Genomic DNA, 144,179 nt, shown 5'->3' on the forward strand with positions numbered 1-144,179 from the left:
GGGATTGGTTGCTTAGGAGAGGACTCTGGTCCTCAGGATGTGGCCTTGGGGATTATATTCTCTCTCTCCCTCCCTCCCTCCCTCCTTCTTGTTTTCATGATGTGAGAGAAGAGCCCTTGCTCTCTTTCCCTCTCTGCTTCCTGCTACTATGTCCTAAGACATGTAACCCAATGTAACCCAGCCTGACATGGACTGAAACTCTGAGATCTCCAAAAATTGCCAGCAAATAAATCTTCCTTCCTCTAAGTTAAAGTCAATGAAATCAGTGTCAGTTTCTCTCTATAAACAGTCATTAATAGGGAAAAAAAAGCAAATCAGTAATGATATATTCAAGGCGATATCAAAGGTAACAATAGGGTTCAAGTCCAGGACAGTGCAGAAGCTGGCACTATTAGTTTCATTGACTCTACTCACCAAGGAAGGTCTTTCATTCCCAGGCAGTAAATGGTTATTGGTCAATCAGAGAGGCATGTGCCATAGAAGTAGAATATACTAAATTATGTTGCCTTAGGATGACCCTGGAATTATGTATTTTCTTGTAAAAGGGGGGGGTGCTTAAGCCAGGCATGGTGGCACATGCTTGTAATCCCCACATTCAGGAGGCTGAGACAGGAGGATCATGGTTCACGGACAGCCTCAGATACTTAGTGAGGCACTATGTAACTTAGTGATACCCTGTTTCAAGATAAAGAATAAAAAAATAGGGCAGGGGGTGTAGCTCAGAGGTCGAATGCCCGTGGGTTCCATCCCCAAGGTTTTCATTCTTAAAATATAACTAAACAAAATTTTAGAGTTTAAAAATAAAGTCAAAGCCAGGTGTGGTGGCGCACACTTGTAATCCCCGTGCTTGGGAGGCTGAGACAGGAGGATCGCATGGGTTCAAGGTCAGCCTCAGCTGCTTGGTGAGGCTTTCAGCAACTTAGTGAGACCCTATTTCCAAATAAAATATAAAAAAGGTTTGGGAGTATAGCCCGGAGGTAGAAAGCCTCTGGGTTCCACCCCCAGTACCACTAAATAAACAAATAAATAGATAAATAAATAAATAAATAAATAGATAGATAAATAAATAGTCAAAGAAATTATGTTATCTATTGGAGAAGAAAAATTATATCAGATCAGATAAACAGTCAAGGAAGAATTTTCCAAGATGATTATATTAGAAGAGAGAACTCTATTGTTTTTAACTAAACTCTGCTAAAACAAAAGGCAGGATTTTGAAATGCTGAAGTGAGCAAATAGGTAAGTCCTAGAGGACATTGGTGAGGATGCTGATCAACATGATCAGACCATATATGTGTGCTAATTGTTGCTGATAGAGGTTAGGCTCCTAAGCCGGGCGTGATGGCACACACTTGTAATCCCCCTGCTTGGGAGGCAGAGACAGGAGGATTGCTCAGGTTCAAAGCCAGTCTTGCTGACTTAAGAGACCCTGTTTCCAAATAAAAATATAAAATGGGTCTGGGAGTGTAGCCTGGAGTAGAAGGGCTTCCAGGAACCCCAGTACCACAAAAGAAAAAAAGAGGAAGTTAGGCTCCTACCCTCCCACAGATGGAAAATAGAGGCCCTATCTTTCTTGATGGTTACAATCCAAATGAATGGCTCCCAGTCCTTAAGGGAAAACATTCCTGGTTGTAGAAAAATTACATCTCAGAGCAGCAAAGAAACAATTTACAATTACAAGTTTTCTAAAACAATGCTCTTAAAAACAAAAGGAGATTTCAGGGGTCTAAACTCTGGTCAAGTTTAAAGGAATGTTAAGGCCATCTTGGTCACTATTTTAAAACTTAGAAAGGTCATGCTGAGCTTTGCATGAACCCTTACATCTGGTTCAGTAAGCATCCTCCTTTTCTCTGGTTCAACCCATAATTCTATTTTGCATGTTAATTTTTTGAGTGACTGATTATTCACAAAGTGGACAGAAATCACACTAAAATCCTCATTGCAAATGTTGTTTTTCAAGTTTAACTTACGTCTTTCGATTTGCTATTGTCCAAACACACATTTTATGATTAAACTGAAAGTATTCTCCCAACTCTATTAATCATTCCAAAGAAGATTCCAAGTTTAATTGCCTACAGTTGGCCACTGGAAATCTTGTCTTGCAAAGAGTATTATGTGTAGAAAGCTTTTGACCCAGCTGGTGTGTCAACTTAAGACTCTTAATAAATGCTTCATTTATTTTATGCGTGTATCAGTCATTTGTCACTCAATGGGACTAGAGAGCAGGAATGAAAGATTTCTGACAACTGTTCTAACAAAAACATAATGAAATTCTTCTGATGAATCCTATTTTAACAGGTCATGGCATCAGATTGACAGGTCCAGCAATTCATTTGATTACTGGAGCTTTGCAAGGAAAAATGAGGTCTGAGAAAACCAGCTGATAAAAAAGTACAGCAAAGGTCGAACAAATCAGAGAAGTGATCAGCCTAATGAGCCACAAAATTATTTATTTTCTTGTAGAAAAGAAATTAGCCGTAGTTCATCATACATAACCAATACCTGCCTTGGTTGATGGAACACATGACTTCTGAGACAAAAAGGAGCAGGGTAAAGGCATTCAGGTATGCAGCCTCAGGGGAGAGTTATTGGACTTTTAACCACTTGAAAACTCTAAAGACATAGTCAGAGACAAAATAATTAGAAAACCATTATTGAATAAACCCAATATATTGTCTGATAGGGCTTTCAGCCTGTTAAGATGCTTACTACACAAACAGGGAAGAGAAGCACTGAATCCTAGCTCGTTGTGTTATATAACTTCTGTTTATTGTTCGTGTCTATCATTCTTCACCTAAACTTACCTTGCTACTTAATTTTCCTGCTTTCAAGATAACCTATGTTTTTTTCCCCTAAAATAAACCATTTTGAAAACAGTCATTAAAGGTCTACTTGTTTCTTTGACTAGCTTTGATATTACAGTGTTTTCTTATGTAATTTTTTCCCTATAATGTGGGTTTACTGAGACCCTTCTTTTTTATATACATAGGCCAAATGTTCATTCTATACATGAGAAAGTAATATTCCATATCCTGGATTCCACAATGAGAATGAGAGAGTATATAAACTTACTCCTTTACCCACTGATCTCATACAGTACAGATGTGACATCCAGCTTCATGAAGCCCTGTGAAGAGAGTTGCTTATCCTCTCTTCATTTTAGTTCTCTATCAATATTTCTGCTCAACACCCATTTGACATCTATAAGCTAGTGAATAATACAATTATAAACACAATCTTTCAAAAACTAGGAAGTGCATTGTAAATGATCAAAAACACATTAAGTATTTACACTAGACAGGCAGGGAGACCGTCAGTGTACATCATTAAAAGAGCACCTGCATTTGTTTATTTTTCAAATAATTATAACTTGTAGAAAGTTGTAAAACTTATAATAGAGTCCCTTTCACACTTATCCTAGCTTCCCCTAATAGTGAGAGCTTATAAAACTATAGCACAATATCAAAACTATGAAATTCCCGGGCGTGGTGGCGCACGCCTGTAATCCCCACGCTTGGGAGGCTGAGACAGGAGGATCACACAGGTTCGAAGCCAGCCTCAGCTAGCTATTTAGTGAGGCTCTCAGCAACTTAGTGAGACCCTGTTTCCAAATATAATATAAAATAGGTCTGGGAGTATAGCCTGGAGGTAGAAAGCCCCTGGGTTCCACCCCCAGTACTACCAAAAAAAAAAAAAAAAAACTATGACATTAACATTGATAAATGCTGTTAAATACAATACTTAGTACACTACAAAGGTTAGCATGTACTTGCTTGTATGTGTGTATATGTGTGTATGTGTTTCTATTAAATGTTATACCATGAATAGCTTTATGAAACCATCATTGCAATCAAGATAAGAATCTGTTTAATCACCACAAAGAAATACCTTTGTGTTACCCATTCATATCTGCACTACCATCCACCTGGGAAATGAATTACCTGCTGTGCTATCAGAGGGGCCTTTCCTACTAGAGCAGCCCCAATAATGATACTTGAACTTGCATGGTAGGTCTTAAATGAAAAGACTTCAGGATGACTTACCAGTTTGTTGATACTCTATTACCAATGTATTACCATTAATCAGTGAGGCTGTAAATCTTGTTTTGATTATAAAAATTGATTATAAAAATTATATAATTGAGTATAAAATTTTGATTGCTATTTTAAGGTTACAAAAGAACTGAAATCCTTTCTCTATATCATATATAAATATTTTTATAATATCCAACACACTAACCAAAAACCCTGACAAATTTATCCAGTAAAATAGAAAATTTAATCCAGGTGTGGTGGCATCTGTTTTTAATCCTAGTACTTGAGAAGCTAAGACAGGAGAATCACAGGTGTGCAGCCAGCCTCAGGTACTTAGGCCCTCCATAATTTAGTGAGACCCTGTTTAAAAATTTTTTTTAAATGGGGCTGAAAATGTAGCTTAGAGGTAGAATGCCCCTAGAATGGAGATTCAATCGCCACCACCAAAAAAAATAAAAAATTGGAGGAGGGGGACAACTGACAATTTCCCCTTAAGTACAAATTTAGGAAAACTACAAGGTTTCATTCTAAATTTTGTAGAGAAAGAAAATTCCCCTTAATGGGTTTGCTGAATTCTACTCCTCATGTCCCTATGACAGCCTGACACCACTTGCATCAATTTTTTTCAAGTAGCTAAGTTGATTGAAAGCTTGAGGAAAAGGAAGAAGTCTGTATAGACATTTAAGATCCAAATGTTTCACATTGTTCATTAACAGTGAACTCGAGAGATTGAGAGATATGAAGTTATCACTAGAACCTGGTTCATGCAGTGTCTCATAGCTACTGATAATTTGGTGAAGAGTATTCAGAATACTCATTTCTGGTTTGTTTGTTTTTTGTTTGGGGTGTGTGTGTGTGTGTGTGTGTGTGTGTGTGTGTGTGTGTTACTGGGGATTAAACCCTGGGGCATTCTACCTCTGGGGGCTACCTCCCCAGCCCTATTTTATACTTTATTTGAAAACATGGTCTTACTAAGTTGCAGAGGGCTTCACAAGTTAGTTGCTGAGGCTGATCTTCCTGTCTCAGCTTCTCAAGTACTGGAATTACAAGCATGCGCTACCATGCCCAGCTGTTTGGTGTTTCCTTTGTGCAGAAAGATTCAATGTGACCATGTGCTCAAATCTATTGAAGTGAAACACATGCTTCCTGTTTCCCCATGCTTTTTCTCCTCTGAAGTAATGGGTTTCTATAATTACTTAAAATTTTACTCACATGATTACCCTAATCCTAAGTGATACCTAACCTTTAATGTCAAAATGTTGAGAGACTGCTATTAAAACCTTATATTAAAAGATAGGGCTGGCAAGGCAAGTACACCAGCTTGCAATTAATGTAATTTCTCACTGTACTTAGATAAGATATTAAGAATAAAATTAAGAGATCCATAAAATTGTTATGGTGATGACTTCATTAGAAAATAAAAATGGCACTACGGTGATATTTAAAGCATTATTATAGAAGACTATTACAAATATATATACCCCTTTAGGCATTTTCTTTTTAGCTGTCCTAGGCAATTGCTCAGCCAAACTAATAAGTCCGAACCGTTTTCTAATTCCTGTGTAAAGATGAAGGTATTGGAAACTTATCGTGAATACTAAAGAAGAAATATATGCACTAGGGAAAACGCACCTGTGCATTGCTATTCTCTGTCTGACTCTCTAACTGCCACCATTAATATTTTTTGTGATGCTCACATCTGTCAGAACGTGCTGGCTTTTGCTTTATTCTCAGTGCCTAAACACATCTTTCCAAGTTCCGTGGTTTGCATGCTAATGCCAACCACAGCATATTATTCACTCTCATTTCGATCTTATCAAAGACAGAACAAAAATGTTAAATGCTACAACAGTTCATACTAATTAGAAGAACTATTTAACAGCAGTCTTAGGATTCTCAAAGACTAAGGCATAAATTCGAAATTGGCCTTACAATTAAAATGATAGAAATAGTGAAGAATCGTTTTTAATGTTCACATTTGTTTATGTTGTGTTTTAAATCCAATCGGGGACTCTTTTCAAATAGAAATCAGAGGATATGCCATTTATGCAAGATATGATCAAGGGATGTCAAGATAAATGCTACTCTAGAGTTCACTTGGCATAACTTCTTAATTTCATGAATGAAGAAGACTGGAAAGAAAGAAAAGAAAGGTTAGCAGTCTTACCCAAGGCCACACTGTAACTTAATGGCAGAATCCTGACTTGAAATCATGATTTTCTGTCTCTCGGTCATATAATATAAGCTAAGACCAAACATTAAAAAAAATCTAAATCATTTAAAAATAAGGGCTCTTAAAACATACTCTAAATGCCTTGTTCTGCCGGGCGTGGTGGCGCACGCTTGTAATCCTCGCACTTGGGAGGTGGAGACAGGTAGATCACCAGGTTCGAAGCCAGCCGCACTGGCTTAAGAGACCCTGCTTCCAAATAAAAAGTATATTTAAAAAATAGGTCTGAGAGTGTAACCCGAGATACAAGGGTTTCCAGGAACCCCAGTACCACCAAAAACAAACAAAAAAAAATGCCTTGTTCTTTACAGAATCTCTAATCAAGTCACAATAATCAATTTTTCTTCCATATAGTTTTTTTTTTTTTACTGAAGATTGAACCCAGGGCCATTCTATTTTCAAGATAAACCCCTAGCTCTTCTTTTACTCTTTACTTTGAAACAAGGATCTCACTAAATTCCTGATATTGGCCTCAAACCTGCAATCCTCCTATCTCAGCCTCCGGAGTACTGATATCACACCTTTGTACCACCACACTGGGTTCCTTATACATATTTTGATCAGAAGTTACTATATCATTCCTACTAGATATTGTAGGAGGGGTTTTATCCCTTACTCCATCAGAAAAGCTGTAATTGATCAACATGCTATTTATCAAAATATCACAATATCCTAGTGGAACCTTTATTTGGAAAACTGATAATCTCAGTACCTACAGGGCTATAGGTTTTCATACCAAAAACTCTTCGGGAGATACAACGTCACTCACTCAAACAAATATTTGTAATATTAATTACCTTCACTCTTGTTTAAGTTATTTTGCCCAGTGAAGGCTGCCCAAAGCCCTCTCTAGGTAAAGTACATACTTGTATTTTCAAGTGCACAGACCTCTGCAATCTTTGAACACAAATGAGACAAAAGATCAAACCTGCAGGTCACATGGAGCATACTTGCTGCTTCCACCATGCAGGAGCTACACATACTAGAGAAGGAAATACACGAGGTAAAATTGCTTTAAAAAAAGATTCCCAAAGTTTCTCAAAGTAGTTATTTTATAAAAATATGCTAAGTCAATCATTAAGACCAACTAATGAGGTTTTACGAATTTTCTACAAGATATGGGAAATTTTCACAAGCAAGTACAACTGGCCCTCTATATCTGTGGGTTCCACATCCACAAATTCAACCAATCACAGATTGAAAATATATTTTTAATTCCGGAAAGTTCCAAAAAGTGAAATTAGAATTTGTCAAGTGCCAATCCTGAATCCACATAAAATAAGTGATGTGTACGTATTGTATTAGGTATTATAAGTAATCCAGAGATTATTTAAATTATAAAGGAAGAAATGTGTCCATTATATGCAAATACTACGCCATTATATATAAAGAACTTGAGCATCTATGTTAACCATGGGTCTTCCTGAAACCAATACCCCCTTCGGTACAGAGGAACAATTGTATTAACTAGAAACTTTTGCAGCTATGAAGACAAAGAGGGTAAATTCAATTTTTAATTTCTTACATCTTTATTAATTGAAATTTTATGTTAGTAAAACACTGGAAAACTGGTAGAAGTAAAAAAAAAGTTTTGTGTGAGTAAATTGGTGCATAAAATGGTTTCTGAGACTATGTCACTAAGTTCACTATATTGAACTAAAAGGTAGATATATAAAAGCATAAATGTAGTAGAGAAAAATAAAAGTTTATTTTTTAATATAGAAAAGGACTTACATTAAATAACATACACACTGAATAATTTGCCATCATATATGTAAAAAATGTGAGAATCAATTTGTTTTGTATTCACTTTTTGCCTGTAAGACATGAAGAAAAGTAGGACTTTCACCTCCATTTTAAAAAGCTTGGAGAAACAAAATGGTAATATGTTTCTTGTTCTAAATCTAAATTATGTTCTCAGATATCAGTATCAAGCTTCTTGAAAACCAAAGTAAAAATATCTACTAAGCCTTTGCATTATGCATTCACTCCCTAATCCCTGTATTTTTATAGTCAATAAACAACATAAACCAACAGTCCCCTCTATTTGACTGGGGAAAGAGGTCAAAAATAGAGAACAGTAGCTTATAAATTCAAAGTGCTTTTGTACACTAATGTCTCCCTTCTTAATCATCACACTAATCTTTTAAAGAATCCCCGAGATATAGAAATATCAAATGATTTAATTACTGTACTTTGTGACACTAAGTGTTATATCCTAAACACAAAGACATATAGGAAAAGGGTTCCAGTCCCACTTCTATCATATAGTCAGGAACCATTCGTGAGGTATATATAAGCCTATTTGCAAATAGAGTAGCTAAGAATTATACTTTTCAAATAAAACGGTCATTTAACAATATGGAATTTCTTCAGTGATCTAGAAATCAGTTAGCTTCAACCCATTTCATTGTGCTGACTACTAAGATTATGCTTTCATACCTGATTTACTTGTTGTCCCTGTAATGCAGTGACCACACACACACACACACACACACACACACACACACACGCGACATGGTGAAACTTAAGATTCAACCATACGAAGTTTTACAAAAACTTTTTCTCCACATAATGGAAATAGTTTGTTGTATTATGCAGAGCACTTCATGTTTTCCAAGGTGTGTTCCGCTTCAGAGCATCCACATCCTCGGAGCAAGCAACAAAGACTGTGTTTCTGTTGTGACTGTCACTGTTGTTTTGACTATCTTTAACCTGCCTGGCAACCTGAGAATCATTTTGTCAGGATCTGCACCCGTAAAGTGGCCATGGCACGGCCTTTGTTGATAAACTGTTCTCACTTCACTGACAGATATTTTGTGATGTCTTGAATACAGTGGCAGTGATCCCACTGTGACAGGTAGCACTGGAAAAAAAATTCCACAGTGCAATTTTAAACACAAGATATAGAAGACACAGAAGACATAGGTAAATGGAGTCTTAGGGTACACATGCAAGTTCTTCTGGGAACTTTTAAAGGTGCCTGTTAATGTACATCCTTACCAATATTGGGCATTATGCTATTTAAAATGTTAATCAGTTTGATTAATTTTAAAATCTTGTCATAATATATATTTTTCTTAATGAATACAGCTTAATGCTTTCGCTTTTTAATTAATTGTTGCAATCTTTTCCTGGTTTCTTTTTTCCGGCCTATTTTTCCATTAAGCATATTATCTTTATTGAATTTAAATTACACTTTATAAACAGAATGTCATTCTAGAACTGAGAATATTAAGGTATAAATGACTGATATCTCTTTGATCTAAAATACCTACAACAGAATAGAAAGCATGTTAGTCACTGAAATCCCAGAAGAGTTGATGGGGGAGAAGTCTATTTCTCTGCAGTCTGTACAAGAAGATAGCACTACTTCAGAACCTGAATTTTCAGAATCTTGAGGCATAAAATAAGGCCTGAGAAAAATAGTGGAAAGTTGTGAGTGTGTAATTAAGATGGAAACAATCTAAATACCCAGCAATGTAAGATTAGTTAAGTAAATTATCATATACATTTGGATACCATGTAATTACGGTAAGCATCTTCTAAAATAACCCATAATGAGCCTTGTGTCATAGCACACACGTATAAATCCCAGTAGTTGGGAGGCAAAAACAGGAGGATCATAAATCTGAGGCCAGCCTCAGCAACTTAGCAAGACCCTGTTTCAAAATAAAAAGGGCTAGTGGTATAGCTCAGAGGAAGAATGCTCCTGGGTTCAATCCTCAGTAACAAAAATTAACATAAAACAGTCCACAAATGTACTTGGCCCCTGTTATTCATGCCCCTGCAATGTCCCTTCCCCTAAGTGTTGGCTGGTTCTGGGAAACTGATTTCAACCAACAGATTATGGCAAAAGTGATGAGCTGTTGCCTCTGAGATTATGTTACAAAAGAGACCAGAGCTTTTCTGGGTCATCCTCTCTTGTTCTCTTACTTTCTCTGATAGAAGACTGCTGCCATGCTGCGAGATACCCTATAGAGAGAGACCCATAGGACAAGGAACTAAGGGACACCTCGAGCCAAACACCAACAAGGAAGCAATGTCTCAGTCCAGTGGCATGTGAGAAATTCAGTTCTGCCCAAACTATTTGTGTGAACTTAAAAGCAAATCCTTCCCCCAGTTAAACCTTGAGATTTCTGCATTCCCAACCCACATATATGTGTGTTGTTTAAAACCAGTAACCGGTGGAGGTAATTTACTTTGCATTTATAGCTATTGCAGCAGCCATTAAAAATGAGTGGAAAGATAGGCATGTGGGTGCATGTACATGCTTCATTCTGCTGCAACACATTTATATATACAAATAATTAGGAAGTAGAGAAAAATATGTCAGTATAGAGTCATACTGGTTCATATATGTAACTACAGCAAGAATAGGAGGGGGAGACTTCTAACCATCAACAGGAAAGGAAAACCTTTCCTCTCAGTCAACTGCATTGACAGCATCCCTTGGTTGTATTTTAAGAATATTTAAAATAAGCACCTGAGAATTAGAAATGTGCATGAGGCTTATTTTTATGGCACCATTGTATGATTTATAATAATTTATAATAATAAAAGACGGAAAACAACTCATAAATATAAGATTAAGTATAGAATACCAACCAGTTGAGGACTATGCATGTATAAGAAGTGATGACAATTCAGTATGCAAATATAATCTCCAAGATTAGCTACTATACAAAATATAGCAAGGAGCTGAACAGTGAACCATGTTTGTACTAAAGAGAGATTCCAGTAGTATACTATATTTTCAAAAAAGGAACTGTAAACGTTATCTAAAAGCTAACTAAATGTATAACCAAATCCAATTTGTGGGTTCTCCTTGAATTCTGTTAGAAACAAGCGACTGTGAGATGTTTTTAATTGGAGTAACTTAAATATGGATATGATATTAGTTCAAATACCATGGCAATATGTGAAGATATTACTATCGATCTCACTAACGTGTATGCAGAGGTGGGGAGATTGGAGAGGGCCGCACAGGGAAATACACTAAGAGCTATGTGCGTGTGTTTTTTGTTATGATGTATAATTGCAATGTACTAATAAAGTAAATTTTTTTTAAAAGGCTCACGGTGTAGCTTAGAGGTAGAATGAACCTGGAGTCAATCCCCAATTATTTACCAAAATAAATAAATGAATAAATAAATAAATAAAATCATGCATACTAAAAAAGAGAGTAAGAAAAATACTTTCACTGTTATATATTTTTATTTAACACCTTAAATGAGAATCACCCTAAATATATTATCTTCGTAATATAAATATATATATATATATATATATATATATATATATAGGTATGTAGATTTGTCTTCACTTTACACATGAAGAAATGGACTCAAAATTGAGGTTCCTTGATGGGCTTATGAAGCTAGTAAAAACAGAGCAGGGATCTCATCTCATCTATGTCCTTAAAGTTTATATTTCAGAGAAAATCACAAGTAATGGTACTAATTATTTTACATGCAACTTATTTTCTCAGAACTGGACTAACTGTGGTACTTTAGAAAATAAGAGTTAGCATTTTTGTGTTACATTAATCTTTGATATCTCATTCAGTTCCATGATTCTAATAACAACCATACCTAAACATTTGCCAAGAGATATATGTTCAATTCTTACTTTTCTCAGTATTGCAGGAAGGGAAATTTGTGTGAATGAGGAAGCCCACTTGCGCAAAGACACTAAGTAAGCTGGAAGTCAGGAGTTAACTATTCCGATACCCTTCTGAGAGTGGGCCTTGGGATGCTGATTCCCCTCCCAAGCCCTACACAGGAGCCCCAAGAGCACAACAACTAGAAAGAGTGCTCTGTCCCCCAAACCTTCCCTATCCCTCTCCCTTCACCTGGACATTAAACACAGTTAGTATTTCCTTCTAACTATACAAATTATGACATTAATCTGGTCACTACATTTTCAATTATTTGAATAGTTTTATCTTTAACATGTTCCCCATCTTAAGCAAGGCCATAAATGGCATTGCAAAGCTAACACCCCAAGGACAAACTTCATAAAATCTCACCTTTATAAACCCTTTCAGTATTTTTATTCTTCATTTCTTCCAAATTCCACCTTGCATACCACCTTGCATACCATGCTGCATGAACCTTGGAGAGCTCCAATGTGTAAACATTAACTTGCTGTAGCTGATGAACCACTTTATACACTTCTGAGTCTACCCACACGTTCTTTCCCCTCATGTTTCACTCTAGAAATGCTCCTTGCTTTCCATCCTACTTTCTCATCAGATTCCTTTTGAAGCACTCAAGAATTAAGGAACATTGGAAACACTAGAATTCTGTACATCAACCCTTTAACATACACTAGGATCATTGGCATTCCTGACAAGAGCCCTGAAGTCCCTTCTCCATTCAGTGCCTACTGGATTATCCTCCTAAAAATACCAATTGTAGTGAGAATGATTTTAATATTGAGTAACGTCATTATATCCTGGTATTTAAAAATTAATGATACTGGTAAAATGCCAAATCTCAGCTCTTCTTAACTGCAAAATCCCATCCCCCTCACAGGCCCTCTAGAACAATGGTCTTTCCTGCGGTGACTTGAAATCATTCATATGAAACAACATAGCCAACCTCCAGCCCCTGCAGACTCTATTATGTACCAGATTCCACGGCAGTCAAAAAGGCTTCACACAAGAGCCAAAAAAATCATTTAATGTTTCTCTGGGCAAGGAAACATTCTCATCCAGGGGAATTAGTTGGGTTACTTTAGCACCTGCTTCTCATAGTCTTATTTCTCATGATCGTGGCTGTGTACCCAGCTTCCTCTTGTGCCCAGAGCACAAAGCTTGAGTGTTCAACTCACTAAATTTTCTGATGACTCCTATTTTCAACATTACTGCCCAAAAAATCCTGGTATTTTCTTTTTATATGCTTAGAAATGTAAGGCGTAAAGTAAAATGAGGATGGGAAATTTCAATACAATGAAGGTAACATTCTCTCTCATTCAATTTCTAGATTCTCTAGTGTAACTCTCACTGTGATCTGAATGATATAGGCTCCCCAAATTTATATGTGGAAATCCTAGCCTCCAAGGTGTTGGTATTAGGAGATGGGGCCTTTGGGTGTCAAAGGTCTGAGAGCAAGGTCCTTACAAATGAACCTAGTGCCCAAATAAAGGATACAGCAAGGTGATGATGAGCCAAGAAGCAGTTTGCACCCCCCTCTGACACAGAATCCTCCAGCACCTTCATCCTGAACTTCTCAGTCTCCATCAATGTGAGAAATAAATACTTGTTTAAAAGCTACTAGGTTATAGTATTTTATTATAATAGCCAGAAACGTCTAAGACAACCCTAACCACAAAGAAAGTGTATGTCACATATATCTTGTTTCTCTACTAGACTAGAAGCTTCTTAAATGCAAATACAATATATGAGTTAGACTCTTGTGTCCCCAGAGTTTTACTTAATATAAAACCCATTACATCTATAATGCACTTTCTAAAATCTACACGATTATTTTTAAATCTCACTTTATCCATCATTTAAAATAAAGAAAAATAAAAAATTAAGACAAACCAGATATGGCAGCACATGCCTATAATCTTAGTATTTGTGAGGCTGAGACAAGAGGATCATAGGTTTAAGGACAGCCTCAGCAACTTAGTGAGACTCTGTTTCAAAATTTAAAAATTAATAGCTGGGAGTATAGTGTAGAGGTAGAACATCTCTGGATTTAATCCCCCCAGTACCACAAAAAAGAAGAAAAATGAAAAGAAAAATGAAGATAATGGCAATTGGCCATCTTAATTCAAATATAGTAAGATTCCCCTTCATTTAAAATTAAGGAAGAAGAGAATCCAAACAACTTTTCCCCTAGAATTAAAATGTATTATTGTGCAATTATAGACAGCATTTTAAGTGTGTTGCTTCTTTAGTGATTTGATTTCTTTCATTCAATTTACTATTTTTACAGCATGTATGATAAGCTTTCTGAAGTCATTTCCCAAATTGTTACAAGAATAAAAGAAATTTAAATGCCTTAAAGTTTTTCCTTAAAAATAACTTATCACTGCAAATGACTTCCCAATGTATTTCGGTTACTATAATTTTAAATTAAATTATTATATTCTGAGATGGAAAAAATTAAAAATTACTCTGCATTTAAGTTACTCTAAATGAAATTATAATTTGTACCCCTATAAGTACATTATTTGGGGTATTTTTTCCTGTTTTAGTTATCAAACACATGGGCTACAAATATTCTAAACTGTTTATGTTTGCAAAGTGCTACTATGTTAGTCATTATATAATTGCTACTTTGAAATATTAATTTCATTAGATATTATATAATCTAAATAATTATTACATAATTTATCACTAAATTCTATAATTATGATCCACACTGACCCACCTAGAATTTCTGTGAACTACGATTTAAATCTGTGCTAACATTTACAACTTTTCTTGGGTAATGTCTTTTTACAGACAAAAGCAGGTAGATGTTATAATCATTGTTTTGGAGTAAATTCAACATGGAAGACAGGAGGAGCCCAGCACTTGTCAGCTCTTCCAAAATTAGAATGGAAATACCATGAGTATAGCTGCTTGAGATCAGTGGCTGAGGAGAGGGCTGGACTGCCACAGTGGAGAGAGAGAGACTTGGAAGCAATCAGAGATTTTGGATAGAAGAAGAGTCAAAAATAGGCCGCCCTAGCACCAGTTTCCCAGCAGCATGAAAGAGGGAGGGGCAGTTCCCTCTTAGCAGGGGGATGGGTACAGGTGAGGAGGGAGCACCACAAAGAGCTCCACCAGCACGAGATTCAGCACCCTACCTGCATATAGTCTAAACAGGTAAGAGATCTAGAATCTGCATAGCAGGCTGATCCTGGAGAAGTTCTGCCCGGTTCCCAGCATAGTCTACTGGACCCCTCACAGGGAGGCATCTTGAGATGGGTCTTACTGTCTGAGTTGACTACTCTGAGAGGGCAAGGCCCTGCCTTTTCCTATCTCTGGGACTCCTGAGGCAATATAACTGCACTGGCTCAACCACAGGCTGCCTTAAGAGTCAGTTTGCCCCCAGGGAGAGGCTGACACAAATGTAACTGAGAATTTTATGTAATAGAAAATCAGGTTATAAGACAGAGGGAAAAGAAAGATGCTTCCTCTAAAATTGAGGGTCGGAGAGTTTAGCTGTCAGAGCCCAGGGAAGTAAAGAGTCACATATAATTTCTACTCTGGGAGTACCAGAATCCCAGATGGCAAATTGAATGGATCCCACCCTGCTTTCTCCCAGAGCAGTTCTGTGATTTCATTGCCGCTCTCCTGGCCCACACGGTTGGCTGGGGATGTGGAGAGCCAGGATTAGTTCCAGCCTCAGAGCATGCAGCCACAAGAGCTCCAGAGAGAAACTTTGAAGAGTTCAGCACATGAGCTGGCAGACAAGCTCCAGCCCTGGGCTCAGCCTTGCCCCTGCACAGCCATGAAAGCTCTAGAGAGACTCTTGCCTAGGGACTCAACTTCCCATGTTAGCTCATTCCAGTGGGCAAAGCATCTGAGAGTCCAACTACCTCCAGGTACAAATCACTCCTACTACTACCAGACAAGTACCACAAAGGAAAGAAAATAGGCTTGAGTAACACCTAGCCTTCACCCTGTACCTGGGGTACACAGCCTAAGAAGCCTTGGAGAGGAATTTTGATCAGCATGGGTTGTGCGGATCTCCACTCTTCTTCTTTCATCTGACTGCCTCCTCAGGGAGGAAATGTTTACTTTATACTGCTAGTTTTGTTGTTGCTGCTGTTTGGTTTCTGTTTTTGTTGTTTTTTTGTTGACTTTTTGTTGTTGTTTTGTTTTGTTTTGGGGCTTTTGTTTGGTTTTGCTTTTGTAGTACTGGGAATGGAACCCAGGGGATTCTACCTCCGAGCTACACTCCCAGCCATATATTTTATTCTTTATTTTGAAACAGGGTTTCATTGAGTTTCAGAGGACCTCACTAAGTAGCTGAGGCTATTCACAAACCGGGATTCTCCTTTCTCAGCCTCCCAAATGCTGGGATTACAAGTGTGCGCCACCATGCCCAGCTTTTTTTGTTTGTTTTTGTTTTTTGATTTTTCAGCCAAGCTGAGAGGATTGCACCATTGCTACAGTCATGTTCTGAAACCAAACTTTAGCAGATACTTCAATTAAAGAAAAGGGAACCAAAAAAAATCCAATGACCCAACCCCAAGTGGGCACAGCTGGGGGAATCTTATGGCCCACTCCTAGACATTCATTCCCACAGCACAGAGAAATAACAAAACTGGTGTGGACACTGCACCTACAAAGGTCCTCAGCATCAGTCACTCTCACACCCAATCATATCACATGGATGACAATACTGGAGATGAGTATCAGAGAAGGGGAGCAGTGACCCTAACCCCTGCATCTCCCTGTGAAACTCCAGGATGTACACCCACCAGTGTCTTCACAGAGAATAAAGGACTTCATTGCATCTCTCCTGCTCTTTACTGATCAGTGTATCTAATACCAGCATTGCTTTTAGGTAACAGAACAGATATCAACAGAGCCTGAGAAAACTCCCATCACCTGAGAGGAACTTTTACTCCCACTTACTCTGCTATCTATACCACACTTGCCTAAACTACCAAAGCGAATCCACTCTTGTAATATTTACAGAAAAAGAAGGTCACCACAAGCTTCAGTATGTCAAAACCCACTGGTTATAGTCAAAGGAACCATAGGGAGACTGTACTATCAAGTCCAACTGGAATAAATCTCAATACTACACAACAAACTAATAGTCCAAGCAGAAGGCTACTTACTAAGAAGGCCCTCACATAAAAGTGGAAGATAGGCAATGTCAACATAGAAACACCAGCAATGTGAAAAAAGGCAATAGACACTTCCTAAAGTTCATACCCATAGTAAAAGATTACACCAATATCAAATGGACAAACTGACATATAAAGAATTAAAAAGATTTTTAAAGCTCAATGAAATTCTGTGGAATACAAATAGTTCAATGAATTAAAGAAGATAATTCAAGATATAAATGAACATTTCAATAAAGAAAAAAGAGATTTTTGCCAGATACATCTCAGTATGTGGGAAGCTAAGACAAGAAGATCACAGGTTTGAGGCCAATCTCAACAACTTAGCAAAACGCTCAGAAACTTTGTGAGATCCTGTTTCAGAAAACAATAATAGGGAGCCACCAGAGCAGCCGGAGCAGCCAGAGCTGCGTCGCGGAACGGCCGGAGCGGCCAGACCCGCGGTGCGGAGCAGCCGGAGCCGTGGCGCAGAGCAGCTGGAGAGGCGCGGCCTACATCTCTCCTAGCAGCACCAGGCTCCAGAGAGGAGGGAGACTCAAAACAGAGCTCAAATCCAGAGAGGAGGTACTCTGGCCTTGCAGCCTAGGAAGCAGAAGCAGCGTCTTATTGCTGGCAGCAGCGGCAAGTTCACCGGACGGCCCTAGACCAACGCACACAACCAGCCACCAAACACCAGAGAGCAGGGGTGGACAGCGAGCCGAGGGAACATCAAAAGCTCCCAAGGGCCGGGCACAGCACACCTGGCAGGGACTCAGAGCGGAGCTCAAAACCAAAGAAGAAATACGCCACATCACAGCCAAGGGCGTGGCAGTGGTGCCATATTGCCAGTGGTGGCAGCAGCGAATCCACCGAGTTCACTACAGCTCCATCAGTGCACTCAACAACCATGAGTCAAACTGCGGCCCCTAGGGGAGAAATCCCAGTACTGCACTCCCAGAGACTTGCACAGACAGTCTCCCTGGGTCGGAGAGTTTAGCAGTGCAGCCCAGTGGGGGAGTGGCAGTGGCAGAGATATCATAACATAGTCACAACTCCCTGCTGGAGAACGCCCAACGTGGCACCCCCCCACAGTCTAAGCAGCCTCGATTGACTCCCTGGGTCTAAGACTATGTGATACAACCCAGTAAAGGAGTAGTGGTGACTGAGATACCACAGACTCGAGATCCAGAGCATCTTAAGTAAACTCGTAGTGACTCAGGGAAGAACCCAGACAAGGCACAAACTTCTAAAATCATGAGAAAGAGAAATAACAACAGAGTAGTGAATGCCCACAACCCCACAACATCAGAATCTGATAACACAGAAATCCAAAGATCTCTAGAAGATCAAATTAGGAAAATAACTTTAGAAATAATAGAGGATTTTCAAAAAGAATTTAGAGAGAGTCAAAAAGAGATAAAGGATGCAATTAATGAAGTAAAGGCCTCAATTCAAAGTATAAACAACAGATTAGACCACATGGAGAATAGAATCTCGCTTCTTAAAGATGATCATTCCAAAATTGAACGCATAGTTTCTAACTTAGAAAAAAAAAACTGACAGCAGGAATCTGACACTGAAGAAATATGGGCCCATTTCAAGAGAGCTAACCTAAGAATAATTGGAATAGAGGAGGGTAAATAAGGTGAAACCAAAGGGATCAACAATCTCTTCAAGGAAGTCATAGCAGAAAATTTTCCAAACATAGAGCAAGAGGTCGATACACAGGTACAGGAAACTTATAGAACTCCCTTTAGACAGGATCAGAGAAGAGGATCCCCACGCCACATAATTGTCAAAATGACTAATGTGAAATCCAAGCAGAGAATCTTAAAGGCAACAAAAACAAAAGGCCACGTGACATACAGAGGCAAACCAATAAGAATCACTCCAGACTTCCCAAACCAAGTTATGAAAGCCAGAAGGGCATGGAGTAACATATTCCAAACTCTGAAAGAAAACAACTTCCAGCCAAAAATTTCCTACCCAGCAAAACTATCCATCAAATTAGATGGGGAAATAAGAAGCTTCCATGACAAACAGCAACTGAAGGAATTTATGTCTTCAAAACCAGCACTAGAGAAAATACTCAAGGAGATTAACCGCAAAGAGGAAATGGGTAATACATGCCAGAACCAAAAAAACAAGAATTCCCATCCAGCAGACAACTAAGCAAAGAAGAATAAACAGTATCTCAAACAGAAATAAGATCTTAACATGTTGGGAATTAAAAATTATCTCTCTATAATCACACTGAATGTAAACGGCCTCAACTCCCCAATAAAAAGACATAAAGTGGCAAAATGGATTAAAAGCCAGAAGCCATTCATCTGCTGCCTACAAGAAACACACCTTACAAGTAAAGATAGGAACAAACTCAAGGTAAAGGGCTGGAGCAAGGTAATCCATGCTAATGGTACTCGAAGACAAGCAGGAGTAGCAACTATGATATCAGACAAAGAAGGACACATTTTACTGGTAAAAGGAATAGTCCAGCAAGAGGAAATAACAATAATCAACATCTATGCCCCAAACATAGGGGCAGCTACTTTCATAAATCAAACTCTTTGTGACATGAAGTCACACATAAATCCCAACACAATAATACTGGGAGACTTCAACACACCTCTCACAATACTAGACCGATCTTCCAGACAAAGGGTCAGTAAAGATGTCTCAGAACTAAAGAACACCATTAACCAAATGGACCTGTTGGACACATATAGAATATTTCACCCAACTATAGCAGAGTTTACATTTTTCTCAGCTGCTCACGGAACCTTCTCCAAAATAGATCACATCCTGGGACACAAAATGAACACTAGCAAATTTAAAAAAATGTTACATACTTCCCTGTGTCATTTCAGACCATAATGGAATGAAACTAGAAATCAACTATAAGAAGACTCAGAAAAACAACATAAACATGTGGAGACTGAACACCACACTTCTGAATGAAGAATGGGTCATAGAAGATGTAAGAGGTGGCTGGGCGTGGTAGCGCACACTTGTAATCCCCGTGCTTGGGAGGCGGAGACAGGAGGATCACGCAGGTTCGAAGCCAGCCGCGCGCGCTGGTTTAGGAGACCCTGTTTCCAAAAATGAAAATGTAAAAATAGGTCTGGGAGTGTAGCCCGGAGGTAGAAGGGCTTCCAGGAACCCCAGTACCACCAAAAAAAAAAAAAAAAGAAGATGTAAGAGGTGAAATCAAGAAATTTCTAGAAACAAAGAAACAACATATCAAAACCTCTGGGACACTCTGAAGGCAGTATTAAGAGGAAAATTTATAGCACTGAGTGCTCACATAAGAAAAACAGAAAATCTTCAAATAAATAGCCTTACGACACACCTCAAAGCCCTTGAAAAGCAAGAACAATTGAACCCCAAAGCCAGCAGAAGACGGGAAATTATTAAAATTAGAGCAGAAATTAACGAAATAGAAAATAAAAAAACAATACAGAAAATCAACAAAACCAAAAGCTGGTTTCTTGAAAAAATTAACAAGATTGATAAACCACTAGCCAACCTAACTAAAAAAAAGAGAGAATCAACCCAAATTATGAAGATAAGGGATTAAAAAGGAGACATTACTACTGACAGCATAGAAATCCAGAGGATTATCAGAAACTAATTTGAAAAACTATACTCCAACAAAATGGAAAATCTGGAGGAAATCGACAACTTCCTAGATAAATACAACCTTCCTAAACTGAGTCAAGAAGATATAGAACACTTAAACCAACCAATAACAATCAAAGAGATTGAAACAGCAATAAAGAGCTTACCATCAAAGAAAAGCCCAGGACCAGATGGTTTCCCAAGTGAATTCTATAAAACCTTTATAGAAGAGCTTATCCCAATACTACTCAAACTATTTCGGGAAATAGAAAAAACCAGGACTCTCCCAAATACATTCTATGAAGCCAACATCAGACTAATACCCAAACCGAATAAAGACAGTTCAAGGAAGGAAAACTACAGGCCTATATCTCTGATGAACTTGGATGCAAAACTATTAAACAAAATACTAGCAGCACGCATTCAAAACCACATCAAGAAAATCATTCACCATGACCAGGTAGGGTTCATCCCAGGGATGCAATGCTGGTTCAATATACGAAAATCAATCCATGTAATTCATCATATAAACAGAATCAAAGACAAAAACCACATGATCATCTCAATAGATGCTGAAAAAGCATTTGATAAAATTCAACATCCATTTATGATAAAAACACTGCAGATAATTGGAATAGAAGGAACATATCTCAACATTATTAAGGCAATCTACAATAAACCCACTGCCAACATCATATTAAATGGGGAAAAACTTCAAGAATTCCCCCTAAAAACTGGAACGAGACAAGGATGTCCACTATCACCACTTCTCTTCAATATAGTACTAGAGACTCTAGCCAGAGCAATAAGGCAAGAAAAGGAAATCAAAGGAGTACAAATAGGAAAAGAAGAACTCAAACTTTCACTATTTGCAGTTGACATGATACTATATTTAGAAAACCCAACAAACTCAACCAAAAGGCTTATAGAACTGATCAACAAATTCAGCAAAGTATCTGGATACAAAATCAATCTTAAAAAATCAGAAGCTTTCCTATACACCAACCATAAATCCACTGAAAAAGAAATTCAGAAAACACTTCCACTCAGGATCTCCCACAAAAAAATAAAATACCTAGGAATAAACTTGACCAAGGAGGTAAAATATCTCTACAAAGAAAATTATAAAACACTGAAAAAAGAAATCAAAGAAGATCTTAGAACATGGAAAGATCTTCCATGTTCATGGATTGGCAGAATAAATATCATTAAAATGGCCATCCTCCCAAAAGTGATCTACAGATTTAATGCAATGCCCATTAAACTACCAAGATCATTCCTCACAGACATAGAAAAATCAGTCCTTAAATTTATCTGGAATAACAAAAAGCCCAGAATAGCCAAGGTAGTTCTCAGCAACAAAAACCACGCAGGAGGAATCACAATACCTGACTTTAAACTATACTACAAAGCCATTGTAATAAAAACAACATGGTACTGGCAAAAGAACAGATATATAGACCAATGGAGCAGAATAGAAGACCCAGAAACAAGTCCACACACTTTCAGCCAATTGATTTTTGACAAAGGGGCCAAAAACATACACTGGAAAAAAGAGAGCCTCTTTAACAAATGTGTTGGCAAAACTGGTTAACCATATGCAGAAAATTGGATGTTAATCCCACTTTTTCACCCTGTACAAAAGTCAACTCACGATGGATCAAAGACTTGGAAATTAAACCAGAGACCTTGAAGCTCCTTGAAGAGGGCATAGGTCCAACACTACAACACATAGGCACAAACATTTCCTCAACAAGACCCCAAAGGCACAACAAATTAAAAGGAGAATCAATACATGGGATTGCATGAAACTGAAGAGCTTCTGTTCAGCAAAGGAAACTATCAAGAACCTCAATCGAGAGCCAACAGAATGGGAGAAGATTTTTGCCACCTATACCACTGATAGAGGACTAATATCTAAAATATACAGAGAGCTCAAGAAACTCAACACTAAGAAAACAAAGCATCCAATAACAAAATGGGCAAACGAACTAAATAGACACTTCACAAAAGAAGAAATTCAAATGGCCAATAAATGCATGAAAAAATGCTCAACATCACTGGCAGTCAGAGAGATGCAAATCAAAACTACCCTGAGATTTCACCTAACTTCAACTAGAATGGCAATCATTCAAAACACAAACAACAACAGATGCTGGCGAGGATGTGGTGAAGTGGGAACTTAAGACATTGTTGGTGGGATTGGGATTGTAAATTAGTGCAACCACTTTGGAAAACAGTATGGAGAATCCTCAGAAGAATGGGAACAAACCTACCATTTGATCCAGCAATACCACTGTTGGGTATCTACCCAAAAGAAAAGAAACCAAACTACCAAACTAATGCATGTGTATCTATGTTCATAGCTCCACAATTCACCATAGCCAAACTATGGAACCAGCCAAGATGTCCATCAACAGATGAATGGATTACAAAACTGTGGGATATGTACACAATGGAATTTTACTCAGCCATCAAAAAAACTCAATTACATCATTTTTAGGGAAATGGATGGAACTGGAGGACATTATGCTAAGTGAGATTAGTCAGGCACAAAAAATAAGAAATCAGATGCTTTCCCTAATATGTGAGAGTTAGGGAGAAATGGGTCATAGGAGGAACTCTTGGAAGAGGATCAGTAACTTTTAACTCTGTTTACATTGTCTTTGGATATACAATATTTTTTATTATTTAGGGAGTTTATTTACCCTTTTGTTGCCTGTGCCATTGAAATCATATCCAAGAAATCACTGCCAATTTCAATGTTGTGAGGTTTTATGACCCAGATTTTCTTCTAAAAGTTTATAGTATTAAGATTTATATTTAGGTCTTTTATCTATTTTGAGTTAATATTTGTATATGTGTTAGGTAAGGGTCCAACTTTATTCTTTTTCATGTATTATTATTTTTCAACAATATTTAGTTAAAAGACTAATATTTCCTCCACCAAAAGTTCATGGAAACCTTGTCAAAAATGACAATGTATGGAAGAATTTATCTCTAGGCTTTTTCTTAACTCAAATGGTTTATATATCTGCCTTTAGAACAGTACTGCACTGTTTCAATTATTGTAGCTTTATATGGTTTGAAATCAGAAAATATACATCTTCTAGCTTTGTTCTTCTTCGAGATTGTTTTGGGTATCTAGAGTTCATATTCCATATCAGGATAGATTTTTTTTTGAAAAATAAATAAATAAATGTATGATAGTTTCACCTAAAAAAAAGAAAGAAAGAAAAAATATTCTCTGGTAAGAAAGAAAGTAAAAAGAAATATTGAAATGTTATCTTTAAGTCATCAAAAGCTTGGTACCAGACAAATGAAACTGTTATGTGAGATTATCAATGTTAATATTGGATAAATTGCTATAATACTAGATATCAACCACTAAGCCAAGCATGGGAAGGAGGGATGGGGAGGGAACGGGGTGGGGATCGGGTAGGGGCTAACTGGGCGATATGTGCATGTATGTCTACAAAAGTATTTTTTTATACCACTGTGATGTATGAATACAGTGCACCAATAAAAAATAAATTAAAAAAAAGAAAACAATAATAAAATAAAATAGGGCTAGGAGTATAACTCACAGGCCCTGGATTCAATTCTCAGAACCAAAGATGGAGGAGAAAGAGGAGGAGGAGGAGGAAGAAAGGAAGGAAGGAAGGAAGGAAGGAAAGAAAGAAAGAAAGAAAGAAAGAAAGAAAGAAAGAAAGAAAGAAAGTTTCTATGCTGTCAGGTAAAAAGAGGGAGGATGGGTTAAAGGGGACTATATAAGGAAAAACATAAAGTAATATTTGCATATATTAATTTATCACTGAGAAACTCACTATAATGTATGGTAGAAGTAGGGAGTGGAAGTATGAGGAGAGAAACAAAGTGATGTATTAATTTGAATCTAACTATGATGTACAATGCACCAATAAAAACAGACTTTTCAAATATATAAAAATTTTGAAAAAGAACCAAATAGAAATTTTGGAAAAGAAATCTCAAATTGTTAGATTTTTTAAAACTCAGTTGAAAACTTCAAAATATTAGATCATCAGAGGAAAGACTATTGAGCTTCAAGATAATTTTGTAAGATGTTTTATTCAGACAGCAATAAAGAAAAATAAGAACAAATATACATGATCTATGGGACACCTCTAAAAACTCAAAATTCCCCACAACTTGTATATGAAAGGAAGAAGAATTACATGCTGAGAGTATAGATAAACTATTAGGTGAAGTAACAGCAGAAAATTTTCCACACCTTGAGAAAGACATGGATATTAAAGTATAGGAAGCATTTAAAATGCAATAGACATTACCAGAAAAGAAACTCCATGACGTATTTTAAATTGTCAAAAGTACAGAATAAAGAAATAACATTAAAAGCTGTAAGAAATCAATGCAAAATCATTTTTATAGACAAAAATCATTAAAATAACAGATTTTGCCGGGCATGGTGGCGCACACTTGTAATCCCCGTGCTTAGGAAGTGAAGACAGAAGGATCACGCAGGTTTGAAGCCAGCCACGCTGGCTTAAGAGACCCTGTTTCCAATATATATATTTGGGAGTATAGCCCAGATGTAGAAGGGCTTCCCAGTACCACCGAAAATAATAATAATTAATAATAATAATAATAATAATAATAATAATAATAAAATATTTCTCAGAAGAAACTAGAAAGGCCAGAAGGGCATGGAATGATAATTTCAAGTTCTAAAAGAAACAACTGCCAACAAAGAATACTATACCCAGAAAGGTTACCCTTGCTTCAAAATCAAAAGATAAATATCTTCCAAGACAGACATAAAGGGAATTCATCACCATTAGATCAGGATAAATTAGGAATAATAAGGATCATACCTTAAAATAATAACCGTGTATTGTAAACAAATAGCCAACAACAGGATGGATAGAGAAAAACTGAAAGCTTTTCCTCAAAAATCAAGAATAAGAGAGTGCCACTCTCACTGCTCTTATTCAAAATAATTCTAGAAATTTAAGCCAGAGCAATTAGATAAGAAAAAATTAAAAGGGCTATAAATAGGAAAGCAAGAAGTCAAATTATCCCTGTTTGCTGACAATATAATTTTATCCTTAGGAAATCCCAAAACTCCACCAAAAACACTCTTAGAGATGCTAACCAAATTTAAATAAAGTAACTTAATACAAATCAACATACAAAAATCAATAGTTTTTCTATATACTAATAATGAACTTGCTCTCTGAGAAAGAAATCAGGAAAATAATCCCATTCTCAACAGCCTCAAGAAACACAAAATAAAATATCTTGGAATAAATCTGAGAAGATGAATGACTTCTATGATGAAAATTTAAAAACACAGAAGAAATTTAAGACACTAAAAGGTAGAAAGAACTCTTATGTTCATATGTTGAGAGAATCAGTATCATTAAAATGGTCACACTACCCAAAGAAATCTAGATTCAATGCAATCCTTTTCCAAATAGCAATCATTTTTTCACAGAACTAGAAAAATTATAAAATTAATATGGGAGCACAAAAAAACAAAAAAATTAAATAGCTAATGCAAGCCTAAGCAAAAATAGCAGCACTGGAAGCATCATAATGTATGATTTCAAGACATACGGCAGAGCCATAGAAACAAAACACACAGTGTTGACATAAAAACAGGCATGAAGACCAATGGAAAAGAACAGAAGAACCAAAAATAAGCCCATATCTATAGCCATCTGATTCTTGACAAAGATGCTAAACACATACATTGAAGAAAACATAGTCTCTTCAAAAAATAGTGCTGAGGAAACTGAATATCCACATGTAGACAACTGAAATTAGACCACTGACTCTCATCCTTTATAAATAAACTCAAGTTTATCAAACTCTTTAAAGTAATACCTAAAACTTTAAAATCACTAGGAGAAAACATAGGGGGAAAACCTCAACATATTGACACAATCAATGATTCCTCAAATAGGATTCGAATAGTTCAGAAAACAAGAATTGACAAATGGGATTAAATTAAATTACAAAATTCCAGCACATTGAAGAAATCAAACAACAGAGCAAAGAGAAAACCTACAGAATGGGAGAAAATCCTTGCCAGCCATTCATTGAATGAAATATTAATATCTAGAGTATACAAGAATGCAAAAAAAATTAACAAAAGAAGAATTCCTATAAGAACTGGGCAAAGGATCTGAACAGACATTTCTCAAAAGAAAAAATACAAATAGTTAATATGTGAAAAATGGTCAATATCTTTAGCCATCATGGAAATGCAAATCAAAACTATATTTAAATTCCATCTCACCCCAATCAGAATGTCTATATTTTTTAAAAAAAAAAAACTTCTGATGAAGATGTGGAGAAAAATGAACCCTTATAAACTGTTGATGGGAATGTACATTAATATAGCCACTATAGAAAACAGTACAGAGGTTCCTAAAACAACTAAACTAACAATGGAATTACCATGTGATCCAGATCCACCATTCCTGGGAGTAAACCCAAAAGAAATGAAGTAACACACAAAAGAGAGGCCTCCATGCCATGTTCATCCCTACACTATTTACAATAGCCAACATATGGAATCAGCCTTGATGCCTGTCAATAGATGAATGGATAAAGAAATACGATATATATATATATATATATATATATATATATATATATATATATGCACAATGGAGTATTATTTGGCTATAAATAAGAATGAAATTGTGTCATTTCCAGAAAATTGAAAGGAACTAGAAGATATCTTGTTAAGTGAAACAAGCCAGACATAGACACACAAACATTGTATGTTTTTCTCTCAATGAGGAAACAAACAAGATGACCTAAAAGTAAAGGGACTATTTATGAACAGAAACTTTTCAGTTTAATGCCATTCTGTTTATTAATTCTTGTTTTAATTTCCTTCCTTTAGGAGTATTACTGAAGAAGTTTCTATCTGTGCCTAAATATTAAAGTGTTGGACCAATGCCCTCCTCTAGTATCTTCAGAGTCTCTGGTCTAATTTTCAGGTCTTTGATCCATCTTGAGTTGACTCTTGTGCAGGGTGAGATGTAGGATTTAATTCAATTTTTCAACAAATGGAAAACCAGCTTTCCCAACACCATTTGTTGGAAAGGATATCTTTAGAAAGTTTCCCTCTTCCCCCCTCCCATCCCCTCAGTTAGGTCACTTTATGATGTACTTGAAAATAAATATCCACCAGGCATGGTGGCGCAGGCTTGTAATCCCCGCGCTTGGTACGCGGAGACAGGAGGATAGCACAGGTTTGAAGCCAGCCACGCTGGCTTAAGAGGTCCTGTATCCTAATAAAAATATAAAGAATAGGTCTGGGAGTGTAGCCTGGAGGTAGAAGGGCTTCCAGGAACCCCAGTACCACACACACACACACAAAATCAAAGTCAATCACTAAGCCAAGCATGGGAAGGAGAGGCGGGAAGAGAATGGGTAGGGATTGGGTAAGGGCTAATTGGGTGATGTGTACATGTATGTCTCTACCATCTTTTACCCCATTAAGATGTATGACTACAATGCACCAATAAAAATAAATAAATAAAAACTAAAATGAAAAAATATAAAAAAGAAAAGGATATCTTTTCTCCAGTGTGTGTGTGTGTTTGACAATTTTGTTGAAAATCAGCTGGCTATAAGTGTATGGATTTGTTTATGTATCTTCTGTTCTGTTGGTCTAGGACTATTAAAAATGGGAATGGGACCCCAGGGAGAGGAGAAATGGGAAGGATGGATATGATCAATGCATGTTATGTACATGTATGGAAATGTCACCATGAACCCCATTCATTTGGATAATATGTTATTAATTTAAAATAATAATCATGGTTCTTTGCTATGAAATTTAACATACCTTCTTTGCTCCAATATATATTTAGCAACTGCACTATAAAGAACATTTTATTTATATGCTTTCAAAAACTGAAGTGCAATTTTCTATAATTTTCCCAATACAGTTCTTCTAGATGATATGACCTAGTCAAATTTATTTCTGTGAAAAAAGACAAATAGAAATCTTTGTCTCCATACCTTTTATGTATATTCCACTTTGTCAGAAACTTATGGTTAAACTTGGGGTTTTGTTTCCCTCTTCTCTATTTTTATAACACCTTGTGTATATCTCTTAGTAAAACATTAATTATGTGGGATGGAATGGTGCGTGGATATAATCCCAGAACTTGAAAGGCTGAGACAAGAGGATCACAGGTACAAAGCCAGCCTCAGAAACTTAGCCAGACCATTAGCAACTTAGAGAAACCCTGTTTCAAAATTAAAAAGCAAAATAGGACTGGGAATGTAGCCCAGAGGTAGAATGACCCTGGGTTCACTCCCCAGTAGAAAAAAAAAATTATTCTATACTTAAAAAGCAAAAAAAAAAAAAAAAGAATCCTGATGGTTGCCTACTCAGTATCCATTCTCTCCTTCTCCCTCACTAACAGAATTTATTTTATTGGCAGCATCTATATTCCCAAAAGAAAAACAAAGCATGTATTTTCCCCAACCTCTCTTGGAAACAGGAGTGACCAGGAGGTATAGAATGGGCCGATGTCATGGAAGTTGAACTTAGTGCTTCTGACAAAGCTCAAAAAAAGAGAATTTGACTCACCTGACAGTCATTTTTGTTCTTCTTTTCTCCCCTTTTATTTCTTTTGACCTTGGGAGAAGGGCCAAAATAACTGCAGATATCTCAGCCATGACACCCTAAGCCAACAAACCAAAACCAGAAACTGGGCTTCTCATTCCATAAGCACAGTAAAGCCCCTGTCTTGTGTAAGCCATAGTTGTTTGAATTTTCCCTCTAGTGTCACTAAACTGACTCCCTTAGAAATATGTACCAACAAGTTGTGTCTATTAATAAAATCGCCCAATGTAACTATCTGCACAAAAGGACAGCATTGCATTCCATGCATGGATTTTGTTAAATTTTTTATTACAGTACCTTATTAGGCAAATATAATTTTATCCATACAGTAAAACCTTTTGTGACAGTAAGTTCCAAAAGAAGAGCACAGTGTACATTAAAAGACACAAGATAATGAAGCAGAAGGAGTTTGGCATCCTGGAAGACATAGATTCCTTCACAGTAGAGCACTGAAAAAAAATAGGAAGAGTTCAACACAACTGATTCTGAAACATGACTGTGTTTAAAAAAACAAAACAAACCCTAAGGAAGGAAATGACTAAGAACAGCATAGCCCCTGAAATACACAGAATGTTACAAAAATAATGATTTGTTCTAAACAACTATTCTTTAAATAGTGGCCTGGTTATTTTGTTTGATGCATTTATCCCCAGGATATCAGATATGCTCACAAATGCACATATAAAAGATTTGGGACTCATTTTCTCATTCACTGAGTATTTGTTAAATGCCTGCTATGTGCCAGACATTATTCTCGGCCCTGGAGATGTGGCTGCAAACAAGATTGTCAAAACTTCTGTCCTTGAGGAATTTATAGTCTGAAAGGGAGGGAGACAGATGTAAACAAGCTGACCAGTGGTAGGTGCTAACAAGGAAAAGAAGGAGAGAAGCATGTGAGACGGCCATGTTAGGAGCAAAGGAGATAAGCACCAACTTATGTTATCACGTGGAGGAAGAACATTCCAGCGTGGGGCCAGGGCAGAGCACAGGTGTGAGATGCAGCTCTTACCCAGTGTGTTCAGTTCCTGGTTCAGGAGTGAGCACCAATTTTGGAACCCTGCGATTACATCACCTTTCACACTGTGTCGGTCTGTTCGTTAACATTCATTCATAACATAGAAACTCGATGCAGGCAACAGTTCAAATAATGCTATGTACATATACAAAACAATCAATACCAATCTCAACAACATGTATGGGAAAAGAAGAAAGGGGGTGGGATCTGGAAGGAAATATATCACATGCTGGGTGCACATATTTATCACTCTATTCCTCCTTATGATGTGTAATTACCCTATACCAATAAAGGTATATTTAAAAACAAACTTAACATATGGCCCTCATAGTTTCCAGTGGCATTGGGGAAACTAAGTAAAAAGTGTTTCCAGGACTTCCGGGAAGATGGCGACCGAGAAAAGCGGGGCTCAAGAGTCCGGCTAACAACCAATCTCCATTACCACAAAAAGAGCGCCTTTCATAGCCAGAAAACACCATCACCAGAAAAACAAAAAAAACCACCAGGCTCCAGAGAGAAAGCGGACTGAGAACAGAGCTCAGGGCCACAGAGGAGACACACGCGCCCGAGGACGCGGCAGCAGCGCCATACTGCCGGCGGCAGCGGCGAACTCAACGGACGGCTACAGCAAGCCAGGTGAGCCGCTGCGGAACAGCCAGGCGGGATCTTTCGGCGCAGACAGCATTTAAAGCTCCCAGTGGCTGAGCTCAGCACACGCTGCAGAGATTCAGAGTGGAAATCAAAACCAGAGAAGAAAAAATACGCCAGCCTCATGGCCGAGGGCGTGGCAGAGGCGCCATATTGCCACCGGCGGCGGCAGCAGCAGTGAATTCACCGAGTCCAGTACAGCTACATCTGCGTACTCAAGAACAGTGAGTCAAATTGCGGGCCACAGAGGAGAAATCGCAGTATTGGGCCTCCTGGGACTTGACCCAGTGAGGGAGTGGTGGTGGCAGATATCACACCATAGGAGAACGTGCAACCTGGCACCCCCCATAGTTTAAAGCAGCCTCTATCGACTCCCTGGGTCGGAGACTATGTGATACAACCCAGTAAAGGAGTAGTGGGGTCTGAGATAATACAGACTCGAGGTCCAGAGCACCTTAAGTGAAGCCATAGTGACCCAAGGGAAGAACCCAGAGAAGGCACAAACCTCCGAAATCATGGGAAAGAGGAATAACACTGGAGTAATGAATGTGCACAACCCCACAACATCAGAACCTGATAAAACAGAAAATCAGAGATTTCTAGAAGATCAAATCAGGAAAATAACTGTAGAAATAATAGAGGTGCTTCGAAAAGAACTCAGAGAGAGCCAAAAAGAGATAAAGGATGCAATTAATGAAGTAAAGGCCTCAATTCAAAGCACAAACAACCGATTAGACCACATGGAGAACAGAATCTCGCTCTTAGAAGATGAGCAATCCAAAAATGAATGCATAGTTTCTAATCTAGAAAAAAATAATCCAACAGCAGGAATCTGACTTTGAAGAAATATGGGCCCATCTTAAGAGAGCTAACCTAAGAATAATTGGAATAGAGGAGGGAAAAGAAAGTGAAACCAAAGGGATCAACAATCTCTTCAAGGAAGTAATAGCAGAAAATTTTCCAAATATAGAGCAAGAGGTTGATACACAGATCCAGGAAACTTATAGAACTCCCTTTAGACAGGATCGGAGAAGAGGATCCCCACGCCATATAATTGTCAAAATGACCAATGTGGAAGCCAAGCAGAGAATCTTAAAGGCAACAAAAACAAAGGGCCAAGTGACATTCAGAGGCAAACCAATTAGAATCACTCCAGACTTCCCAAACCAAGTCATGAGAGCCAGAAGGGCTTGGAGTAACATATTCCAATCTCTGAAAGAAAACAACTTCCAGCCAAAAATTTCCTACCCAGCAAAACTTTCTATCAAATTAGATGGAGAAATAAGAAGCTTCCATGACAAACAGAAACTGAAGGAATTTATGTCTTCAAAACCAGCGCTAGAGAAAATACTCAAAGAGATTAACTACAAAGAAGAAATAGGTAACACTCACCAGAACCAGAGAAACAAGAGTTTCCATCCAACAGACAACTAAGATTGGTTATCTGTGGAGATTCATTATTTATGTTAGTCTTTTACCTATCTCTAAGTTGTATTGTTTGCCTTTATTGTTGTTAATTTTTAGGATTTCTAGTTGGAATATTAATATACCTTCACATATAGCATTTGGAAATATTTTATCCAATTCTATTAGTAACTTTTAACTCTGTTTACATTGTCTTTGGATATACAATATTTTCTTTTATTTTTTAGGGAGTTTGTATATTCTTCTGTTGCCTGTGCCATTGAAATCATATCCAAGAAATCACTGCCAATTTCAATGTTGTGAGGTTTTATGACCCAGATTCTCTCCTAAAAGTTTATAGTCTTAAGATTTATATTTAGGTCTTTAATCTATTTTGAGTTAATACTTGTATATGGGATTAGGTAAAGGTCCAATTTTATTCTTTTCCATGGAATTATTATTTTTCAACAATATTTAGTTAAAAGATTATTATTTCCACCACCAAATGTTCGTGGAAACCTTGTCAAAAATAACTTGACAATATAGGGAAGAATTTAGCTCTAGGCTTGTATTTAACTCCAATGGTCTATATATCTGCCTTTAGAACAGTACTACACTGTTTCAATTATTGTAGCTTTATATGGTTTGAAATCAGAAAATATATATCTGCTAGCTTTGTTCTTTTTCAAGATCGTTTTGGGTATCTAGAATTCATATTCCATATTAGGATAGATTTTTTTCTGAAAAATAAATATATAAATATATGATAGTTTCACCTAAAAAAAACAGAAAAAAATATGCTCTAGTAAGAAAGAAAGCAAAAAGAAATATTAAAATGCTATCTTTAAATCATCAAACGCTTGGTATCAGACAAATGAAACTGTTATGTGAGATTAACATTTTTAATTTAGGATAAATTGCTATAATACTAGATGTCAACCACTAAGCCAAGCATAGGAAGGAGGGATGGGGAGAGAATGGGGTGGGGATCGGGTGGGGGCTGACTGGGCGATGTGTGCATGTATGTCTACAAAAGTTTGTATCCCACTATGATGTATGAATACAGTGCACCAATAAAATAAAATTTTTAAAAAAGTGTTTCCAATAAACACATAATTTAACTGATAAATAATTAAAATACTGAAGTTCTCATGTTTAAAAACTTGTTTGCTTACCTTTTAAAAGGATAGTGTACCTACATTTTAAGGGGGCAGTTCCCTACATGGAATGTTTAATTTAAAAAATAGTATGAATTCTTGATGTACCATAAGAAAACTTGCTTTTAAATTATAGGTCATAAGGATCTGTTTTTAAACCATTGCTATTTTTTAAAAGTAACGGCAGTCAAATATGTCTTGAGCTTTCTAAATCTCAGCATTTAAAAAATATGCTACACATATTAAGCACTAGTTTCAACCTTTAGAAAAATTTTATCCTGTAATACAAGTAATTTTCTGCAAGAATATTGCTTGTGTGGAGAAAATTAAGCACCTGTCACAATTTTGGAGTAAGTCTGAAAGAGTATCCGTTAAAAGGGTTACATTCTTAGGGGTCAGAAAGAGTTGATTGAGCCTCATAACATGTATCAAAATGGAAATTTTATTTTGATAGACTTTATATCATTCCAATTGCTCCCACCAAAGTGTAGATATAAGAACACTGAAATCTGCTGCATTAAAATTTTAAGCTCGATGCTCTAAAATGAATGTATCTTGACTACCTATGTGCTTGAGGTAAGTCATTTATCCTCTTATTCTCCCACAGAGAATTTGATGGCATCCAAACTACTCAGCTGGCAAATTTAGCTACTTTTGGAAAAGTTGCTATCAAAGATGTATCTGCAAAGAGCTCTCCTACCCTGCACGGGAGTTTAACTGTGGCCCGAGGTAGCCATCCTCACCTCTTCAGAGCCAAGAGTGCCAGAGCCAAGTACCTGCCACCTTCTTCAGTACTTGGAGAGTTTATGGGTTTACCAGTCTAGAAGACACTTAGCCTGTTTGTGTTTATTTTCAAAAGCTCTTGTATTACTATGACTCGTCTTTTCTTCAGTATTCAAATCAACTAACACACATTCAGTTAGATTTTGGAACTTCAGTTATTATTTTTAAAAAAATTAATTCGATCTCAATTTAATTTAATTTAGATTAAGTTGCAGAATTCTAAGTAAATAAATGATGATAATTACCTCATTTATAGATCTTTGTCCTAAAACAATAATCAAAGCACGCTCTTACATAGTACTTGTATAACGGGTACTGTTCCAAATCCTCTAAAATTACTAATTCATTCAATCCTCCTGCCAACTTTAGGAGATAAATGCTATTACCATTTTACAGACAAGAAAACTCAGAATCATGGAGCTAAGTAGCTTGCCAGGATCATATATCTGGTAAGTGGTGTAGAGTCAATGTTCACACCTAGCAGTATAATCCTAGCCTTATAAAAAATGTTATACTCTTAAACTCAAGTTTTCTTCATGTGAATAATGGCTATAAAATTCTAATCTGTTATTCTACAGACATGTCATTGTGCACAAAGCGGCGTTGACAGACAATGAGAAGTAACCCATGTACTTACTCATAGATGGAAATTGTGGGATATAAATCCTACAGAAACATATTTAACACTACCAACTTATAAACAATAATCAAATAAGCCAAGTGTGTTTGGAAAAACTCCATATAGAAAAAAGTCCTAAACCATGGTTATTTGTGAAAAGTTAAAATTGAGTGTGTGAGTTGAGCTATTGAAAAAAAAAAGACAAAGCCAGGTATGGTGGCACAGGAGGATCACAAGTTGAGGCCAGCCTCAGCAACTCAGCAAGACTTTCAAAATAAAAAATAAATAGGTAGTGAGGGGTGTGGCTCAAAGAGAATGCCCATGGGTTCAATCTCCAGTGCAAAAAAAAAAAGAGAAAACAATGATTAATAAAGAAAAGGCTGAGAAGTGAAGGTCAGCTTGAGCCGAAGTCACAAAGGAAGGAAGCAAAATTCTGTTAACAAACAAAACAGCAAATGACTCAGACTTCTGGAGAATCACATCCTCTGGCACCACCATTGGTCTAAGTATTTGTTTTTATATATACATAATGTCCTTTAAACATTGTGCTAGGCAAGCATTCTACCACTGAGCCACATCCATAGCCCTCCAGGGGATTCTTCAGATCGTTCATTATGTCCCTTTTGATTTTGAAATAAGAAAAGCAAAAACTAATCATGTGAAACTATATAATTCATAAATTATCCAAAGATAGAGGTCAGATTCTACTTATTTTGAACATTTAGCTTGCTTCGAAGGAGACTCTCATTCTTTCCAACAACAGTGATTACATTTAAAACTACCACCAGAGAAATAACTTGTGCTCTGAGGTTGAGTTCAGATGGAAACAGCCACATGCTTGCTCTTAGCTGAAGTCAACCACCAACTCCCAGACTTTCTTGGCCACAGTTTTCCTCAGACCCTCTTCTTCCTCCAGAGTCTTCACAATCTCACCCACACCTGGAATAGCCTAGTGATGCCACTACAAATCCTGCAGGGTGGTGTGAGCTACTTTTGGCATATCTTGAGTTACAAAGGAATAATGGGTGGAGAACAAAGGCAATGTTCCTGATAATATTAACAAAGAAATCAGTCACTGATTTTTTTTAAAGTTCAACCTAAATAAGCTGAATATTAAATAAAATTTAGTGAATGATAGCTCATCTACTAATCTCACTTTGCCAATGTAGACACAGCATATAGCCTCAGACACCCCCCAAAACATACATACATAAAGACAACTCCAAAGCAAACCATAACCTTCTGCATCACTCTCTTAGTTCATAACCCTCTTAGTTGCCAAATGGTCTTTCACACTCTGTGATGGATATTCATATATAGAAAATAATCAGCCAAGCATGGTGGCGCATTCCTGTAATCCTAGTACTTGGGAGGCTGAGACAGGAGGACCGCAGGTTCACAGCCAACCTCAAGAACTTGGCAAGGCCCTCAGCCACTTAGTGAGACTCTGTTTTGAATATTTTTTTAAAAATAGTGCTGGGGGTGTATCTCAGAGAAAAATGTCCCTGGGTTCAATCCCCAGTACCACACAAATAATAATAATTATCATTATTATATTATTATAAAATAAGATAATAATAATTTTATCTATATTTAATATTAAATACATAGGTTACTTCTCCTATAAGCATTTACCCTTGAGGGGTGTGTGTGTGTGTGTGTGTGTGTGTGTGTGTTACTGAGGTAGGTAGTGGTTACTGAACCCAGAGGCATTCTACCTCTGATCTACACCCCACCCCTATTTTTTTTTGAAACAAGGTCTCATTACGTTATTGAGGTGGCCTTGAACCTGTGGATATACCTGTTTCAGTCCCCCAAGTCCTGGAATTACAGGTATATGCCACCATACCTGGTTTACCCTTGAGTTCTTACAATCAGCTATAAAAATAAATCTCTGTCATATGTTAGGAGGATTTCAGGTATCATCAGCAAGCTGAATGGAAGATAAAAAATTAAGTGGCTAGTCTCCTAAAATCTAACACCACAAGACTCTACACTTAGACTGTTATACAAAATATTAGGTCTAGGAAAAGGAAATCATAAAATGGCTTGACTATTACTCTTAACATGCTACTTGTTTTATGTAAAGCCGATAATATAGCTAATAAAAATGATGTTACTTAATGCTAAAGTTAAAAATAATTGCTAGATATTATTTCATTACATATATACACATATGTATATATACATATGTGCATATATATACACATATATACATATATATGTATATATACAGATATATATGTGTGTATATATATACACATATATATGTATAGTTACCTTCATAAAAAGAGCACTAACTCAAAACCCACATAAATGTAACTTAAGTTTACAGGTTCATCCTTTGGTTCTTGGTCAAATCTTTCCTCTTACCCAACTTACCAAGTCCTTTTCCTCCAAACTCATTCTGTTTTATCCCCACAACCTACCCTTGCTTCTTTCCTAGCCAACTCCCAGTCCCTTCTTGGCTTGCCTGATCACTGGAATAATAAATAACCCAGATCTTGTAGCAATTGCTGTCATATTTAAATCAGACTGCAATGTGATGAACACTGTCTCCCAAGACATAATTCTTAATTAAATCATTCTGCTTTCTAGTCTACTTCCTTGAGGACACCTGGACCTTTCCTTATAGCTCCTCATCTTCTTAAAAACTATTGCCACAATAAAAATAATTACTAGCTAGCACCCTTCTTTGTGGCATTTCATTATCTTTTTTATATACATCATTGCATTTAACTCATAACCCTAGGAGATAAGTAGTAGAATCCTCTTTGAGAAGTAAAGCAATTAAATAACCTGTCAGATCATACAGCTAAAAAATGGCAGAGCCCAGATTAATCTGACTCACAATCTTGTGTGCAGTACATAAAGCCTAGCATACAACTTCTTCTTGTCCCCAGTTAAAGTGCCTGGGTGAGAAAGGGCTCACAGGCTAGAGAAGCACAGTGCCTCCAAACTATTGTTTACATTTTCACATTTTCTGAAAATGGTTCTACAGACCTTAACAGCCCAGTTTTTCTCAACTTCCAGCTCTTCTCAAAGCTATCTCTTCCTTTTACAGCCCATCAGCCACCCATCTCACACACATCAGAGTCCCACAAGCCCAGCACATGCCCATCTATTAGATAGTATTCTCACCCAGCCTAAGTATTAGCGCATCTAAAACACATCTTCTCTTACAATGACGCCTATTCCCTGCTCATGGGTGATCATTTTTCCATACATATATGAGAAGGGGGGGATTGCCACAGAATATTACTAGACTTCCAGTTACAGTATTTGAATGCACAGTTTGTTCACAGGCAAAAATTTGTTAGCTATCTAAGTTCATTTAGTTTTATTAGTTGTTCCTTTAAATTAAAAAGTTAGGGGTAATTACATTTTGATAATCCCTAAACCACTTCTGAAAGACTAAGCTTAGCACACATCTTAAAATGACACTTGTATAATAACCACTTGTAAAACAAAACTGGGGATTAACACTATAAGCTTGCATTTCAATGTTCAAATTCATAAAAGGAGCCCAAATAATAATGCAGATATCCTTTGTGACACAGCGACCGTTCGTGTAGAATTTTGGAGATTACAGACTTAAACACCCAAGAAGAGGCCTTAAAACCCAAAGAGGTAAATGAAAAATAAAAGTAAGACAGATTTGCATTTTGCCATTTTGCTCAGGATTTATTTAGCCTATTTCTCATTGGTTTATATGCCTTTTTAAAAATGGGGTTGATTGGAAATAAAATTCAATACTAGGAATAGCAAGGCTACTAGTATAAAAATACAAGCACATACAGATAACTATTATGTTTCAACTTTCAACTATGTAAAAAAAAAAGATTCTGATAAAATAATGATTCTTTTTTTCTATGCAGGTAGAATGTCACAACTCATTGTCCATGGGGCACTGGCTTCAGTTGGACTCCTAGTCACCAGATCCTCTTGTGAACATTGTTATGTCAGTGGGATCAGCAGACACAGTGTGAGATGAGTCTGCAACAATGAGGAAAGGTTCCTTGGTACAAAGCTGACCTGACTGAACACTGACTCTGGCTTTGACACAGTCCTTCTGTGACCAACTAAGCCTGCTGAGTTTAGTTAAAGACAGTACAAAAACTCTTTATACTCATCCAGTTTTACTCTGGAACAATATTATACAAGACACCTGATCAAAGGACCTACAATAGTTTTAACTAAATCTTCTCATTTTGCTTTTGCATACATAAAACTCAAGCCACCACATTCCCATTGCCTCATTCTATAGCCCTAAATGTCCTTCTATACATTTCCTTCAGACAAGTGTGCAAAGCCTCCTGGCCATCCATCTCACATCACTGACCCACCCAGGCAGAGGTTACAAGACTCACATGTTCTCATTTCTCCCAAAGCCCATCAGAAGATCTATTTGACATTAACACAGCTCTTAAAATCCACTAATCAACCTAGTGTTGAACTTGAAAGATGAATCACACACATCTATCTTCTTCCTAAACTATGTCCCACTAAAGTGACAGAAATTTAAAGAGGTATTAAAACACAAGAGCCGGGGAGGGGGTATGGGTGAGACAAAGGGTTTAAAAATGGAGCAAGCCATGGAACGTCTATGTAGGAAGGAGTATGACTTTCTCCAGGCACCCTCCTTCACCACAAGCAGCCATGTTACTAACCCCATGCCCCAGCCCCTTCCGTCTGTCCTGCTCACCATTGGAGACCAATGGAGTGTTTAAGAGAATAAACCTGAGGAGCAGAGGAATACCAAGGGCACAAGAAGAGGACTGAGGCAAAGTGCTAGAAACAGATTTAAAGTCACATCCCAAATGCTGAGGCCACTTACCCTTTGATTTCACATCATCTCCAGAATGCTAGCTGCCAGGCCATGACCTCTAAAGAGGAACTGGAGGAGTTTTCTCTGATGAAACCTGAACATCAATCACTGGCAGCCATTCTAGAGTCAGGCAATCCACGCCACCGCCCCACCACACCGGGTTGCCACATGCCACCCACATGCTCAGTGACTTCCGTTTACAGGCTCTAAAGAATTACACAGAAGAAAGTTGTGCCTGGGCTGCTACATGTATGAAGTAGCTGTTCTTCCTGCTGGTGGGTTCAAGGAAATGGCCAGTAAAGATTTGACACTTCCAAAAGAACTAGGCCAGCCCCATTTTGAACAAACAGAAGATTCAAGAGAACAGCAAGGTTTGGATATGAGATCCAGTGGGGAACTGGATCCATCAGTAAAAACAAGCCAAGTGAAGGTGAAAGCCAGGGCGGGGGCAAACTTCTCAGTGAAGAATTAGAGTTTATATCCATGAGAATGAAGACAGTCCTGGGGATGGGGGTGTGGAATTGCTCAGAGAGGAGTCAGAGTTGCTGCTGAGTGAAGAAGAACACAGCGGTCAGAGCCGAAGCACTACTTATTCAATGACAAATCCTCTCCCATGAAAACAATAAGCTTGAATAAAAATCTTACAACGTAACTCATATTTGTCTTTAGAAGACCCACTCGGGGACTCTTGAGGGGAACAACGGGAATGCCCAAGGAAGCAGAAGCTGAGGAGCCAGCTCCTTTTTCTCCACCTTCAGTGGATTTCCATCCTTTGAAGGTGGATTTTCTCAGAAGCACCTTCTGTCGGGTCATTGGGCTCACTTCATTTTCTCCAGGTCATTTGGCAGTTGTGAGGGCTGGCAGATTCAAAGCTACATCCACTTCTACTACAAGAGTAAATGACAAAAACAGTTTACTATAAAGAGGATTATCCAGAATGGGTCAAGGCAGAGAAGTTGAAGAAGATAGCCAATTAAAGTCCATTATAAATGGTTAGGAGCAGCCACCGTGTTTGCATAACAAGCAGTTCAAAGAATGTGTTTAACAGAAATATTTAACTATAACAAGCACCATTTAAAGATTAACGGAAAAATTTTTTAAGACTTCAAATGAATTTGATTTTCCATACAACTATACCCAAAGTATAAACAGTTCAGTGGAGGCTTGTCTTTGACTTTTTATTATTGGGACCATATCATAGTACTGTTTTATTCTCCTTTAAAATTATTGTAAATGTCACCAGGCGTGGTGGCGCACGCTTGTAATCCCTGCGCTTGGGAGGCGGAGACAGGAATATCATGCAGGTTCAAAGCCAGCAGCGCTGGCTTAAGAGACCCTGTTTCCAAATAAAAAAGTAAAAAAACAGGTCTGGGAGTATAAGCCAGAGGTAGAAGGGTTTCCAGGAAGCCCAGTACCACCAAAAAAATAAAATAAAATTGTTGTAAATGTCTACGTACTCTGTATGCTCCCATCTCAACTGCACTAAAATGACAACCACCAGTATAATAAGTTCTTGCCTCATTTACAGAAAACATCCAACCAAGGCCCTACTCATAAATACAAATGGGCATATAAGAATCATCAGAAAGACTCCAACATAAAGGACAGAAGAAAACAGCAGCCTATATGACAGACAATAAAAGAAGCAAAACCAAGCTCTATAGGTAATATCTTACAGAAACAAAGCAGCACTGTCCAAAGCAAAAACTGAACACAGATTTTTTTTTCTATAAAAGGTAAAATTAGAGAAAAGAAACAACCCTTGGAAATCAAAACATAAAGGTAGAATAAAATTTTGAATTTGAAAATGGTTTTGGAAGGTATTATTGATGCTAATCTGAAAAGTGTAATAAAAAAATTCAAGAGATAGAAAATAAGAAAAAAAAGTAATAAGCCAGGTATGGTGGTATACCCCTGTACTCCTAGTAGTTGGGAGGCTGAGATGGGAGGATCACAAGTTCAAAACCACCCTTAGCAACTTAGTATGACTCTCAGCAATCTAGTGAGACTCTGTTTCAAAACAAACAAAGAAAAAAGTTGTAAGGGGCTATGGATATAGCTCAGAGGTAGAATACCCCTAAGTGTTCAATCCCTGATAAGACAGACACACACACACACACACACACACACACACACACACACACACACACAAAGTGCATGTAAATAAATAAATAAATAAATAAATAAATAAATAAATGAAAGAACTACATAATGAAGACCCAGCAGGAGTAAATGAGCCAAGTAGGGCACCAGTATTTTGAAAAATATATTAAAAGAAAGCACATTGTCCCTAAGTATCAATTAATAGAAACTGTACTTAAAGAGTTCGAGCAAAGACTACCAAATTTCTGTGGGCTGCTAAGACAAAAAGATCCTAGGTTTGGGGCCAACCTCAGTAATTTAGCAAGGTCCTCAGCCACTTACTGAGACTCTGTTTCAAAAACAAAAATAAAAAAGTATGTCTGGGGGTATAGCTCAGAGATAGAATGCCCCTGGGTTCAATCCCCAGTACCACACAAAAAAGTGTTTCTTATTAGGGTCCTGAAACAAGAATTTGATCATCTAGAACAGATCGTATGAGAACTGTATCCCTAGAATAAATGGAGGGGGGGAGGGACTAAGAAAGAAAGGAAAGAGAGACTGGGACATAGAAGAGAAAGAGAATTGGAGAAGGTAAAGAAAATCCAAACAAATAGAATATTCAAATCATACTTCTAATGCCACTAAGTAAAAGTTATCATTAGGACCCTCACAGAAATAGTTTTCCAAATTTACTATTTCATTCATTTACTTAACAAACATATTGTAATTCTGATTCAGATACTATAATAAAAATTAAGGATTCAACAATGAAACATAAACTATGATAACTCCCCTCATGCAGGTTACAATTTGTGTATAGATATATGTATACCTAATAAGATTCTTTTCTGACTGCATTAAAATTCAGAACACAGAAACCATTAGGCCTTCACTAGGTCTTATCTGCCCATAATTATGATTTGGGTGGAAAAAGGGTGTCAAAGATATAAATAAACAGCACCCTTCAAAATTATGTTTTACTGAGACTTTTTTTTACTCTGAGTATACTACATGTTGAAGTTGCTGCTTTGTTTATATTGCTTTTTTAATGTCAAATTAAACATCCAGAAACAAGGGATTAAAAGCTTTGAACTCCACATTAGTTCCGAGGTATAACCCTTGACCTTCCACAAGTGAACTTTATCAATTTTACCAAGATTTTTCACTAACAGAGTCTATGGGTTCAAGACTGGTATTTCAAAAAAATTTTATTCCAAGATAGGCATGGTGCCACATGCCCGTAATCCCAGTACTTGGGAGACTAAGACAAGAGAATCGCAGGTTCAAGGTCAGCCTTGGTAATTTAGCAAGACGCTGTTTCAAAATAGAAAAGAAAAAGGGCTGGGAGTGTAACTAGAAAGTAGAATGCCCTTAGGTTCAAAAAACAAAGATATATTTTTAAAGCTACAGTTATTGGCATTCTATTTTCTTTGCTGCCCTCTCTTTAAGCCATGGGGATATACTGAAGCAAGATCCCAATGAAGACAAAGCTTACATTTTACATATAGAATTAGAACCATACAGAGAAGACCTGAAATGCAGTCATAAGCAAATGTTCAGGCAAGTTATTTTATGTGTGTTACTACACAGAGACTAGAAACTATAGCTCTAAAATTGATCCCACTGGGACCTAAAGCAAAACATTTTCCAGGATGACTACATTGCACTAATTGCCTTTCTCTAGCCATCTTCTCCATCCTTTCCTGGTTTTTCCCCTTACCTCCCCCCAACACACACACCCCAGTGATCTCTCCTGAAAAGGAGATTGTCTCATTTTATTCTCTTACAGAAACTAAAGGAAATACTCATAAGGAAGAGACTGTTTAAAGTAATAACTGAGAGGACGAAGACCATTCAAGAAGAAAAATTACTTTAAAAAAGCCTTCACATTTGGTACATTTCATTTCCTGACTTGTACAATTGAATCCATTCTTAGGGATGGTCTCTGTAAAAGAAGCACCCCAATTCTTTTACAGAGACCATCCCTCTGTCTCTTCCTCTTCTTTGCTTAAGCTATTCTAACACAGAAGTGAATTTTCTTCTCCTCTTCATTTTCATTGTGAATGTCAAAACCTTGGGTGTACACTTTGTTATTCTGGAGTTCTTGTGGACAAAGATATTTGAGATGTGAGGGGCATGTTAAGAAACCGTTTATAGCTTATACAACACAGCTTTTAAAAGCCCAGGGTCAGCACAGCAGTGTCTATTTCACCTAAAGCCAAAATTTTCAGCCAAGGGAAAAAAGGAAATGGTGCTTTGAGTTTTAGTTACCACATACTGTTAATTCAAAGAAAAACAAAAATGGCAGAGACCAAAGGCACTGGCTATTACTGACTTCAATACAGAACAAAGGGCTTTTTGAATGTACAAACTACAAAATTAAAAAATGATAATGCCAATGTAAATTATTTGTATTTTTGTGTCCTGGCTTCAATTTGGGAAAATTTCTGGAGCAGGATTTCCCTTTTCCAATACAATATAAGCTTCTTTGTCTTTATGGTACTGGGGACAGAAACTCAATTTTTTTGGTTTTTTTTTTTTTTTTGTAGTATTAGGGATGGGACTTCTATGCTACACTCCCAGGCCTATTTTATATCTTATTTGGAAACAATGTCTCACTAAACTGTTAAAAGCCTCACTAAGTAGCTGAGGCTGGCTTCGAACCTCCGCAATCCTGTCTCGGCCTCCCAAATACTGGGATTACAAGTGTGTGCCACCACGCCTGGCTTAATCTTCTTTATCTTAAAAAAATTTGGTTTTTAAATGTTTTGATGATGATGACAATGAGAAGAAATTACTTCCAATTTGTTTTATTTTTACCCAAAGACATCCAAATGAGAAAAACAGTGCTTTGTTATCACTAACTAGAATTCTAACTCTGTCGTTTGCCTGAACAATTTTGTTCTGCTCAACTTTTAAACAACAGTTTAAAGGATTAAAAACATTCCTTTATCTTCCCTTCCATTCTTTGCCTCAAAGGGATCTGATTACTGGACACCTTTGCACAAGCTTCCAATCTAAAAACACCTAATTATAAAAGTTCCCATGCCATCTCGCAGAATCAAGTCCAGAAATAGGTGGCTAAATAAAAAGCGTGCCAATGCAAGAGACTGGGCAGAAAAGAGAACATAAATAGTTAAGAGAAGAAAGGAGTAGAGCAGAGAATGAGAACTGGTGGGCAGAGAAAAAGAAGGGGTGGAGAAGGGGTGGGCAGATTGCTAGGTGGTGACTTAGTGACTGACAGAGCCACCTCCATCCCCTGCAACTGCAGGAAAAGATGGAAACACCACATAAGGAAGATTTCTGCATTTTCTGTTCATTTCTTTAACTTCCACTCCTCCATCATTTTAAAGGAAATTCTCTCCTCCTTGTTCCCTAAAACAGTTTTGTTGATTGAAGTTAACCCCAAAAGAACTGCTGCTTAGGAAAGCCACTGAATACAGTGGCCCTTAGGTTCGAGGGTGCAGTTGCCATATTGTAGGGTCCTTGAGCAAAGTCTAGGGAGTAGCACAATGTCAGACACTCCAGCCCTAATAACACTCACCATTTACTACAGAAGCAGAGGGGTTGCAAATGAACTCAACCCCCTGCTGGGCTAGAATCCTATATCTGCTGACTACCAGCTATTTCAACATAGACAAATACCCATCCTCCATGAGATGGGGTTGCTCATGATAACTGTAGTACCAATATTCAGTATTGTTATGAGATTCAAGTGGATACTCATAAAAACCACCAAAGTGCTTAACATAGTGCCTCCTACAGTCTGTGATAATTAGCCTATCACAATAAATTCTAGGCTGTTAAGATAAATTAACTTCAATATTTAGAAAGTAATCTATCGTGATTAAAAACATAGTCACCTTGGTTGCCTTACATTTTTTTTTTGTGGTACTGGGGGTGGAACCCAGAGGCTTTCTATCTCTGGGCTATACTCCCAGACCCATTTTATGTTTTATTTGGAAACAGGGTCTCACCAAGTTGCTGAGAGCCTCACTAAGTAGCTGAGGCTGGCTTCGAACCTGCGTGATCCTCCTGTCTCAGCCACCACAAGCATGCGCCACCACACCCGGCTTACATTCTTTAATTTTACTTTCTTAGAAGCCCTAGTCTCCATTTTACACATGATACAATAAAACTTAAAAATTTATTTTAGATCTTATCTTTTTTTCTCCTTAACCAATATAATACCTATCAAAAGATATTAGAGTTGAGTGGATTATTGCAAAAATCAACTTGTTCTTAATAACATATCCTCTTATTCTCAATGACATAGGAAAACCTATATAATTTCAGTTATTTTCCCTTTTTTTTTTCCATTTACAGACCGTGCTTCTAAGCATGAACACAACTAAGTAGAAAAAAAGAAAGAAAATGGTTGTAGTCACTGAACCCTATAAACCAGCACAAAAAGATGCAGCTAAATATCCCATTTTCTAGCTAAATAGATACCTAGAATGCATTTCTTTGTGGTACCTCCAATTTTAGATGGGATTATAATGGAATAAAATGGAAGGTAGGGTGAGTTTGAGCAGTTCTGTATTATATGCTACAGCTATGACTCAGTGTAATTTGATTTAACTGGGTTTTCTACTAGCCACACAATGTACTACCCCATGAACTGGAGGTTTTCTTTGCAGTAAAACTCTTCTGAATCCTGATTTCAAGCCAACAGTCACATTGTAATTCCTAATTAGAGTTGCATGAACCTAAACATACCAATAGCTAAAGTTTTATACATATTTAGAAGAAAATCAGTCCAGTATGCCTGCTCAGAAGAAAAGTATGAAGCAAGCACACCCAGGAAGCGCAGAGGCCATGTAGATTATTTACTTACACATGGACACACACAGATTTCTAAGCAACAAGACATTTAAAAATTTTCAGCTCAACATGAGTTTAGAATGAGTTTCAAACCTCCAGACAGTAACTAATCAATTTAGCCACAACTGTCACCAATAGCATTTGTAAGGTTGAAACCAGAAGATCAAAGACTGTCACAACAAGATTCAGCACTTGTTAAGTCATGGTTCTGTCCGTCCTCTGATCAGGTTCAAGCTGTGACCCATGAAAAGCTGTCCATCTAGAGTTCAGGCTTTTAACACAGATGCTCCATAAAATCCAGCACTTGAAAGATAATATCAGTTAATATTACTCAATATAAAAAGAATCATTGTCTGATTAAAAAAAAAAACTCCACAACACTTGAAAGCTATGCTAAGGGAAATGGATATATTTGTGAAAAAAAAAAACTGCTAAGTAAAATACCCAAAAGAAAAATTTGAGGCTATGATGTTGGAATTGTTTAATTGGGCACTCAATGTCTAATTAGAATTATGTGGTTTCAATCAATGTTTGACATTTGTAAAATAAACCAGAATATTTGGACCATGCATCCTCACACTGCAAGGAGAACAACTAATCTAAAAGACAAATCAAGATGGTAAAGAAGCAGAATTAAAAACAGAAACAGAATCTAGAATAATCCATATATCCACTGTGTTTTCATAGCTAAAAGAAAACAGGCTGAATATATACTAAAGGCAACAACCCCTTTTCAACTACAAAGATGGTTAGTGCCTTTGAATATGTTGACCTATATAAAGCTCAATAGTCCTGATTTTTTTTGGTGGGGGTGGTACTGGGGTTCCTGGAAGCCCTTCTACCTCCAGGCTACACTCCCAGACCTATTTTTACATTTTTATTTGGAAACAGGATCTCCTAAACCAGCGCGCGCGGCTGGCTTCGAACTTGCGTGATCCTCCTGTTTCTGCCTCCCAAGTGCGGGGATTACAAGAGTGCGCCACCACGCCCGGCAATAGTCCTGATTAAAAAAAAAAAAAAAAAAAAAAAAAAAAAACACTGAATTGGACCTTTTTTGAGAAACACTTGATGAAAGCCTCACTGATTATCCTTACCCTCCATCATCACTGCCTGCAGTCCAGAGAGGCCACCCTGAACAGACCTCTGTGCAAATAACTAACCTGAGAATACACTTTCCCCCAGTAGTCATTTAATTAACTTCATCCTTTTTTGATTTGTTGGCAATTGATGAGGGGAAAAGAATGCTTCCTCCATTTAAAAAAAAAAAAAAAAAAAAAGCCGGGCGTGGTGGCGCACGCTTGTAATCCCCGCGCTTGGGAGGCGGAGACAGGAGGATCGCGCAGGTTCGAAGCCAGCTGCGCGCGCTGGCTTAGGAGACCCTGTTTCTAAATAAAAAATATAAAATAGGTCTGGGAGTGTAGCCCGGAGGAAGGAGGGCTTCCAGGAACCCCAGTACCACCAAAAAAAAAAAAAAAAAGAAAAAGAAAAAAAAAGTTCAGAAATGAGGATTTCATATTTCAGGGGATTTTAATAGTAATAATTTCCCATTCCCAATTTATTTCCATAGTTATTTCTAAATGAGTTTCTTTTTTTTTTTTTTTTTTTTTTGGTAGTGGTACTGGGGATGAAACCCAGGGGCATTCTACCTCTGAGCTACACCCCCAGCCCTATTTTTATTTTTTGAAGCAAGATCTCACTGAGTTGCAAAGAACCTCACTAAGTAGCTGAGGCTGTCTGTGAATCAAGATCCTTCTGTCTCAGCCTCCCAAATGCTGGGATTACAAGCGTGCATCACCATGCCCAGCTAAATGAGTTTTTTTCAAAACAATTATTTTTCACACTGTTTTTTGTTTTTTTTTGGGGGGGGGTTGGGGTGTGTGTGTGTGTGTGTGTGTGTGTGTGTGTGGTACTGGGGATAGAACCCAGGGGCATTCTTCAAACTACACCCCGGCCCTATTTTTTATTTGTTATTTTTTGAAACAGGATCTCACTGAGTTGCAAAAGGCCTCATTAAGTAGCTGAGGCTGTCCAGGAAGCGTTGATCCTCCTGTCTCCGCCTCCCAAATGCTGGGATTACAAACATGCGCCACCACATCCTGCTCACACTAGTTTTTAGCAAAGATTCTTCTCTGCTGAGATAAATTTGAAAGGTGAGGCCTCACAGTATTGTAGTTAAGGGCAAAGTTAAGCAATTGGCCTTGTGTTTGAATCATTCTTCCATTACTTTCTGGTTCTGTGGACCTAAGTAAATTATTTAACCTCTCTGTGCCTCAATTTCTTCCTATGTGTGATGAGAGTATTTTAAAAAAGTTAATTTCTTCTGCAGATGTTGTAAGCAAATATTAAATAAGAGACATCTGTGAAAAATGCTTAATACCATGCCTAGCACACAATAAGTATTCAGTATCTTTTGGTATAGTTGTTGTTGGGCAAAATGGCCTTTGATTCTTTTAAATTTATTGCCCTTTATCCTTTATCTGCCTAATAAAAAAAAAAAGTATACTTTCTATGCAGCCTACAGGTCTATTTCAGCTCTGTGATGCTGAAAGAACTCTCCTGACCCTTAGAAGCCAGCAAGGGAGCAGAGTGTTGATTAGGAGTCATATAAAATCCTCTTGGGCTCTCCAGGTGCCGCCTCATCTGTTTGCAATGGAACAACACTGACATCTAGTGATCAGAAAGATGATGTTTTGGCAAATGAATTAGCCAAAATAAAAGCCTGCAGTCTTCCCCAGTGAGTTTTCCTATTATTTTAGGGGAAATGAATTAAACTCCATGATTTTGCACATATACTATTTATGTTGGGTCAACAACATAAAGTTGTTTCATTTAACTTTAGTTGCTTGAACAACTGAAGTCCACATTATCACATCAACCTTCACTCTTTTCTTTTCATCAATTTGATAAGGTTAAAATTTCAAACTGGTGAGAAATTCAAAAGATAATATTAAAGCATATTTATTTTATTTTCAAGGCAAATGTACAAGTCCAGCAAGGTAGTGAAAATTAAACCATTATATAGCAATCATAAAATTATGAATAGACCTGGGATAGTATATATTTGTTGCTAATTTTATTGTATACAATTTTATAATGAAGACTAGAGAACTGAAATTATCATGCTAAATAAAATATAACCAATCAAGAGTCCTTTTGCTTCACATGTTTTTTCTAGAACAAAGAAGAGTTGGAAAATTAATATTTCAAGCAAGAGTTTGCACATCCCAATCATAAGACAAGCTTCAAAAGAAATCCTTACATGAAAGTTAGACAATTAGCCACCCAAAAAAAATCCATCGTTATCATTAATTGAAGCTGTGCTAGCACTATTTTGCCTTGTATTATAGTCACTTGGTTAAATCCTTGCAAGAAAGACTGAAGATTAAAATCAGCAACAGGACCTCAGAGGTGAAAGCCAGTAAGGGAGCAAGCAGATCATGAGAACAAAATTGAAAGTGATTCCTGAGTCAGTTTAACCATCTGCTTATCGTCATCATTGTATCCATCACACATCACACTCTTCCAGGCTCTTCTCCTTTATAAGTGTTCATTCATTCAACACATAGAGTGTTTACAGGGCTGCCATACTGTGTCACAACAATGGTGGGTTCACAATAGACATAATCCCTGTCCTCACTGAGATTATTAGCTACTAGAGATGGTGGTAATAACTAAAAAAAAAACTGAATACAAACTCCTACCTGTATGTTGTAGTCTGAATTGTAGCCCCCCAAAATTCAGATGGATTGAAGCCCTATCCCATGTAACGCAGGATGTAACTGTATTTGGAGAATTTGAAGATAGGTGTGTGTGTGTGTGTGTGTGTGTGTGTGTGTGTGTGTGTGTGTGTGTGTGTAAAGGAGAGAGAGAGAGAGAGAGAGAGAGAGAGAGAGAGAGAGAGAGAGAGAGAGAGAGAGAGAGAGAGACTGGGGATTGAAACCAGGGGAATCTTAACTCCAAGCTACAACTCCAGCACTTTTTTATTTTTTGTTTAGAAAGAGGGTCTCAGGAGGTTGTTGAAAGTCTTGCTAAATTGCTGAGGCTGGTCTCAAACCTGTGATCTTGCTGTCTTAGTCTCCCAAGTACTGGGATCACAGGCATGTGCCACTATGCCTGGATACACATAGTTTTTAAGGAGATATTAAAATTAAATTAACTAAAATTAGGCCCTGTAGATAGGCCCTAATCCAGTCTGTCTGATATCCTTATAAGAAAATAGAATTTCAACACACAAAGAACAGACCATGTGAAGACAAAACTGGAAGGTAGCCATCTGCAAGCTGAGGAGAGAGGGCTCAGGAAAAACCAAACCTTGCAATTTCTTGCTCTGAGGTTTCTAACTTGAAAATTGTAAGAAATAAATTCCTGTTGTTTAAGCCACGCAGCATGTGGTATTTCGTTATAGAAGTCACAGCAAACTAATAAGCTGTGACAAAATGCCACTAAGGGAAGATTCACAGAACTCAGAGTACATATAATAGAGCCTTTGATCTAATCAAAGCAGCAGAGAAGAATGAACTGTGAAGATTGAGTAGGATACAAGTCAGAAAGAGAAACAACATATTCTCAGGTGAAGGGAGACTTTAAGCACGGCCCTGCAGTAGGAAAAAGTAGGCCATATCTCCAGGAGTTCCAGGAAAATCAATATGGTGACTCTCAGACTGTATGGAAGAGCGTGGTATGAAACAGAGCTGGGCTGGAGAAGGAAACAGACACTGGATCATGCAGGTATTTGCAGGTTAAAGGTTCAAGATCTTGGTCTTTATCCTGAAAAAATTGAAAGTCATTAATGGGTTTTAATCAGAGAATCATATGATAAGTTTGAATTTCAAGATCACTCCAGCTGAAGTAGAAGAAAATGAGAACACCAAGAAAGAAAACGAAGAGACCAGTAGGAAGTATTTCAGTTGCCTAGCATAAAGAATGAAATACTAAACAAGGACGCTAGCAGTGAAAGATATGATCAATTCAAAGATGTTAAGAGTCTATTATCTCATTAAAGTGACATCATGCAGCAGTTATTGGCTTATTGCTTGTAATAGAATGTCCTCTAGGTTCATCTATGTTGCCACTAATGACAGGATTTCCTTCTTTTTTAAGGGTTAATAATATTTCACTGAATGTATATGCCATGTTTTCTTTATCCATTTACCTACCATAAGTGATGCTGCAATAAATGTGAGAGTGCAGATATCTCTTCAAGATTTTTATTTTAATTCGTGCAGACATCTTTCATAATATAATAGTAGTTATCACAGCCTGTGGAGTGGTGGAAATGTGGAGTTGTTAAACAGGTGTAGTTTCAGTTCAGCTAAAAGAATAAGTTCTAGCCAAGCATGGTGGTGCACGCTTGTAATCCCCGCGCTTGGGAGGCAGAGACAGGAGGATCACGCAGGTTCAAAACCAGCCTCGCTGGCTTAAGAGACCCTGTTTCCAAATAAAAATATAAAAATATGTTTGGGAATGTAGCCCGGAGGTAGAAGGGCTTCCAGGAACCCCAGTACCACCAAATAAATAAATAAATAAGGTCTAAAAATCTGCTGCACAGCATAGTGCCTATGGCTAACAATATAGTCATGTGCACGTCAAAACTTATTAGAATGGTAGGTCTCATATTAAGTGCTCTTGCCACAAAAAAAGATCACAGGGAAATTTCAAGAGATGTTAGCTATGTCTATTACTTGATTGTCATGATTGTATCATGAGTACTTGCCTATAATCAAGACCATCAAGATATATACATTAACTATGTGGAGTTTCTTATATACCATTTATCCTTCAATAGAGATAACTTAAAAAATAGAGAGAGGGGCCAGTGTGGTGCCACAGGCCTGTAATCCCAGTACTTGGGAGGCTGAGACAGAAGGATCCTAGGTTGGCTGTCAGCGTCAGCAACTTAGTGAGATCCTGCAACCTAGGGACATCCTGTTTTAATTTTTTTTAATAAAAGGGCTGGGAGTATAGTTTAGAGGCAGAATGTCCCTGAGATCCATCCCAGTACCACAAAAAGAGAGAGAGGGAAGGAGGGAGGGAGAGAGAGAGAGAAAATAACATTGGAGAGAGAGACAGGCACCAGACATGGCACTAGCTTGGTTATGAGAGAAGATATAGGAAAATCTTTCCAGATTCCAGCTTGCAAAAAATGTGGATAAAAGTGGTACCACAATCCAAGATAAAGCAGTGGATGAGAGCAAGATTTAGGAAAGAACAATTTTTAGCTCTAATTTGAATTTGTTAAATATGAGATTGGGTCTGAATTTGTCCAACTCTTTTTCCCAAATCCTGACATTATCAACAGCCAGCCCACCACGAGACACGTAGATACACACACACACACACACACACACACACACACCAGAGGCAAGAGCTTGCCAGAGATCTTCCCATGGGCTTCCTGTTTGTGAGGCTGGTCATGCTTGGCCCTCAAATGGACCATTCATACAACCATCAGGGGAAGAGGTTTCTCACAAAGTCACTTCTTTTCTGATCCTGCAGCACCCCCTTCCAGATTTACCAGCTTCTCAGTTATAGAAAGTTTAAGTCCTAAATCAATTCCCTTATTTCATAAGACTTATATTGACTCTGCTCTCCTAATGCACCTCCTCACACACCACATCCTCTCCACTCCACACCTTGTATAAAAAGACCCTATTCTCACGTCCTCCTTCTGATCAGGTATAAGCAGTGATACTCCCCCACCCCACTGCAGTTCATTAACCAGAGTGAACATGTGTCCCCCTCAATTCTAGTTCCAGCTTCCTCCTGTGATAGTGGCAAGCCTGCTGATTCCCCTACTAGGGGACCAATTAAATAAGCACTTTTCTCAGTGCCAAACATTAGCTTTCCTTGGAGACAAATAAGTCTCCATGTAGGAGAAACAACATTTCCCTGATATCAGGGCTCTGGCTCGCCATGGAGAAATAATGGGCCATCCATTTTAGTTCTGAAATGCTGGAGTTCTATTCAACTGGGCTGAGACCAGGCAGCTGCAGGAAACAGTCACACAGCTGCATTCTATTTCCCAGGTAATAGCCCCAACTCAGGTTGTATCATTTGAGTGAGAATCTCTCTGTAATGAAACGCTTGGAGAAGGGAAGGTATTTGACAATTCATCCCACCACACACCGTGAAGTGAGATCTATGAAAATACCAAAGATGGAGTGGTAAATGTAGCTGGAGAACATAGAAGGTTGAATTTTGGCTGGAACCTATGGCTAGTAGACCTCTAGTGTTGGGGGGAAAAAATATTCCCCCTTCTCTAAGTTGAGTATCTTCCACTATCTGAATGTGCGCCATTCCCAAAGCTGCACTTTAAGAGCAGTGAGAGAGAGGGAATTTGCTGAGTTTGCTCCGATTCCTCTGTTTCAGACAAACTGGAACATTTTAGCACCTTCTGGCAAGGAAAGGGAAGGGAGAAAAGTTTTCACAGAAGTTTAATAAAATCGCAACCCTATTTTACTAGCAATAATTCTAGTCACAGGTTTTTAAGCACCAAAATCCAATGAATCATAGCCCATAATCATTTGGGTAAAATAATGTTAGTAGAGAAACCTCTTTACAGTCATTTTTCTGAGGGAGAGACAAGAACTGTTGCCCTTTAGATCTTTCTCAGATTTCAAAGCGACCCCAAAAGATGAGGAGACCTTGACCTCCTAGAATAAAACAATGTCATCGGAAGTACTCTATCTCTCCATAGCCTTCTCAAAGGAAATGATAACTTCTTAAAAGTTAAGCCTTAAATCTAGATGTCCTTAAATGTAGGTAGCACTTTAACATGCAAAAGAGACCATAAAGTTCAACTGTAAAATTGACTTTTACCCCAGTGAACTTTTCTTAAGCTTCTAAAATATTGCCATCAAAGGTTAAATTCTTGGTAAACTCCAAAGAGCAGGATCGTTTGAATAAAGTTCAGGTCAAAATAGACAAATAAATATGCTTACCTTGTGATCTGGATGCAACTGAAGTGGGTAGAAGTAGATGAAATACAGCTTGGAGAAGTCATTTAAATAGAGCCAATGTGAGTCTCAGTCAACAACCCCACGTGTGAAATAAAAATGGCTTCTAATTATTATACATCAAGATGATTTTCATCCATCAGAAAATGTAAATTGAATCCTTCTTGGTGCCCCTCCACATGCTCCTGGGGTTGAGACAGGGTTTCAGGGTTGCCTAACCCACAGCTCTGCTCTTTTTTCTTTGTCCAAAGGGCTCCTGCCTGGGAGTCCGGCTTCACAGTGGGCCTTGGAAACAGCAGCCTCTCCTACTTGCCAGAAATGGGACATGAAGGTCAGCTAAGGCTGGAAACGCAGTACTTGGGCTGCTGTCTTCTTGTACAATCTGCCCTCTGTGGCCTGGGCACTTCTTTGGGGATGCGCCCATAAGTACTGCACCCTGCATCTACTACTCACAAATCTCCTTCCCCTTCTAGTCTCAGGTGTCTCCACCAACTTCTCTAGAACACTCTCCCTCCTCCCTCAAACCCTGACTTCCTTCTTCCTTTAACAAAACCCATCTGTGGCCAATAAAACCCAGAGCCTAAGTGATTATCTAAAAGAGACTCCTCCCCCCAAGGAACCTCCCATCCACCAACCTTCACTCCCTATTGGCTTTATTTTTGTGCTAGTCTTTTGTTTTTAATCAGACATCTTGGGGCTTCATTTTACTTTTATGAACATGTATTAGACATACACATTAATGAGATACTATACAGTATGATATTCTGACCCACGTGTATAGCATGTCGTGATCAAATCAGCAATTAACATTTCCCTTCATTAATTCTTTACATTTGGAGACGTCAAGCTCCTCTCTTCTAGATCTTCATGAAATATACGATTAGATCATTCAAACTATACTCATCCCACTGTGCTGTAGAACACTAGAATTTATTCCTTCTATCTATGATTAATTACCCATACAACCTCCTTTTATCCCCCAACACACACATTTTCCAAATGCTAATAATCACCATTCTACATTTAGGTCAACTTCTTTAGTTTCCACATATAAGATAGAACATGCAGTATTGTCTTTCTGGGTCTGGCTTATTTTATTTAATATACTGTCTTCTGGTTCCATCTATATTGCTACAAGAGAATCTCATTCTTTTTCATAGATAAATAATATTCCATTGCATATATGCATACATACACATATATATATATGTGTGTGTGTATATATATATATACATTTTTATTCATCCATCAATGGATACCTAAATAGATATTTGCATTTTAAATTGTATGGCTCTCCTTATTCCTTAGCAGAAAATATAAACTAGTACTCCGAATAATGTCTAATATGTGAAAGCTGCTCAACAGAAACTTCTTGAATAAGTATGTTGAACACACAATTTAGCCATCAACAACTAATTTTCCTGTCTTCATGAACAAGAGGGTTTAATCATCAAACCATGCCAGGATGCAAGTGAAAATATTCACTTCATGTCCCCTGAATAAGAAAAGAAAAGGAAAAATCATGTTTTGCTTTCACGTTTCAAGTAGGAGTGGTCTTTCCCTGCCAGTTGAGTTTTCAGGTTCAGTGATAATTACGATGCCTAGAGCTGTCATGGAACACCCGCACTGTCCTGAAGTAATCGGCCTGGGACTTGGGACCTACAGATTCATCCCCTGAAGATGCAGTGACACCTGAGTGGAAGCAGGCACCAGGAGGCAGAGGGAACTCCTAGTCCTGCCAGGTGTCATCTATTCCTGTTCTAGTTCAATCATCAAAATATGTCATGGAGTTCTAAGAACTGTACGAAACCCTTTTTATTCAGGACAATGAAAACTAATTAAAAGGGAAAATATATAAGAATTAAAAGACATCGTAAGCCAGGCGTGGTGGCGCACGCTTGTGATCCCAGCATTTGGGAGGCTGAGACAGGAAAATGGCAGTTCACGGACATCCTCAGCTACTTAGTGAGGCTCTTTGCAACTCAGTGAGACCCTGTTTCAAAATAAAGAATAAAAAATAGGGCTGGGGGTGTAGCTCGGAGGTAGAATACCTCTGGGTTCCATCCCCGGTGCCGGAAAAAAAAAAGACATTGTAATTGGCTGATGGGAATATAGTCATTGAAAGAAAGATATCTGTTGAAATACATTCTCCTCAGTTTACTTTTATCTAGTCTGGAGAAAAGTAGAAATCTATTTTACTGAAAAGTCAAGTGGCATGTCTCTTTATTGCTGTGTGATTTCACTTATAATGTATTCATCAGGATTGTTGACTCAAGTTATTACATTCTAATATAGATTAGCTAAACTGTTGAAACACAGATGCACACTCAAAAAGGATCAATTTTGAAATTTATATTACATTTCTTGATAAGTTATACTGTGGCTTAGAATCCATCCTGGCAGGGAATGGTAGAATATTCTGCCCATCTGTTTTATATGGCAAAAAAAAACCAGACTCACCACCCATTACTAACTAAAATTGACCTGTCTAAGAATTGCAATCACTGTCAGCTTCTAAAGAGCTTATCTCATGTCTCACCATTTAATTGGATTGTTTTCAGAGACAGCCTTTCCTTTTCAATTTCATAAAAACCATAAATGCTCATATTACTGTTCTTTTGTTCTCTTTCATCAGAATTTTGCTCAGTTTAATTTTTGGTCATAGTAGTCTAATATGACTCTGTTCTCCCTTTTAACCCAAAATTCAAGTGGACTGTGACTATGGAGCCATTTTACATCTTTCTATCTATAATTGCACTGATAGATAAGAAGGGACTTAATAAGGAAGCAGTGAGTGAATCACTTATGATATTAGCAAGTGACCAAAATCATAAAAGAGCAAAGTAAATGAGTGATTCTTAAATTATGCACTAAGAGCTAGCTCAGTTATTTAAAAATAACATCAAAGCACAAAATGACAGAAGGCATTTTTTTCTTTTTAAAAAAGTGGGGAGGGGGTCAGTGGTAGAACTGTGGAGGGAACCCAAGAGCCTTTTACCTTTGTTTTTTTTTTGAAGAAGCATTTTGCTCAGTTGCTGAAGGCCTCACTAAGTTGCCGAGGCTAGCCTTGAACTTACAATTCTCTTATTTCAGTCTCCTAAGTACTAGAATTGCAGGCATACACTGCCATGCCTAGCCAAAAAGCATCATTTGTCATACCGAATTCCTTGCTACAAGTACTTTGGCCAAAAAAGCAACAAATAAGCTACACAGTGAAATTTAGTGCAAAGCAAATTTATATAACAATTCATATATTTTCATCATTAAAAGCTAAAATAAAATTCTAGGAAGATGCCATTCATGATACAGCATAATGTTTAGAAGTCTTATAATACTTAGTGCTATATAAAGTACTACAGACATAAAAATAATTTAAAGCTTAGTTTTAAATATAACTATAGCACAAATATAAAAAAAGAAAAAGATTTCTGCACTCCATGTTTATAGAAGCACTGTTTATAATTGCTGAGATATGAAACCAACCTAAGGGTCCATCAACAGATAAATGGATAAGGTATATATAGTATAGATGCACCGTAGAATATTATTCAGCCATAAAAAAGAAAAATCCTGTCATTTGCAGTAAATTAGATAGAATTAGAGAATAGTAGAAGACCTTTTCTAAAAATGTCTGAATGTAGGACAGTGATTACTAGAGTCTAGGAAGGATAGAGGGGGAGGAATGGATAGAGGCAGTGACAGAATAAACAAAAGGTATCAAATCACAGAGAGAGAAGATAAAAAAAATTAGAGATTCTTTTACTATAATAATTTGTGCCATAGCGGGGCGTGGTAGCGCACACTTGTAATCCCCGCGCTTGGGAGGCAGAGACAGGAGGATCGTGCGGGTTCGAAGCCAGCCGCGCTTCCTCCTGTAGAAGGAGAAGTGCTTCCTTCTGTAGGTAGAAGGGCTTCTAGGAACCCTAGTACCACCACAAAAAAAATGCATTGGTATACAGTGTAAATCCTGGATCATTATCGTATACGTGTGCTAGCTCATCTTTTTGTACACGTATTTTTTTTATTTTTATGTGGATCATATTGAGAATGGCATACATTCAGATTGTGCTTGGTGCCCTCTCTCCCCCACTTCCCCTTCCCACTCCCAACAATGAGTGGCCAGGTTAACCATGCTACATTCATACTTTTACACATATTCCCATATAGTTCCTCCATTAATTAACCTCAGCCTTCTTCGTCTTCCATTTCATCTTTGCTGAGGTTTCCCCTCCATTATCTGGAGTCCTTCTGGTATTCCTAATAGTCCCTAGTTTGGGCATATTAGAGAAAACATATGTCCCTTCTCTTTCTGTGCTTGGCTACTCATTTAACAGACTGAATCCACAGGTTTCAGAGCTCCCATGGTGCAATCAGTTAGTGCATGGTGTGTGTGTGTGTGTGTGTGTGTGTGTGTGTTGTGCTAAAGGGATTGAACCCAGGGGTGTCCCACCTGTGAGATATATGCCAGCCCTGTAAGAGTCTGATTTTATACCTAGGTAAAATCCAGAGCTGTCACCTTGGTAAAATGTGAGGTATATGCTAAATGGCTCCATATTTCAAAATTTCTTCTCTTACTATGAGGGTTGGAAATTCCTAATGTTCCAAAATTGTTGGATCTAAGAGTGTCTTTAAATTATCCTTGGAAGTTATTAAAATCAATAACTAATTTCCATGAATTAATAATTTAAAAATCAGTCATTTATAAAGAATAATTTCTCATGTAGAATGAAAATGTCTAAAATTTTCCAGTTGAGAGCCAGACACTGTTGCTCATGCCAATCATCCCAGTACTTGGGAGGCTGAGACAGAAGGATCACAAGTCTGAGGCCAGCCTCAGAAAGACTCTGTCTCCAAAATAAAAAAATAAATAAAGAGGGCTTGGAGTATGCCTAAGTGGCAGAAGGTCCCTGGGTTCCATCTCTAGCACCACAAAAAACAAAAAATTTATTTTTCTATTTGACTAGATAACAAGATGTAACAGACCATATCGAAGAGGGTTACTGTTATGGTTTAAATGTTTGTATTTTCTCTAAAGTTTATATTGAATTAACTTGTTGATGCAACCATATTAAGAGTCAGGGTCTCTAGGAGGTAATAAGGCCATGAGGGCTCTGAACTCATGAGTGGGATGATTTTCTTACAAAAGAACTGGAGGGAGGGAGTTCTTCCTTCCCATCAGAGGCAGCAGTTGCCCAGCTGGTTCTCAGTCCCTCCCTCTACTCCTGGCCCTGCTGAATGTCTGGGGCATATAACTGCTGCCTCTATTGTATGGCAGGTTCAATGGTCTTTGTGCATCCTGCTGGTCAATCTCTCACAACCTCTTAATGTCAAGAAAAAGTCTGTGGTATGCCATCCAACTCCCAGTTAGTCTTTTACTCCATGGCTTTGGTGTGGGGATCTCTTCACCCTACTAGACAGTCCCAAAAGTACTAAGCAAATCTACAACCAGAGATACTTTCTGAAGTTGGCTCCAGACTTCAAGGAAGCCTACTAATATCAACTATGACAGGATCAACTCTGTAGGAAATTAAGGGAGCATTTTTCTACAGCCTGCCTCTCAATTCCAATTGATTATACCTATTCATTCTGCCCCTCAAGAGCTACAAACAAGAATTCATCACCAGGACCTAAATGCTTCTAAATCCAAGAGAAAAGTGTTAGGGACCCCTAATCTTAGCATAGGACAGGAGAGGCATAACATTTTCCTCTCCCTCCCTAAGGTGATAGAAAGCTACAAAGTACCAACACTGAAGTCCCATAAACTCTTCTCTCCCACAGAAATTTCTCTTTTCCATCCAGTTTGCTTTAGATATCACCCTTAAATTTTCTCTATCATAGCTTCTCACACAGGGTAAGGTCTCTATTCCATCTAGACACTGCTAACATGCTGCCTTTGTTCTCAGGGATTCTGAGCAGAAAATTATTTTAAATAAATGGAAAACAACCTCTGTATTTTAATGCCTAAAGTTATGGCCATAACTTTAGTAAATACTTTAGTAAATAGGTCCTTTATTTCTGGCTTACTGGTTTAATGTTATACATGTGTTATGAAGTTTATTATAGTTCTTTTACTACAGCAATATGTACATGAAGATTGCAATGATTCCTATCATACTCTATAACTCAATATTGAGTTTATACTCAATATAAACTTTTTAGTAAATCCTTTAGTAAATAGGATGAGTAAATACTTTCTCATCCTATCATATTTTGCTAATCCAATAAAAAGTATTTGCCTCATGCCCCCTGTCAAAGACTGATATATTAAGTATGAACCCAAAAGAACAAAGATAATTTTGATGTTTATTTAAGTAATGAAGAGCTGTACTAGTCAGAGAGTAAACTTGTCATTTTTATACTTTTATTGGCACATTGTAATCATACATCATAATGGGGTTCAAAGTCATACAAGCAAACACAGATCTTGGTGTGTTTTCCTTCAGGTCCCACCCTGATGCCCCCTCTCCCCATAAATAATACTGGGGTTGGTAGTGATGCCTTCATACATGGGCCTTGCAGAATTTAGACTGTTTCATTCATCAGCTTCTCCTTTTCCCCTTCTCCGTCCCCTTCCATTACTCTACTGATCTCTCTCCTCAATGATTCGAAGTGCCTCTTGTTTGCTATTTTCTCTCTAGCTTCTACGTCTGTGAAAACATTTGACCCTTGATGTTCTGAGACTGGCTGATCTCACTTAGCATAATATTCTACAGTTCCTGGTGGAGCATTCTTGGGAAATGTTTATTGATTCTGGAGGTGAGTGTAGGTTGAGATTAGCGTGAAGAGCATGCTTTGTGTTGATTGCAGAAGCAGATATTTAATGTGTGTTCACTGAAGTGAAGCAACTACCCATTATTGATAATTGTCACTAATTAAGATCAGTTCTAATTTTAATACTAACCAAGGCTATATAATGATCCAGCTTTTTCCAGGAGTTTGGAGACTTTGATTTTTTACTCTCAAGCACCTGTTTTTATCCTCTCCCAGACAATACTACAGGAAAGGTCGTCAGGTATGTCTAGCTCTTATCACTTTTATTTATTCTTGGAAGTTAATGTTAATTGAGAGGCCTGATTTTCAGTTTAAGTGTTCCTTAGCATGATTTCACTTCTATTATTTTTTGGATCATCTTTCAGGGTAGTGATATGCAAAAGCATTGAAGACTCTGGGTAATAATGGTGGCACACACCTGTACTTCTAGTACTTGAGGCGGAGACAGGAGGATTGAAGGTTCAAGGCCAGCATCAGCAACTTAGTGAGACTGTTTCAAAACAAAAAGAAAAAGAAAAGGGTTGGTGTAACTCAGAGGTAGAAGCCCCCTGGGTTCAGTCCCTAGTACCAAAAAAAATTGATATAAACATGACATGTCTGTGAAGAAAACAAAAATATCTAAAGTGCTATAAAAAAAAAAGACTCCGGAAACATGGCATAAGATTTCCCAGACTGGATCAATAAAATGACTCTCAACAACTTCTTACAATCTTAGATGGTCAGGTTGCTTTTTACTTTTCCTTGGAGATAGTTTCACCCCTGTTGCCCTTGGAGTTATTCCAGGTACAAAATATTCTTAGCAATGATAAAGATCCCCCTACCCTGTTTGCCAAAATTCAAGGCTATTACCTCACCTGTAGTAACTCGGGCTTTTCTAAGTGTTTGCTATATTCTTTAAAATCTTGGAACCAATTTTGAGACCATCTAGATTGTTCCATTCTTATTAAGGGATTAATATCCTCCAAAATGTTCTTCTACTAGTTGTTATTCCCAGTAAAAGTTTTGTCCTTTAGGAGTTTAAGGAAGTGATATTATATTGATAATATGAGAGAATCATGCGATAGCAATGATCTAATCTCCACGTAGAACAACTAGCCAACTCCTAGGTTGGCATTGAAAAGCCTGACTCCCCACACAGTAAAAAGAGTCTAACTGTTGATGAGAGATTCTTCACTTAGTAGAACAGTTCTCTTATTTCCTTTGAGTTTGTCATTATAGTCACTATTATATCCCAAAATTATCTGCATCCCTCTCCCAGCACAAGGACAATTTTCTTTATTTATAGTAGTCGGAAAAAGAGGTTCTTTACATTAGTTTCACTGGCAATCGGTTGGGAAAGCGAGGTTATAGAGTATGATAGGAATCATTGCAATCTTCATGTACATATTGCTGTAGTAAAAGAACTATAATAAACTTCATAACACATGTATAACATTAAACCAGTAAGCCAGAAATAAAGGACCGAATTTATCAGATAGATTTAGCAGCAGAAATGCAAATAATCTCTGTGTTACCATCACCTTTTGGCAATTTATACCATACTCAGCAAGAAATAGAGAGTGATGTGGAAAGCTCAAGCTACTAAGTATCCGAGAGTATAACCTACCCAACCTGAACTGTATCCTCTGTAGTCACAAACTGTGTAAACTCAAAATGATCATGCTTGCCTCCGATGTGAATGGAGAAAAGGTCATTAGGAAAAGTTATCCTTACTGGTTTAGAGGTTACAACTTTCTTCAAAGGCATTTGGGATTGATTTCAGACACAGAAAGCATCAGGAATGAGTAGAAGCCACTGCATATTTGTTTTTATGGTATTTTTGTGGAGTTTTTTTTAAGTTTTAAGTTGTTTTTATTTTATTTTATTTTATTTGTGGTACTGGGGTTCCTGGAAGCTCTTCTACCTCCGGGCTACACTCCCAGACCTATTTTTACATTTTTATTTGGAAACAGGGTCTCCTAAGAGAGTGCGCGCGGCTGGCTTCGAACCTGCGTGATCCTCCTGTCTCTGCCTCCCAAGCGCGGGGATTACAAGCGTGCGCCACCAAGCCCGGCAAGTTGTTTTGTTTTTAAAAAGTTTATTTTGACTATGGTTCTACTCCAAGGCCAAGGGATCTCTTCTGGTGTTGGCCTCGCATGCAGAGTCCTGAGGCAGTGTAAGGCATCCATGGCAATAGACAAGAATGCTGGAAGACCTCACCAAACTGGCCTTTATAGCAGATCCACTCCCAAGGTAGCCCATTCATCCATTAATCAGGTAAATGGATTCATTCATTCATTAGAGCACAGCCCTAATCATTCATTGAGTATTTTAAATACATCCTAACTAATGGACTCTGGGAACATTTGGTCTTGCCTCAGAAACACCACCCACTATTCATATCTGCCTAGATCATGTTCCGGCTCTCCTACTCTTCCCCACCATGGTATCAGTTAACTATAAGTTAAAAAAAAATTTAAAAAAAAAACTTGCAAGTATGCTGTCAAATTGTCCTTCTCTAGGCCATCAACTTTTTTTACTCTAATAATGAATGTTTCCAGCCTGTGTTTCTAGGTTCCTATGTCCATCTGAAAGGACCAAAGAAGAGGAAGATCTTTAAATCACAAGTGAAAGAATCAAATGACAGTCCCTGAGATGCATTGAATAATGCTTTGAAATATCTTCCCATAACATAACAACTGCCACTAAGAATGAAGTCACCGGGCTTCACTTTCCATTTCCTAATGCCACACTCAAACAAATGCCTCTGTTTCAGGGAATGTGAGGAAGAACAGAAGACTCACCCAAGATGCTTATGAGACAGTCACTGGATCTGTTAAACATAAATGTGAGAGAAAATATGGACTCTAAGAGCAGGACCAAGAGCTCCACACTAAAGATTGGGTCTTGCCACAGGATTCAAAACAATGGATTAGGTTACTGAATTAGGACCTAATATTTAGAGGTTCATCAATCCAAACACTTTTAAGTTTCCAAAGCACAGCCAAGTGGCTCAATTCTAGAAGATTTGGTTCTCAGTTTACCTAGAAAAAAAAACACAAAAACTAAGCCAATGCAAGACAATAAAGAGAAACACAAGTACAACTTCTCAAGGCCCACCAAAGTTTTAAAACTGAGGCACAGAGATATTTGTTCTACCCCACCCTATATGAGATTAATTAGTCTTCTATAGACTGAATGTTTGTGTCCCTTCAAAATTCCTGTGTGGAAACCTAATTATCAGTGTGGTGACATTTGGAGGAGGGGAGGTCATTGGGAGATGATTATGTCATGAAAACAGAGCCCTCGTGAATGGAATTAGTGGTCATGGAATTAGTATCATCTAAACAAGGTCCAGAGAGCTACCTTGCACCTACTGCCATGAGTCTACCGTGAGAATATCAGTGTCTGTGTCTAGTAAGTTGGCCTTCACCATACGCTGAGTCTGCCAGTGCCTTGACCTGGGACTTTCCAGCCTCCAAACTGTCAGAAATAAGCGCTTGTATGTTTTCTTTCATATGTAGAAGCTAGAGAGAAAAAGGAAAGAAAAGGGATCTCGTGTAAATCATGAGAAAGACCAGCAAGGAGGGGGGAACAGTATGTATATATGCATGCATTACTATGAATCTCACTATCATGTAAAATTACAATGCACCAATAAAAAATAAAAAATGTAAACATTTTAAAATATAAATATAAAATTTAAATATATATACTAAAACTAGAAATTAAAAAGGAAATAAGTGCTTGTTATTGTAAAACCACCTGGTTTATGCTATTCTGTGATAACAAACCAAATGAACTAAGACATAGTAATAAAATATAAGGATAGCCAAAACAAATACACACAACTTGAATACAGTATGGAAAGTAAGAAGGAAAAGTGTAAGAGAACAGTAGAGCCTTTGAAATGGTAGAGCACATCATATCTAGAACTCAACAACCTCTTTCAGAAGAGTTATTAAAGCACCCTTGGGCAATCCTTAACCCAGCGCAACAGCAGTATTTGCACCCTGGACCTGGTCAAGAGTCCCAAGGGAAAGCTGAATCACTATGTGGTAAACAATGCCTGGCATGAGAAGGACTATCTTTTACAATGAAAGGAAGGGTATAGGAGGAGACCTTTCTGCCAAATTCTACTGTAGGTTGGCTACACTTCCTCAACAAGTTGCATTAAATAGAGAAGATACACTGATTCTGCCACACCTACCTGTGAATGATGTGGGATGTATGCCTTTCACCTGAATCGAAGGTCTCCATGTATGGCTCCAAGCACTCTTGACCAGCTACTCAACAAATCTGCCTGTTACACAGCACTACTCCTCTTTTTGCTGACACAGAGACAGTTTACAGCCTTTATAAATAAAATGCTAATGCCTATGGCAAGTAAGTTTAAAAAAAGCATGTTTTCATCCCTGATAGACTTTAGTCTTAACAAGCCTCTTTCCTCTTGAATGTTGTATAAAGTACTTCTTCACACACACACACACACACACACACACACATACATACACACACACATACATACACACACACACACACACACACACACACACACACACACACCTTTAACAACCAAAGAGAAAGAAAGGAGTTTACTGAAGCCATTTTTTTATTCAGCAAATACTAAGCACCTACTTTTTAAGCTAGACATTTTAAGAAATGTTTTTTAGAAATAGTGTAAATCTAAAAATCAGATGGTACTTCCAGCTAAAGCCCTTCAGAATTTTGTTGTTTTGGAATTGGAAGCACTGGAAAACGTTGAGAGCAGATGGCCTCAAAAGGGTATCCGAAACAAGGTGCCCCAGGAATAAGAATGTGATTGCTCTTCCTATCTCTTGCCTAAGACATCTTGAGAAATTCCATATTGGTGCCTCTGCCTCCGAACCATTGTTTCCTCTCAAATCTATTCTCTCATGCTATCAGAGTGTTCTTTCTGGAAAAATAAATCTTGCATTTTACTTACTTCGCTTTTCTTTTCCCAACAATCTTACATAATGTCTAATACTTTTGACAATGTCATCTCAAGCCTTTGCTTATCTGGCTCTGATCCCTCTTTTCCAACCTCATCCTTCTCCTCTGCAGAGGCTAAAATATCTCCCCAAAGCTACAAACAAGAATTCTGAAAAGTGCTATCAATATTTTTATAACTTCACATTGTCTGTGGCAGCTGGGACAATAACATGGTAGCTTTTATCCAAAACAGTCTTGTCAAAAACCCCAAAGGAACCAATGGTTGGACTCTGGTCCAAACTATAACCCTTAAATTAAGAAGCATCCTTAATCACCTTGACCATTCCCCCGGAGTGTCTGCTCAACTATCTGAAGTTGTCCTTTTTGCCAAATATCTCTCTAGGTTCCACACAGAAGAGAGAATATACATGTATTTGTTTTGTAACTGAGTGTACACAGTTTAATATTTTCAAGTTCCATATTTTCCTGCAAATAGTCTAATTTTGTTCTTCTTTATGGCTGAGTAAAATTCCACTGTATGTATTTTTTTAAAAAAAAAAGAAGCATCCTTGTTGCTATGAGCAGTGGGATTTTTAAGCAAGCTACTTAGAATGTTATTTGTGCTACAATAAAGGAGATTTGAGCCAATATTTTAATGAACATCATAAAATCTGCAGAGAATAAGCAGTGACCAAAACCCTAACCTACCACTTCTCCCAGCTGTAATACTGCAATGCTTCATTCAAATGGACCCTGGGGTCTCATGATCCACTGTTCTCTCTGACCTCCTTATTTACTGAAAGAGACATGAACAACATTGCAAAATGGATGGTCTGGCTTCAGCTTCAGAAAAGGAGGTAAGAGAATACCACCATTTTTTCCATGCCCATACCTCGCCTGGACCTCTCTTTCTGCTCTGTGCCCGACTTTCTATGCTGAGCATCAAACATCTTAATTGTCTTCTCTATCTGCCCAATGTAAATCCCATTCTCTTAATGCCCTATTCCCAACCAGAAGCTGATTGGACTTTTGGTCTCAGAGTTTTTCCTGTAATACAATTACATATCCACATCTTTTGACAAGTCACTTTGGAATACCAGCCCATTATGGGTGAAATATACTTTTGTTCCTTTGATATTGGCCTTGCTTTGGTCAGTGAATGTTAGTGGACATGACATGAGCAGAGACATTAAATGAGCTTTGATACACTGGCTCGTGTTTTTGTGCTCCTGTAATTTGCTGTGAGAAAAATAACACAGGTAGTTGCTGGTTCAAGGATAATGAGAAAATTAAGGTAGTAGATATTAATTCAACTGATTCTAGCCAAACCCAATAGGGCCACAGCTTACACACACCATCACAAATTAAAATATATGAATCCTGGTCTCTGTAAGACACTGGGTTTTTGAGATCATTTGTTACACAGACTACTGGCAATAACTAAATAAATTATGCACTAATAAATTAATTTCCTCAAAGAAATAATAATTTACCCATTATATGTCAGGGTTTTTTAATCTGTGAAACAAAAAAAGAGCAATCTAACTCAGATGGTTATAGCAAGAAATAAATGAGATAAGATTCATGAAGAACTTAGGTAGGGGCTGACTCACAGAAAAACACAACATGGTAATTTTGATGTTGCAGTCATTTTTTAAAAAACCTTTTTTTGGTTTGGGGGTGGGGGAGTTGAAACAGTTTTAGGTTCACATCAAAATGGATAGAAATATACAGAGACACAACATACTCCCTTCCCCCACATATGCCTAGCCTTTTGCTTGAATAAATCCTGCTACAGAATGGTATGTTTGTTACAACTGATAAGCCTACATTGATACATTTTTATTACCCAAAGTCCACAATTTACATTAGGGCCCTCTCTTGGTGTTATGTAGTCTATGAGTTGGGGCAAATATACAAAACATCTATCCATCATTACAGTATCATAATAGACAGATTTTTTATCATTCTGAAAATCCTCTGTGCTCTACCTATTCATTTTACTCTCATCCCAGACTCTAGCAATTATGGATCTGTTTACCATCTTCATAGTTCTACCTTTTCCAGAATGTCATATAATTGAGGTCATACAGTATAAAACCTTTCTTTCACTTAGAAACATGCATTTGTTTCCTCCATGTCTTTCCAAGACTGATTACTCTTTTAGCACTGAATAATATTTCACTGACTGAATGTACCTCCATATATTTATCCATTGACCTATTGAAAAATATCTTGGTGCAATTGCGAATAAAGCTACTATAAACATTTTTTAATCTGTAACAGAACAGTTGACTATTGTGCTGGTGTTGGGAAATGTCTTTGGTATTAATTTAAACATATATTGACTTCAAATCCTTTGGCATTAATTTTGAAATATAGAAAATACTCAGATCTTGGGTGTTGCACAGGCACTCAGGCAGAGAAGGAACCCTGCAGAGTTCTGGGCATCAAAAGTGATTAGCAAGAATGCAATAGAGGTAGCCCAGGGCCTTTGCACGTTTTTTTTTTTTTTTTTTTTTTTTTTTGTGTGTGTGTGTGTGTAGTACTGGAGGTGGAACCCAGGGGCTTTCTACCTCCAGGCTATCCTCCCAGCCCTATTTTATATTTTATTTTGAAACAGGGTCTCACTAAGTTGCTGAGAGCCTCACTAAGTAGCTGAGGCTGGCTTCGAACCTGCGCGATCCTCCTGTCTCAGCCTCCCAAGCGCGGGGATTACAGGCGTGCGCCACCACACCGGCTAGGCCTTTGTATTTTAAAGACAAATTTACATAGTAAATAACTTCTAGAAGACAGGCTAAAATTTCCCAAGGATGTGGAAGGATGGCACAAGCCTTCAAGAGATCCCTGACTTTGAAAATCAAGTAATACATTTTGGGGTCTTAGAGATTTCAGTTTATACCTACAGGAAGAAGACTTCTGGTCAGACAGGATGGAAGATAGTAAATCCCCACATCAAAAGGCTTGCCCCAGAGAAAGTGCAGATCTAGTCGGGTCAGAAAGACTATTGGTTAAGCAAAGATGGGAGATAAAATTCTTTATAAATTATAAACTGTTCCATCTCCCAGTACTGCAGGGACATATCTTCCAGTCACTCCACTGCATTTATTTCTTTAATGCAGTACTTCATCCTGTCTCTTTCTGCCTTTGTAATAATAAAATTGCTTAAGCTTACAGCAGAAGAATTCTGGCTATTCTTTTCTACAAATAGCTAAGAAAAAGAACCCTAGGCTACATCTCACACTGTTAACAGTTTCGATGCCCAACAGGAGAACATTACAGTTTTGGTGTAACACCGTAACAACTATTGGTTATGATGACCTATGATACGTTTCAAATTAACTAGAAGAGTACAAAAGTTCCCAACATATAAGAGTGATTAATGTTTGAGGAGACAGAAGTTCTTAGTACCATGATTTTATCATATTATATACATGTATCAAAGTATTGTATTGTACTTCAGAATGATGTATAAAGATTATCTCAGCCAGGCGTGGTGGTGCACACGTATAATCCCTGCACTTGAGAGGCTGAGACAGGAGGATGGCGCAGGTTCGAAGCCAGCCTCAGCTACTTAGTGAGGCTCTCAGCAACTTAGTGAGACCCTGTTTCAAAATAAAATATAAAACAGGTCTGACAGCATAGCCTGGAGGTAGAAAGCCCCTGGGTTCCACCCCTAGTAACACCAAAAAATAATAATAATTTTGAAAAATAAGACAGCACTTCAATGCAAAGAATGGATTTCTAATGAACTAGGAAAAGCTTTTGCAAGTGAATAATGAAGAAAGAAGAAAGACTAGAAGGGAACAGGAAGTTTCATAAGGCCCTACTGACTAAGCCAATCATTGTGGCTAAATCAGGAAAAAAAAGTATGAGAGCATTTCAGTCAGCTTCTGAAGAACCGAAAAAGTTGTGATCCTTAGAAAAGGTCTAGGTCAAATATAAGTAGTTTTCATCACTCCTCACACCTCAAAGTTCTGAATCCTAGCCACATTAATGCATACTCTGAAGGAATATAAAGATTCACTATAAGAAATAAAAGTATGTTTATTAGACACCTGTTATGTTCTGTGCTAGGAGACTTACAGCTTTGTAAAGTGCCATGTGCATGTACTTTACAATCACTACAAACTGCATATGAGGTTGCACATGATACGCCAATAAAGTGTGTGTATATATATATATATATATATATTTTTTTTTTTTTTTTTTTTTTTTTGGTACTGGAGTTCCCGGAAGCCCTTCTACCTCCGGGCTACACTCCCAGACCTATTTTTTTTTTTACATTTTTATTTGGAAACAGGGTCTCCTAAGCCAGCACACGTGGCTGGCTTCGAACCTGCGAGATCCTCCTGTCTCTGCCTCCCAAGCGCGGGGATTACGAGCGTGCGCCACCATGCCCAGCCAATGAAGTATATTTTATTTTTTTTTTTTTTTTTTTTTTTTTTTTTTTTTTTTTTTTTTAGGTGTGATCTTTATAAATTGTAAAAGATTACTATCACTGTTTTTTTTAGTTCCTCCTTCTCCTCCTCCTCCTCCTCCTCCTCCTCCTCCTCCTCCTCCTCCTCCTCCTCCTCCTCCTCCTCCTCCTCCTTCCTTTTGTTCTGGGGTACTGTGCTTAGCACACACTCCACTGCTGAGCAATTTCTGAGCAAGCCCAGGGTGCTTTCCTCAAACTGAAGCATCTCTACAGGTTTTCAAGTTCTCTTGGAATTACTGCTGGAAACAGCCACAGTTTGCCTCTTAGTCTTACTTAGTATTAGGGCTCAGAAAACCTTTTTCTGAGATTACTCCTTCCTCCCCGCTCCTTGCTTTTTTTAAAGGCCTTATTACGAGTCGGTGGCGGTGGTGGTGGTGGTGGTGCACACTTGTAATCCCAGTACTTGGGAGGCAGGAGGATCGCAGGTTTGTGGCCGGCCTCAGCTACTTAGTGAGGCCCTTCACAATTTAATGAGACCCTGTTTCAAAATAAAGAATAAGAAATAGGGCCAAGGGTATAGCTCAGAGGTAGAATGCCCCTGGGTTCAAACACATGTCAAGACAGAGAGAAAGTCTAGTCCTTTGTACTCATCACCTGGCATTAATGATTGTTAATATTTGCCAGTTTTATTTTATCTTTTTTTTTTTTTAATTTTATTTTATTGGTGCACTGTATTCATACATCATAGTGGGATACAAACTTTTGTAGACATACATGCACACATTGCCCAGTCAGTCCCCACCCGATCCCCACCCCATTCTCTCCCCATCCCTCCCTCCCATGCTTGGCTTAGTGGTTGACATCTAGTATTATAGCAATATCCAAAATTAAAAATGATAATCTCACATAACAGTTTCATTTGTCTGATGCCAAGCTTTTGATGATTTAAAGATAACATTTCAATATTTCTTTTTGCTTTCTTTCTTACCAGAGCATATTTTTTCCTGTTTTTTTGGTGAAACTATCATATATTTATATATTTATTTTTCAGAAAAAAATCTATCCTAATATGGAATATGAATTCTAGATACCAAAAACGATCTTGAAGAAGAACAAAGCTAGCAGATATATATTTTCTGATTTCACACCATATAAAGCTACAATAATTGAAACAGTGTAGTACTGTTCTAAAGGCAGATATATAAACCATTGGAGTTAAATACAAGCCTAGAGCTAAATTCTTCCCTATATTGTCAAGTTATTTTTGACAAGGTTTCCACGAACATTTGGTGGTGGAAATAATATTCTTTTAACTAAATATTGTTGAAAAATAATAATTACATGGAAAAGAATAAAATTGGACCCTTACCTAATCCCACATACAAGTATTAACTCAAAATAGATAAAAGACCTAAATATAAATCTTAAGACTATAAACTTTTAGGAGAAAATCCGGGTCATAAAACCTCACAACATTGAAATTGGCAGTGATTTCTTGGATATGATTTCAATGGCACAGGCAACAGAAGAATATACAAACTCCCTAAAAAATAAAAAAAATATTGTATATCCAAAGACAATGTAAACAGAGTTAAAAGTTACTAATAGGATTGGATAAAATATTTCCAAATGCTATATCTGAAGGTATATTAATATCCCAACTAGAAATCCTAAAAATTAACAACAATAAAGGCAAACAATACAATTTAGAGATAGGTAAAAGACTAACATAAATAATGAATCTCCACAGATAACCAATCTTAGTTGTCTGTTGGATGGAAAATCTTGTTTCTCTGGTTCTGGTGAGTGTTACCTATTTCTTCTTTGTAGTTAATCTCTTTGAGTATTTTCTCTAGCGCTGGTTTTGAAGACATAAATTCCTTCAGTTTCTGTTTTTCATGGAAGCTTCTTATTTCTCCATCTAATTTGATAGAAAGTTTTGCTGGATAGGAAATTTTTGGCTGGAAGTTGTTTTCTTTCAGAGTTTGGAATATGTTACTCCAAGCCCTTCTAGCTCTCATGACTTGGTTTGGGAAGTCTGGAGTGATTCTAATTGGTTTGCCTCTGAATGTCACTTGGCCCTTTGTTTTTGTTGCCTTTAAGATTCTCTGCTTGGCTTCCACATTGGTCATTTTGACAATTATGTGGCGTGGGGATCCTCTTCTCCGATCCTGTCTAAAGGGAGTTCTATAAGTTTCCTGGACCTGTGTATCAACCTCTTGCTCTATGTTTGGAAAATTTTCTACTATTACTTCCTTGAAGAGATTGTTGATCCCTTTGGTTTCACTTTCTTTTCCCTCCTCTATTCCAATTATTCTTAGGTTAGCTCTCTTAAGATGGGCCCATATTTCTTCAATGTCAGATTCCTGCTGTCGGATATTTTTTTCTAGATTAGAAACTATGCGTTCATTTTTGGATTGCCCATCTTCTAAGAGCGAGATTCTGTTCTTCATGTGTTCTAATCGGTTGTTTGTGCTTTGAATTGAGGCCTTTACTTCATTAATTGCATCCTTTATCTCTTTTTGGCTCTCTCTGAGTTCTTTTCGAAGCACCTCTATTATTTCTACAGTTATTTTCCTAATTTGATCTTCTAGAAATCTCTGATTTTCTGTTTTATCGGGTTCTGATGTTGTGGGGTTGTGGGCGGTAGTCATTGCTCCAGTATTATTCCTCTTTCCCATGATTTCGGATGCTTGTGCCTTCTCTGGGTTCTTCCCTTGGGTCACTATGACTTCACTTAAGGTGCTCTGGATCTCAAGTCAGTAGTATCTCAGACCCCACTACTCCTTTACTGGGTTTTATCACAGAGTCTCCAACCCAGGGAGTCGATAGAGGCTGCTTTAAACTATGGGGGGGTGCCAGGTTGCACGTTCTCCTATGGTGTGATATCTCTGCCACCACCACTCCCTCACTGGGTACAGTGAGGTACAGTACTGGGATTTCTCCTCTGTGGCCCGCAATTTGACTCACTGTTCTTGAGTACGCAGATGTAGCTGTACTGGATTCGGCGAATTCACTGCTGCTGCCGCCGCCGGTGGCAATATGGCGCCGCAGCCACGCCCTCGGCCATGAGGCTGGCGTATTTTTTCTTCTCTGGTTTTGATTTCCACTCTGAATTCCTGCAGCGTGTGCTGAGCTCAGCCACTGGGAGCTTTAAATCCTCTCTGCGCCGAAAGATCCCGCCTGGCTGTTCCGCATCGGCTCACCTCGGCTTGCTGTAGCCGTCCGCTGAGTTCGCCGCTGCCACCGGCAGTATGGCGCTGCTGCCGCGTCCTCGGGCGCGTGTGTCTCCTCTGTGGCCCTGCGCTCTGTTCTCAGTCCGCTTTCTCTCTGGAGCCTGGTGTTTTTTTTGTTTTTCTGGTGATGGTGTTTTCTGGCTATGAAAGGCGCTGGTTTTGTGGTAATGGAGATTGGTTGTTAGCAGGGCTCTTAAGCCCCGCTTTTCTCGGTCGCCATCTTCCCGGAAGTCCCTCTATTTTAAAAAGCAAAGTAAGTGCAAGATAAGCTTCATGGGCACATGGCAAGTGCAATCAGTCTGCCTGCTTTCAGAAGGTTGCTGTACTTGGTTAAACCCCTGCTAAGAATCTTGAACTTGGTAGTAATTTTATCTCTGAGTGTGTGCTTGTAAGTGAATTCCAGTGGTACAATGGAGCATGCGTATGACAGAGTAGGCAAAGGTGTTTGTCAGGTGTAACTTGCAAACGGCCTTTGTGGCTTCCTTAACATGCTTCTTCCACTTTGAGTCCCTCTAAAAGCCAACTATAAATGTGTGCTTATATACAACACATCTGTGACTGAGTGAGCAGCATCACTGAAGGATTGGAGCGTCCATGTGTCCTTTTGAACCAGGACTTTCCTGGAACACAGAAAGAAGGTAACCATGTTGTAGGAAATGCAAATAACCAAGGAACCCTGTTACAGCCTTTCTACTCATGTTACTCCAACACCAGCAGCACTAAATATGATCACCTCAGTAGACAGGGAAACTATAGCAACCTACAAGTCCTTTTCATTTCAATCCTTCCTTAGAAAGCTAAAGTCGAGAGCTTTCAGAGCATGTACACATACAAAGAAGTAATATAAAAAGGTTTATATAGTTCATGCCAGTTTCCTAAGAATGAAATAGACATGCATGCGTGAAACATAATGCCACTCATTTCACAAGAGTTAAGTGCTCTTACACTTGCATTTATAATTATTTATTGTAAATATAAATAGGCATGAGATAATATAGAGTTGAATGGCAAAATCACATTAATATTTATATTTTTAATTTTTCTGAACTTAAAACAACAAACCAGTAAACTTTGAAAGTAATAGTTTCTTTAAGATTAACAGTACTTTTTTAAACAAGAAACCTAGAATTTTCATGTTGTTCAGGGCCCCACAAATTATATAGCCAGCCTAAAGAAGGTAATATTATCCACCCTCATGTATAGAGTAAAAATTGAAACTCAGTGAAAGTAGCTTTCACAAGACAACAGGATTAGCAAGAAGCAGACATCAGACTCAAACATAAGTCTGACTCCAAAGATACTGCTTCTTTACCTTCAGTATTATATTCTAATTGGGGTTGGGGAAGGCCCAAAGGAAACAACATACTTGAGGCTGATTCTGCTGCTTCAACTCCCACCTATGTAGAATTGTTTGAAGTAAAGATTTGTGTTAGGCGGGCTTGGTAGCGCACACCTGTAATCCCGGTACTTGGGAGACAGATATGGAAGATCTCAGGTTTGAAATGAGCCTCTGCAGTTTAGAAAGGCCTTCAGCAAGTTAGTGAGACCCTGTTTAAAAATAAAATAAAATAGTGCTGGGAATGTAGTCAGAGGTAGAACATCCCTGGGTTCAATCCCTAGTACCACCAAAAAAAAAAAAAAAATTGTGTTAATACTCACCCCACATGCCACAAAGTGGCTATAAAGTTGAGAATATGTTTAGAAAATGAATTCTAACCAGTCATTTGGAATCTAGCTGCTCAGCTTCTCAAGTCCATGGGCTATAGATCATCAATTCAAATATAAGTTGTAATCAGTTGTCAAATATGACCTTCAATTCTCTCAAACCTTTTGTGTAAATCTCACATATTTCTAAATTGCATATACATTTAGTCACATTAAATAATTTATTTAATTTTTATACCATGTCCTAATTATTAATCAAGTGATCCAAGGAATTCTGCTAATGTGACTACAATCCCAGTGTTTCCAATGCCTTTTGCCCAGCTCCTCTTCTCACCTGACTATTTCACAGAAATAGTTCACAGAAATTGTTGCACAGAGGACCTTAGCCTCTATCGATTTACCTTCTGGCTTCAGTAGACATTTTTCTACATTCACAGCAACAGCTTCTAAGGCCCTCTCTCCCACTTTTCCTGGTTGCTTTGCCAAATCTGAGACAGAAATCATAGAGACTAATAGTCAAAGAAATATAATTCTTTTGCTACCTGTAAATGGAAAGTGAGAAAGTTATCTTTTTTTACCACACCTGCAGGGAAAACTATGTCTCTAAAACTATGAAATACAATTAAGATAAAAATTGTTTCTTTTTCTCTTCTGAAAAGTCACCTCCCCCCACACACACATACATATATACTCATTTGATTTTCCCCTCTAGAATTATGGGATTTCTTTTTTTTTCTTTTTGGAGATTTAAAGAAGTTTATTAGAAAGATAGAAATACAGAGGATAGGTACAGCTCCATACCAGACTGGCATGGAGGGGTGACTTGAATGAATACACCCTAGAATTATGGGATTTCTGCCACAGCTAGAAATGTAAAATCTTTGTGTCAAAGTTTTTATTGCAGCAACTTTTCCTTTGAGATTTTCAGGGATTTGAATATATTTTACAGATATTTCCAGACACAGACACAAATACAGCTGTCAAGAAAATTTCCTATAAGAATGATGCAGCAGAGATGTTACTGTCAGCAAAACAATGAATTCTTCGATGGTAATAATTTCTGTAATACATTCTTGAGAGTGTAAGAATAACACTCCATAAATATTCTTATTTAAACAACTTGAGAAGACATGCATAAACATAAACTGTATTTATAGATTTAAAAATTATATTACATCAAGTCCTGAACATATTCCTTTTGATTTTTTTTAAATATACGAAGTATCACTGCTAACCAAAGAGAGACTAAAATAACAAATGGAGGGCATAGAAACATACAGCTACAGACTATACCAAATCCAAATTTTCTATATTATCACAATGTGTTTTTAAACAAGGAGAGAAATCACAATTCCCCTCATACCAAAAAAAAAAAAAAAATGCTCATCTAGTTTCCATAGCTCAAGATCCAGGAAAATAAAACTTCTCACAAGGAAAAAAATTATTAAAGGTGATGTCTACTTTAGATGTTAACCTGACTGGATTAAGTATTTCCTCTAGAACAGATTATCTTGGGGTATGTCAGAATACTTCAAAAATAAGACATTGTAGCCAGATTTGGTGATGCATGCTTGTAATCTCAGTACTTGGGAGGCTGAGACAGGAGGATCTCAGGTTCACAGCCAGCCTCAGCTACTCAGTGAGGCCCTCTGCAACTTAGTGAGATTCTGTTTCAAAATAAAGAATAAAAAATAGGTCTGGGAGTTTAGCTTGGAGGTATAATGCCCCTGGGTTCCATTCCCAGTTCTGCAAAATGAAAGGGAGAGAGAGAGAGAGAAGGAAGGAAGGACGGAAGGGAGAAGGGAAGGAAGGAAGAAAGGAAGGAGGGAGGGAGGGAGGGAGGGAGGGAGGGAGGGAGGGAGGGAGAAGGGAAGGAAGGAAGGAAGGAAGGAAGGAAGGAAGGAAGGAAGAAAGAAAGAAAGAAAGAAAGAAAGAAAGAAAGAAAGAAAGAAAGAAAATAAGATGCTGTAATTCATGCCTTGTTCTGTCTTGGATTACTACTAACAATGAGTGGATTCCAGTCTCATATCATGAAGACACTCAGGCAGACTACTTAGAGGTTTGAGTGAAGAGAAACTAAGGTACTACCATTATCCAGGACCAGCTTGCCAGTCACATGAACAAACCACTTTGAAAGTGAATCCTCTGATCCCCATCAAGCACTGAGATGGCTATGCCTGGGTCACACTGTATTGTGACCTCATGTATGTGAGACCCCAGGCTAGAATCACCTAGGTAAACTGCTGAATATCTGAACCACAGATACTGTAAGATAACAAATGAATATTGTTTTTTGGTTTATTTTGTTTGTTTGTTTGTTTGTTTGTTTTGGTGGTACTGGGGGTGGAACCCAGGGGCTTTTCTACCTCCAGGCTATACTCCCAGACCTATTTTATATTTTATTTGGAAACAGGGTCTCACTAAGTTGCTGAAAGCCTCACTAAGTAGCAGAGGCTAGCTTCGAACCTGTGCAATCCTCCTGTCTCAGCCTCCCAAGCGCGGGGATTACAAGCGTGCACCACCACGCCTGGCCAAATGAATATTGTTTAGAGTAGCAAAACTTTGACATAATTTGTTGCACAACAGTAAGTGGCCAACATACCAGCCTTCTCAACTTGATAGGTAGATGTTCTGTCACAAGGCATCCACATCTTGGTCAGGATGTAAGGAACACATTCTTTGTTTTCCAAGTTACTAAACTCAATTATATCAGGTCACCCAAAAGTGATGACTTTCAAGGTCAATCATAATGGCCACCAGATATTAAACTCATAACATTATTCTTAACCCAAAATGGCAATTTATTAATTTACAATGAGAAGTAGACCAGATATCACTGAGAATATTAAGTACAATCAAAAAGTTAAGTCAAAATTCAATGGTTGTTTTCTGAAGGTAAAATTTGAAAGCTAATTGGACACACTATGATATATAATTACAATGTACCAATAAAAGTATTTAGACAAAGAAGAATCATTGGACGTTCTTACAGAATACATCCACAGAACTGTAGGAGCCGATATCAAAATTTTTTCTCCATTGAAGGATTTTTTTCTGTCAAAAGAACTAGTCATGAGCTGGGGATAGTTGAACATGCCTGCAATCCTAGTATTTGGGAAGCTAATGCATGAGGATCATACATTTGAGGACAGCTTTAGCAATGTGGTGAGACTCTCAAAAATGGCTAGAAGTATAGCTTGAAGGTAGAATGCCCCTGGGTTCAATCTCCAATACATCCATAAAAATGTCTTGAGAATGGGAGCATGCTCTTTCTAGGCCATCCTAGGCAATCTGACAAATTCTTTGCCATCCAACTCCCCTGTTCCAACAGTCATGACATGGGCTGGGGATGTAGTTCAGTGGTAGAGTTCTTGCTTAGTATAGGCAAGGTCTGGAGTTCAAATCCCAGCACTGAAAAAGAATCCATGATGCCAACAAAAGTTTCAGTCATTATCATTTTACCTCAAGCCATATAGTGTACTTAGTCAGATTGCAACTTACTTTACAATGCCTTCCTTATGAGTTATTAGGTCAAATCTTTATATTCCACTGATAGCCAAATATTCTGGTAAGAGTCTCAAAGATCTTTGATTCCATGTATTTATACTGGTCTCTTCAACTACAGAGAGTAACTTTCCCCACTGATACAAAATTCTGAAAATATAAGCTCTAGGGATACTTCAAACCTCTCCCTTCTGTAGACCCACTGGTAACCATTCTCATGTTCCTCAAATCCAAACTGTTATTTAGAGGTCATCCTTTTAAGAGAGAGATTAAAAAAAAAGTTATTCTTTCTATAGCTAGTGGCAAACTTTCAAAGCAGATGTTTCTAATTTGGTAAAATCTGAAAGGATAGTGGTTTGGGGAGGTCTTTAATCAAAAATAAAATTATAGAAGTTATTATTAAGAGGCTCCAAGAAACAAGAAACATTGAAGTATATCTCTAAGTTTTCAGGGAGAGAATACTCCCCCTAAAACATGCCTTTGCTCCTCAATCATAAATCTGCACCAGAGTGCTTCTCTGTGGAAGGAGCAGCTGGGCCCACCTGCAAAGAAAGTTCCTGACTTTCCTATCCCTCTAAATGCATCTCCTGTACATTAATATAAAATCACACTCATGCAGACCCAACCAGAAAAGTTTTGTGCCTTTGATTTTCACTTCCTTTCTCCTCTTCCTCATCCCCAAATTCTTATCTCGGCTGCTTTTTCCTCCGAAGAGCTAATTCATCTCAGTATCTGATAATCTGCTTAATGTGTAATCATTCCCTGAGGCTTTGCATTTTGCCAGGTAAAATGTCTGTCTAGACATATTCAGGCTTCAGGAGCTCTGATAAGGTCATGATTTTTAAACTTCAGTATGTATAAAAATCATTAAGGGCTTATATAAAATGCATTTCCCTGGTCTCACTCTTACAGATTTTTAATCCATAAATCTAAAGTAGAGCCCTTAAACTTGCATTTATAGCCAACAATACCCCTATCCCCTATGTTACTTATGGAAGAAATCCAAAAACCACTCTAAGAAAATGTTATAATAGAAGATAACTTAGGACTGAAGAAATCTAGATTGTCAGAAACTACTGGCAGCTCTAGCTTCCTCCTTCTATCTCCAACCCCTTTCTTACTACCTACAACCCCTTTCTTTCTACCTACTGCAATTATAGTTAGTTCTCTAAAAATATGCAATAATACTGCTTCATCACCCTGCAAATCTAGATCCACAATAGTCCATCTTTTGAATCAACATATAAATTGTGCCTTAGCTCAGATGTTCTTCCCTTCAAATCCAGGCTTTTGTTCCCAAGTCCCAAGAGCTGTTCTAGTGACCTAACTGCTCTCTATGCCATGATTCCTGGCTGGAGGCTTTCTTATTCTGTCCTTTTACCATTGCCTCCCAACAGGACTTACCATTTTGATAAACTCCCCATCTCTAATGAACACAGACCTCTCTTTCTGTGTGTTCTGCTGTCCCATATCCTTGGTGCAGATCCTCCTGAGTCACTGTTTCTGCAGAGGTAGTTAATGGACCATATAGATCTTTTACAGTCTGAACACTTGAGGATGAGACCCAGAAGCAGAAGATTAATGTTTCCCAAGTGTATCTGATCTAAGAATCATCAGTACCAAGCAGTTTCTCAAAATTGCCTAATGATAAAAATCACCTGGACAGTGGTGTGAAAAATTGTTTCCCAGCCCTCACTGTCTGCTGAGTCTGATTAGGAGTGGTGTGGGCTTTATTTCTGACAAGTGTCCCAGGTAATTAACATATTTGGTAAATTCGGGAAACCCACCCCAAAGTAGTGACATAAGGCTTCCCACCAGGATACCTTTCTTTCAGTTTTATACTAGGTCGAACATTAAAACTAAGAGAATGAACTTAGCCAGGAATCCTCAAAAAACTGCAAGTAACTTAAGACGTCTTGCACTTTTATTTTATCTCTCACATGTAGTTATCTTAAGTGGTAATGAATGAATTTTTATAAATACTTGGATCATTATGACTGATGTTGCAGCCAGGCATGGTGGTGCACACTTGTAATCCCAGTACTTGGGAGGCTGAGATAGAAGGACTGCATAGAAGGGGAAATAATTACCGCTGAGTTGTTTGTTTGTTTTTTTTTTTTCTTACACTGGAGGTTGATCCCAGGGAAATTCTACCTTTGAGCTCCACCCCCAGCCCTATTTTTTTTTTAATTTTGAAACCGGTCCCACTAAGTCGCGAAGAGTCCCACTAAGTTGCTAAGGCTGACTAATCCCCCGACCCTCCTGTCTTAGCCTCCCAAGTACTGGATTATACCCATGCACCACCAGGCTCAACTCAAATTAATTTTTAAATGTTATAAGTTAAATATTTTTAGACCAGGTCTTGCTCATAATTCAGTAAACCTCTGCTAATTCTCAGGATAACTTTGGAATTTATTTTTAATAGTACAAATTAAAAATTCCCTGAAATAATCAGTGAGAATGAATGGGGCATGTTCAAATTTGGAATCAATAAAATCACTCACCTGGTGTCTTCTCTCCTCTTACAAGTTGTTTTAAAAAAAAGTAAAATTACAAAAAGTTCAAATTTTATAGATTACAGTCACTAGATAAACAGTTATTTTAAATATTGAGGAATAAAGCTAGAGGTTACAGGTGGAAATGCTACATGATCTCCAGTTTGTTCCTCTAACTACTTAGAATTTGTCTCTTTTGTAGCAATAACTCAAATAACTAGTGATTTTTATAGTCTTCACCTGAAACAGCAAGGGTACTGAAAAAAGCATTTGATCTGGGAGCAATAAAACCTAAGTTCAAACTCTGGCTGCTATTTACCAGTGTGTGACTTTGGACAAATGACAAAATATGTCTATACCTGAGTTGCCTTAACTATTTTTTAAAAAATGATAATGGCTCTTGAGTATTTCTACCATGAAAAGCTGTTCTAAAATATTTTCAAAATGAGAGATCAATTATTTATGAAAATGCTTTATAAACTACAAACTGCTATATAAGGTATTATTTTCCAATTCTATTTTTTACTGGTGCATTGTAGTCATACATCTTAATGGGGTACAAGATGGTAGAGGAATACATGCACACATCACTCATTTAACCCTTCCCCACTTCCCACCCTATTCCTCCCCCCTTCCTCCTCATGTTTTGCCTCAATATTTCTTGATTTAATAATATAAGTAATTTGCCTTAGCTGGGCGTGGTGGCGCATGCTTGTAATCCCAGCGTTTGGGAGACTGAAACCAGAGTATCACAGTTCACGAATAGCCTCAGCTACTTAGTGAGGCCCGCTGCAACTTAGTGAGACCCTGTTTCAAAATAAAGAATAAAAAATAGGGCAGGGGTGTAGCTCAGAGGTCGAATGCCCCTGGGTTCCATCCTCAGACTCACAAAAAAATAATAATAATAATTTGCCTTGTCATAAAATACTGTCTTTACAAACTATTGGTATACTTTCTCTATTGTTTCATTGCACAAGTCAAAGCTTTTTCGTTGATATGTCTGCCAGATTCTGAGATCATTAGCCCATTATAGCCTTTGACACTATGTAATACTAATGCAAACTACTGGTACAGGGACTGAAAAGATAAAAATGCACCAAACTCTTGAGGTAACGGAGCTGCTGAAACACTCTCCATTCAAAGCAGTTCTTGCCTCTACCATTCTATGCTTTACTATAGCAATAAGACCTAATATAATAATTGTACCTAGCCTTGATTCCAGAGTGCTGCTATTACATCCTCTTCAAGCTTGCTGTACTAGTTTTCGTTGCTGCTGTAACAAATCACCACAACTAAACGACTTAAAAGAACACCAATTTATTCATTTATACTTATAGAGGTTAGACATGCTAAATGGGATTTCCTTCGTATTTGGTGGCTATGTAGCTTTTGGAAGCTCTAAGAGAATATCTTTTTCCTTACTTTTTTGAGCTTCTAGAAGCCACCTAATTTCTTGGCTCAGGGTCCCTTCCTCCATCTACAAAGCCAGCAGCAGACCATTTTCAAGTACCTCTTTTGGAAGCCACTATTCTCTCTACCACACTTGCTCTAACAACTCTATCATTTGAGACACTCTCCTCAAGTTCAGCTGCAATGTATGAGCCTATCTGCCTGGATCCGCATAATAATTCTTCCAATAGAAACTGATACAGACACCTTTTGCTTTAAAGTTTTTTGTTGCTAATCATTATCCAGGAATTAATTTGGGGCCATAAAGTATTAAATAAGGGACACTCTGAAGAGGTGGGAAAATTTACAAAGATAAACCACAATGACTCAGTGTTCAGAGTTTAGCATCCACAGGGCCTGAGTCAGAGTCCTGGTTACCAGCTTGTTCATTCACAATGTCTCCATTTGTTCATGTTGGTCATTACCAAAGATCACCATAGCGTGATTGTAGAACTGTTTCAGTCCAAATCAGTATCCCCTGGATGCAGAGAATTAGACAGTTGCATCCCCAAGATTGAAAGGAGATGACAAGACTAGGTGATGAGGGTCTATGTTTTTGCTGGGATATGGCCTCTAAAGCCATGCTGCCTAGACAATTACTTGACCTCTAGTGCATGAAAAGCACTTACAACAGTACTTGGCACATGAGATGAGATCTGAAAGTATTGGCCTTGCTGTGATGATGAGAGTATCAACATTGCCATCCAAGAAATAGTCATGATGATTAATTTAAATAATGTGACCTTGACTGGGCTAAGGGATGCCCAGATAACTAGTAAAGAATATTTCTGAGTATGTTTGTGAGTATGTTTCCAAAAGAGATTAGCAGTTGGGAATGGTGGCATTTACCTGTAATCCCAGTACTTGGGAGGCTGATATGAGGATTGTAGACTCGAGGCCAGGCTCAGCAACTTACCAAGACCCTCATCAACTTATCAAGACGTATTTCAAAACACATAAAAAGAGCTAGTGGTGTACTTTGAGGTAAACTTTCCCTAGGTTCATCCCCAGTCCCAAAATTAAAAAGTAAAAAGAGCTGGGGCTATAACTCAGAGGTAGAAGAGGCTCCTGGGTTCAATGTTCAATCTGCACTACCAAAGAGGGAGGGAGAGGGAGAGAGAAATTAGTTAGCATTTGAATCAATAGACTGAAAAAAGAAGATCTGCCCATACAATGTGTGTGGATATCGCCCAATCCATGGAGGAGCTGAATAAAAATAAAAACATAGATTAAGGGCAAATTTATTCTCATTCTCTCTCTCTTTCTCTCTCTCTCTCTCTCTCTCTCTCTCTCTCTCTCTCTCTCTCTCCTTGAACTAGGACATCCATCTTGTCTTGCCAATAAGCATCAGATCCCCTAGTTCTTAAGCCTTTGAATACCAGTGCAGCCCCCCCACCCCCCATCTTCCACCCCATTCTCAGGTCTTTGTACTAGAACTAGGATTTGTTGATGATATATCATGGGACTTCTTGACCTTTGTAATATCCTGAGCATAAGACCATTCCATAATAAAGAAATGTATACATATACATATATATACTTCATTGGTTATTTCTTCTGAGAACTCTGATTAATACAATGGTCTAAGAGAAAGCTAGGCCTGATTCTACTGACATAAAAATATAGAGCAGGGAAAATTGCAATGTGGATCACAATGAGAGCATTAGCTAAATTTCCAAGCTTACTAAGGGTCAAGTGTCTTGTTGGCCAATTTATATGATCTCATTTAGTCCTTACAACTGTCCTAGCAAGTAGGTCTGCTATAATTCCCACATAAATGCAAGTTTTTATTATCTTCTTTCCCATCTCCATACCCTAAAGAGTGTTCTTTCTTGTTGTCCTGCTTTGTTCATACTCTCTCCCTCCTTCCCTTCCCCTATCTTCTACCCAGTACATATCCTTTGACTTACCATTAACCCATCTCTCCCCAGCCCCTTCCAGGATGGACTAAGAATGCTTTCACTGTTTCCCTATAATATACTGTTCCAACTGCTATCGTCACACATACAAAATGCTGTCATACTGTCTTTTAGGTATATTTTTCTCTGGTACACTGTGAGCTCTTGAGACCCAAGGCCTCTTATTCTTAACAGTTATATTCTGGCTTCTTCCATAGCAACTAACACATAATAAGTGTTCAACAAAAGAAGGAAATAAGATTAGACAAAGAAAATTATCATTGAAACTCATAAAACAAGCAAGGTACGGTGGCACATGTCTGTAGTCCCAGCTAATCTAAGGCAGGCAGATGATTTGAACCCAGAAGTTCAGGCCAGCCTAGGAAATCTAGCACAATCTCGTCTCTAAATAAAAACAAAAACAAACAAGTAAAATAGAGAAACCTATAAAACATAAAGATTTATTGCAGGGATTTATACATATCACAAGTTGTAACGAACTTAAATACCCAGCAATAGGGATTGATTAACTACATTCTATTGCTTACATAATTTTTCTTCCATATTTCAAAGATATTTAAAGTTATAGAAGAATGCTAATTTTAACAAACAGTACACAAAATTTTATATATATAACATTATTAGAATTGTTTTTTAGAAATAACAATATGAAGCTAGGCATAGTGGAACATGCCTGCAATTCTATTATTTGGGAGGCTTAAATAGGTAATCATAGGTTCGCAGCCAGCCTCAGCAACTTAGCAAAACCCTGTTTCTAAATAAAAAATAAAATAGGGCTTGGAGTATGGCTCAGAGGTAGACTGCTCCTGCATTCAATCCCCAGTACCACAAAATAATGACAATAATAATAATTAATAATAATAACAGAAAATATACAAGTAAAAATATTAAATAATCACCAATAGTTATATGTAAGTGGGTAAATTGTGGGTAATTTTAATTTTCTTCTTAAGCTTCTCTTATTCAATTTTTCTATTAGAAATTAGATATTTTAATACTATTTTATATATTATACATAGATTATAGAAAATATAGACAAAAATAAAATTTAAGAGACTGATTGATTAATATTTTACTTAATGGGCTAAACCTAGTAAGAAACAACCAAGAAAACCATTCTTTTCTTCCATTCCACCTCCTTTAAACTGGCTCTTTCAGCTCTCTCTCCCCTCTCTTTGTATATCATAAGTGGATGATATTATTTTATCAGTCCCTTTTTAGCAATATAAACATTTTCTCCTCTCCCAGACCTCAGAACTGAGCCAAAGATCAAAGCTCCGTAGGAGCAGGAAAGCAGAAAGATGAGAATATGGCTTGCTCTTTTTCATGATTTGCTTCACCTCCTCCTTTCTGGTTCTGACAAAGAAGTTGGATCCAATAAGCAGGAAGGAGGAGAGAAATGGCCCTTTTACCTACCTGATACCCTTGTAATAATTACATGCTGTCATGACAAGCGGCCAAATTCTAGTTCTCTCTCTTGGGATGAAAAAAAATCTATTTTCAGCCTTGTTTAGAGATACCTCCTCACCTCCATGGGGACCCCACCTTTACCGTTCCCTAACTCCAACAGTGTTCCTTAGGGCAGATACCCCACTCCCATAGCTGCTACCCAGGAGCTCACACACAGTGACTCTCTGCTGGATCCCCACCCTAGGACAAGCAGCCTCTCTGGGTGAGAAATGTTCAACACCACTAACACCCAACTCAGTCTCATGGAACTTACAAATCTCTCCTCCCACCCCCTCGCCTCATCTCTACAGTTTGCTAACTTTTCTAAGGCAACTTCTCAAAGTAAGGATTTTCCAAGCAAAGGACAGTCACTGGGTTCAGTTTACATGTGGCCTCAGAGTCCTGGGCACTGACATCCACCTCTCTCATAAAGACTCTCCCTTCCTTCCACACCTATGCATTTATGCTCTTCCAAAGACATGCAGCAGGGGAGGGAAATGCCAGACTCCTCACAAATAACCCTCCAGACCCACTGAGGGACTCGCATGGTTCACTTGACTTGGCTTGCAGGGAAGACACAAATATCCATCTACTACAAGCTCCTTTCAGAGGATTTTCCTCTCTAATATATTTGCTGGCTTGACTTAAATAGGCTATTGATGGTGGCAGATACAGGGTGAGTCTGGACCAGTATCTCACAGCAAGACCTCTGCAATGTGCCTAGCACTTCTTTTGAAAATGAAGTAATACTTATTGTCCACTGTCCTTAACTTTGGGGACTTAGCCAGAATTCCACACCAACAGAAAAAGTTTCACTGAATATAAGTTATAGTTGGCATGGTGGCATACACCTGTAATCCCAGAACTGGGGAGGATGAGATAGGAAGATCACAGGTTGAAGACCAGCCTCAGAAAAATTAGTGACATTCTCAGCAACCTAGCAAAACCCTGTTTCAAAAATAGAAAAAAAAATTAAGGGCTGGGGTATAGGTCTAAAGTAGAATGTCCCTGAGTTCAATCCCCAGTATCACAAAAATGTATATGTGTGTGTGTGTGTGTGTGTGTGTGTGTGCGCACGCGCGCGCACTATGCTATGCCCATATGCTTGCTTTTACAAATATATTATATATATATAATATATATATATTATATATATATATTATGCTCATATACTATGACATAAATACATATATATTATGCTCATGTGCTTATTATATGCATACATTAGTAAGCATTATGTCTCCAAGTGTATTGCTGGTCTGTTATGTCATCAATTATTGAGAGAAATAAAAATATGAAAATGATAAAAAAAATCCCCATCCCTTCAAAAGCATGAAATCCAGCAGGGAAGATAAGACATGAGAACAAATAACTGCAATAAAAAGCATTACAAATGCCATAAAAATTACCGAAACAGAGCATCATGGGTGATAAGGGATAGGAAGATTTCTTCTGGCAGAGTCTAGATGAACATGTATTATGACAGGCTAAGTTTAGGCCAGATTCTGAGGAATTGGTAAGCTCTCAACCATATGAAATGGAGGTGGGAGAACACACATTCCAGATAACAGGGAACAGGATAAGTAAAAGCACAGAGATTGTAAAGCATTAACATTTCTTTGGGGAATAGTGATCCTTCAGTCTAATTTTCTAGGGGTTACCATATTCCACAGAGGAGTTGACAGTTTTACAATATTAACAATAAAATCCTGTAATATTAAGATTTCCAGGCCATGGAGTGCACACTAGTAAGGGACTTTGAAAATGTCTTAGGACTACATCATGAGGGGTAACTAGAAAATCTGGACTCTTCATATCACAGTGGGAGATCATGAAGAATTGTGAGCTACAAAGAAAATACCAAGCTATGCAAGGTCTAAAGCAGGAAGGAAAGTAGCTAGAAGGCACATACAAAGCCCTGCCTAGACTAGGAGAGTGGCCAGGGGAATGCAAAGGAATTCACCAGTTGAGGTGACAACCCACAATCTTTCGAGCATTCAGTCCATCAATCCCTCTGGTAACAGCAGTAAATCCTTGTTGGAGCAAAGCTTTGGGTTGACTGTTCACTAGTGAAAAAGGATTTGTACTGAGAATACAAATTCCCACTTCTTATCCCCCTCAAGGCCAGGGTCATGCATTTTCAAAGAGGCTGTCTAGTGTTAAGGGTCCAGGCTGAGTCAGAGAAAGAAACAAAGTTAACTAGCTCATAAGGGAATCCAACTCCCCAACAGAGTCAAAGGGTCACAGGCTCATGTCAGAAGGTTTTAAAGGCTCCACAAAGGAAAGGGATGGCAAATTGACTAGCGTCTTCTTGAACCTGCCTCAGTAATACACCTGCCCATGACAGCAAATTGTCAAAATTCTCAGTGTAAGCAAAGATCTGTAATTAAATAAGAAAAGAACTATAAATGCTACTATGGATTGTGAATCTTTAGACTTGTACTACTCAGCACTCAATTTCTAATAGTGTGCCAATCCATAACTAGGAAGTCTTAATACTCTGTCTTTATTGTTATCATCATTTAAAAAAAAAAAGTACCTTGTTTAATGGCTACTAAGGCTTTAGAGTATCCTAAACCTGGTCTAGCAAATCTACAGATTGCACAAATCTGACTTTAATGTCAGATAAAATTAGTAACCAGATGTTTCAAGCTTGGGTCGAAAGGGGAAATAATGGAAGGAAAATACACTATTTTTGGCAGATAAGGTCATCTTTGTAGAAGCAGGAACATGGATTGTGCATTACCAGCAGTAAAATCTACTATTTATTTGATGGTCCTTGAGTGCCATCTGGAGGCTGAGCAGCCTGCCTACAGCACACAAGTTAAAACCAAAATAAAATCTAAAATATATGCAAGTACAATCCAGGCAAAATAATTAAACTGCTATAATATGTTCAAATAATTCTTGCCTCAACCAAAAAAATATAAGGGGCTTATGAATGTAAAATACAGACAAGGGTGCAAGTAAAGAATGCGTACTTTCCCAAAAATATGAAATCTAAGGATGAGTGAATAAACTCTAGAGGCTGAAGCAGTGTATAGATCAAAACATTCATGGGTAAAATAAAATGGGAGAGGAGAAAACAAATGGACAAGTCTTCTGAGAAGATGAGAACTATTCATGACTTGATTCAGAGTTTTTGACTTGGTTCAGAGCTAAAGATGGTTCTGAGTTTTTACAGAGGTAATAAAGTTTACTCAATTTTCAGTAACAAGGAGCCAGATTGATCAAATTATAAATCACTTGCCTTTACAGCACTATTTGTAAAAAATAATCTTAGAAGAATTTTTTGTACTAGGGGTTGAACCAGGGGCATTTTACCTCTGAACTACATACAACCTCAGCCCTATTTTAATTTTTACTTTGAAACAAGTTCTCAAGTTGCTGAGAATCTCACTAAATTGCTGAGACTGTCCTCCAACCCCGAGATGATTCTGTCCCAGCCTCTGAAGTACTGGGATTACAGGCATGTACCACCATGCCCGGCTAAATAACAAACAGTAACAATTTTTCTTATGATTAAGAGCCATCTCAATTTCCTTCATAGCCCAAGAGCATGTTTGCAACTATTTCTTCCCATGTCTTCCAATATCTTAATAGCATATGAGAAAAATATTATCTCTATCACCAGTGTAGAAGGGTTTCTATTTACCCAAATCCTCACCAGCAGGATTTTATTGTAAATGTATTTACTGTGTGTGTGTGTGTGTGTGTGTGTGTGTGTGTGTGTGTGTGTGTGTGTGTTTTACTGGAAATTGAACCTAGGGGCATACTAGCACTGCACTACATCCCCAATCCCATTTTTTTATTCTTTATTTTGAAACAGGGTCTCACTAAGTTGCAGAGGGTCTCACTAAATAGCTAAGGCTGACCATAGACCTGGATCCTCCTCTCTCAGCCTCCCAAGTACTAGGATTACAAGCATGAGCCACCACACTTGGCTACATGTGTTGTTTGACTCTTGATGATTGCCCTTTGAATTGGGGTTAGATGGAATCTTCGTGTAGTTTTGATTTGCATCTTCCTGATTGCTAATAATGTTGAATATTTTTTCATATATTTATTGCCATTTGTATTTCTTCTTTTGTGAAGTGTATCTTGAGTTCAATTGCCTATTTTGTGATTGGGTTATTTTGTGTGTGTGTGGTGAGTTTTTACGTTCAACCATATTGAAAAAGAGTGGTGTTAGTGGGCATCCTTGTCTTGTTCCTGATTTTAGGGAGAATTCTTACAGTTTTCCCCATTCAATATGATATTGACTTTGGGTTTATTGTATATTGCCTGAATGATGTTGAGATGAATTCCTTCTATTCCAATTTTCTGAAGTTTTTTAAAAAATGAATTAGTGTTAGATTTTGTTAAGTGCTTTTTCAGCATCCATTGAGATGAGCATGTGATTTTTGTCCTTAGTTCTATTTATGTGGTGAATAACATGTATTGATTTGTGTGTGCTAAACCAGCCCTGTATCCCTGGAATGAAACCAACTTGGTTTTGGTGTATAGTTTTCTTGACATAGTTTTGAATGCATATTGCTAATATTTCGTTTAAAATTTTTGCATCTACGTTCATCAAAGATATTGGTCTGTAATTTTCTTTTCTAGAGGTGTCTTTATTAAAGGTTTTAGTATTAAGGTGATATTGGCCTCATAGAAGGAGTTTGGAAAAATTCATCTTTTCTACCTTACCGAATAATTTATGAAAGGTTGGGTTTAGTTCTTCTATAAAGGTTTTGTAGAATTCAGCTGGGAATCTGTATGGACCTAAACTTTTATTTGACAAAAGGCTTTTAATTGATGTTTCTATTCCTTTCTTACTATTAGTCAATTTTTATTTTCTATATTCTCTTGGTTCAATTTAGTAGGTTGTATGTGTTTAGAAATTTGTTGATTTTTTTCTGTTCTCCAGTTTATGGGAGGATAAATTTTCAAAATAGTTTCTGATAATCCTCTTTATTTCCCCACTATATGTGGTGATGTCTCCTTTTTAATTTCTGATTTTAATAATTTGGATTGATTCCTTTTTTTGCTTCGGTTGCCTAAGGGTTGATGAATATTGTTAATCTTTTCAAAAAACCAGGTTTTATGTTTTGTTGATCTTTTGAATTGAGTTTTGTTGCTGCTGGTCCCTATTTCATTGATTTCTACTCTGATTTTAATTATTTCCTGCCTTCTACTGGCTTTAGGATTAGTCTGTTCCAAGAAACTTGAGGTGTATCATTATGTTGTTTGTTTAGTGACTTTTTGTTTTTAATATGTGGGCACTCAGTGCTATAAATTATTCTGTTAAAATTGCCTTCTAAGTGTCCCATAGGTTTTGGTATGTTGTCTCTTTGCTTTTGTTTAATCCTAGGTGTAAAGTGGGGGCAGGACCGAGAGCTAGGAGGTGGAGCCTGCGATTCCGGGGACCAGACCTCCCGCCCCGGAAGAGGGAGTTCAGAGCAGAGTTCGGAGAGGGAAGGAGGTATTCTCCCGCCGGCCACCGGCCCCCGCGCCCCCGCGGGGGCTGGGGGTTGACTCCCCACGAATAAAGCCTCTCGTAATTTATTATGGATCTCGGCGTGTCTCTATGCTACTGGTGGGGCACACCGCATTTCATTTAATCTTACATTTTGGTGCTGAAACCCGCATCGGACTTTTGGGACCTGACTTGAATCTGCGCTTACTGGACTCGGACTTTCCATCCCCTCTCTGCGCGCCCGCCCGCCCGGCCCGCGGACTTCTACAAACTGCTGAAAAAAGGTACCCGGCGCCGCCTCCACCGGGATGGGCTGCGGCGCCCGCCCGCCCGCGGCACGCCGCGGCTTGAGCCGCTTCTGAGCCGCGCCCCGGCTGCACCCCGGCTGCGCCCGGGTCCGAGCCGCGCGGCGAGCACGCCCGCGACCCCGAGCGTCCGCGGACCCCACCGGACTGTGCCACTTGGCGCGACTGTGCTTTCTCTGGGCCTGAGCTGCCGGCGCGCCCGGCTCCTATCACCGGGATAGGTCCGCGGCCCCTCGGACTGCTGCGCCCGCCCCATGACCCCGCTGCGCCAGGCTGTGCTGCTCAGCGCAGACACTCTGCTAAACGGCGCCACTCTCCACCGGCCCGCCAAGTCCAGCCTGTGCCCTACATGCCTTCTCTGCGCCTGGCGTGCTTAGAACCGCCCGCCCCTGCCGGCCAAATGGCGCAGGCCCCTGCGCCTGCTCTCTGCTGATCTCCCGCGCTCCTTCCGATTCCTTCACCCTATACCTGGACCCGGCCATTTCGGTAAGCACCCACAGGGCATCACTGTGGGGGGGAGGCCCGCCATCTTTGGCCCACGTGTAATCACTGAGGAGCTGCCATGTTTCTTTAACCCCTCCCCCCTCACGGCCTCGCTGGAGGTTCGCCATGTTTCTTTAACCCCTCCCCCCTCATGGCCTCACTGGAGGCCCCGCCATATTTGACCCCTCCCATCTCATGGCCTCGCTGGAGGCCCCGCCATCTTTATTCCCGCCCACTTTCCATTCCTAACCAATCCTAGGAGTCGGCAGCCATTTTTAAAAAACTTTTCGCAGCCATCTTCAGGCCAGATCTCCACAGCAGCCTCTCTCAGCGGTAAGCTTCCTCTTAAGGGAATAAGTGGGTTCTGCCTAACTCGGAGGGTTCTGACTGACTGACTGCTGTAATATCCGGTATACCGGTGTCCTCCAGTTCTCCGACCGTCCGGGACGATCGCGAGGTGTGTAAAAGAGAAAAGAGACGTCTTCTCTCTGGCACTCCTACTCTGTACCGAACTAGGCAGGGCCCTGGGACGCTGGAGTTTCCTGCCTTTGTTCTCGCCCACTTACAACTCATGGGAGGAAGTCAGCCATCTAAGATTGAGATTGATTCTCAATCCCCGCTGGGCCGTGTATTATCTAATCTGCAGGCTCTTGGATTCTCAGGGGAACTGTCCCCAGAGAGACTTATTTCTCTTTGTACTAAGATCTGGCCGACATATAATTTAGCCAATGATAATCGATGGCCTGCCATGGGCACGCTAGACTCTAGGACGCCGATGGCTCTCAGTGAATATTGCACGCGTTCAGCAAAATGGTGTGACCTCGAGTATTTACAGCCCTTCTGGCGGCTGCATTTTCTGTTTTCTCCCTCTACCGGCTCTACTGCTGCCCAGGGCATGCTGGCTGGAGTATCCCGCCAGCCACAGCCGCCATCTTGGACACCACGTGGCAACTCACAGGCGCCACCTGGTGGCCATTCTGGGTCACAGGCTTACAATTCTGCGGACCCACAGCAGCCATCTTGCAATAAAACATGGGGGCCGGGGTCTGACCCAGCTGGGTTACAAGCCCCATCTTCCTCTCTCCTGGCCCCACTTCGCGAAGTGGCTGGAGCAGAAGGGGTGATACGGGTCCATGTTCCTTTTTCCCTTCCTGACCTCACTCAACTGGAAAAGAGACTGGGATCCTTTTCTACCAATCCTTCTGGTTTTATCAAGGAATTCCAGCATATTGTGCAGGCATATGATCTAACGTGGCGGGATTTGCATGTCATTCTAACCTCTTCTCTAACTCCAGACGAACGTGATCGGATCCTGAAGGCAGCCAGAGAGAGGGCTGACCAGAGTCATTTAACAGATCCAGGGCTTCCTATTGGTACGGCTGCAATTCCATCTGAGGAGCCCCATTGGAATTATAATGTAAAGGAGGGAATAGAAATGAGAAATTATATGATACAATGTCTTCTTGATGGTATGCGAGATGCTTCTCATAAGGCGGTTAATTATGATAAGCTCAGGGAAATCACCCAGGGTCCAAATGAAAACCCAGCAGTTTTTCTTAATCGGTTGCAAGAGGCCCTTACGCGCTATACCCGTCTAGATCCATCCTCTGAGGCAGGCTCGATCATATTGGCCACCCATTTCATTGGGCAAGCGGCTCCTGATATAAGAAAAAAGCTAAAAAAAGTTGAGGATGGCCCACAGACTCCTATTCGAGACTTGATGAACATGGCATTTAAAGTCTTTAATTCCAGAGAGGAACAGGCCGAAGCAGAGCGTACTCTCCATCTTCGTCAGATGGCAGACTTACAGTCCCAGGCCCTGATTGCAGCCCTGAGGCCGGAGGAGGAAGGTCAGCCCTCCAGGTGGCAAGCGCCACCCAGGAGAGGACGACAGTAAAGACAACCACCTCCAGGAGCCTGCTTCAGGTGTGGAGTATATGGCCATTGAAAGGCGAATGTCCTTTAAAAAGCGGTGGACCTCAGGTACCTCACTACAGGGGGTCTACCCTTCTGGACAAGGACCCGCCGCTGGCCCTATCTGGTCTGACCAAGGACTGACAGCTCCTGGAATTCCTCGTCCTCCTTCCTCCATCTTCCTTGCTGGCCCAGGGTAACTGCAGGTACAGGGTAAGCCAGTTTCCTCTTTGGTGGCCTGCTCGATCTTTCAGGCCTTAGTTTCCTTCTCAAGTCTCGGTTCAGGATGATGAGGCAAGCCCTCCAGCCTCTGCCCACAGCTTAGGCCATATCTAAAAGGGCTCTGTTACAACAGCTCCAGGACAAATTCTCTTGCACGGTGTTGGGACCCTCTAAACTTTGTTTCTCTCGACATAACTCTCTTTGATGTTTATATTTTAGCAGGTCCACTTGTTTACATACTATGGTGCTCTCCCTCCTCGGATGCCAAATTGCCTAAGTACCAAACTTCTAAAATGGGTAACTGATGCTCCCAAGGCAGTGGCAGGTGTTTAACCAGACATATCCATACTCACTCAATGCTAAAAAGAGTGGTGTGGGTCTGCTTCGGGAGTTGCTGCTATTAATAACTCTGATCTAATAAAAAACTGCTAAAGGGGCGATAGACGTTCTCCTCAGGAAAATGTTGCTATTTAAGTTAGTAGATCTAGTGACTGCCTTGTGTCTAAAAGGGCTTCTGCCCAGCCTGGGTTCCGTTCTCACAATTTTCTTTTTCTTTAATAGCACCTTGCCTGTTAGTCTCCTCAAAGCAAACCGGCCACCGAGCTCTCCAGGGTAACCTCCAACTCCAACAGCCACCTGCTCCCTTCCGGCGGCTCAAATTCCGACTTCTCCCGACCTAGGGTCTTTGACTGGGGCCCTTGATTGACGTCGCCCAGTATCAGCATGAAGCCGCTAGATGAGCAAAACCACGCCCTTCTGCACCCCCTTAGTCAAAGCCCTTCTGCACCCCTGAGTCAAAGAGGTCGGAATGTAAAGTGGGGGCAGGACCGAGAGCTAGGAGGTGGAGCCTGCGATTCCGGGGACCAGACCTCCCGCCCCGGAAGAGGGAGTTCAGAGCAGAGTTCGGAGAGGGAAGGAGGTATTCTCCCGCCGGCCACCGGCCCCCGCGCCCCCGCGGGGGCTGGGGGTTGACTCCCCACGAATAAAGCCTCTCGTAATTTATTATGGATCTCGGCGTGTCTCTATGTTAATGGGGCACCCCCGCATTTTTCTACAATCTTACACTAGGAACTTTTTATATTTCTTCCCTTTTTTTTATGATCCAGTCCTCATTCAACAGTGTATCACTCAATCTCCATGTATTTATGTAATTCATTTGGGTCTTTCTTATTACTACTTTCAATCCATTATGATCTGAAAAGATGAATAGATGAATAGAATTATATTACTTTTTTTTTTTTTTTTTTGCTACTACTTGCTTTGTGGCTCGGAATATGTTCTATTTTGGAGAAGGCTCCATGAGCAGTTGAGAAGAATGTGTGCTCAGGTGTTGTTGGTTGGAATATTCTGTTTATGTCCATTTTGTTTATAGTGTTATATGAGCTCTAAAAAATCTTTACTCATCTTTTGCTTGGAAGATTGATCTAGCAGTATGTTGAAGTCTACAAATATTATTATATTTTGGAACTGCTTGAGACTTAAGCCCCCAAAAGTTTGCTTTATAAAAAGTGGGTGTACCCACATTTGGGGAATAAATGTTTACTAACATTACATCTTTTTTTTTTTTTTGAGGGTTTGGGGATGGAACCCAGAAGCATTCGACCTCTGAGCTTTTATTCTTTATTTTGAAACAGGGTCTCACTGAGTTGCAGAGGGCCTCACTAAGTAGCTGAGGCTGTCCACGAACCGCAATACTCTGGTCTCAGCCTCCCGAATACTGGGATTACAAGCGTGCGCCACCACGCCCGGCTCATTACATCTTATTGGATTGTTCCAAGAAGTAAACTGCTTTGTGGTTTCTATTGAGGTTTTCATTTCATTTATTGTCTCCTTCGTTTCATTCAGGGCCTCTTTCTGGTTTTTATTTAGTGCCCTAATATATTGATATTTTCATGTCCTGTATAGTTTCTCTAATTTTATTTATAAAGTCTTTGATCATATTGAAAATAAAAATTCTGAATTCTTCTTCTGTATCAGTAATCTCCATTCTTGTTCATTTGTGGGAGTGGGAATTTATTGTTTCCTCATTGGTCAATCTCATGTTTTCAGAATTCTCAGGTTTGTATCTCTGTAGTCTTTTCTTCTTTGTGTGAGAGTTCTACCTCTGTTTGCTGTCCCTTAATAGTAAGGCCTATGCTGGACATATGTATTTGCCTCAGTGAATCTGTATCCTATAATCATGTTTCAGGAGATTTGATCTGTGCAGAACAAGTGACAGAAGCTGGGGTGGAAGAAAAATTTACTTTATTCACTGGTGAAGGTCCAGTGAGCAAAGCTCTGGATCTGAACTACAAATGGCATCATCATACAGATTATATAGCCCCAGAGAATGGTTTTGATTGGATCAATAACAGGCAGGGATAGCAATTGATGGGGTGTGTCCATACAGCGCCTAAGGAAATGCAGCCTTCCTTGGCCTGAGCGGCCTACAGCCTAAGGCAAAACTTTAAGTAAAGTGATTCAGCAGAAAATGGGCTAAAGATGGCGCCTGGAGGAAGCTACGAAGGCGTGGTTTCCCCATTCATTATGGGTGGGGAGACTGAGCGGTTTTTCCCTTTCTACCTTTAAAGGAGCTTTCTGCACACATGAATGGCTCAGGCCTGGGATTGGCTGTAAACTACGTGCTAGTGATCTTTATCCCGGATAGGCTAGGCTATTTCTCATGGGAATTCCCCTCGTGGTTTGGTGCTTTATAATAAGAGTGTTTGGAGAGAAATAAATGAGATCTTGCTTGACTTGACTCCCGGCTCGTGGGTTTGTGTTTGAGTCCTCGGTACTCATCATCTCCCTAAGCCCCGCCAGCTGTCAGACTGGATTCCCGACAGTCTGGTGCCCCGTGTGAGGCCCCCCCCCTCTTCACCCCCTAACAAAAGAAATCGCTGGCGAGTCAATCGGTCTTTCGGGTGAGTATCCCTCCATATATTAATATGGGTATTAATATGGGGAAGTTCAGTTCTAAACCTGACCCTGCCCTAGAATCCCTTCAACTTGTTCTCAAGAGCCGAGGACTTAATCTTGCTGATAACCAAGCCACCCAGGCCTGGGGGTACCTTCTAAAAACTGCCCCATGGCTCCCTGATAGTAATCTTTATGATTGGGATACCTGGAATCAAGTTGAGGGGCTGGTTAGGAGAGCCCAGACAGAGCAAGGGGAGATCCCCCCCGCTTGCAGTTCTCCCTACCGTCTCTGCGCTTAAAAGTTGTTTTCCCCCGCGACCCCCGGAGAAACTCGCTGACCGTATCCCCAAGCCAGCGAAAAAGGGGGCTGCCGAGCATACAACCCCTCTGGTCCCGAAGCCCCTAAAAAACCTCCCGATCCCTCCGATCCCTTTGGGGACACCAAGGACTCCCCACACCCCCTTTCCCCGGCCAATTCATTCTCCATACCCTCTGCTCCGCCGCTCTATGCTGACGTAGGGGGAGCCGGAGGAACTGTGGGCCTCTTTCCCGTCAATGTCAACCCAGGAGGAAACTGTCTAGCCACCTGGTACCCCTGGGAACCGCAGGATCTCAAAGAGCTCCGAAAGGCGGTGGTGGAGGATGGTCCCAATTCCCCCTGGGCAGATAGCCTAGTGGAAGGGCTGGCCCATCAGGCTTTAGTCCCCCGGGAGTGGAGAGACCTAACCAAGGCAGTTCTCCCTGGGCCACTCTTTATGAAATGGATGGCCTATTACCAGGAGGAATGCCGAATCTTGGGGGAAATAAATCAGAATGCCGATCCCGCCATCCCCTTAACCTAAGGCATGCTTACAGGGACAGCCGAGCCGCACACCACTGGCCTACAACAGGCAGCCTTGCCCCCCCATACCAGGATCAGGTTAGGGCGGCTGCACTGGCAGCATGGAGAAAATTAGACGATGGGCCCACTGAGGCCCCTATTGCGGCAATCACTCAAAAGCCTGGTAAGGATCTACCTACATTTATAGAGAGAGTATATAACAGCCTTAAGAGGAAGTTTCCGGCCGGTCCATTAAGAGACAAATTTGTCAGAATGCTAGTGTGGGACGGGATGACAGCCGACCATAAGCTGGCCTGCGCAGGGTTGAAGGGGCATACTTTAGAGAGATGGATCGTGGCCTCTCGGGATGTTGGCTCTATGAGCCATCAACTTCAAGCCATGACCGCTACGGTAAAGGAAGGGCAACCGGAAGGCCTACAGACTCTGATACAGGCAATGCAGCAGTCAAGGGTTGCCCCCCCCCATTGTTTCAAATGCAAAAAAGAGGGCCTGTCCCAGGCTACGCCTCCTATGGGAGGAGGGAAGAAAGGGGAAACCCCCCCGGATGCCCTGCCCCAAATGCTGTAAGGGCTTTCATTGGGCCCGGGACTGCCAGTCCAAATTTAACTTAAAAGGAGGAGCTTTTAACCTCCCAAGGGGGCTTCCCCCAGCCCCAGTAAAAAAATGGGTTAAGACCCAAGATGGTCGTCACAATTAGAGATAAAAATTCTAAATATTTAATTGATACTAAAGCCGATCAAAAGCGAATCGGGTTCAGATCCCCAAATCCGAAGTGGCAGAGATGGTCGCTGCGAGGCATCCAGTGCAGTAACGCGACCGATCCCGGAGAAGCCCCGGGGAGAGTTCTCTTTTCTTTGTAAAGGGCAGGGCGCCCTGGAATGGGTTCGCCCCAAGAGAGGGGCCTGTGCCTTGAAAAGCATCGCGGTTCTGGTGGCGTCCAGTGAGCTCTCTCTGGCTCTTGAAAATCCAGGGGAGAGGGTGTAAATCTCGCGCCAGGCCCCGTACCCATATCCTCAGCAGGTCTCCAAGATAAACAGCCTCTGGCATGTTGGAACAACAGCAGTTAAACATGGGACAATAGGTCCTAAAGAGATGGGCGAGCACCACTGCGAAGGGACAGGGATGGCCTGCACAAAAATTCAAGCCCTATCTGTAAAAGAGGCCATGGATTTTCATCGATTAACCCATGTAAATTGGAGGGGATTAAAACACAAATATCCTCAAATCCCTACTAAGGGTTTAAAAAGAATTGTTCACACTTGTAAATCATGTCAACCCTTCTTTCAAATACCCCCCTTCAATTGTCCAGAGTTAATCCAAGAGGCCTACGCCCCAATGGATTATGAGAAGTGGAGTAACTCATTATCAACCATTTGAAAAACTCAAGTATATTTTTGTTTCCATAGATAACTATTTCAGGGCTGATTGGGCCTCAGCTCATTCGGGTGAAAAGAAAAAACATGCTATAAGTTATTTTCTTCATTGTTTTGCTATTCTTGATATTCCTAAACAAATCAAAACTGATAATGGCCCTTGTTTTATTAGTCAACATTTTGCCTCCTTCCTTCAATTATGGAAAATTATTCACACTACGGGCATTCCATATAACCCAAAAGGACAAGCTTTAATAAAAATATATAATCATACCCTAAAGGTTCAATTGCAAAAACAAAAGGGGGAGTTACTACCCCCACATTATCAATTAAGAAATGCATTATTAACCCTAAATATTTTAAATTTTTCAAAAGACTTCAACCTGTCCCCTTTTCATAGGCATTGGACCACAGAGATTCCCTTTTCCTCCATCAAAGCAAAGTGGAGAGATCCCCTGACGGGAATGTGGAGGGGCCCAGATCCCCTCATAACTGCAGGAAGGGGCTTTGGGTGTGTCTTCCCCTATGATGATAAAAGACCACTTTGGGTCCCAGCAAGAGATATCAAACACCTGCCTACAATAACTGGTAATTATGATTCCAGGGAAGAGGAAATCCCTGAAATTAGTCCTTTGTTTTTTATTTTAAAAGAAGACAGTCATGAAAACCCTAATGTTCGTCATCCTGTCCCTGAAAATACGGTATAGTATGCCAGGCTTTGGAGACGCAGGTAAGGCAAGGGAAATATTAAATGCAGGCCTTTGCACCCTTGCCTCCCTGCTCTCCGATATAAATATTATCCTTGGGGAGAAATCAATGCCCATCCCACCCTTTTGATTGGGGAGGGCGGAAAAAGGAAAACAGTACAAGCCATTCCGCTTTTAATTGGCCTGGAGATTACTGCCAAAACTGCCATGGGTGTGGCTGGCCTTGGGATGGCCTTTGAGTTACATAGGAAACTCCCTCCGAATGATTGATAGTATTAAGTCTGTCTCAGAAATTGTCTGAGACTTACAAGCCCAATTAGATTCCCTAGCCTATGTGATATCACAAAAAAGATGGGTATTGGATTTATTAACAGCCGAAAAGGGAGGCATCTGCTTATTTTTGCAGGAACAAGATAAGATTAAGCAGCTCCAACATGATCTGGAGAGGCTGCGAGGAGATCTTCAGGAAAATCCATTCTGGACCGGCTTTCATGGACTTTTGCCCTGTTTTCTTCCTTTGTTGGGCCCCTTGCTGTTTATCATAGTTTTGTGCATCATAGACCCCTGTGATTTTAATAGATTAGCCCATTTTCTGCTGAATCACTTTACTTAAAGTTTTGCCTTAGGCTGTAGGCCGCTCAGGCCGAGGAAGGCTGCATTTCCTTAGGCGCTGTATGGACACACCCCATCAAGCAATAACCTCCACATGGCAGGGACCAGGCAGTGCTATATTGGTCTCCACATGGTTGGGATTGGGTAGTGCCATCTTGGACCCCATATGGCTTGGACTGGCTAGTGCTGTTTTGCTAGACTTAGCTGCCTTTTCTTGTGATCTTAACTTTTGGTAGAGGCCCTTCTTAGTCTACCTCAGAGGGGGCTTACAAATCCCTAGGCTTTTAGCCAAGAGTCATCTTCCAGGACATAGCTAGGCTCCTGCCTCAATCAGACTTTTGAATTAATCCCCCAGAACCTCTTTTATTAACAGGATATTGTTTTTAGTCAGTGCAGGCAACCAGTGGTCCCTGATTTGCTTCAGCCCTCCTTGCTTTCCATATCAAAACTCAGCAGTGCCAGAGTTTGTTCTCTTCAGAGACTTCAACTAGCTGGCTGAAATTTAATGTCCCAGGGATACCACTCCTGCTCTGCTGATTGTGAATATGTAAAAAACTTCATACTGTTGGCCTCTTAACCCTGTGGTCACTGGGAATGAGTTCACCAGACTCAGAGATTATGAAATTCTGAGCTTGTGGCCTGACTGGCTGAGTTTTGATGTCCCAGGGACGCCACCACTGATCTGCTGGTTCTGATCACATGTAGTGCTATCATCCACTGGCATTTGTGATCAGTAGGTTCAAACTCTGCTGGCCAAGAGGGTATTGAGTGCCCAGCCTGTGGTGTGGCTATCTGTATCAAACTGTCCCCAGACACTGCTGCTATTCTACCAGCTGTGATCACAAAAAAACCTGCTGACTCCTGATGTCCCTGTTTTTAGGGCCCAAATTCCACCAGGGAAGGATTGTACTGTCCTGAGCCTGAGGCTTAGGTTGCTGAGTTATTTGGCCCTAGGGACACCAGTGCTGTTCTGGGCAGCTGCAATTATGGAAGACCTTGCTGGCCATTGGCCTCGGTGTTTGTGGCATCCAAACACCACAGGGTAAGATTTTATAGACTTCCAATACTGTAGCATGGTTGGATGACTTATTTCACCCCACAGACACCACTTCTGGTGGTCCTGTGGTGATCACCAGGACCCCTCAGGGCAAGGCAAACTGCTGACCCTAGGTCCCTGCCCAAATATCTCTAAGAACTATCTACTAATTCATGTTTCTGCTGTGCCCAACTGTAGCCCCAGCCCTCACCATTACAGGGAAGGTCTCCAACCTCACGATCCCACAAAGATCTCTCACAGACCCCAAAAGTCTCTGCAGCTATGCTGGAATGGTTTGTAAACTCACAGTTTGACAAGCTCTATTTTAGCCACTCAGGTCCCTGCAGGAAGAGCCTGTAGTTTCTTGGTCCAACTAATTTAACTGCAGCCACAGGAGTTTGCTGGGTGATTTAGCTGGGCAGTCTGGAGAGTCACTGTTATGAGGTATTTGAATGTGGAGAGAAGAATGTGATTGCTTTTGTTGTTGATTCTCTGCAAGCACTGGCTCAACAAGATTTAGTTTCTTCTTTGCTGAAGTTGGTCTATGAGAGCCAGCTGCTGATTCCAGTAGCTGCCAGCTCATGCACAAGATCACCAAAATGGCACCTGCCTCCACTTTTTTTAGTACTCTGTTCTCTGTACTACATCCAACTCACCATGTTTCAACTGTCTCCTGTTGAGTTTTGACTGCTTTTCTTCTCTTGCCAATAAGTAGTCTTCCCACTGGTTGAGTCCCAAGTCTAACAAAAACATACTCCTGAGGGCCATTCTTTAAGAGCAAACAGCTCACAAGGATCTTTAAATGCATCTATTTTTATAATGCATATGCCTCTATCACAAGAAACATCCTAATTCTCAGGGTAATTTAAACACACACACACACACACACACACACACACACACACACACACCACCCCATTGTATGACAAAGGGGTTAATTCAAACCTGAATTCAGCCTATGGTCATTAAATGTGATAAAAATAACTTGCTATGGGAACATCCCCTAAACCTAATGTTACTAATTTGAGGCTCTCTGGAGAAAGAAATTATAAATACGAGCAATTAGCAGACCTACCCACCCTAGTCTTGAAACATATCTCATAATCACACATGCACACACACAAATAAAAGGAATAAAAGAAGCTGGACCCAGAGAGAAGAAACAATCCCTTTCCTCACCCAAACAAAATAAAACAAATGTCCACAATTTGATCCAACTGTAAATCTAAACTGTACTAAAAAATGTATTCAACAAAAGATAAGAGGGAACTAATTGATTTAATACATACATAACATTGTTTTGAACTTTATTTTACTTATTTATTAATTTTTAAAATAGGATCTTACTATGTTATCCAGGCTAGTCTCAAACTCAAAAGTTCAAGGAATTCTTTCACTTTAGCCTCCTATATAGTTGGGAATACAAGCATGCACCAACACAACAGACATGAACTAGTTTTAATATCTACTAAAATATACTCATTTAAAATATTTTATGGATTTAATGAATACTAGAATTGCAACTGTATCTAAATAAGAAATTACCATACACAGAGACAAGTTACCAAAAATACAATAAACAGCAAATAGGTATGCCTCATCTTAACTATTGAAACTACTGACTTGCCTAAATTTACCAAAGCCATAGTATTGCCCTAAAATATATCAGAGTGGGCATTGATGATTTGAACCAATGAGTTATAAACTAAAATTAAATTAATTAATCAGCACATGATAAAAGGAAACCCCTATGGGTCTTCTTCCCCAGTCAAAATAGTTAACATGGCCCAATGTAAATTAAAATATTTGATTACTGAAATCCATTATCCAAGACTTGTATGAAGAAAAGAGTGAATTATTGGTTTTCCATCTAACAGTCTAATTTGTTCTGTATTTGAACTTACAAAGAAAAAATGGTATCGCATGGTGGATTACCACAATCTTAAATGTTGTAGTCCCACTTACCAAATTTCCTATACCCATTAGTATTGAGATTACTGTCTCTATTCAATCAACAACTGATAAAGATGTTGCTGTTATAGATTTGATTAGTGTTTTCTGTTCAATGGATATTTCAACATCCTCTCAGCCAAAATTTACCTTCATCTCCAATGGACACAATATACCTGTATTTAGTTACTGATGGGTAACCTCAACCACCTTATTATCACATTTAATCTTGACAAGCAAGATTGACTGCATCCAATTTCCTCTAAAATCAGAAGTATGACATTGCACTGATGTCATCACCCTCCAAGGATAGTCAGCGCTTATTTGAAATATATTAATACAAAGAAACTCAAAAGGGGGACTGAACTTTATCACACATAGGATTCAAGGCCCTACCACTTTGGTTAAATTCCTGAAAAACATTCAATAATTCAGGCCTGAAATTGTCAAGAAACAGCCAACATCTTTCAGTTCAGCATCCACAAAATTTTTTAGTTCTTTATAGAATCTGGAAACAAAACATTCCTCATTTACAAACCTTATTGAAACAATTAAAGCCAACATCACACTAATACCAAAACCAAATAAAGACAGTTCAAGGAAAGAAAACTACAGGCCTATATCTCTGATGAACTTGGATGCAAAACTACTAAACAAAATACTAGCAACATGCATTCAGAACCATATAAAGAAAATCATACACCATGACCAGGTAGGGTTCATCCCAGGGATGCAAGGCTGGTTCAACATATGAAAATCAATCCATTGCTGGGCGTGGTGGCGCACACTTGTAATCCCCGCACTTGGGAGGTGGAGACAGGAGGATCGGACATGTTCGAAGCCAGCTGCGCACACTGGCTTAGGAGACCCTGTTTCCAAATAAAATTACAAAATAGGTCTGGGAGTGTAGCCCGTAAATAGAAGGGCTTCCAGGAACCCCAGTACCACCAAAAAAAAAAAAAAAAAGAAAAGAAAAAAGAAAGAAAGAAAAGAAAATCAATCCATGTAATTCATCATATAAACAGAATCAAAGACAAAAACCACATGATCATTTCAATAGACACTAAAAAAGCATTTGATAAAATCCAATATCCATTTATGATAAAGGCACTGCAGAGAATTGGAATAGAAGAAACATATCTCAACATCAAAAAAGGCAATCTACAAAAAGCCCACAGCCAAAATCATATTGAATAGGGAAAAACTTCAAGAATTCCCCCTAAAAACAGGAACAAGACAAGGATGTCCATTATTACCACTTCTCTTCAATATAGTACTAGAGACTCTAGCCAGAGCAATAAGCCAAGAAAAGGAAATCAAAGGAGTACAAATAGGAAAAGAAGAACTCAAACTTTCACTATTTGCAGATGACATGATACTATATTTAGAAAACCCAACAAACTCAACCAAAAGGCTTATAGAACTAATCAACAAATTCAGCAAAGTGTCTGGGTACAAAATCAGTCTCAAAAAATCAGAAGCTTTTCTGTACACCAATCATAAATCCACTAAAAAAGAAATTCAGAAAGCACTTCCACTCAGGATCTCCCACAAAAAAATAAAATACCTAGGAATAAACTAAACCAAGGAGGCAAAAGTCCTCTACAAAGAAAATTATAAAACATTGAAAAAAGAAATCAAAGAAGATCTTGGATGATGGAAAGATCATCCATGCTCATGGATAGGCAGAATAAATATCATTAAAATGGCCATACTTCCAAAAGTGATCTACAGATTTAACACAATACCCATTAAATTACCAAGATTATTCCTCACAGACAAAGAAAAATCAGTTCTTAAAATCATTTGGAACAACGTTTTTAAAAAAAAGAAAGAATAAGAAATAGGGCAGGGGGTGTAGCTTGGAGGTTGAATGTCCCTGGGTTCCATCCCCAGACCTGAAAAAAAAAAAAAGAGAATATAACGAGCATAGAGTTTGGCCTGGCTAAGGAACTGCGGACTAGAAAACCCTGTGTAAATAAATGTTTGAAATTGTAAAGAAAAAAAAAATCATTTGGAACAACAAAAAACCCAGAAGAGCCAAAGTAGTTCTCAGCAATAAAACCATGCAGGAGGAATCACAATACCTGACTTTAAGCTATACTACAAAGCCATTGTAATAAAAACAACATGGTACTGGCACAAAAACAGATACATAGACCAATGGAGCAGAATAGAAGACCCAGAAACAAGTCCACACACTTTCAGCCAATTGATTTTTGACAAAGGGGCAAAAAAAAAAAAAAATATAGCCTGTTCAACAAATGGTGTTCGCAAAATTGGTTAACCATATGCAGAAAATTGGAAATTAATCCCACTTTCTCACCCATGCAAAAGAGTCCATTCAAAATGGATCAAAGACTTGGAAATTAGACCAGAGACCTTGTAGCTCCTTGAAGAGGGCATAGGTCCAACACTGCAACACATAGGCACAGACAAAAACTTTCTCAAGACCCCAAAGGCACAACAAACTAAAAGGCGAATCAATATGTAGGATTGCATAAAACTGAAGAGCTTCTGTACAACAAAGGAAACTATCAAGAACATCAACCAAGAGCCGACCAAATGGGAGAAGATTTTTGCCACCTACTCCTCCGATAGAGGACTAATATCTAGAATATACAGAGAACTCAAGAAACTCAACACTAAAAAAACAAATCATCCAATCAAAAAATGGGCAAGCGAACTCAATAGACACTTCATGAAAGAAGAAATTCAAATGGCCATAAAAGGACGAAAAAATGCTCAACATCGTTGGCAATCAGAGAGATGCAAATCAAAACTACCCTGAGATTTCACATAACTCCACCTAGAATGGCAATTATTCAAAACACAAACAACAAATGCTGGTGAGGATGTGGAGAAGTGGGAACTTTAAAACATTGTTGGTGGGATTGCAAATTAGTGCAACTACTTTGGAAGACAGTATGGAGAATCCTCAGAAGAATGGGAACAAATCTACCATTTGATCCAGCAATACCACTTTTGGGTATCTACCCAAAGAAAGGAACCCAAACTACCAAGCTATTGCATGTGTATCTATGTTCATGGCTGCACAATTCACCATAGTCAAACTATGGAACCAGCCAAGATGTCCATCAACAGATGAATGGATTACAAAACTGTGGGATATGTACACAATGGAATTTTACTCAGCCATAAAAAAATGTTTTTTACATCATTTTCAGGGAAATGGATAGAACTGAAGGACATTATGCTAAGCGAGATTCATCAGTCACAAAAAATAAAAAATCAGATGTTTTCCCTAATATGTGAAAGCTAAGGAAAAATGGGTCATAGAAGAAACTCTAGATGAAAAAGAAAATCCTATAGAGGAGCAAACAAGACAACCTAAATGAGGGGATGGGTGGGGGGAAGAAGGAAATTCTCTAAAGCACATAATGTACTTAAGCATGTCAAAGTCAATCCCTAACCCAAGCAAGGGAAGGAGGGATGGGGAGGGAATGGGGTGGGAATTGGGTAAGGGCTAAATGGGCGATGTGTACATGTATGTCCACACAAGGTTTTTACCCCCATTATGATGTATGAATAAAATGCACCAATAAAAAAATTTAATTAAAAAACAAGAACTCTGTGGTTTCTGTCTTGCCAGTATGCCAGTCACTCCATGATAAGCATTGTAGACTATAGTTTATAAAATTAAATGTAACTAAATTCAATTAAACCCAAGTCTCACATAAACCCAAGGTGTTAGTAACCTGAGAGGCTGCTGTTGTCTTATTTTATCCTCAGGGGCTTGAGGAGGAGCAACACAGTCTGCTAATTGCTTTCTACCAAAACCTGTTTTCCTCTGCTTTTAATTCCCAAGACTGTGTTTAATCTTCTCTCCCCCAAGGGCAGTATCAAAACATTGAAAGTTGAGGGCTGGAGAGATGTAGCTTAGTGGTAGAGTGCTTGCCTAGCATGCATGAGGCCCTGAGTTTGATTCCCAGAAATACAAAAGAAAAGAAAATAAATGAATTTAAAAGTAAATAAAAAGCTGGGCGTGTTGGCATACATTTGTAATCCCCACGCTTAGGAGGCAGAGACAGGAGGATCGTGCAGGTCTGAAGCCAGCCTCATTGGCTTAAGAGACTCTGTTTCCAAATAAATAAATATATATATATATATATATATATATATATATATATATATATATAGTAAGTCTGGAAGTGTAGCCTGGAGGCAGAAGGGTTTCCAGGAACCCCAGTGCCACAAAAAAAAAAGTAAATAAAAACCCAACTAAGTAATAATCCCTTACTACTATTTGTCTTACTACTGTCAATGGTCCTAATCTTCTCTGGAAAACAAAACAATCTACTGATCTTTGCAGAAAAAGCAAAATGCAGGGTGGAGAGTAGAGGAAGCTAGACCTGCCCAATACCAAAATATATCTCTAAGAAGTCTGAGCATCAACGCCCTGACATTTTTGAAGTTAGTTTTCTCTGGCCCTAGCAAGAATTTGTCCTTTCCCCTTGTACTCTGCTCTTCCCAAGAGAAGCTTTCTCTGTAAGTTTACAACCAACTAAATTAGTTCTCCTCGGCTCAAGAAAATGACTTCTCCCCCCTGTCAAGAGTAGATCCCTGCTTGCTCAGGCTGCAGTCTGTCAGGTTGGTCCTGACCTCAGAATGAACCCTTTTTCTTTCCAACTCAGCCAGAGCACTATGCCAGCAATACCATCTGCTGCAGCTGGCTGCCACAATATAAGCCAGCTGCTGCACACCACACAAAAGCCAGTCCTCCCACACGGCACTTTGACTCCAAATGCCAAGCTCCCTGTTCATAGGCAGCCCCGCGGGTGAACAGCAATATTTAGGAATGTAGGGAAAGGTTTGGATACATTATGCCAATATTAAGTTTTTTGTTTTGGGGGGTTTGTTTGTTTGTTTGTTTGTTTTTGCAGGTCCAGGGATGGAACCCAGGGACATTTGACCTCTGAACTACACCCCCTGCCCTATTTTTTATTTTTTATTTTAAAACAGGGTCTCACTAAATTACAGAGTGCCTCACTAAGTAGCTGAGGCTGTCCACAAACAGGGAGAGATCCTCTGGTCTCAGCCTCCAAAACGCTGGGATTACAAGCCTGTGCCACCGCGCCAGGCTCCGTATTACAATAACCCACAGTGCTGAGGTTTGATAGAAACGGGAATAAAGATCTAAACTTAGTCCAAGGCCTAAATGGGTCTTCACTAAATCTAAAATAGCTACAGAGAAAACTCAGGAATTATGTAACAAGCCAGTTGCAGATGCAGGGTGAAAGAAGAGGTATAGACAGATCTTATCTAGACAGTGCACCGCGACAATTCAAAATTTAAAAAGGGGGAAGAGAGGAAGAAATGTCTGGTCTGCTCTAAAAAGATAGAACCTGCTGGAATGGAGTTACCACATAAAGGTAGAAAGACAAAAGCAGGAACCATGCATTAATTCTGACATTTAAAGTCCGTCTGCTGGGCATGGTGCACATGCTTATAATCTCAGAACTTGGGAGACTGAGACAGAAGGATCGCAGTACATGGACAGCCTCAGCTACTTACTGGGACCCTTTGCAACTCAGTGAGATGTCGTTTCAAAGTAAAGAATAAAAAATAGAGATGCGGGGATTCGCTCAGAGGTAGAATGGCCCTGGGTTCCATCCCCAGTACCACAAAAATAAATAACAAATAAATATAGTCTTAGTCTGAGCTGAGTACAATGACGCATGCCTGTAATCCCAGTACTTGATAGGCTAAGAAAGGAAGATCACAAGTTTGAGGTCAGCCTCAAAAAATTAGAAGGAACCTCAGCAAATGAGTGAGACCCTTTTTCAAAATAAGAAAAAATTAAATAGGCTTGGAAATAGAAGGCTTCTGTGCTTATTCCCTAGTACCACAAAAAATAAATTAATAAAGTCTTAGTTTGGGCTGCAATATTAGTACCATAGTATCTGCTACCTTGGTCTGGGCTGTGATAACACAAGACCATAGGATGGGAGGCTTATCAACAACAGACATTTATTCCTCGCAGTCCTTAGGGGCTATAAGTTCAAGCCCAAGGTGCCAGGGTGGTTAGGTTTGTTTGAGGGTCCTCTTCTATGTTGCAGACTGCTGGCTTCTCATTGTATTCTCACCTGGTGGGAAGGGCAAATGAGATCCCTTGGGCCTATTTCATCAAGATTCTATTCTCATTTATGAGAACTCCTTCCTCACAATCTAATCACCTCTCAAAAGACTCCCATTTCCTAATATCATTACTATGGGAAGTATGATTTTAACATATGAATTTGGGGGCAACACTTTTAGCTTATGATACCTGCCTATTAATAATGCAGGGCCCAGTGAATGGCTGGGACCCCAACCAACCAGAGTATAACTTTCTTCCCTTGGATATAGAACACTAAAAAAGGTATGAGCAGAGGGCACCAGGATGAATGAGCAACAAAGGGCTTCTTTATATTTATTCCCTAAGCTTCTTGCTTACTTATCCTGGTCCTGCCCAGTAATGACTTAATAGAAGGAGTAAGAAGCCATATGACTCAGAAGACATTGCATATAAAGAGAACACAGAAATCCAGGATGAACTAACAAAAGAGACTCATGGAAATTTTTCAAAAAAAAAAAAATCAAAAGTCATTACTAGGTAATTAGAACCCAAGTCCAAGATAGCAGGTGCATTCCACCATGTCCCAAGAATCCATGAAATGTATCACTAAAATATCAAAGTTTTTTATCCTAAGCCTCTCATTATATTAGTTATCTATTACTACATTTTAAAAATTACCAAAAAATTTCTGGCTTAAAATAACAACAATGATTATCTTAATTTCTTCAGTTAATGAAGTGGGTCCTCTTGCTCAGGGTCACCTCATGGCTGTGATTAAGATATCACAAGGGGCTGAAACAGCCTCAAGGCTTTCCTTAGGAGAAGTTGTGCTTTCTAGTTCCCTATTGACAAGATTTAGTTTCTTGCTGACTGAAGAGCCTGCCCACAGTTCCTTGCTACTTGGAGAGCTCTGACGTTCAGTTTACTTCATCAAAAGAAGCACATCAAAAAGGCAAGAGAGCCGGGCGTGGTTGTGCACGCTTGTAATCCCAGCATTCGGGAGGCTGAGACTGGAGGATCGCAGTTCACGGACAGACTCAGCTACTTAGTGAGGCCCTCCGCAACTCAGTGAGACCCTGTTTCAAAATAAAGAATAAAAAATAGGGCAGGGGGTGTAGCTCAGAGGTCAAATGCCCCTGGGTTCCATCCCCAGACCCACACCAAAAAAAAAAGGCAAGAGAAAAAACTGCCAACAAGATGAAAGTTACTGTCCTTGACAGTTCAGTCTTGGGATATCCCATCATTTTTTATATATTCTATTCATTAAAAGCAAGTCATGAGGTACAGCTCACATACAAGGGGAGTGAATTATACAAGGGTGTAAATACCAAAAAGTGGGGATCATCAAAAGCAGTTTTAGAAAGCTGCCTACCACACCCATGAAGATCAGGGGTAAGAGATAGAAGATGTATTTATCAAATCTTAATCTCCCATATTTACTTTTTATTGTAAGTAACCCAATCAAAAATTTCCCTGCTTGAAATTTGGTGAACCGCAGTAGTCATTCAGCATTTGTTAAATAATTAATGCTAAGCCAGGCGTGATAGCACATGCTTGTAATCCGGGTACTTGGGAGTCTCAGACAGAGGATCGCAGGTTCACAGCCAGCCTCAGCTACTTAGTGAGGCCCTTCACAACTTAGTGAGACCTTGTTTCAAAATAAAGAATAAAAATTAGGGCTGGAGATGTAGCTCAGAGGTAGAATGTCCCTGGGTTCAATGGTTCAATTCCCAGTACTGTAATAATAATAATAATAATAATAATAATAATAATAATAATGAAGAAGGTCCCCATGATGGTCTTTACATTATCATCAGCTAGGTGAGACTTAACAGAGGATATCTGTGTGTGTGTGTGTGTGTGTGTGTGTGTGTGTGTGTGCACGCACACGCACACATGGAGATGGAACCTATGGCATTCTACCTCTGAGCTACACCCAGGCTATATTTTTTTTAAACAGATGAAACTGGCTTCCAGTCCTCTAGCCTCCTGTCTAAGCCTTCCAAGTACTGGATTACAGTCAAGAACCTGTAGTTCAGTCTCCTCAGGATACCTTTTTTCACTAGAAAACTGACCATCTTATATGATTTCATAAAGCTTTACTCACTGGCACTTGTCTGACCTCTGGTTAAACATGTCAGCATCCTCCTTTTCACAGTGATTGGCCAAAAGAGTGAGTACATAAGCCCATCGATTCAATTTGATATAATTGGCATGCTGGAAGAGGGAAGGTCTCATCTTTGTTTTGAATAATGAGTAATAAAAATGAAAGCATGTGCTTACAGCTGTCAAGATCCATCTTCCTACCACATGAAAGGATTTGTTGGTAGAGTTGAGAGAAGGGAGTGAGGGAAGAAGAGAGGGAGAGCATGCAAGAGCACTAAAGATGCCAGTTAAGCCCTTTCAGAACATCATGTAAAACCCTTTCCAGTTCTACTCTAAATTTCTTAATTATATGAGGTATTTTTAATTCTGCATAGAGCCTTGAAAAATTATGTACCATTAAGTACCGGGATCTCTTCATAAGGAGGAAGAAGAGGAGGAATGGGGGAGGAGGAGGGAGGAGGAAGAGGAAAAGGAGGGATAATAATGGTTAACAACAATTAATTGAATATTTCAAAATAATTAGCTGAGAGGATTTGAAGTGTCCCCAACACAAAGAAATGTTTGTCTGAGGTTACAGATGCCAATTGCCCTGATCTGATCATTACACCTATATGGATGTGTAGAAATGTGACACTGTATCCCATGAATATGCACAATTACCACGTGTCAATTAAAAATAAACATTTTTAAAGTAAGTAATAAGGTCATGGGGGCTCCTCCCTCATGAAGAGATAGAGTTATGAAGTTACCACAGGAGTGGATGAATTATTTCTTATACTTTTGCTGGTGAACTGTAATTACATATCATATTGAGATTCGTGTATGTGATCTTCTTCCATGATTGATACTTCCATTTTCTGTGATGTGTTTCCCTCCATATACCCCCTGCTCCCCATCCATCCTTCCCTTCCCAAACATGTTAGGTTGATTAGTAGTGACACCTTCAGGTATGTACATAAATTTATTTGAACTGTTCCCTTCCTCAGTCCCAGTTTTTCTCCTCCCTTCCTCTCTCCCCCAATCCCCTTCCACTATTCCACATATGAAAGAAGATATAGGATCCTGGGCTTTCTGAGACTGATGGATCTCACTTAACATAACATTCTCCAGTTTCATTCATTTTCCTGAAAATGACATAATTTTGCTGTTATTTATGGCTGAGTACAATTCCGTTGTGTATATATACCACATTTTCTCTATTCAACAAAATATGGAGTGGATGCAGGATACAGAGGGAGATACACCAAATGATGTATGCATGTCTCTTTGCATCACTTTGAATCTTACTATGATATAAAATTACATTGTATCAATAAAGTATAAGAATAAAAGTAAAAATTTTAAAATATAGATAATGTGACATACAATATTTAATTATATATAAAAAGACACCAATCACCCTACTATGATGGTTCTGCCTTTAAACAGCACAAGTATATCAGTGTATTCTATGATTCCTAAGAAACTTCTATATTGTGTTGTGTTTATGTCTGCTGCTGCCTATCTTTGGGTCAGATATGGCATAGTTAAAGTTATCATCTTATTAAATATAGATGCAGATGAACTATATTTTAGTGCTGCAATGTTTTACTTAACTTATAAATTTTTGTGTGTTTTTGACTGCGTGTTATTTTCCAAAGCTGTTCCTACCTCACCATGAGGATTTACGGATTGTTATGTATTATAAATGTTCTATATGAAACAGACTACTGTGTTTCTTCTAATTTATTAGAAGCAGAAAAGAAAAACTTAAAAAGTGAATTGTAATAAAGTGAACCTGCCACCTTCTCTCAGTCTTATGCACACACCTCTTCTCTTCCATATGTGCCACCTGCCCTTCTACCAAGTTATGTTCCAGCAAGTTATGACACCGCAAGAGGCCTTCACCAAATGTGGCTGCCCAATCTTAAACTTCCTTGCCTCCAGGACTCAAGCTAAATATAACCCTTTTTTCTTTATAAATTAAAAAAAGACTCTGACACCTATTTCTTGAAGGTCTAAACCAGTCATGTATTGTCCTATATATAAAAAAGAAGCAATTAATTTGGAAATTGGCAAAAATGGAATCTCTTTTGATATATGGCCAAAATTTTTCCTCAAAAAGCAATTGAGCCAGAAATGGTGGTACAAACCTATAATCTCAGTACTTGGGAGGCTGAGACAGGAGGATAGCAGGTGCAATGATAGTCTCAGCGATTTAGCAAAGCTTTTAGCAACTAAGCAAAACCCTGTTTCCAAATAAAAACTAAGTAGGACTGGGGATGTAACTCGGAGGTAAAATGCTCCTGGATCGCATCCCTAACACCACACACAACACACAAAAAAAGCAATTCAGTACATTGTCCAATTGTTGCCTATTAAAATATGCATTAGGTCAAATCAAATTGTGCTTGACACTGTAGTGCTTAGATGGCTATCTCAACCAGGAGGTTAATTCAATTAGTTATCTGAAAGTCACTAAGCAAGTAATATCTGGTTAAGCTCAAAGATCAGTATGTTAAAAAGATCTTATTGTGATCAAAGGCTTATTTTAGAACTCAACCCACAGTCATCCATCCTCATCCACACACAAATATGGAATTTCCTTAATATCCATCATGTCACAGAAAATGGACTTATCAGCGATAGAAAGAGAGCCCAATATAAGCCAAATATAAGCCCAAGGATTCTTTTGCCTAACTAGCATGTAATCTTGTCTGCCAAACTCCTATTCACACTCCTGGCAAGGAATTCCTCAAAGTCATTGTTATCCCTGCCTCTTTGATGTTGTTGTTGTTGTTGGTGGTGGTGGTGGTGGTGGTGGTGGTGGTGGTGGTGGTAGTGGAGGTGGTGGTGGTGGTGGTGGTGTGTGTGTGTGTGTGTGTGTGTGTGTGTGTGTGTGTGTGTTTTAATGGTACTAGAAATTGGACCCAGGGACCTTTTACCTCTGAGCTATACCCCCCCCCCCGGGCCTTATTTTACTTTTTATTTTGAAACAAGGTCGTACTAAATTGCCGGGGGCCTCAAGTACTGGGATTACAGGTATGTACCACCATGCAGGCTGATGTTTACTACCTTACAGCACCCCATCTTTCCACATTTGCTAGCAACTGGAGGAGTTACCACATTACATGCCTAGATCTGAAAACAGCTGAGGGACCAAAGTTATTTTAAAGAGCAATTCCCTGTTAGTCAAGAACTGTAAAATACGACTTGTGAATGGCTTTCTCATGTGTTAGGGGAGTAAACTGCATACATTTTTATAGAACAGATATTGAGCATCTAATTAAGACAGACAAAGGTATCCTAACCGGAAATCGTTGTTTAGCAAACAGGAGTAACCAGCGGGGAGAATGCAGCTGACTTACAAGCATCCTTGCCATAACTCTATCCTGTTCTGATAGATTTAAATAATCTCTCATTTAGAGACAGAAAATATGTGTAGTGACATTCATTTATGGAGGTCATAAAGAAGAGTATAGTGGATGGTTCTTAAAGTTATGTTGTAATTACCTCACCTTATAAGAGACAAAATGAAGAAAGGCAAAATAGGTTTCAATCTGTGTAGGTAGTCTTACTCTGCTGATGTTTTTATTTCTGTTAGAAACATGACCTGGCTAGTATTAAAGATAATGAGTAGGCCTTGGCTCAAAGTTAAAATTAATTTTTAATCATTTGGTCAGACAAAAAAAATATCATGATAGAGTAAACTTGTCTTCATAATTAAGATAAGTCAATGAAGCATAGTAGCTAGACACTACATGTTTCCTCTGGATCATTAGGAAATATAAACAGGAGATTAAGCCTGTGAACAGAGAGGTGGAGAGAGAGAGAGAGAGAGAGAGAGAGAGAGAGAGAGAGAGAGAGAGAGAAGAGAAAGTGAGAGAGAAAACTGATATTATAGCATTGAAAGAAGGACCAATAAGAAGTTAATCCTAAGCCAGGCATGGTAGCATACGCTTGTTATTCTAGTACTTGGGAGGCTGAGATAGGAGGGTTGAAGTTCAAGGACAGTCTCAGCAAATTAGTGAAGCCCTCAGAAACTTAATGAGGCCCTATTTTAAAATAAAAATAAGGCTAGGGTATAGCTCAGAGGTAGAATGCCCCTGGGTACATTCCCCAGGACCACAAAAAAGAAGAAAAAAAAAAAGATGATTCTGCTCTGATAGTAAAGGACATATGAAAAGACTGGGACAACCACCATTGTGTTACATACAACCCTTTGGACTGGTACCCTCTGACCCAGCCCAATTCCCCCAAGTTCTCTGAGATGTGAAAGAAAGCCATCATCCTTTCCCTGAGCCATGTGTCCTACATAAGCCAAATCACACAAGAGGAAGCGCCACCAGATGGATGAATGTTCTAGCTTGGAGACTGTGAATGAGAAAGACATTGATGGTGATTAAGACCATTTTACTTTTGTCAATATATCAAAAAGGAGAAGTAGAGTCATGTTACTGTGTGATTAATTAATGCAGAGGACTAGGAAGAACTGAAATGGGTTATAAATTATTGAAGCCATTCCGCTTTTAAAAGAACTGCAAAAGGAGTTTGCATATTAAACTAACAGGGAGCTCTCTCAATATATATTGGGTATGGTAAAAACTATTATTATCTTTTTGAGTGCCTACTATCCTTAGATACTATTCTACATATTTTTTAATATATTTTTATTGGTGCATTGTAGTCAAACATCTCAATAGAATACAAGATTTGTGAGGCTATACAAGCACACATCACCCAATTAGCCTTTATCCAATCCCCATCCCATTCCCTCCCCCTCCCTTGATCCCATGCTTGATTTAGTGATTGACTTTGATATATTTGTTTACATACATCATGTGCTTTAAAGAGATTCCATCTTCCCCCATCCCATCCCCTCTGATAGGTCACCTTAATTGCTCCTCCATAAGGCCTTTTCTTTAACTAGATTTCCTCCTATTACCCATTTCTTCCTAGTTTTTGCATATTGGGGGAAGCATCTGATTTTTTTATTTTCTATATTTCCCTGTGGATGCTGCATTGCAGGCTCTGATTCCACTCTTGAAGGCCCCAGCACCGGCCTTACCTCACACCAGGCTTTGATCTCAGCCTCGCTGGCCCAGCACCGGCCTTGCCACCTGGTAGGCTCTGAACCCAGCCTCAGAGGCCCCAGCACTGGCTTTGGCTTATGGCAGTCTCCTATCCTGACCTCGCAGGCCCTGGTACCAGCCTCACCACATGGCAGGCTCCAATACCATTCCTCAGAGGCCCCAACACTGGCCTTGCCTCATGGCAGACTATGATCACAGCCTTGCTGGCCTCGGCACTGGCCTCACTGCACGGCAGGCTCCAATCCCAGCCTCAGAGGCCCCGGCACCAGCCTCGCCACACAAAAGTCTCCTATCCCGACCTCGGAGGCCTCAGCACCGGCCTTGCCTTATAGCAGGCTCTTATCCTGGCCTCGCTGGCCCTGGCACCAGCCTTGCCACATGGCAGACTTTGATCCCAGCCTCGCTGGCCCCGGAACTGGCCTCGCCGCTTGGCAGGCTCCAATCCCAGCCTCGCTGGCCCCACCACTAGCCTTGCCTCACAGCAGGCTCCTATCCCAGCCCCGCTGGCCCCAACAATGGCCTCACTGCACAGCAGGCTTCGATCCCAGCCTTGCTGGCCCCGGCACCTGCCTCACCAAATGGCAGGCTCCAATCCCGGCCTCGCTGGCCCCAGCATTGGCCCCAGTACCAGCCTTGCCTCATGGCAGGCTCCAATCCTGGCCTCACTGGCCCCAGCACTGGCCTCCATGCATGGCAGGCTCTGATCCCAGCCTCATTGGCCCTGGCATCAGCCTTGCTGCATGGCAGTCTCCTATCTTGACCTTGGAGGCCCCAGCACTGGCCTTGCCTTACTGCAGGCTCCTATCCTGGCCTCGCTGGCCCGAGCATTGGCCTCACTGCATGGAGGCTCTGATCCCAGTATCGCTGGCCCCAGCACTAGCCTTGATGTACAGCAGGGTCCAATACCATTCCTCAGAGTCCCCAACACTGGCCTCACCACACGCAGGCTCCAATACCATTCTTTGGAGGCCCCAACACCAGCCTCTCTACATGGCAGGCTCCAATCCCAGCCTCAGAGGCCCCAACAATGGCCTCACCACACTACAGTCTCCTGTCCAGGCCTCACTGGCCCCAGCACTGACCTTGCCTCCCAGCAGGCTCCTATCCTGGCCTCAGAGGCCCCAGCACCAGACTTGCTGTGCTGCAGGCCCTGGTCTCTGTCACTGTGAGCAGGTCATCTACAGTTGTTTCCTTTTTTCTTCCTTTTTTTTTTTTTAAATATGAGAAAGCAGTACATGTCTTTTGCAAAAGCTGGGAGCCCAAATACCTGGTGGCAATGAATTTTGTCTCTCCTCCAAAGACAGAGGTCCACAGCTTCACTACAGAGAGGAGGCCCTGCTGCTCCTCATGCACCCTGGCCGCCCGCACTGCTCAGAGGAGCACAGTGGCCATGAGGGCTGGCTGGTGTCTCCCAAAACACACAGCATGGTGGCCCAACCCAGCTATGTGGGGCTCCCTCTGATACACCCCAAACACTTTTACCACTTAGCATGTTGTCCAGAATTCCCGAGCATGTGGGGCAGGAGCAGTCTACTTTGGGGGAGATTTCCTCAAAAGTTCAAGGTAGATTGGACTGGATCTGTCTGTCCCTCCAAACACTGGTCACCACCACCACCACCACTGCTGCCATCACCATCTCAGTTCTCTCCTGAACACCTTACCCACACAGCATGTTTTCCAGAATTCCTGAGCATGTGAGGGAGTAGCAGTCTACCTTTGGGGAGATTTCTTCAAAAGTTTAAGGTGGATTGGATTGGATCTCTGCCTCTCCCAAATACTGGCCACTGCTGCTGCTGCCACTGCCATCTCTGTTCTCTTCTGAGCACCCTTTACACACAGCATGTTGTCCCAAATTCCCAAGCATGTGCAGTGGTAGCATTCTACCTTTGGGGAGATTTCTTCAAAAGATTCAGGTGGACTGGATCAGATCTCTGCCTCTCCCAAATACTGGCTGCCGCTGCCACTGACACTACCATCTCAGTTCTCTTCCAAACACTTTTCCCACACAGCACATTGTCCAGAATTCCTAAGCATGTGCGGCAGTAGCAGTCTACCTTTGGGGAGATTTCTTCAGAAGATCAAGGTGGATTGGATCAGATCTCTGCCTTTCCCAATTACTGGTGGCCACCACCGCTGCTATCACCATCTCGGTTCTCTTCCAAAATCTTTTCCCATACAGCATGTTGCCCAGAATTCCTGAGCATGCACAGAGGGGGTAGCAGCCTACCTTTTGGGAGATTTCTTCCAAAGTTCAAGGTGGATTGGATCGGATCTCTGCCTCTCCCAACTACTGGCCACCACCACCATCTCGGTTCTCCCCCAAACAACTTTCCCACGCAGCATATTGTCCAGAATTACCAAGGATGCACAGCAGTAGCAGTCTAACTTTGGGGAGATTTTTTCAAAAGTTCAAGGTGGATTGGATCAGATCTCTGCCTCTCCCAACTACTGGCCACCACTGTCTCAATCCTTCTCCCAAACAACTTTTCTGCACAGCATACTGTCCAGAATTCCCAAGCATGCGCAGTGGTATCAGTCTACCTTTGGGGCGATTTCTTCAAAAATTCAAGGTGGATTGGATCGAATCTCTGCCTCTCCCAAATACTGGCTGCCACTGCTGCCCCTGCCTCCATCGCCATCCTCCTGGTTCTCCCCTGAGCACCTTCCTTACATAGTATGATGTCCAGAATTCCTAAGTATGTGCAGCAGTAGCAGCCCCCTTCGCGGAGATTTTTTTCAAAAAGTTCAAGGTGGATTGGATAGGATTTGTCTGCATTTCCTGAATACTGGATGCCACCGCCGCCATCTTGGCCCCTCTCCATTAGTAATATAAGAAGACAGTATGTGTATTTTGAAGAGGTTGTGAGATCAAGCACTCAGCAGCAATGGATTTTATCTCCTCTCCAAGAGCAGAGGCCTACAGCCTCACCGTGTAGAGAAGGATCTGCTCTTCTGAGCACACCACAGCCCCCAGCACAGCAGCCAGGCGCACTGAGTCTCCCGGGAAGCGCAGCTGGGCTTCCCACCTGGCACTGCTGGGCTCCCTCCACCATGCCCGATAATTTTTCTTTCAAAGTATGTTGTTAAGAGTTCCCCAGCATGAGTGGCAGAAGCCGTCTTTTCTCTAATCTCTTCTGGGATGTTCTTCCAAAAATCACTTTTCTTGCATGGCAGGTGCCTGATTGTCATCTTGCTTTTAATATCCACTCTCTCTCCTGTATTCTAGATAGGAAGTCCTGGCTGAAAATGCCTCCTTAAATTGTCCCAATCAGATATTAAACCAAAATCTGGTGTCCGAGGCTTTTCCAAGAATACATGTCCTATTCGGTGACCGCAGCCACCGCCATCTTGCCCCCTTCCTACATAATTTTTTACATGTACTAATTTGCTTAATTTTCACAATAACCCCTTGGTAATGGTGTTCTCTCCATAGCTGCTTGTGCCAATGCCAATCTATTCTTCAGAAGCATATTTTTTGTACATCATTCTTTTCTAACATATGCTCATATCCCCCACAAATATCTACACTCACTTTCTGGCTCTCACATGTGGCTCTAGAGATAGAGACATATTTTCCTACTACAGTATGCAAGTGTCCCTCAAATGTTAATGTGCATGTGAATCATTCTGTGTCTCTTACTTAAAATGCAGCTTTGATTTACAAGTTCTGGGAAGAGGCCTGGGATCCAGTTTCCAATAAGTTCCTGGGTGATGCAATACTGCAGGTCCGCAGACTACAATATTCTTCCAGAGCTGGGCCCCACTTACCCCTCAAGCTTTATCTTGCACCGTGTTCTTGTTCATTCATTCCATTCCTGGACCTCCTGAGCAAAGCAACTTGGCAATGCAGTTCCCCTGCTGGTGTGCTCTTTCCTTCACTTCATGCAATTTCCTATCCTCAGCTCAAGATGCATTTCTCCAGGAACTCCTTCCCAGACCTCTCTAAAGGGATAAAATACCTGTCTTCAAGGTCCTAAAAGAATGTTTCTTCGAAGTCCTTATTATCGTTGCAATTTTAAATTTGTTTTTACATATACTTATTGTATGTTTGTAAATATAGCAAGACAAAGATGAAATTGGGTTTTTTGTATAGGTAATTGAACCCAGGAACATTCTACCTCTGAGCTACATCCTAAGCCCTGTTTTATTTTTTATTATGAAATAGGATCTCGCTGAGTTGCTGAGACTGGCTTAGAACCTGAGATCCTCCTATCTCAGCCTCCCAATTACTGAGAATATGGGCATATGTCACTACACCCAGCTAAGATCTGTTATATATTACTAGGAAAAGGCCTGCCGTGGACTGAATTATATCCCCCTAAAATTCATATGCTAAAGCCCTAAACTCCCAATGTGATCACATTTGGGGAAAAGACATTTTGGAAGTTGGATTAGGTCATATCATAATGATGAGACCTGCATAATGGGATTAGTGCCCTTATAAAAAGAAGTACAAGATTGCAAAATATGTTCATTCATTCATATTCTTGTGCGTGCGCATGTTCCCCTCCCCCTCTCTCCTCTCTCTTTCTTTCCTCTCCCTCTCCCTCTCCCTCACTACCTCTCTAGACTGTAGATTAAACCCAAGGGCATTTTGCTCTGAGCTAGAACCCCAGCCCTATTTTATTTTGAAACAGGCTCTCACTAAGGTGCTGAGGCTGGCCTGGGACCTTCACTCCTCCTGCCTCAGCTTTCAAGTATAGTATTATATACATGCATCACCATGCACAACTGAGATCTCCCTTTCTGACTTGCATGCACTGAGGAAGAACCATATAAATACACAGCAAGAAGGCTTTTGTATGCAAGCCAAAAGGAGAACCCTCACCATGAACTGGGCCATGCTGGCATCCTGATCTCAGACCTCCAGCCTCCAGAACTATGAGAAATAAATGTCTGTTGTTTAAGTCACCTACTCTACTGCATTTTGCCATAGCATCCTAAGCTGACTAATAAAAGTGCCTGGCACACTATAGTTATTCATTGTACAAATTAATGAATAGATGAATAAATTAATAACAAATGTACATCATGCCTTGGGCTTTCATAAATGGCCAATATAAAACCAGTCAAATGAGAATTTTTACTCATTTCTTATAAAATCATCTTTTAGAATATCATTAATTATATTACCCATTGTCTTTAAATAAATGTCTTTGTGATAAATTACCCTCCAGCCTAAGAATCAAGAGTCCACCTTTTCTTATAAACTGGTACATCTCTTTCTAGATTATAGTTAAGTAACCTATCATGCTTCCTTCCATGTCCTGGCTGCTAACAAACTGATAATAATTACCCTTTTTTCCCTCTGACTTCTAGAAACACAGTTGGTGACCACATGTATATATTTTTTTAGAGATTGCAAAACTTTTGTATATGTGTTGGAGTGCAAGGAGAGAGAGAAGTTCTGGAGGATTATATAGTACTTTAAGCAACAGCATTTCAAAGGAAAAACTAAAAATCTTGGAAAATATAACCAACTACTTGAATCAAAAACAAATAATCATGTGTCACAGCTGAATGAGTTACATAAAGGAAGAAACAAAGACTATGTAGGGAAACTACAATCAAGTAAAGAATAAAACAAAGAATAAACTATGGAGCTGGACATGGTGGCGTACGCTTGTAATCCCAGCATTTTAGAGGTGGAGACCAGAGGGTCATGGTTCACAGACAGCCTCAGCTACTTAGTGAGGCCCTCTGCAACTCAGTGAGACCTGGTTTCAAAATAAAGGATAAAAAATAGGATAGGGGGTGTAGGCCGAAGGTCGAACGCCCTGGGGTTCCATCCCCAGACCTGCAAAAAGAAATAAAAATATAAATAAATAAATAAATAAATAAACAAACAAACAAACTATGATGGCTGGATTTGACCACAATTTGCCATTTTTCCTGGCATAAACAATAAGTATTTCTTGTTTAACTGTTAAAGCCACCAAATTCTAGGGAAACCTAAAAAAACTAGCTGGGTGTAGTGGTGTACCCCTATAGTCTCAGCTACTTGAGAGATTAGGAGGGAAGATCACTTGAGATCAGAACTTCGAGACCAGCCTGGGCAACATAGATCCAAGAAGAAAGAAAAATTGGAAGGAAGGAAGGAAGGAAGGAAGGAAGGAAGGAAGGAAGGAAGGAAGGAAGGAAGGAAGAGACAAGTATGGGCCATACATACATATCATTAAAATGGCTCTGTACCAGAAAGCATCTAAAAATTAGTTTATAACCAGGCATGGTGGTATAAACCTATAATCCCAGTATTTAGGAGGCTGACACAGAAGGATCACAGGTTCCAGGAAAGCCTCAGGGTGTAGTGAGACTCTCATTAACCTAGCAAGACCTATTTCAAAATAAAAATAAGATAGGGCTGGGGGTGTACCTCAGTGGTAGAATGCCCCTGAGTTTAATCCCCAGTACAACACACACACACATATACACACACACACAGAGTTTATTAGCCACTTCTTGCACTCATTTCTTGTTACCTGATAAATTCTCCCCAGGTTCTCTCTGGGCAGGATTGCTCAACCTCAGCACTGCTGACACTTTGTATCAGATAATTATTTATTACAAAGAGCTTTCCTGTGCATTGTTTGATATTGTAGCAGTATTTCCAGTATTTTCTTACTAATACCAGTAGTGGATCTTTGCATGTTATGACAACCAAAAATGTCTCCAGACATTGCCAAAGGTCCTCTGATGTCAAAATCTCCCCCAGGTTATGGGTTACTTATCAGTCAACATCTAGTCAGGAGACAAAAATTATACCATATATTTAAACAAAAACTTTAATATACAGAATTGCTAACTAGATATAAAGCTATTAACTAAGTAACTAAAATTATTAAAAATAACTCTAAAGTATCATGGAGATAGCAACTGTAAGAAGTAAGAGAGAAGTTTAACCAAGAGTTTAAAGATAGCAGCTAATCTTTTCCAAAGTGGTTATGATAAAAGATAAAAATTAAAGGTAGATGAGGATGGGAGAGAGATACAGATCCTGCAATGCCTACTCTAAGCTGTATTAATAAATTTTTATATTCCCCTGAAGGTAGTTAGATGTCAAAAAAGTTGTCTCAAGTAGCAAAATGATAGGTCTAATCTTGTGATTTAGGAAGAACATTCTGACAGTTGCAAAAAATTTGAAGGGAAGATGGAGCATTTGAGTATGAGATATATTCTAGGGAAACTACTAAAATCTGGCGAAAAATTACAAGGCCTTTAAGTGACAGAAAAGCAGGTTGATTTTTAGAACCATTTATAACATCTCTATCTTATTCAATAAATTTGATATAGACTACTTGCTATAATTCAATTATTCCTACCCTAGACATCATATTTATCTATTTTTAAATAAAAATATTTGAAAATTTCTGCTTCTCTTAGAGTAACTGGTACTGTACCAGCCCCTCCTGCTACCACAACTAAAAAACTATGTCATTGGGCAAAATAAATGAAATAACTACTTTCATGTTTAGACAATAAGCCATTCAGGATTATGGTCCTAGAAAAGAGATACAAATGAAGTGAGCCCCATAGTCATCTAGACTACTTCCTTGAAGATACTTTCTAGAATAAAGTAAAGGAAGCATAGCAATCTTGTTAAACTTAGAAGAGAGAGATCAGAGATGGAGGGTCATGACATTGCTGGAAATTAAAAGGTGGACAATCAGAGAGAAAGAAGATGCACAGAGAAAAACATCCAGAAATCTATATAGAGCCCAAATCTTTTTCAAATAATATGCTATGAACAAGCACAGAGAATCCACAAAGCTGCACAAAGAACTACTGATGGAGAAAGAGTGATTGCCAGGTGGCTGTGAGCTGAGCAATTGCTAGAGGTCACCTGACTCCAGCAGACATTCAAGTTCTGATTTGCAGAGTGGACAGACCTTGAAAATACTGCAACATTCAGTAGACACATCAGACACACATGTGAAGAGTAGAATTAAGCCAGCCCTAGAATATTACTTTGTGATGCTTTCATAATATTTAAAAATGAGTTTCATACTAACCATGAACATGTGGAACTGAAATTAAAAACAATACCATTTAGGATTGCTCCAAAGAAAATGAAATACTTAAGTATAAATCTAATAAAATATGTGTTTAGAATGATATTCTAAAATTCTGACAAAAGAAAACAAGGAAGACCTAAATAAATAAAAGCCATACTGTGCTCATGGATCTGAAGACTCAGTAAAGACATCAGTTCTGCCCAAATTGACCTATAGGCTTAATGCAATTTCTTTCAAAATCCAAACAAAACTTTTCATAGATATAGGCAGCTTATTCTAAAATTTATATGGAAAAACACAAAACTTAAAATTGCTAAAACAAATTTGAAAATAAATAATAAAGTAAGAGGAATCACTATGCCCCAAACTAAGATCAGAAGTACCCAAAGAGTAAATGATTTCCTAGGAGGACTCACAGAACTTCACAGATGGTCATATTAATGGCTATGATTTATTATACCGAGAGGATACAAAGCATAATCAGCAAAGAAAAAGGGTGCATGGAGAAAATTGTGGAAAAAAAACAGACACAAGCCTACAAAAGTTCCTTCCTACTGGAGACACAGGACATGCTTAAGTCCTTTATCAACTAGTTCTGATAATACATGTGAAATGTTTTATACCACATAGGCAAATACTGCAGAGCACATACCAAAATTCCAGACTCCCAGAAGGAAAGCAGGTGTTCAGCATAAACCATTTCTCTTTGTACAAACAGTTTAAGCACTGGAAAGCCAATGTCATCCATTAGGAAATGACAGAAACTCTTCCTAAATCCCAGTTCATAGATGCCAGCCAAGGGCCAATCTTAGAGGATGAATTTTCTAAAGATAGCAGTAACAGATCTATTAGATTAACTCTTTTCATACTTTTATGGTTACGGATATATAGACTGTCCCCTAAAGAACTCTTGTTTTAATGCTCAGAGTTGATACAATAAGTCATGAGGGCTACAACCTCTTCAATGGATGGATTTATTGGGTGATAACTCAAGAAAGTAGGGGTGTGATTGGAGAAGGTGGGTCCCTGGGGGTGTGGCCTTATGAACAGTGCTTTTTTTTTAATTTTTTTTTATTGGTGCATTATATTCATACAACTTATTGGGGTAAAAAACTTGTGTGTACAAACATGTACTCATCGCTGATTTAACCCCTACCCAAATCCCACCCCATTCCCTCCCCATCCCTCCCTCCCTTGCTTGGCTTAGTGATTGACTTCAATATGTTTAAGTACATTGTGTGCTTTAGAGATTTTTCTCTTCCCCCTCTTTTCTCCTCCTTTAAGTTGTCTTGTTTGCTCCTCTTTTCTCCCTAACTCTCACATATTAGGGAAAGCATCTGATTTCTTATTTTTTGTGACTGACTAATCTCACTTAGCATAATGTCCTCCAGTTCCATCCATTTCCCTGAAAATGACGTAATTGAGTTTTTTTTTTTTTTTGATGGCTGAGTAAAATTCCATTGTGTACATATCCCACAGTTTTGTAATCCATTCATCTCTTGATGGACATCTTGGCTGGTTCCATAGTTTGGCTATGGTGAATTGTGCAGCTATGAACATAGATACACATGCATTAGTTTGGTAGTTTGGTTTCTTTTCTTTTGGGTAGATACCCAACAGTGGTATTGCTGGATCAAATGGTAGGTTTGTTCCCATTCTTCTGAGGATTCTCCATACTGTTTTCCAAAGTGGTTGCACTAATTTGCAATCCCACCAACAATGTCTTAAAGTTCCCACTTCTCCACATCCTCGCCAGCATCTGTTGTTGTTTGTGTTTTGAATGATGGCCATTCTAGTTGGAGTTAAGTGAAATCTCAGGGTAGTTTTGATTTGCATCTCTCTGACTGCCAGTGATGTTGAGCATTTTTTCATGCATTTATTGGCCATTTGAATTTCTTCTTTTGTGAAGTGTCTATTTAGTTCATTTGCCCATTTTGTTTTTGGATGCTTTGTTTTTTTAGTGTTGAGTTTCTTGAGTTCTCTGTATATTCTAGATATTAGTCCTCTATCAGAGGGGTAGGTGGCAAAAATCTTCTCCCATTCTTTTGGCTCTCGATTGAGGTTCTTGATAGTTTCCTTTGCTGAACAGAAGCTCTTCAGTTTCATGCAATCCCATGTATTGATTTACCTTTTAATTTGTTGTGCCTTTGGGGTCTTGTTGAGAAAGTTTTTATCTGTGCCTATGTGTTGCAGTGTTGGACCTATGCCCTCTTCAAGGAGCTTCAAGGTCTCTGGTTTGATTTCCAAGTCTTTGATCCATCTTGAATTGACTTTTGTACAGGGTGAAAAAGTGGGATTAATTTCCAATTTTCTGCATATGGTTAACCAGTTTTGACAACACCATTTGTTGAACAGGCTATCTTTTTTCCAGTGTATGTTTTTGGCCCCTTTGTCAAAAATCAGTTGGCTGAAAGCATGTGGACTTGTTTCTGGGTCTTCTATTCTGCTCCATTGGTCTATGTATAGTTTTTTTTTTTTTTTGCCAGTACCATGCTGTTTTTATTACATTGACTTTGTAGCATAGTTTAAAGTCAGGTATTGTGATACCCCCTGCATGGTTTTTGTTGCTGAGAACTACCTTGGCTATTCTGGGCTTTTTGTAATTCCAGATAAATTTAAGAACTGATTTTTCTATGTCTGTGAGGAATGATCTTGGTAGTTTAATGGGCATTGCATTAAATCTGTAGATCACTTTTGGGAGGATGGCCATTTTAATGATATTTATTCTGCCAATCCATGAACATGGAAGATCTTTCCATCTTCTAAGATCTTCTTCAATTTCTTTTTTCAGTGTTTTATAATTTTCTTTGTAGAGATCTTTTACCTCCTTGGTGAAATTTATTCCTAGGTATTTTATTTTTTTGTGGGAGATCCTGAGTGGAAGTGTTTTCTGAATTTCTTTTTCAGTGGATTTATGGTTGGTGTACAGGAAAGCTTCTGATTTTTTAAGATTGATTTTGTATCCAGATACTTTGCTGAATTTGTTGATCAGTTCTATAAGCCTTTTGGTTGAGTTTGTTGGGTTTTCTAAATATAGTATCATGTCATCTGCAAATAGTGAAAGCTTAAGTTCTTCTTTTCCTATTTGTACTCCTTTGATTTCCTTTTCTTGCCTTATTGCTCTGGCTAGAGTCTCTAGTACTATATTGAAGAGAAGTGGTGATAGTGGACATCCTTGTCTTGTTCCTGTTTTTAGGGGGAATTCTTGAAGTTTTTCCCCATTTAATATGATGCTGGCAGTGGGCTTATTGTAGATTGCCTTAATAATGTTGAGATATGTTCCTTCTATTCCCATTCTCTGCAGTGTTATCATAAATGGATGTTGAATTTTATCAAATGCTTTTTCAGCATCTATTGAGATGATCATGTGGTTTTTGTCTTTGATTCTGTTTATATGATGAATTACATGGATTGATTTTCGTATATTGAACCAGCATTGCATCCCTGGGATGAACCCTACCTGGTCATGGTGAATGATTTTCTTGATGTGGTTTTGAATGCATGTTGCTAGTATTTTGTTTAATAGTTTTGCATCCAAGTTCATCAGAGATATAGGCCTGTAGTTTTCCTTCCTTGAACTGTCTTTATTCGGTTTGGGTATTAGTCTGATGTTGGCTTCATAGAATGTATTTGGGAGAGTCCCAGTTTTTTCTATTTCCTGAAATAGTTTGAGTAGTATTGGGATTAGCTCTTCTATAAAGGTTTTATAGAATTCACTTGAAAAACCATCTGGTCCTGGGCTTTTCTTTGATGGTAAGCTCTTTATTGCTGTTTCAATCTCTTTGATTGTTATTGGTTGGTTTAAGTGTTCTATATCTTCTTGACTCAGTTTAGGAAGGTTGTATTTATCTAGGAAGTTGTCGATTTCCTCCAGATTTTCCATTTTGTTGGAGTACAGTTTTTCAAGGATGCAATTAATGAAGTAAAGGCCTCAATTCAAAGTATAAACAAAATATTAGACCACATGGAGAATAGAATCTCGCTTCTTGAAGATGATTATTCCAAAAATGAACGCATAGTTTCTAATTTAGAAAAAAAAAAAAAAAACCCGACAGCAGGAATCTGACATTGAAGAAATATGGGCCCATTTCAAGAGAGCTAACCTAAGAATAATTGGAGTAGAGGAGGGTAAAGAAGGTGAAACCAAAGGGATCAACAATCTCTTCAAGGAAGTCATAGCAGAAAATTTTCCAAATATAGAGCAAGAGGTTGATACACAGGTCCAGGAAACTTATAGAACTCCCTTTAGACAGGATCAGAGAAGAGGATCCCCACGCCACATAATTGTCAAAATGACTAATGTGGAAGCCAAGGAGAGAATCTTAAAGGCAACAAAAACAAAAGGTCATGTGACATACAGAGGCAAACCAATAAGAATCTCTCCAGACTTCCCAAACCAAGTTATGAAAGCCAGAAGAGCTTGGAGTAACATATTCCAAACTCTGAAAGAAAACAACTTCCAGCCAAAAATTTCCTACCCAGCAAAACTATCCATCAAATTAGATGGATAAGAAATAAGAAGCTTCCATGACAAACAGCAACTGAAGGAATTTATGTCTTCAAAACCAGCGCTAGAGAAAATACTCAAGGAGATTAACTGCAAAGAGGAAATGGGTAATACACGCCAGAACCAAAGAAATAAGAATTCCCATCCAGCAGACAACTAAGCAAAGAAGAATAAACAGTATCTCAAACAGAAATAAGATCTTAACATGTTGGGAATTAAAAATTATCTCTCTATAATCACACTGAATGTAAACGGCCTCAACTCCCCAATAAAATGACATAAAGTGGCAAAATGGATTAAAAGCCAGAAGCCATCCATCTGCTGCCTACAAGAAACACACCTTACAAGTAAAGATAGGAACAAACTCAAGGTAAAGGGCTGGAGCAAGGTAATCCATGCTAATGGTACTCGAAGACAAGCAGGAGTAGCAACTATGATATCAGACAAGTTAGACTTCAAACCCAAACTTATTAGAAGAGACAAAGAAGGTCACATTTTACTGGTAAAAGGAATAGTCCAGCAAGAGGAAATAACAATAATCAACATCTATGCCCCAAACATAGGGGCAGCTACTTTCATAAATCAAACTCTTTGTGACATGAAGTCACACATAAATCCCAACACAATAATACTGGGAGACTTCAACACACCTCTCACAATACTAGACCGATCTTCCAGACAAAAGGTCAGTAAAGATGTCTCAGAACTAAAGAACACCATTAACCAAATGGACCTGTTGGACACATATAGAATATTTCACCCAACTACAGCAGAGTTTACATTTTTCTCAGCTGTTCACGGAACCTTCTCCAAAATAGATCACATCCTGGGACACAAAATGAGCACTAGAAAATTTAAAAAATGTTACATACTTCCCTGTGTCATTTCAGACCATAATGGAATGAAACTAGAAATCAACTATAAGAAGACCCAAAGAAACAACATAAACATGTGGAGATTGAACACCACACTTCTGAACGAAGAATGGGTCATAGAAGATGTAAGAGGTGAAATCAAGAAATTTCTAGAAACAAATGAAAATAAAGAAACAACATATCAAAACCTCTGGGACACTCTGAAGGCAGTATTAAGAGGAAAATTTATAGCACTGAGTGCTCACATAAGAAAAACAGAAAATCTTCAAATAAATAGCCTTACGACACACCTCAAAGCCCTTGAAAAGCAAGAACAATTGAACCCCAAAGCCAGCAGAAGACGGGAAATTATTAAAATTAGAGCAGAAATTAATGAAATAGAGAATAAAAAAACAATACAGAAAATCAACAAAACCAAAAGCTGGTTTCTTGAAAAAATTAACAAGATTGATAAACCACTGGCCAACCTAACTAAAAAAAAGAGAGAATCAACCCAAATTATGAAGATAAGGGATGAAAAAGGAGACATTACTACTGACAGCGTAGAAATCCAGAGGATTATCTGAACAGTGCTTTTGTCGGTGAATCCCTTGCTTGTTTGCTTTCTCTTCTTCCAGCCACTATGATGTGAAAGCAGAGCCCTTGCTCACTCCCTCTCTCTGCTTCTCACCACCATGCCCTGAGTTCCACAGACCCAGCCTAACATGAACTGAACCCTGAAATCTCCAAAAACTGTGAGAAAATAATTCTTACTCTAAGTTGTGTGGCCAGTTGTTTTGAATTATATCAGTGAGAATGTTCACAGAGACCCATACTATATAAGCTGTAACATTATATCACTATGCTAATCAAGACAGAGGGATAAAAACATCAATCAATGAAAGAGAATAGAGAACCCAAAAATGGACTCAAACAAATATGCCCAGCTCATTTCTTTCTTTCTTTTTTATTTTATTTTATTGGTATTAGGGATTGAACCTAGGATATTCTATCTCTGAATTACACCCCAAGCCCTTTGCTATTTTGTTTGCTTGTTTGTCTTTGTGGTACTTAGGTTGAATTTAGAGGCATTCCACCTTCAAGTTACACCCCATCACTTTTTTTTTAATTTTTAAATAGGGTAAGTACTTTGATTACAGGTGTGCACCAACATATCAGGCTCCCACCTAATTTTTGACAAAGGTACAAAAAGCATTGTAAGAACAAATGGACATACCAGAACAATTAGATATATGTACACAAAAAGATGAACTTCCACCTAATCCGCACACATGATACAAAATTTAATTCAAAATAAGTCTTGACTTAAATGTAAAAAATCAAACTATAAAAATTTTAAGCAGGGCATGGTGGCAAATGCCTGTAATCCCAGCACTTGGGAAGCTGAGACAGGAGGATCACAGGTTTGAGACCAGCCTCAGAAACTTAGCAAGAATCTCAGCAATCTCACAAGACTCTGTTTCAAAAAATTAATAAACAATGTTGGAAGTGTAGCTTGGAGGTAGAATGCCCCTGGATTCATCCCTCAGTATGTACAACAACAAAAACTAGAGAAATTTTAGAATAAACACAGGAAAAAAGATCCTTGAGATATAAGGCTATCCAGAGAGTTCTTAGACTTGACACCAAAAGCATAATCTATAATAAAAAGACAGTGATAAGTTAGACTATACCAAAATTTAAAACTTTTTCCCCACTGTAAAGCTCTGATAAAGAGAATATAAAAACAAGCTAAAGACTGGGGAGAAAATATTTCCAAACCACAAATCAAATAAAAGCATGTGTCTGAAATATGTATTTTTAAAAGTTCTCAAAAGCATTAAAAAACAATCCACTTAGAAAATGGATAACACACATGAACACATATTTTACTGGAGAGGATATACAGATGTAAAATAAGAACATGGAAAGATGCTTGACAGTGGTAAAGAAAAATTTTTGTTTTAATTGTTTTTTTTTTGTTTTGTTGCTGTTTATACATATTTTTATTGGTACATCATAATTATATATTTAGTGAGGTTCAAAGTCATACAACAAGCTGTATATGGTGGTGCATGCTTATAATCTCAGTACTTGGGAGGCTGAGAAAGGAGGATCACGGTTTGGGAACAGTCTCAGCTACTTAGGCCCTCCACACCTTAGTGAGACCATTTTTCAAAATAAAGAATAAAAAATATGGCTGGGGGTGGAGGTAGAATTCCCCTGGGTTCCATCCCCAGTACCTCAAAAAAAAAGTAATACAAGCAAATATGTATGCATATCTTGGTGTGTTTTCCTTTGGTGCCACCCCATTACCCATACCTCTTCATACATAATAGTGAACCCAATTATGGAACCAACCTAGGTGTCTGTCAACAGATTAATGGAAAAAGAAAATGTGGTATATATGCACAATGGAATTTTAGTCAGTTATAAAGAACAAAAAAAAGTATGTCATTCACAGGAAGATGGATTGAACTAGAGAATATTATGCCAAGTGAAATCAGCCAGTCTCAGAAAGTCAAGGGTTGAATGGTTTATCTCAGTTTGGAATCTAGAGAGAAAACAGGATAATTTAGATAATTGTAGAGAGAGAGCAATAAATAGAATAGTGGATGATGATTGGGGAGGGAGTTGAAGAGGAGAAAAGGAGAACTGATAAAAGAGATTTAAAAAAACACTTTCTCAAGACACATGATAGGAATTTTTCTTTTCCAAATTTGATGAAAAACACAAATTCATGTTCCCAAAAGTTCAATGAAGCAAAGTAGGAAAAGCACATCCAAACACACACACACCATAATCAGGGTCAGTAAAAATGACCACTGGCTTCTCAAAAGAATGCAAGCCAGAAGACAACAGAATGAATAACATCTTAGTCCTGAAAGGAAATTATTATCTAGAATTCTTTCTGTAGCAAAAACAAATGTCAAAAATGAAGGCCAAAAATAAAGATGTTTTCAAAAACACAAAAACAGAATTCATTATCAACCCATGTTTTCATTATATAAAGCTTTGTAATAAACTACTCTAAAACTCCAGCTGGAAGCAATGAATATTTTAACCTATTTCATAATATTACAAGTCAAAGATTTGTGCAAGACTTTATTTGGGACTTTCTATTTATTACGGCATCAATACATTCATGGCATTAATGCATTCATTGATAGTATTCACTCAAATATAACTTTGTTTACAGCCGTGTATGTAGACCCTCTCCTCTGGAAAGGAAGAATTTCAAAGAATATAAGAAAGTGGCTTTAAATTGTTACAGTATTCCTGTTGTCCAAAAATTATTTACATATCTCCCTCAGACAATATGTTTCACACAAGACCCTCTAGAACTTTGATCACTTTATAGCACTGACTCAGGCCAGAGTCCAGAATCTCATCAATTAAATCAAGACCAGGGATGGATGAGGCTTCATAAGTTTCTTGGGTTCATTCACTCCTTATCTGAAGACCTGCAAACTTAACAGACAAGTTTCCCACATGTCACAACATACAGTTGCAGAACATACTTACAAAAATAAAACTAGGGGCCCCTGCCGAAAGGCGCGTAGCACGCCAGACCCCTGGAGAAACCGAACCCAGTAAGACGCTGGGTTCTGGGCGGGGGTCGCGGGCTGGGCACGCCAGATGGGGCCCTGGTCGCGGGACTCTGGGCCCCTGCCGAACTGCGCGTATCACGCCAGACCCCTGGAGAAACCAGACCCAGTAAGACGCTGGGTTCTGGGCAGGGGTCGCGGGCTGGGCACGCCAGATGGGGCCCGGGTCGCGGGACTCTGGGCCCCAGGCAGAACTGCGAGTAGCACGCCAGACCCCTGGAGAAACCAGGCCCAGTAAGACGCTGGGTTCTGGGCAGGGGTTGCGCGGGGCGCACAAAAGCCGGGGCCCGGGTCGCGGGACTCTGGGCCCCTGCCGAAAGGCGCGTAGCACGCCAGACCCCTGGAGAAACCGGACCCAGTAAGACGCTGGGTTCTGGGCGGGGGTCGCGGGCTGGGCACGCCAGAGGGGGCCCTGGTCGCGGGACTCTGGGCCCCTGCCGAACTGCGCGTAGCACGCCAGACCCCTGGAGAAACCAGACCCAGTAAGACGCTGGGTTCTGGGCAGGGGTCACGGGCTGGGCACGCCAGATGGGGCCCTGGTCGCGGGACTCTGGGCCCCAGGTCAAACTGCGAGTAGCACGCCAGACCCCTGGAGAAACAAGGTCCAGTAAGACGCTGGGTTCTGGGCGGGGGTCGAGCACAGGGCACGCCAGCTGGGGCCCGGATCGCGGGACTCTGGGTCCCGGCCGAACTGCGAGTAGCACGCCAGACCCCTGGAGAAACCGGGCCCAGAACAGAAAAAGATAAAGAAAAATATCGGAGAGGTGGTAAGAAAGCCGTTATGGATGCCAGGACACTGGAGATGCAGACAAAACTTATCTAAATGCACTGGAACTTATGGAAAAATTCGCCGTGAAAGAGGACTGCTATTTCTCTATATTGTTAAGAATCTCAGACATCACATATAAGGAGAGAGTTTAGCGGAGACCAAGGAGAAATGCGGTGTTGAAAGAGTTCTTCGCGATGGTGGTGGAGACTTGTATTCAGGAGAAGCAGAAACCGGATCTTACCAACTTTATTTTTTTGGAGAAATTACACTAAATGTCGAATGCTACCATCACGCATGCTTAGGAACACTGGACAACTTTCAGAGTGGAAAAAGAGCCTGGGAAGGATTTGAAACGGTGGAGGCAGTGACAATGCCAGTGGCCAATATTCGGGGGAGGCAGAGATCTGATACATTACAACTGGAACCTTTGAAATAATAACCACAGAGACAGTGATCGGAACCTGCTGAGGGGTTAGGCGGGCGCCGGGGCCAGTGGCCGACATCGGAGCTTGCTGTGAGGCAAGGCCACTACTGAGGCCTCCGTGGCCGGGACTAGAACCTGCAGAGGGGTTAGACCGATGCTGGGGCCAGCGAGGCCGGCATTGGAGCCTGCCATGATGCAAGGCTTGTGCTAGGGCCTCCGAGGTCGGGTCCGGAACTTGCTGAGGGGTTAGGCCGGTGCTGGGGTCAGCGAGGCCGGCATCGGAGCCTGCCGTGAGGCAAGGCCAGTGTTGGGGCCCCCGAGGACGGGACCGGAGCCTGCTGAGGGGTTAGGCCGGTGCTGGGGCCAGCGAGGCTGGCATCAGAGCCTGCCATGAGGCAAGGCCGGTACTTGGGCCTCCGAGGCCAGGATAAGAGCCTGCCGAGGGGTTAGGCCGGTGCTGGGGCCTCCGAGGCCAGGATAAGAGCCTGCTGAGGGATTAGGCCGGTGCTGGGGCCAGCGAGGCCGGCATCGGAGACTGCCTTGGGGCATGACCAGTGCTGGGGCCTCCGAGGCCGGGATCGGAGCCTGCCGAGGGGTTAGGCCGCTGCTGGGGCCAGTGAGGCCGGCATCGGAGCCTGCCTTGAGGCAAGGCCGGTACTGGGGCCTCCGAGGCCAGGACAAGAGCTTGCCGAGGGGTTAGGCCGGTGCTGGGGCCAGCGAGGCCGGCATCGGAGCCTGCCGTGAGGCATGACCAGTGCTGGGGCCTCTGAGGCCGGGATTGGAGCCTGCCGAGGGGTTAGGCCGCTGCTGGGGCCAGTGAGGCCGGCATCGGAGCCTGCCGTGAGGCAAGGCCGGTACTGGGGCCTCTGAGGCCGGGATCGGAGCCTGCCGAGGGGTTAGGCCGCTGCTGGGGCCAGTGAGGCCGGCATCGGAGCCTGCCGTGAGGCAAGGCCGGTACTGGGGCCTCCGAGGCCAGGATAAGAGCCTGCTGAGGGGTTAGGCCGGTGCTGGGGCCAGCGAGGCCGGCATCGGAGCCTGCCTTGAGGCAAGGCCGGTACTGGGGCCTCGAGGCCAGGATAAGAGCCTGCCGAGGGATTAGGCCAGTGCTGGGGCCAGCGAGGCCGGCATCGGAGCCTGCCGTGAGGCAAGGCCGGTACTGGGGCCTCCGAGGCCAGGATAAGAGCTTGCCAAGGGGTTAGGCCGGTGCTGGGGCCAACGAGGCCGGCAGCGGAGCCTGCCGTGAGGCATGACCAGTGCTGGGGCCTCCGAGGCCGGGATCGGAGCATGCCGAGGGGTTAGGCCGGTGCTGGGGCCAGCGAGGCCGGCATCGGAGCCTGCTGTGAGGCAAGGCCGGTACTGGGGCCTCCGAGGCCAGGATAAGAGTCTGCCAAGGGGTTAGGCCGGTACTGGGGCCAGCGAGGCCGGCATCGGAGCCTGCCTTGAGGCATGACCAGTGCTGGGGCCTCCGAGGCTGGGATCGGAGCCTGCCGAGGGGTTAGGCCGCTGCTGGGGCCAGCGAGGCCGGCATCGGAGCCTGCCATGAGGCAAGGCCGGTACTGGGGCCTCTGAGGCCGGGATCGGAGCCTGCCGAGAGGTTAGGCCGCTGCTGTGGCCAGTGAGGCCGGCATCGGAGCCTGCCGTGAGGCAAGGCCGGTACTGGGGCCTCTAGGCCAGGATAAGAGCCTGCCGAGGGGTTAGGCCGGTGCTGGGGCCAGCGAGGCCGGCATCGGAGCCTGCCGTGAGGCAAGGCCGGTACTGGGGCCTCCGAGGCCAGGATAAGAGCTTGCCGAGGGGTTAGGCCGGTGCTGGGGCCAGTGAGGCCGGCAGCGGAGCCTGCCGTGAGGCATGACCAGTGCTAAGGCCTCCGAGGCCGGGATCGGAGCATGCCGAGGGGTTAGGCCGGTGCTGGGGCCAGCGAGGCCGGCATCGGAGCCTGCCGTGAGGCAAGGCCGGTACTGGGGCCTCCGAGGCCAGGATAAGAGCCTGCCAAGGGGTTAGGCCGGTGCTGGGGCCAGCGAGGCCGGCATCGGAGCCTGCCTTGAGGCATGACCAGTGCTGGGGCCTCCGAGGCCGGGATCGGATCCTGCCGAGGGGTTAGGCCGCTGCTGGGGCTAGCGAGGCCGGCATCGGAGCCTGCCGTGAGGCAAGGCCGGTACTGGGGCCTCCGAGGCCAGGATAAGAGCCTGCTGAGGGGTTAGGCCGGTGCTGGGGCCAGCGAGGCCGGCATCGGAGCCTGCCTTGAGGCAAGGCCGGTACTGGGGCCTCGAGGCCAGGATAAGAGCCTGCCGAGGGATTAGGCCGGTGCTGGGGCCAGCGAGGCCGGCATCGGAGCCTGCCGTGAGGCAAGGCCGGTACTGGGGCCTCCGAGTCCAGGATAAGAGCTTGCCGAGGGGTTAGGCCGGTGCTGGGGCCAACGAGGCCGGCAGCATAGCCTGCCGTGAGGCATGACCAGTGCTGGGCCTCCGAGGCCGGGATCGGAGCATGCCGAGGGGTTAGGCCGGTGCTGGGGCCAGCGAGGCCGGCATCGGAGCCTGCCGTGAGGCAAGGCCGGTACTGGGGCCTCCGAGGCCAGGATAAGAGTCTGCCAAGGGGTTAGGCCGGTGCTGGGGCCAGCGAGACCGGCATCGGAGCCTGCCTTGAGGCATGACCAGTGCTGGGGCCTCCGAGGCCGGGATCGGAGCCTGCCGAGGGGTTAGGCCGCTGCTGGGGCCAGCGAGGCCGGCATCGGAGCCTGCCGTGAGGCAAGGCCGGTACTGGGGCCTCCGAGGCCAGGATAAGAGCCTGCTGAGGGGTTAGGCCAGTGCTGGGGCCAGTGAGACCGGCATCGGAGTCTGCCTTGAGGCAAGGCCGGTACTGGGGCCTCTAGGCCAGGATAAGAGCCTGCCGAGGGGTTAGGCCGGTGCTGGGGCCAGCGAGGCCGGCATCGGAGCCTGCCGTGAGGCAAGGCCGGTACTGGGGCCTCCGAGGCCAGGATAAGAGCTTGCCGAGGGGTTAGGCCGGTGCTGGGGCCAACAAGGCCGGCAGCGGAGCCTGCCGTGAGGCATGACCAGTGCTAGGGCCTCCGAGGCCGGGATCGGAGCATGCCGAGGGGTTAGGCCGGTGCTGGGGCCAGCGAGGCCGGCATCGGAGCCTGCCGTGAGGCAAGGCCGGTACTGGGGCCTCCGAGGCCAGGATAAGAGCCTGCCAAGGGGTTAGGCCGGTGCTGGGGCCAGCGAGGCCGGCATCGGAGCCTGCCTTGAGGCATGACCAGTGCTGGGGCCTCCGAGGCCGGGATCGGAGCCGGCCGAGGGGTTAGGCCACTGCTGGGGCCAGCGAGGCCGGCATCGGAGCCTGCCGTGAGGCAAGGCCGGTACTGGGGCCTCCGAGACCAGGACAAGAGCCTGCCGAGGGGTTAGGCCGGTGCTGGGGCCAGCGAGGCCGGCATCGGAGCCTGCCTTGAGGCATGACCAGTGCTGGGGCCTCTGAGGCCGGGATCGGAGCCTGCCGAGGGGTTAGGCCGCTGCTGGGGCCAGCGAGGCCGGCATCGGAGCCTGCCTTGAGGCAAGGCCGGTACTGGGGCCTCTGAGGCCGGGATCGGAGCCTGCCGAGGGGTTAGGCCACTGCTGGGGCCAGTGAGGCCGGCATCGGAGCCTGCCGTGAGGCAAGGCCGGTACTGGGGCCTCCGAGGCCAGGATAAGAGCCTGCTGAGGGGTTAGGCTGGTGCTGGGGCCAGCGAGGCCGGCATCGGAGCCTGCCTTGAGGCAAGGCCGGTACTGGGGCCTCGAGGCCAGGATAAGAGCCTGCCGAGGGGTTAGGCCGGTGCTGGGGCCAGTGAGGCCGGCATCGGAGCCTGCCGTGAGGCATTACCAGTGTTGGGGCCTCCGAGGCCGGGACTGGAATCCTGCCAAGGGGTTAGACTGGTGCAGGGGCCAATGGCCAGCATCGCAGCCTGGCGTGAGGCAAGTTCACTCCTGCGGCCTCCAAGGTCGGGACCAAAGCCAGCTTAGGGGTTTGACCGGTTCAGGGGCCAGCGAGACCAGAACTGGGTCCTCCCATGAGGCAAGGCCGCTGCGTGAGCCAGCGAGGTCTGGATAAGTCCACTGAGTAGCCAGGCCACTACTGGGACCATCAAGAGTGGGATTGGTACTTGCAACGCAGCATGCACAGAGAAATATCGCAGAAAATATAAATCAGACGCTTCTCTTAATCAGCAATAACTAGGAGGAAACGGGCAACAGGAAGAGGTTGAGCTATAGAAAGGGCCCTATAGTGAAGCAACTAATGTGACCAATCAGAGGGTATGTAATACTGGAGGAGGGAGCCTCTTTAAAATGCAGGAGGTACATAAACAAATGTATCAAAGTAAATCACCAAAGAAGTGTGGGATGGAGGGAGGGGAAGGGAATGGGACGGGGGCTGGAGGAGGGCTAATCCCCTCAATGTTGCTGGCCTCATCTGAAAGGGGCTGTCCTGCTACCTAGCCCCAGCCAGGGTTCAACTCTGGGGGCTGAGGAGCAGCTGGAGGGGGGAGGGAAGGGAGCCAAGGGATGGACATCTTGTCATTTTTTTTTTCTTTGAATAAATGTCACTTTTTGAGGCAAAAGAAAAAAAAAAATAAAACTAAAATTAGTATTTCCGATGGGTGTGGTGCCGTACATATGTAATTCAAGTACCCCAGAGCCTGAGACAGGAGGATCACAGGTTTGAGGATAGTCTCAGCAACTTAGTGAGACCCACAACAACTTCAAAACATCATTTCAAAATAAAAAATAAAAATAATAGGGTCTAGCTCAGAGGTAGAATGTCCCTGGATTCACTCCCCAGTAAAAAATAAATAAATAAATCCATGATTAAAAAGGAAAATAAGAAGTCACCATTCCATTGGAATTCTAAAGTCTAGTTGGACAGGTGTTACCAATTTGACAATTTGCAATTGGGCCCAATTTCTGAGAATAATTTCTGAAAATAATTTTCCTTGATTTTTGGCTCTTCTCCCTGGAATCATGGTTATTCCAAGTCACTTTTCTGTAAAAACTATCCCATTTTTGCAAATGAGTAGCCTACTCAGCCTATTTCCCGACCACAGAAGTTTGAGTCCAACAGTTTCTTTTCATTTTGTAGCCTGTTCTATTCAGTGCAAACTGATATAACTACTTCTAATTTTTGTGGATATTTTTGTAACACTTTATGATTCATTCCATTAGATAAAAACTATATCTACAAATATTTTAGATGGCCTTTTCTATCTCAAGCTTCCCATAGGCACTAAAGAAGGTCTAACAGTACAAACCAATGGTATTATAAAATTGTTCAGAGAAATAATATCAGATAATTTCCAAAACATAGGAAAAGACTTAGACATCCACATAAAAAAGACATTCAGAAAACCAACAAGAACAAGACAGGAACAACTTCACCATATCATAATAAAATGACTAACACAGACACCAATAAAATAATCTTAAAGGCATCAGGAACAAAAAACAGGTGACATTCAGGGGCAAAACAATAAGAATCACTCCAGACTTCTCAACCGAAGCCATGAAAGCCAGAGGGGGCTGGTATGATGTACTCCAGACCTTGACAGAAAAATTACAACCAAGACTGCTATATATCCCACAAAATATCATTCAAAAATGACAGAGAAATAGAAACTTTTTAAAACAAACAGAAACTAAAAAAATTCATGATTACCAAGCTGACACTAGAGAAAGTACTTAAAAAAACACAAAGAAGTAAATGCCAGAACTAGAAAAGGGGAAAATTCCACCAGATATGCAACTATGTGAAGGAGAAATAACACTATAGCAAACAAAAAATAATTCAAAATTACAGGAAACAAAAATCTCTCAATAATAAAGTTGAATGTCAACAGTCTAAACTCCCCAATTAAAAGGCATAAACTTGCAATGTGGACTAAAGAATCTAATTCAACTATATGCTGCTTGTAAAAACCTCACATTACAAACAAAGATATTGGTAGGCTAAAGGTAAAAAGATCAAAATAGATATGCTATGCAAATGGAGACCGAAAATAAGCAGGGTTAGCAATGCTCACATTAAACAAAACAGACTTTAAAATATAACACATCCAAAGAGACAAAGCAAGTCACTTTTTACTAATAAAAGGAACAGTGCAAAATTAAGAAGTAATGATAGTATCTATGCCCCCAAAGTGAGTGCACCCACTTTTATAAAACAAACTCTTTGAGAAGTTAGGTTTCAAATATACCCATGTGCAATAATACTGGGTGACTTCAACACACCATGCACATCACTAGATTGATCTTCCAGGCAAAATATGAGTAAAGACTCTTCAGAGCTAAAGAACAATATAAACAAAAGGGAACAAATAGACATATCCAGAATATTCCAACCAACAACAGGTAAATACATATTCTTTTCAGTGGCTCATGGAACCTTCTCCAAAATAAACCACATTCTAGGTCATGAAGCAATTATGAGAAAATTCAAATGTAATATAATTCCCTGTATCTTTTCAGATCATAATGGAATGAAAGTAGAAATCAACAACAGAAGACCAAAAGAAATTACATAAATACATGAGACTGAAATGATGCACCTTTGAATAAGGACTGGATCAGAAAAGAAGGGGAGATATAAAAAATTTCTTAAAATTAAACCAAAATAGAGACACAACATACAAAAAATAGATGGGAGACTTTGAAGTGGTTTTAAGAGGAAAATTTATAGCACATAAAAAAACAAAGTCACCAAATAAGCAACCTAATGACACAGCTGAAATACCTGAAAAAACAAGAAAAATATAATCTCAAAGCCAGTAGAAAGCAGGATATAATTAAAATCAGAGCAGAAATCAGTGAAATAGAGAAAAAATACAAAATATCAATGAAACAAAAAGCTAGTTTTTTTAAAGATTAAGAAGATTGACAAACTCCTACCCAAAAGAGAGAATCAGCCCAAATTATTAAAATCAGAAATGAAAAAGGAAATATTACCACAGGCAGTGTATAAATCTTTAGGACCATCAAAAAGCTATTTTGAAAGTTTATACTCCAATAAACAGAAAAACACAAAACAGATTTCTAGAAATGTACAACCTACAGCAATTGAACCAAGAACATATAGAAAACTTAAAAAGACCAATAGCAAGCAAAGAGATACAATCAGCAATAAAAAGTCTTTCATCAAAGAACAGCCCATATCCAAAGAGGTTTCCAGCTAAATCTACAAAGCCTTTATGGAAGTACTAAACCCAGTAATTCATAAATTATTCTGTGAAATCCAAAGAGATTGAATCTTTCCACTCTTTCTATGAGGTCAGTATCACCTTAATACCAAAACCTATAAAGACCCTCAAGAAAAGAAAATTAAAGACCAATGTCACTGAGGTACATACATGCAAAAGTTCTAAACAAAATATTAGTGATACTCATTCAAAACCACATCAAAAAATTATATACCATGACCAAGTTGATTTCATCCCAGGGTTGTAAAGCTGATTCAACATATAAAAATCAATACATATTATTCACCACATAAATAGAACTAAGGACAAAAATCACATGGTCATTTCAATAGATGCTACATTTAACAAAATCCAACACTCATTCATGTGGAAAAAATCTACAGAAAATCAGAATAGAGTAAGTTACCTCAACATCATTAAAGCAGTATACAAATAAACACAATGCTAACATCATATTGAATGGAGAAAACTGTGGGAATTCCATTTAAAATCAGGAACAAGACAAGGATGCCCACCATCACCCCTTGTTTTTAATACTGTCCTTGAAAGTCTTGTCAGAGCAATCAGGCAAGAGAAAGGTACCAAAGGAATTCAAGTATGAAAGAAGAATTGAAATTATCTCTGTAGATGACATGATCCTATATATAGAAGACCAAAACCTCAACCAAAAGACTTCTAGAGCTCATTAATAAATTCAGCAGAGCAGTAGGATACAAATAATTATATTTTCTATATGTCAACCAGAATCCACTGAAAAACAAATCCAGAAAATAATCTCATTCACAATAACCTCAAAAACAATAACATACCTAAGAATAAGTCTAACCAAGGAGGTCAAAGACCTCTACAGAAGAAACTGATGATCTTAGAAGGTGGAAAGATCTCCCTTGCTCTTGGATAGACAGAATAAATAACATCAAAATGGCAATTCTACAAAAAGTAATCTACAGAGTCAATGCAATACCTATCAAAATATCAATTTCATTATTCATAGACCTAGAAAAATCAGTCCTAAATTTATATGAATAAACAAAAGATCCAGAATAGCCAAAGCAATTATTAACAATTAAAACCATGCAGGAGGCATCACAATTCCTGGCTTCAAATTATACTAGAGATATAGGAATAAAAAGAGCATAATATTGGCACAAAAACAGACACATAGACCAATGAAACAGAATATAATATATAGAAAGAAATCCACACACTTGTAGCCAATTGATTTTCAACAAAAGTGCCAAACACATATGTTGGAGGAAAGATAACCTCTTCAACTCTT

The sequence above is a fragment of the Muscardinus avellanarius genome (genome assembly GCF_963383645.1).
Source record: "Muscardinus avellanarius genome assembly, chromosome: 12".
Lineage (NCBI taxonomy): Eukaryota > Metazoa > Chordata > Mammalia > Rodentia > Gliridae > Muscardinus > Muscardinus avellanarius.